Here is a 121896-nt window from a genome sequence, read left to right on the forward strand (position 1 = left end):
GTGAATAAAAAGAAATCTTCGTAATGACACTATATGTGAAGTTTCCTGAGGAAACTTCCAGTAACATCATCAGTCTATAGCAGGAGTTAAAATGTGTATTTACAAAGAATATTTTCAAAGCGTCTGTATAAAAGTCTGCTTAGAGGGAATAGTAAATAACAGTCCTGAGTTTTAAATCAAACTTTCTCCAAAATTTGGCTGATAACTATTATACTGTGAATTTTCTGTAGATTATTTCACACACGTGACCTCGATATCTCTCTGGATTAGCTCCTAACCACTCAGAATTCAATTGTGCTCCAAAGTTTGGTGCAACGCTTGAGGACTACACTTTTTGCAACAGCATGGGAGTATTCAAGGGGGATGCACCATTGGCTGAGGGAAGAGGCATTTGAGTTCAGGTTTTCTTATACTATCAAAAATTACACAGGGAAGAGCTCAATAAGAAGGTCTTGTAGTCTCACAGCAGGACCCCCAGAAATTTTTGGATAACAGTGTGAAATGAAGAACTGAAGCAGTAGGGACCTCATCACAAAGGTAAAGTCTGCATCCTGACTCAGTGAAACATTTAATCTTCTCCTGCTTGTTAAAACAAAACAGTGCAAAATTATATTTTGGAGATTTTCTGTGGCACCCTGATGAAAGAAACATGGCAATAAACCTGCTGTGAGGTGGTGAGTTGCTCAGCCATGTGAAAATGAGCACAGATCCAAACTGTAATATTTGATGATCAATTTGGTGCTTGTTTATTTTCTTTTTCTTTGCATTATTGTACTTCCATGTTATTCCTTGAACAGATCCATAATCTTTACACAGAACCATAATGCCTGAGGCTTGTAATTGTATGACCTCACTCAGTATAGCCATAAATCTTGGGTTTAGTTGTCCTTTCTCAGCTTTGAATTGTCTTCTGTGTCATGTAAACTTCACTTTCTCAAACACCTTCTGCTGCTTTGGAAGGGGTTGAGATTTTTCTTACGGGTTTTTTTTTCCTTCTGGGCACTGTGGTGAATTGTGGGTTTCTTGATCCTCCCACTGCTACAAAGAAACCAGACAGATAATTTCAAAGAGCCAACATCTGTTGCTGGCAGAGGTGAGGTCTTCATGTTCTGATGAATCCCTGTCCCTGCAAAGAGACTTTCTTTCCGTTTGCAGTAAACTCTGGAACTGTGCCAGCACCAGGTGCTAGAGGGCACCTCAAAAACTGCACCAGGACTCAGAGGAGGAGTTTTCCTTGAGGAACCTAAGGTATTAATAACGTTTGATGTTGCTCCCCAAAATGCCATGGAGCACTCACTGCCTGACTGGCCTCCTTGCCTTGACCACAAGGCAGCCTGTGCAGACACTTTAATATTTGTACTGCCAGGTTTGGTGTGGGTTGCTTTGGAATTCTTACTCTGCATGACACACCAGCATCTACCACCCCTTCAATTAAACTGCTTGTTTGTTTGTTTTGGTTTTTAATCTAAATCTGACAGTTGGATAATAAACATCATTTGCAGTAACCACACAAACTGGGTGCACGCATGTTGTAGAAAGTGCAAATTACTGTGAGTGAGGAGCAACGGATTATTATTTGTGTTCTATTATAATTAATTACCTCGCACAGCTGGGAACCTTGTTACAAGTCTTAGGTGTTTGCAGGAATGAATGGCCTTGTAAAATATGGCTGGCTGCTAAATCCACTCTTGTCATCCATGCTTGTTTCTGGTGCTCTCAGTGCTGGATAGATGTGCCTGCCAAAGGCTCTCATCGGCCCATTAGTGTCTGGAGTGGCTGTGCTCTTAAAAAGACATTTTTATTGCTCTCTGCCCTTTGAGTCATAGTAGTTGCAGACACCTGGGAAATGCTTGATACACACAAACAGCTAGGACGAACCAGATAAACAGTCCTTGCAAAAACCACACATTACGTATATTGATAATTACACACCAGAAGCCATCTGTTGAAACACAATTATTTTTCAGATCCCTTTCTCAGCCCACTGGTATTATTCAGGATCCCACATGGCTGTTCATGTAAAGAATCACTAAATCTCCATTTTGCTGTGTGAAGGAATGATGAAAAGAGAGGTGATCATAAAATAAATCTTCTCCCATTATTTTTCCTGCAGTTGAATTCATTCAGTCCCTATAAGACAGTGCTAAAAATAACCTCTGAGGCTTTGGTTAGGTCACGAAGAAGAGCCAGTATCAGGGGGGTGATTGTGGAAAAACTTGAAAAGGCCACAGTGCCTTCTATGGGACTATGTAAGGCTGGCATAGCCAATGGGTCTGGCAGCCAGTGAGGAGACAGGAACAAAGAAATTCTGGGAAGTAGGTGGGGTCTGAGCATCCTGTTATCCACCACAGCTCCCACAGATGACTGGAGATGGGGAAAATGTCCATCACAGCTGATTCTTTTCGGGACATCTCGATGTTTTCTGCCACAGTGCAAGATACCTGAGTCTGATTCTTAGGCCAAGGACAATAAACATAAATATGGTACAGTTTGGTTACCAAGCTCCAGGTAAGGAATTGCAGAAACGTCTGTCAAAGAATTTATGTTTACTTGAAAAAACACTGAATTGTGTAGTCATTCAAATGTAGGACGTATTTTCTTCCATGATGACTGCTTCCTCCTTCTAAGGATCCCGTCTAAGCAAAGTTTAAAGGGAAGTGTCTAAGAGAGAGAGAGGGCAAATACACAAAAGAACTGGAAGTCATTCATCTCTTTCAAAAATATACCTGATTTTAGACAGTGATGATTGATAACTGATGTAAGTTTGTTGTTCAAAATAAAATGCAGTTAATTTATCCAGGAGTGAACTGTAATTTAGTCTACTATTTCCTCCCCAGAGACAGCTTGCTGTCTCATGACCAGCTGAAAAGTCTATCAGGTTACAGAAGCAAGGCTTAACCAACCAAGAAAACAACATTAAACCTATGTTTCCATTTCAGATGTCAGAAAACTTCATGCAGACCTTTAAAATTAAAGGCCATCAAAAGGTATAGTCTATGTTCAAATAGAGACACAAATGATAGCTTTTGACAGGCCATGCATGCAGTGTGGGAAGATATTTTATGCGCAGTCTGGAGTATGAGTCATTGGGAAAATAAACACACAGGACAGTTGAAAAAGAAGCATTATCAAAGAAATTCCACTGTGGAAAATGAAGGTAGTGGGAGAAGTCAGTGTCATGAAGGCTTGAGTGACTTCGTACATGAGAGGAGAAAGATCAGCTAGGGATTACAAGAAGTTTGAATACATTAAAGAAATATTATGAACATGCACGATACAAAGTGAAGGTGGACAAGTGTCTCTGATGGCTAAAGACTGACTCAAACTTGCTGTCAGTCAAGTGGAAGAAAAGAACTAGTTCCTTCTAGATTATGATCCAAATTAAATATAAAAAGTCCCTTGGTATAACCATTCTTAAGAGTGCCTGGCTGAAGAATAAAGATTAATTTATTTAAAATTAATATTAGCATTTAAAATTAATATTTAAAGAAGACAAACCAAAGGTCAGGTGTGATAGGATTTGCTGATCCAATTCACTGAACTTTCAGGTCATAAAAGCAAGCATATCGTGCTATTGAGTGGTACTGTTTTACAGGAAGTTACCACTGAGATATTATTTTCACTGATTTCATGGTATAAGATTTAAATACATGTATGGACACTATGACTTCAGGAGGTCTTGAAAACACTGGTGTCAAGTGCTCCATGAAATAGAAATTATTTTTTTGCCAAAAGTAATTCTATCAAGAAAGAAATTTCTTGGCCTCGCCCTTCAGCATCCTGAACACTTTGCTGCTCTGTAATTTCTCTGCAGGGTTCACCGAAATACTTCTCACTTGCTCATGGCTGTCTACTGATGGGGAAACAAGGTATAGGGGTTCAACCCACATTTCAGCCTGAGTTGTTGTTATGTTGAATCCAAAGATCACAGTGGGGAAAAGACTGTTATACCTGGAGTCAGTACTGGAATAAGAGTTAGGAAAAAGGAAACAAATGTGTTGATCTTGATACCTTCATAAAAATAATTCTTCCTGGGAGAACACTGCTGTTCCATGGGAGAACACATTACATGAAACTAGGGATTAGATTCAGTTCACCCAGGTTTAGGTAGCTGCTCTGCAGATGTTACCTGAATTTTCCAGGTTCCTATAATAGTGATCTTGGGGGGCAACTCATCTGCTAAAAAAAGGATATGGGGGTTCTTTAGGATAAGGTAAATTCCTTTCTGAATTATGAGCATATAAATTTGGAAACACTAGTTTCTACAAATTGATCCCAAGATCTGTTTTTTTCCACTAGAATGAAATGGAGAAATGCAATTATTCCAGCTAATACAGTGATATTACAGTCAATATAGACAATAATTTTTTGAGACTTGAGCAACATTATTTCCTTGCATAAGAACCTAAATGATGGGGCTATACCAGGCTTACTCCAGAGCCTTAGTCAGTGCAGTCAGCTAAGGATTTGAGCAGAAGGTGCTGTGTAAGGATTACATGCCATGAATACACTTGTCATGTGCAAGCAGTAGATTTTTTTCTCTTTTGAGTAATTATCAGGCAAACCTGCCCCAAAAATTACAGAGGTTCAGAGAAACACCCCTAGTGCTCTACAGAATTAGTAGTTGTTATGAGTAAAACTAATCAGATTTGCATAATTTAATTCAGATAAACTCTTATTTAAAGAGTCTGTGGGAAGACAGTGCCTCTCAGTTTCATCTATAAACAAACCTAAAGCATGGTGCTAATAACACCAAGGTGGCAGGTTTGATCCCCATACGGACCAGTCACCAAAGAGCTGGACTTGATGTTCCTGCTGGGTGCCTTCAAACTCAGACTATGCTGTGACTCTCTAGCTCCTGGAGAGGTGTACCACACCCAGACAAACCCAGAGTCTATAGAAGGTGAATATATTGGCTGAAGAGGGATATGAAAACAGGGATGGGCAGTTAGTATCCAATATTTGAACAGAGAGCCACCATAACCTCTGGGAAGGGCCTCTCTGGCACATGGCCCAAGACAGATTAAACCAAAACTTCTGCACAAGACCAGCCCTCTAAGAGATGGGATTTCATAGATGCTTATTGTACTGAGTGCCTACTTGAAGCCTTATGTGAATAAAAATCAACCCAATAATATTTTCTATTACAGGTAAAGAAACATCTGAACAACATAATGAAATCTAGCAATCAGAGGACTGGGGGGGGGTAAAAACAGAAAAAAAAATCCTGGTAAGCTGGTTCTGCTGTTAAATATAGTCTGTAGAACTACAAAACAGCTCACTGTATGCTTGAAAGAGCAAATAGTCCTAAACGGCAGTTTGTAGAACTTTTCACAGAAGAAATCCCACTCATGTGGATCTACAGGTTGTGTAACCAGCACCCAACCTGCTCTACCCCAACAGAGTCAAGTCTCTTAGGGCAATTTCTTCATGTGTTCAAGCACAGTAGTGATGAGCCTGCATATAACACCTGCCCTTTTCTTGGGAGGAGAGGGTATCAAAGAAGATAAGGAATGTTGGCAGCTGCTGTGCTGACAGCTTTAGAAAGTCTGACTGGAGACCATTTGGGATGTGAGGGATGGCCACACCTGAGCACTGCCTGAATGTCCCTGGGTACTACACCGACCAGTTTGATACCCAAGATGTGGTATTTTTGGGGCTCCCAAAACAGGGGAAAACTAAAAGAGAATATGTGAAGACAGAGGACATCCTGAAGAACATTTAGAGCAGCAAAGGGCTGTGCAAAGGGAATTATAGAAGCACAAACACATCTTTTAGCTTCTTCCTACCAGCTGCAAATTGGTGCACTGGGTCAGATCCACGTGGACTGACCAGGCTCTGTGGTCCTGCCCCACTCTGCTTTTGCAAGAAAAACTATGCTTCAGTTCTAACAAAACAGGAAAGAGAAGAGCAGAGAAGGAAAACAAAGCCTGTTCTTGTTTTCAATGCAGGAACAGGGGGGAAAAAAAAAAAGAAAAAAGAAATATCAAATGAAGAACTAAAGGAATCAGCTGGGGGAAAGAATCTTGAAATGACCACGGGAAGTATGAATTCTGCCAGAAAGGACCTCAGCAACAGCTGTTTTATTGCTTATTTTGTTTCTGAAAATCCTGGAAAGGCCTGCCAAGGATGTAGATGAAGATTCACTGTAACAACTTGAAGCTGAGGGAAGTCTGGCATTTTCCTGTGAGTGACAGGTTAAAGTTATGACAGAAGAGAGCTTTTATTTTCCTTGTATGTTCCACATTTCAGTCTTACTTGATTGCCCCAGGCTAGTACTTTGCACAGAGACACTGATAAATCTGAGCTCCAAAGGCAATAGTATGTACTACTCAGACATGCAGCACAGATGCAACTGCTTAGCTGACTGTTACCTGTAAAACCTAATTAAAATCAATAAAGACTTGTAGCTGGAGGTCCATGTTTTATCAGAGCATGAAAATGAGACAAAACTCCCAATAACAGTGCTTTGTTTTTCCATTTATCTTTGCAGATATCTTACAGTAGCCTGTGAACAACCCTCACTTCAGGGTATTTACGCTGTACCTGACCAAAGTTTATCTGTCAACCCTGGAGGAATACTGGCATAGTTAACATTTTCTTCAGCTCTAAATCTGCCATGGGATTAATCCTTTGCTCTTTAGTGACAAGAAAGAAAAGTTTTAGGCTAACATCACTGTTAAACTCTGCAATAACCTTTCTAATGGAATGGTTCTGAGATTCAGCAGCTTGACTTTCACCCAGAAGTTTTTAGCTTAAGAAACCAATTGTCTTTTCTCAGAAAAAGCCCTAAACAATGCCTTTAAAGAGGTGTAAAGGAAGAAAGGCCAGAATCTAAAATAGGATCTGTTGGCCAGCTTCTTCACAACCAGCATTTCTCAAGGGATTTCTCAAGTTGTGAAAGATCCAGAGTCAAAATCTGTGGTTTGAGATCATGCATCTGGCTGGTACTTCTTCATGTCTCTTTCTTTAAAATATCAAACTTTGGAAAAATACAGAATTCTTATGAGATATCTCTGATAGCTATCATACTAGTGTTCACTAGTGAAAAATTCCTCTTTTACCACAAAAATGGTACCAAAAAAAAAAAGAAAAGTCAGTTTGAGCCCTTTTATCCAGTTCTCCATGTATGAGGTTTCTAAACATCATGAAAATCTTTTAAAACAGAGATATCAGGAGTGTTGTCCTGCAATGGCTCTGTGTCTCTGAAGATCTTTGAGATCGAGAAGCATGTAAGAGAACTTAATTTTCTATGTAGTTTTGTACATTATAAGTTCCACAACAGCAACACTTTAGCTCTCTTTTTACTTTCTCAGGTGCAGGCAGCCTTCTCCATCAGCAAGAAGCAGCCAGCTTGTAGAGGCTCCAAGTCCATGTCCCTAAAAAATCAGCTAGAGATTGCCTTGCCAGTGAAGAGGATTTAACATAAACAGGCTCATATAGATCCAGTCCTGTTTCCAGTACCCAGTATTGGGTGTCATAAGCACATACATCTTGTGGATAAATCCGGAAACCTCCCTGTGTCTATTTAGATATGGTAGGAAACACACTTATCTATTTTGCGAGAACATCAGACTGTTAGGTGTATGAATGTTGCAACAAATTAAAGAAAAAGCAACCCAGTATTGCCTGTGTGCTGTTAAGAGAGCAGTACCTTTCTCCTAATTTTTCCTTCACCAACTCACTGCCTACTAATGGTGTGCTTCTCAAGTGACAATATAAAATTGAAATGAAAGTATTATCCCACTAATGATGTCATCAATATTTTGAATTTGATTCTTAATATTAAGCACAAAAGTTGTGACCAAGTATTTGCTGATTCTTCTTGTTGATTGTTGGGGGTTAGGTTCGTTCCTTCTTTCTCTAAAGAATTTTTTCCCCATAAGTTACCAAGGAGACCAAGTGTTGGATACTTGAGAGTACTTAACCGAAACAAAGAGGTGGACAAAGTTGGAAGGGGGAGATAACACAGGTAAAAGACAGAGCTTGAGGCAGCTGGGGGCTCTTCTTTTTCCAGCGTTCGGGGAGAGAGAGAACGGCTGTTGCTGGCTGGAAGATTTTCACTGTGGCCAAAGGGATCCAGTCCTGGGAAATCTACCATCACCGGTTCGGCCTGAATCCTGAGTTTACTCTGCCACCCACGGGAGCTGGGCCGGCTCTGCCTCGCCATCGGCTTCTTCGGCGCTGCTCCTCTCGCTACAGCGTGACCCTGCCCCCCCTGCCTGCCGGGACATCCTGCCCCTGCCTGCCGGGACACCCTGCCATCCCAGCTACCAGCCCGGGACTTTTCCACTGTTCCAGCTTGGTGCTCTGAGGATCCTGCAGGGACACCGAAGCCAAACTGCCCTGGGTTTTGTGAAACAAAGCCCTCAAGGTTCTTGGTACTGTTGTCGTTTGTTATTAATGCTGTAGTTGTTTGGGGGCGGGGGGGTGGGGGGGATGTTTGTTTGCTTTGTAATACATACTGGTAAAGAACTGCTATTCCTATTTCCCAAATCTTTGCCTAAGAGCCTCTGATTGTAATTTATAATTGAAAAAGAAAAAAAAAGGGGGGGGGGGGGGGGGGGGCGGTTTACACTCTCCATTCCAAAGGAAACTGCAGTTGTTTTGGGGGTTTTTTTATTACCTGGCAGATACCTGTCTTCCCAAACCAAGACATTGATTCATTTGTGATGATATCTTTTTTATTTCTGCATTACAAATGCAAAGTTGTTAAGATCTCTATTTTATACAATTTTGAGGTTGGGTTATTGGTTGTACCAGAGGTCCAGGGCTCTGTGTGACATTTAAGACCAGTATGATTTGATATGGAAGCAAAGAGTCAAATGAGTTTCCAATCTCCCAGGCCTGTGTCCAGAATATTCAGTCACTGCTATGCACCCTGCATTGAGATAGTAAGACCACCAGGCCTACAACAATAAATACACCTGACATTTAGCACTTCTTTAAATTTTGAAAGGGGAAGGGCAAAAAACCCCAAACCTGAAGCTTTTACTCTGAACACAATTTTGGATATATTCCTAAAACTGTGGCAATGGAATCACTTTTCTGTTAAGGCTGTGCAATAATACTGACAGATAAAGATTGCTTTTGGTTTTGATTTACTATTCTGACAAGGACTTAGCCTTGTCAAATTATTAAAAATTATGTGATTTGAAAATACTTATTAATTATTTTACCCATTACTGTGGTACCAAATCCTTGAGAGAATAGTGATTTCTGGGCAATGCCAATTGTTTGTGTTTTTTCCGTTTTTGCAGCTGTTTATTTTATCTTCCTCTGGTAGATTTTGAGCTATAATACTATCCATTTATTTGTCAGAATCCTATGCCTGTTTTTGATATGTAGAGATACCCACAGGCTCCCCTAACCTTGTCTCATGTTGCTGTGTTGTATGAATTATTCAGAAAGTTTAGCTTTTGAAGTGGTCAGTAATTACATAACTTAAAATCAAGATAAAAGACAGAAAAAGAACATGAAGAGGCATCACAGAACAGATTTTCTATCCTTCAAGTACAGCCTTAGTGTATAAATTTTAGAAACAATGTGTAATTAAACAAGTATCTTTAATGTACTCTGTAGCATTTTACATTTTCAGAGTTCAAGGTTTCCCCCCTGCTGCCTAAGGAGCACTTAGCTTCTCATTTCCTTTATCCCCATGCCTGCCTTTTGAACTGTTCTTCTTGGGGTTAGTAAATCCTTAAAACACTGGATTACAAGAACTAAGGATGTAAGAAATGTCAATCATATGTGTTTAGGTGAATACCAGATCTGTCTATGACACTACAGAAAGAGGCACAGTTTCAGGAGAAAGAAAAACCTGGCTCCTCTCCAGAGATTCTTTCATCACTTAAAATGGTTCTGTTGGAATGTTAGGGTAGGGTTTTATCTTCATCTTATTCATTTAATATTTGTTTTCTGTGTGTAGTCCATGAATTTGCATTCTTTTAAATATTGTAGTATGGTTTGTCTCCAATACCTCCTGTGGCAGCAAATCACAGAAATACTTTTTTAAACCCTTTTTAAGTAAATCTCCTGGCAGTTTCAGCAAGCGTTCTGTGGTTCTAGTGTTGCAGGATCTGGGGAAAAGCAGTTCTACATTTTCCTCTGCCTGTCTGATTGTTTTTAGAGTTCAGCACTATGCAAGCTTTGTCTATTTTTTTTTTCCTTAGGATACATTGACTTTGTCTACAACAACACTCATCCATCACCTTTTTGAGCACTTTTTGAACGCCTGATATAATCCTTTGTCACTGATGCAGCCTCTGGTTACCCAAAAGATGTTCATGCCATCCTCACATTTCAAGATATCATGTTTCCCTTTCCAGTCATTGACAAAATAATGAATAACAGTGATCTTAACACTTACCCGGAGTAGGAGCCACTGCTGAGTTTTATCGAGCCTGAAAACCCCTAAGCCCCCTATTCTCCTCTTCTTGACCTTTAACCAACTTTAAATTCATAGCAGGACCTTCCTGCCAAACTCATAACCACATAACCTTAAAATTTTGCTGCAGAAGTTTGTCAAAGGTCTTTTAAAACCCCACATTTCTGAGGTACACTGGGTCTCCAGTTTTGCACCTGCTGAAACCATGATAGAGCAGCAGCAGAATGGTGGGACAAGATTCCCCATTCTAAGGGCATTGCTCATCCAATCCCAGCAGTCTGTGCACTCCATAATCTTCTTTCCTTCCAACTTTCAGAGCTTACTTGTTAGAGAAGTCACCCCTGTGGATAACACTCCTGTTGGAAATCTTGACATAGCTTTTTGATCTAATACTTCCTATATATTTACCTCAAATAAGCATAGCTTCTCTGATTGGCCTGCTATGAATACATTAAGTACAGGAACTTCCACAGCATCTTTCATGTTGAAGAATTTATTGAATTTCTCTGCCTTATCTCATCTCAGTGCCCCTCTGACATCACAGTCAGTGAGCAAGCCCACACATTTTCTAGCTTGTTTCCTTTATTTAAACAAAAAATTGATCTCAGACCCAGCATTATTTGCAAGGTACTCTTCAGATTGTTTTAGGTCTCTTGGTTTCCTGCTTACTTTTGACTTGTCCTGACTTTTCATTCAGTTACACTTACCATTTTTAAACGCCAGCCTTTTCCACAGGACAGTATCCTTGTATTTCATTGAATCATATGACCATAGAATGGTTTGGGTTGGAAGGGACGTATAAAGACCATTTAGTCCAACCATCTGCGATGAACAGTAACATCTTGAGCTGGATAAGGCTGCTCAAAACCCCATTCAAGCCAGACCTTGAATCTTTCCAGGGATGAGACATCATCAGAAAACTTGAGGTTTCACTTGGTCTCTCTGTCCATGCCAGTGATGAAGACTCCACTCACCACTCTTCTCCATCTGGTCAGTGAGACATTGCTTTCTTCTCACTGGATGCAGCCATCCAGCCAATTCCTTATCCAAATTCAAGGTCCTGGCTTTGCTCTCTGCCTGACCCTTATCCCAGAGGAATGCAAACTCCACCAGTGTGTGATCACTGCAGTCCAGAGAACTATCAGTGTTGTCACTGATTAGTTAATTTGTGCTGATTTGTTTCCTATGAAGCTGTTCAGCAGTTTTATGAGATTTGTTTTCAAATTTGTAGCAGAGAATTTACCTGTGCTTCAGAATAATTTTTGAGGAGGCATCAGATTGCTTGAAGGTTTATTGAATGGTAGATTTTGTTTCTATTATTGTTTTTATGCTAATTGTCTCATTTTTATATCATCCCATAGGTGATGTATTTGACCTTCCTTTCTTCTGTAGTGTTTCTAAACCTGTTGTGCTCACTCTTGCATACTGATTCTCCCTTCCCATGCCTTAGATTTTGTTCTTCAAAACAAAATTCAGAATGGCAACCTATCTTAAGTGCACAGAGACCAGTTGTTCTAGGAAGAAATGATTTATTGTGTCCAAAAACTTTTATCATATTCATAAGATGTTGATCCAGTCTATATGCAGATCCTGGAGAACTCCTATTACAGTTTCCTATTAAAGTCAGTTCTGCCAGTCCTGCCAGTCCCTGGGTAAGGACTCATCTCTTGCATTGAGAGCAGATCAATAACTCCACATATTTCTCACACTTTTACCATTGTCCTCCAGAGAGTTCTTTCTGATTTCAAGCTTAACAGTCTTCAAGAAATTGCAAAAGCTCACAAAAAAAACCCAAAAACCCAGATGCGTAACCTTGATTTTCAACACTGGGGAAAGAGTTAAAAATAGCAAGTCTGGGACTCTCTGTCTTAAAAATTGTGTGTGGTACACCCACAGTAAATGGTTTTCAGGTTTATCCTAATTTCCAGCAGCATATAGCTGCATGCTAGACATGATAGCTACTCTGCTTCACAGAAGCCCTTATTTGGACTTGCACTTATAGCAAATCTTTAGAAACATCACTTTTTGTACTACTTCTCTTTTTATTGAAAAAACATCTCACTTGCAGCTGTTCCCTCATTAGCTGGATCTGAGCAGTTACTTAAATCAGCATTCTCATTTTCAATTAAATAGTTTTTATGATCCATTGACAACACCACTTAGTCACAGATCACATTGAAATATAAGTTCTGGGACAATATTAAACAGGAGATCTGTTTGCCTCGTCAGCTGTATTTTAAACCACTCCAATAGGAGAAAATAACTCTTCATCTCTGACTGTCCCTGGAACAGTTCAAAGGAGTTCTCATGCCCTTAGGGAAAATGTCAGAATGTAAGAATATTGTAGAGGATCAATGACTTTCAGAAGGTCAGACAAATCTTTTTCTGTTCCTTTTGCAAAAATTAAAAATAAAAAGTGAAAGAATATTTCCATATAATAAATCTTGGTGTGGTATGGAAAAAGATTATGCCTTATCTGCTGACATTATTTAAGGCGTACTCAGAAGCTCATTCCTGAAGCCACCAAAATTCCCTTTTTCCATGTGCAGCTGTAGTACTAGCGAAACTCGCAATATTCATCATAGGGTAGACTCACAAATATGATGAGTTGGAAGGGATCCACCAGGACCATGAAGTTCTCACCCTATGCAGGATACAAGAGTCACACCATGCACCTGAGAGCTTTGTCCAAAAGCTTTTTGAACTCTTTCAGACTTGGTGCTGTGACCACATCTCTGGGAAGTCTGTTCCAGTGCCCAGCTAGCCTCCAGATGAAAAACATTTTCCTGATACCCAACCTAAACCTCCCCTGACTCAGTTTCATGCTCAGGTTTGGTCACTGGTTGTTCAAGTGAAGAAATCAGTACCTGCCCCTCTGCTTCCCCTCACACAGGAGTTATTCCCTGAAATGAGGTCTCCCCTCGGTCTCCTCTTCTCTAGGACCAAACAGACCAAGTGATGCCAGCTGCTCCTCATACAGCTTCCCTTCCAAACCCTTCACCATCCCAATAGCCCTCCTTTGCAAGCTCTCTAAAAGCTTAAAGTCTTTTTCATATTGTGGGGTCCAAAACTGCACAAAGGATGTGAGACGAGGCTGCCCCAGAGCAGAGCAGAGCAGGACAATCCCCTCCCTTGACAGGCTGAAATGTTGTGTCTAATGCATTTCTAAATTCTCCTTTGCTATTTGCATCAGTTTATAGGACACTTCCTTGAAAATACTACGGTTGCATTTCTGTCAGAATAGATCTCTTCATCATGTTGCAGGATGGTTTCTCAGGATCCTATCAATTTTGGACTGTTGTTTTCTGGAAATTATGCTTCAGCGTCAGCAACTTCATCTTCTCTGTGTTTACCAAGACTATGACTGTGTTAAGCTGGTAATCAGAGACTTTGCTTCTTTAAAAGAGAATAATTCTTTTAAAACTACACAGTAATGATGCAGTCATTTGGAAATTGGATTATGCCCACTTTTTCTTCTAGCAAGTGGAATACCTGTCCTCTATAAACCACAGAGAACACATGAAGTAGCTATGTGTGGGAAGATATGGTGGGAGTCAGGCAGTAAATGGTGTTCATATTATTAATCCCAAATTCCCATTCTTGACTAGATTCATTTCACTATGCTTTTACTGCTTAACAGAGATGCTAGGATGAAGTTCCTCACATCTGTGTCTCAGATGCAGATGTCAACAACTGAGCTATCCAACTCCTGTTAGACTCAACAAGTGTATCATCAATGCAATCAGTGGGCAAGATTTCTCTGACCAAAGACAGACAGGGACCATGATCTAGACTGTACTGGCAATCCCTGATGGCTGTTCATTTACTGTGAAGGGGAGTCCAGCCTGGCCTGCTGGGCTGTGCACCTGCATTGCTCACAGCCATAATGTCTCAGATGAATTTTCCCCACACACACACTACATGTGCCATCCACCCAAGTCACAAAACAGGGTTGAAAGCTGCATCCAGAAAATTATTCATATTCACAGTTCCATTCTGACAGAATCAGAGCAATTCTTAAACCCTGTCCCAAACCTCAGATAATCCAAAGGGCACAAACGTACACTGTGTGACCCAAAAGATTTGGGGTTATGATGCACAAACATGTTACTTTAAGCTCAAAGGTAGCTGTAAATTAGTTGCTGACAACATTTGTCCTGCTATGTGTTCATCCTCAGTGGCAGCCTTCAGTATACACAAAATAATCTAAGGAATTTAAGCCCCTACAGTAAAAAGGTCTCAGCTGCCTTGAGCTTATTAAAGAGGATCATGTGAAAAAAGCAGGTGGAGGACAGCAGCTGAGGTGTAATGGATGAGATTCATCTGATCAAATGTAAACATCTGTGGTTAGGTATATGGTGGTCAACCAGGGCTTGCTTGCTCAGCTCTTCTTATCCTAAAGTAGACCTCCAGACAATGGAAGATGAATTCTTCCCTAAATTTACATATTCCTTCTCCTGGCTATGAAAGGACTAGGTCACTTAGAGATGGAAATGCATACATAGGATATGCCCCTTTTTGCTCCACAGCAATTTACACACACATAATGCTATCCCAAAGTGAAATGTGAACATGCCCATTACTTTTCATGAGCTGGGCCAGAGATTAAAATTTTTCTCTTGGTGACAAGTATCTCGCCGAGAGAAAGGTGATGGGGCACAGCTGCAATAATGTTTTTTCCATTAGCCTCTTCATGGCGTACATCTTTCATTCCAAATCTTTTAGAAGAAAGAATTTTTAACATTAATTAGCACTTGTATTTGTGTATTTATGGAAGCACTTCACAAATTTCGCTTTTATTTATGAAAACATTTCATGCTGATATCAACATTATCCCTAGAAACTTGGATTGTTTGCTTTAAAAATAATAATAAACAAGCAGGAGTTCATTTGAAAATAACAAGGTCTCTGAGCAATTTCATTGTTTGGAAAGAGGGTCATTGCTGAAAGCATTTTCATTGAGGCTGATTAGATAGAGGATGGGGTTTTTTTTCTGCAAATATTTTTATTCCAGCAGCAATGATATTAACCATTTAAAGTCTGATGTACAATATGGATGCAAAAGAATAATGACCAGATTGTTCACTGGGTGCCTCTTTAAGCTACCTGGCACCTTTCTATGAACTCTCATGTTTGGACAATGGTCTTAGGCACATGGTGTGATTCTTGGGGTGCCCTGCACAGGTCCAGGAGTTGGATTCCGTGATCCTGATGGGTCCCTTCCAACTCAGCTGTTCTGCGATTCTATGACCCTATGATCCTTTCCACTCCGCCCATGATCACACAAAACACCAGAAACAGTTTTTAGGTGAGAAACCTATACAAGTGCTGTAGGGCAGCTTTCTTAAGTATGAGACTGTCTCCCAGATTCTCCATGCTATATGGATCTAGTTCCAGGGCTGAAAGAAGAACCATGACAAATTAAGAATTCTAACATTCAGGCTGTATGTGTGACTAATCCTTTCCATCCTGCCTATTAACCTCTGTTTGAGGCAAATCAAGTGAAGCCTGGCTCAACAGCAGCACCACCACCCACACACTCAGCAGCAAGTCTCCTGTAGGGTGAAATTTACGGTTGTATTGAAACACACCGGTTTCAGTCATGTACTCAGTCTGCAGAACCATCACAGTGCTTCTCCCTGAAGAATGTAAAGTGAACCAGCTCTTGCAGACAGCCCTGACAGCCCCCATTTCTTTACTCTGGTAGTACAGATGGCTCTGGCTAACTTGAAAATCAGGGAGAAGAGGTCAGGATGTGCAGGCATACCCAGGCTAGCTTTAAGCTGGCTCAGCTCAGCTCGGGCCAACCCTGTCAGTGCATTCCCAAGGTGGTGACTTGTCCAGACTGTGCTGTCACAGACCCCCTCCTGCTGATGACAGTGCAAATGTGTGTACATTTATTCCAAGCATACTTTGGGTTGCTTAATGTACAGGATTGTCTGGAGCTTGGAAGAGGCCACCCTGAGCAAGGCTGGGAATAAGTCAGCACATATTCGGACATGCAGACTGAGGCTGTGGCACCAGGGAGGCACTTTGGAAAGACAGAGAAGAAAGAGTGTCCACTGGTTTTGCATTTGGCAAACAGGGCATAGCTTGTTCTGCAGATCTCCCTGAGTCACTGTGCACTGCTGACCAGTGCCTGAGGTCCCCACCTGTGCTGTGCCGTGGGGTGAAGGTGAGCTGACACATCTCACAGATGCCAAGGCCCCGCAGTGACAAGTACAGGATGGGTTGCAAGCAGATGGCAGAATTGGGTAACTGGAATGTAGCTCTACAAATGATTGCAAGAGCCTTGTCAAAACTTTGACATTCCCTGGTTTCCGTCTTGTGTAGCAGAAACCTCTGGAATATATGCTTTAAGGAAACCACTGTCTGATTGACAGGCCAAATCACCACAGAGCACTGTTGTGAAATCATATGGAACAAGGAAATGTCTGAACTCTCAGTTACAGTTATTCCTTGGCACATGGTCAGAAAGGATTAACATAAGCAGAGAGGTAAGGGTGGGAAGTCCTGTAGAGATATGGCTGTTTTGGTAAAGACCCACTGGTAATAACATAAAAATCCTATCATCTGGAGCCAAACAAATTGGCAGAAAGCACAGAAGCACTTCTTTTCTACCCATCATGCCTGGAATTCCTTGGAACTGGCAAGTTATACCTATGGTCAGGTATCTTGAGGGTGCAATAGGAGTGTATTTCTTAATAGCTGTTTATTGCATTATGCTCACTGTGGCCATACTGAACATCTCAGAAAATCTGGGAGCAAGATAGAGAGACTGCATATCCACTGGCATCTGTGAGTGAGCAAGCTCCTCTGCTGCTTTAAACAGTTATTTAATTTGAACTCATCTAATTTAATTCTTTTGCTCTCAAGCTGTCAGCTCCTGTTTCTGCAATGCCAAAAAGGCCAGCCTTCACTGCCCATTAATCCAATTTATGCTGCAGCATTCACTGCCTTCCTCCCAGGCTGCCCATCATCCAGAGAGGAGCTCCCTGTAAAATCTGAAAAGCTTTAGAATGTTCATCTTGTGAATGGCTCTACAGCCAGGCTGCTCGTAAAGCAGCCCAGCCAGAGATGAGGACACCAGTCTGTTCTCTCTGCTGCCTCCTACATTGAACATGATGGTTTGTCTTTTCCACTGTACCTGTATTGAAACTAATACATCAACTCTTGATCTTTCTTTCTCTGCTATAGTCAAACTATCCACAATATAGAGCATGTTCATCCTAGTGAGCAGGTGTGACAGCAAATTCCTGCACTGAGGGGACTATTTTTCTGCTCTTTGACCAGGATCATAAGGTCTTGATCCCTCATAAGGACCTCTGCGTCTTCATAGACATTACTGTTTATAATCATGTCACAAATTATTTGACCTGTGGCTGTCACTTTCAACATAAGTGAGGGCATTGCTCCGAGTGCCTGTGGTTTGCTGCAGTTATTCACCTGTCTTACAAGATCATGTCCTAGTACATTTAGAAGAATGAAAGACATTAATGCAAACCATGGCTTTTTCTCCACTCATTCTCTAGTATTTAACCATTGAAGTACCAGCTAGATTAGCTGGTTACAGTTACTCTTAAATTACCCTTAAACAATCTTAAGTCAAGAGGAGAATTGGATGTTAAATATCAGTTCACCACACAACTGGAGTTCAGGCTGGCTATAAACATAATGGATTTCAGTAGAATTACCTCAAATATACAAAAGCATAGCCAAGAGCTTAATTTGATCTTAAAGTAACATTTCAAAAAACCCATCAGAGCAGTGGCTGGGTTTTCGATAGCAGCACTTAACCACATTTCAGCCACGCAGTGTCATTAGTATTCAGTGGGAATGCTCAGGTGCAATTTGTCTCACTGCTTTCAAGTAAGCAAAGTGAACCCCGTAATTCTATTAATGAAAGCTGGGGCTGTGTTTTCCACACTGGCAGAAACATAGTCCTGTGTCTATATATTAGAAGGGAAATTAATCAACGGAAAAACATGAAACAGAAAGTGCTATTCTAAAATAAGAACAAGAAAGTGAACCAATAATTATCTTTTTCACAAAGGCTGCTATTTTTTTAACTCCAGTGTATATGCAAGGCATGAATAAGCCTGCAGTTCTCTTGACAGAAAGACAGCAATCAAATCATGCAACATGTTCTTCTGCTGTCATGTTCAATACATTAAAACGTGCTGAGCAGGCATCAGCGGAAAGCCTTCAGGACTTGGGAATAACCATCACACCACCAAGAGAAAGCATTACAAGTTAGTTTCATCCATTTACAAGAGATAATAGCATCTTTATTACCAGAGATGGAGGACAGCCAGAGAACTGAAAAGCTAGTCTAGGACACAAGTATTCTTATAGTTTAAGGAACTTTCTTAGGTGAATTTTCATTTCAAACTTAAGCATGCTTGGGAGAAAGGACTAAAAATTTTACTCGCTTTTATCTTTTCATTACTTAGTGAAATTGTTTACTGGCTGAAGCATAACCAATTTCAACAGCTCACTCACTATTCTGTGCAAAATATTCACCTTATAATGTCTCTTAGTGTTCAATTTAAAACATTATGTCTAAGGGAAGGAAAGGAAAATTGTGTGTGCATTTTTATAGCATTCTATATGAAAATTCTCAGCAAAACTAAAGAAATATTGGAGTTAATCATAATTTAATTATATCATTCAGTATAACCATCTGTTGTAAGAAAATGACCTGACAGCAAAGCAAACAGAGATGACGGGCTAGACTGCATGTAGACAATAAATCATTTGACAAATACAATCTGCTTTCATTCCTTTTTGCTAACTAATCTGTGTAAAGCTCTGCTGAGTTACTGGATCTTACAAAGATATTACTGGTTCCCAACAAGCACACATGGCTGCTAATGCAGTGAGAGAAAGGTTACGTTTTACCTAAGGGCAAACTAAATCCAGCTTTATTGACATGCGCTGGTGGATGCTTTGGAGATCAGTGGGAAATTAAAGATACAGAACTATTAAAGAAACATCAACAAACTTGAAGAAGTATCAGAAATATATTCCTTTTCCTGCTGATTGCTGTTAGGATTTTACAGTCATAAAGAGTAGACAAAAATACTTGTAGCCAAAATAATTAATTTTTTTTTTTTAATAGACTAACACACTGAGGGAGAGTGAAGTTGAACGCTAGGACTGTGGTAGAAGTTTAAAAGTACATGAAAGCAAAGGTCACAAAAATGACAGTGGTCATGGCTGAGGATTTCCCTACAGGTGCCAGACTGGTAAGCTCGCAGAGGGACAATGCAGTGAGACCAGGGCTAGAGGCAGCTGCATCCACAATCTGGAGGTGACCAAATGAGCTTGTGCCTGAATTTCACTCAGTAAGCTAAACCGCTGGTCTGCTTGGTGTCAAAGCTGCAGCTCATTTCACCTCTCCTTTCTACAAGCTTAATTTAAGAGCTAAGAGTGGCTCTGATGCCACCTTTCCCTCTGCCAGAAAGGAGCAGTACCAACTGTGCTGGGGCCAGGGCTGAGAATTGATGGCTGCCCTGATGTGAGCCAGGCATGTGTTCATACCCTGTGCCTCCTCTGATGCTCCAGGCTGTGCTTCTCCACCACTGGGCTTCAATGGATCCCATCAAGCCCATTTTTCATTGCCTTGGAGTCATTGTCAGTGCATCATTTACTTGTAGCAGCCTACTGTTTGGGCTTTGAGTCCACACTGGAGCTATCAGCCACTTCAGCAGCAGCTTTTACCACCAGGATCACTCTGCTGAGGCTACTTTGAGTGCTGCTGTGCTCATCCAAGATGACTGAGACCCATTGCTGAATGCAACCCACTGTGGTATTCTCAGTTCCTCTGGCCATCCTCCATGCATATTACCATACTGAATTGCTGTTTTTCCTGTGTATTTATCTTGCCTTTTTCTATGCCTAAGATTAATATGGTCCAATAATCCTATCCTGCGAAACAAAAGTGAGTCAGGGAGTGATCCTGATGTCAAGAGGTGTGGACCCGTTTATGTCTACATTGTAGACATAAACATATGCCTGCTAGTTAGGACATGGGATTTCTTTGTTCAAAACATTTGAAGTACTGTGAAGTCAGTGATGAGATCACCTGCAGAGAAGTCACAGGGCACAAAGTACAGTATGTATTGCTGTCTTCATGGAATCATTCAGGTTAGAAAAGACATCCTAGATCAAGTCCAGCCATTAACCCAGCAAAGTGCAAATATGGTCTTGTTCATTTCATCCCATACTCTGGCTCAACATAGGTGAAGACAGACAGTTTCTGCTCTCTCAGAACTCTGATTAAAACTTTACAATAAATGAAAAATAAACATATACTTCAGAGAAATTTTTATTTTTCGGAAATACCTGATGACACTGTAAGAATATCCAGCAGCTCACAACATCCTAGTGTCTGATAGAGAGCTAATACCTGTCATTTAATTTTCAAGGGCACATAAGCAGCACAAAATTGCATTGGTAGTGCTAAAGTTTTTCAATATTTTCTCTCTGTTCTCCATGAAGCCTTATGAAAATTGTGGGGGGGAAAGGATCTTCACAATTAACACTTCACTTTTTCTATGTCCCTTGGGCAGCCTTGGGTGAATATTGCTGGGATTTCATGTGATAAGCTGCGGAAGACAGAAATTCTGTAAACAGGAGGCAGGAGGCTCCTCACTACTCTCAACAAGTCTGTGTAGATATATTTTCTCTCAGTGCTATTTAAAAGAGCAATGCAGCCACCTCGGATTCTACTGTAATAGCTTCATTTAGAGCATCCTAAACTCTTAGATAGGTTACATAAATCTGAATTAAGGAAAGCTTTTCCTAATACCCTACTTTATGTTTTCAGGGTAGAACAGTTATTTCTTTGCAGTTCTTTAGAAGAACTTCTCCAACAAAAGTTTAAGAATACCAGAGGCTGTGTTAACCTTGCCCCATACCACCAGGACAATGAATAATTCAAGAAACCCAGTTTTCGAAGAAAGCTCTAATTAGACAGTTCAACTTCCACCTAAAAGGACTCCAGAAGAAAAATGGGACTTTTCTTCTGTTTGAGGTAAAACACTGAGGAGATGATATTGTACGAGGTCAAAATAGAACCAAAGGTGGAGTGCAACCACCAGTGGCCTAATAAAATATGAGCCTCGGTTTGATTTGGGTTTTTTGGGGTTTTTTTTTTTCCTCAGTGTCCTTTGTTGTATTTCATGGGTCAGCTCAAAGTATAGCTTTGACCTAGAACTGAAATTGAGAACTGGCAGATTTCCTTCTAGTATTTGTGTAAGAGTGTAGATTATGAGAAAAGGCACAGGAGAATCAGGTTCCCATGTTCACTTGAACCCTTGCAGCCACTTGTCAGCCCAAGATTCCCACTCTTGTGCTTTCTGCTAATCCACTGCTAGAACGCTATTTTGCTCTCCAGGAAAAAAAAAAAAAAAAAAAAAAAAAAAAAAAAAAAAAAAAAAAAAAAAAAAAAAAAAAAAAAAGAGCATGATTATGAGGATGATGCTCTTGAAGAAACAGTGCACTATGTCTCCAAATTCAAAGGGCTACCCAGAACTGGAGCTGCAACCAATCTTTTCAAACTGGGTCTTTTTTTTCCCTTTTATGTTGTGCCAGGCCAAAATCCCACATCCTAATAAAAACCCTTTAAAACCTTGGATGTGAAATATGAATTTTGTGCCTTGTATTTATCACTAAATTTTATGTCCTAAAAGGCATGCAGTTTTATGCTAGCATTCAGCAACTGTTTTCTCTCCAGAAATATTAGCTATTTCAGGGTTCTGCTCCTGGACTGTACCTCTTATTTATAGATCATGCCAGCATGCAGATTTTTGTTCATTAGAAACTCTGCACTGCACTAAAAACTAGGCCATCTATATGCAAGATCTAGGTTTAGGTAGATAAAACTATTATACAGCATTTCAGTAACAACAGGGTAAATTCAATTAGCCCTAACAGTCCCCCTGCTCTCAAGATGTAGATGACACTGCATCATGCAGTGTAAACAGCTCATTCATCCTTGCAGCAAAGCAGACAGAAATCTGACACTTGCTCCAGTTCTGTACTCCGGGACCTTTTGCTGCCCTGCTTCAACTCTGCCCAGTTCCTGGATCACAATTGCTGGGACATAGTTGAAACTTACTGATGTCCCTCTTTGGGAGACAGGGTAGGTGTGTTTTTCCCAAGAGGCATTTCAAGCCAGACCATGGAAGATGCACATCCATGACTACAGTCCAGCAGTGAGGTCCATAAAGGGCTCAGTACCCCCAACACCAAGACCTCTGACACAGGGCCTCTTCTGGACAGCCCTGAACTAAGGACATGGGGACTTCAAACAGCATGGGAATGCAGGGGCCTGACATGGAGACTGGCAGGGATGCAGGTAAGAAGAGACCTCAACCAGATAATGGAAAAGATAAGAAGAAGAGCACCCCTCTATTCCCCCTTCCCAATATGCTGCTTAGTGGATCTTATCCAGTAGATGCTGAAGACCACGTATTTCCTGTCTCCCAAATTATATATTGAGGAGGGTATATTGGAATCTTGTCTATGAGTCTTAGCATCCAGGCTTGCAATAAAATGTAGCTCTGCAAATTTCAGATATTTTGCAGTTGCAGGTGTTAGCTGTGTATTTTGAGCAGCAAAGGTATTTTCTGTCCTTGATGGAAACAAATCACCGTTTATTTCTTTAACATAGATATATTTTTCATGGTTAAGTTAAAGACTGAATTATTGGCAAATTACCACTACTACTATATCATTAGTTCTTCACTACTGTTTGATCGTTAGAGATTCTCATTGATGCAAGAATTACGCATCTTTGTTTCAGCTATTAAAAAAAAAAAGCAGGTGATATCTTTAAGTAGCTTTATACGCGCAGAACTGAGTAAATATCCATAAAAGTAAAACAATCTGAGGAATGCTTAGCAGAAGAGACAAAGAAGATCTTACTCAAACTCCACAGAAAATGTCACATAAAACATTTTTGTTTCAAAATGTACCATGACTATAATTTTCTGGAAATAAATTAAATTCTATGTTTTAAAATTAACTCCCTTCCAACAGGATGAAATTGTAATGAAACAAAAAGGTTTACATTTGTCCTTTGTCAAAAATAATAAAGAAAAAAATTGAGATTTCTCATGCAAAAAACTCCATTTTTCTTAAATATATTTTTCTTCTATGATTCTGTGATGGTGTGATTATTTACCTCTTCTACAATAAAAGTATCAGGTGACTATAAATTTGCACCAGATTTCATGCAACTTCGGCACCAGAACTGAGGTAGAACTGGAGGGTTGGAAACCCAGTGTTTTGGAGAGATGCACTTTAAATGGTCATGCAGTCTGCATGCTATATATATACCACTAAAAAACATCATGAGCATCATGAAGTATTGTTTTGTGTTGCTTGCATGGATACTGCTTCTAGAAATAAAAAAAAAAAGCCTTAAGAGATCACATCCCTTGCGATCTTTCCTTTTTTATCTGCGTGTGAAATGCCACGAGGGCTGAGCTGCTGCCCAGCAAGGCACCATTTTTGTGTTATGCAGCTAAGAACAGGCCAGTGCGACAGTGTTAGGGCATATGGAGGTGTGTTGTGGATGCAAAGCCTGGTAGGATAAAACTAGAAGACTGTACAGCAGAGGGGGAGCCAAACTTACTGCCACCTTGCCCCAACAGTCTTTTGGGATTCCTACTGGCATGGGCTATTCCCCAAACTGTGCACAGATACTGTCTCGAACCAGCAGGAATTACAAGTCGGTTGTGGTGGAAGGGTGTTGGTTATTCAGCAAATTGGGATTTGTAGACTCTGTGCTCAAAGTGGCACTCCAGCCCTGTTTTCTTAACTAATGCTGAGTGCTGCCAGGATTGGAGCTGGCAGTGCAGCTATGGGGATCAGACTGGTCAAGAAGAGCACTGCTGTGCCTTTCATCAAAATGGAATCCAAACATTATATAGAGTTCAGGGCAGGGAAACTGCCTGTATTTAGGAAGGAAGCTTAAGCACATTGATAACTATAGGCATGTGCTCCAAACTCTGTTGAAATCCCTGGCAGTGAAGCATGCGCTGTAAGCCCTTGATTCAAGGCTTCCAAGGCTGCCAGGTTATTCCCACAGGTGAGCAGTATTTGCACTGCCAGTTCACAGAACCCAAAATGGGGCAGAGAAACTGCAAGCAGATCTGTGTCAAAGTAGTCATACACATCAAACCACCATCTTCAGGGAAGGTGTTGTAAGCTACTTTCCACTATTTCTGGATCTTAATGTGGGACTTTGCTCATTTGTAATGCAGTGGGAAAACAATAGGCTTTTTTGAAATTTTATTCCAGGGCACTATTTCCTCATAAAGATCATTAAGAAATCATCTGCTAGGCATCCAAAAGCTTCCTCTTTCTCTTTTATTGCCTGTTTTTTTAGGTAATATTACACGTCATGCTATCAGTGTGAAAAAATATTTTTAAATTTTTCTTTTATCATGCAGAGACCAGCATGAAAAAATTCTCCCTGGATTCATACAGCAGCACAGGTCTACTAGTCTCCATTTTGCTGTTCAAACAAGATCAAGTCCTCATTATCTGATAACTGTATAAACACATTAAGAAATAATCTCGTACCTAAAGGGCTTTTAGTTTAAATAGAGCAAGCAGTCAGGCAAAAGATGTTTTCCATCTCATATCTATTCTACTGACAAGGAACTGAGGCACAGAGAAGTGATAAGACCAAGAAATGTTACACAGGAATTTTATCAGACACCCAGGAATAAAGCTCAGGTTCCCAGGATATCAACTCCATGTCTTAATGTCAAACCAGGCCTCTGTATGACGGGTGCATTGAAAGTGCTTCAAGTTGAGAGATGTGCCAAAAACAAACACGTTCTGCCAACAGTGTAAACTAATTGCATTTTAATAATTACTTCTGTTTCAGTCATTTGAACTGTCATTAACAGCTCAAGCAGGGAATGTGTGGGCTGTGCTTTCAAATTAGGTTATTTAATCCTGTATTCTTTCTTTACACATTGAACAGAAGTGATTTTATTTTGCCATATTACTCCTGGCGTGTGATTAACACCCAGGTGCTGGCCTGTAAAGCACCACAGCAATTGAAATATAGCTGAATTTCCAAGTCAGAGAGTGCTGACTAGCAGAGGTAGTTGATAAAATCATATTGAGCTAATAAATACAACAAAAGCACTTTAGCCCTGTTAAGTGCATCCACAGAAGAATCGCTCAGAAACACATTGTGCTCTTTGATTGAAAAGAGGCAGCATTTGATGCTTCTCCATCTGTGGGAACCTGGCAGTTTCCTCAGCCCAGAAGAATCCTGGATTCCTTTGGGCAATCTGTATTATTTGACCTGTTTTCAGGATTTTTATCAGGCCAACTTTTTTTTCCCTCTGCCTTATTCTTTTTATCAGATGCAGCATTTTATGTTCAAAACTGGTTCATAAAGTCACTGCTGACTTTCCATGCTTGTGATGTGGTGATTTGTTCACATAAACCAAATGATAGGATGATTCACAATGAATGAATGAATGTATGAATGAATGAATGGGTAAATTCTGAGTAAATTCTTGTGCAACACCAAAGTTGAAATGATGTTAAAAAGACAGTTAAATGCTGTTAATCACAGTCCAGTGCAGAAGGAATGAAATAAGAGCAATACAAATGCTTGCCAGTCTGTAAAGAGAAGACCCGAAAGTTGAAGTCATGGATCACTGAAAGTTTTCAAGGCCAGGATGGATGGGGCTTTGAGCAACCTGGTCTAGGTGAAGGCATCCCAGTTCATGGCAGTGGGCTTGGAAGTAGAGGATCTTTAAGGTCTGGAACGATTGGATGGATGGACAGACTCCAACAAGTTGACATTTAATAAGTCCAAGTGCCAAGTCTGCAGTTTGACCACAATAGCCCCCTGCAATGCTCTAGGCTGGGGATGGTGTGGCTGGACAGAGCCCAGGCAGAAAGGGACCTGGGGGTACTGGTCAATAACCGACTGAACATGAGCCAGCAGTGTGCCCAGGTGGCCAAGAAGGCCAGTGGCATCCTGGCCTGGATCAGGAATAGTGTGGCCAGCAGGAGCAGGGAGGTCATTCTCCCCTGTACTGGGCACTGGTGAGGTCACACCTCAAGTGCTGTGTCCAGCTCTGGCCCCTCAGTTTGGGAAGGACGTTGAGATGCTTGAGGCATGTCCAGAGGAGGCAACGAGGCTGGTGAGGGGCTTGGAACACAAGCCCTGTGAGGAACAACTGAAGGAGCTGGGGTTGTTAAGCCTGGAGAAAAGGAGACTCAGAGGTGACCTTATCACTCTCTACAGCTCCCTGAAAGATGGCTGTCGTCAGGTGGGGGTTGGTCTCTTTCTTCAGGCAGCAACTGACAGAACAAGAGGACACAGTCTCAAGGTGCGCCAAGGAAAATACAGGCTGGATATTAGGAACAAGTTTTTTAGAGAAAGGATGATACAGTATTGGAATAGTCTGCCCAGGGAGGTGGTGGAGTCACAGTCCCTGGACATGTTTAAAGAAAGCTTGGATGTGGCACTTGGTGCCATGGTTTAGTTGAGGTGTCAGGCCATGGGTTGGACTCGATCTTGGAGGTCTCTTCCAACGTAGTGATTCTCTGTGTGTGATTATGCGTCTGTCTCTCTCCCAGCCTTAAACCACTTTATGATTCTATGAAAACATGCCAGGAGCTGGGGAAACAGCAAAATCAGCCCAGCTTGTTGGTCAGTGGATCCTATAATTTGTGCTTGGCAGACAGTCATTAGAGAGCGAGGGAGACCAAGGGGTCGTGCTACAGCTGCATTTGGGCCAGCAGACAGGATTCCTGGAAAGATGTTCACCATGTGCAGCCTAAATCATCTTTCAGATGTTTTCCTTTTCAAGTGACAAAATGATTTTATTTCCTTCTGTAAAATCAATTTGTAAAGAGCAGAAAAACAAATCATATAAAACATTAACAAAAAAGAAACTCAGCCTGGCCAGACAGCTCAGCAGATGGTTACCTAGGACTAGCAAAAACACCACAAGCCAAAGCACAACTTTTCTAACTTTTTCCTAATCTCCAGCTGATTTTGCTTTTATGTGCATGCAGCAGCTTTTTCTTCTGTGTTTTAGCAGTGGTATTCTCAAATCTCTGTCACTTCACTGTTACTTTGCCCCCTCTCCACAGGCATCACGCTGGTTTCTCTCTTCCTGGCACATGCAGGGTTCTAGCACAGGTATAGTTATTGTTTCAAGGTCAAATAGACTTGAGGCTGTCAGATGAGTCCTGCAGGCACCAGAGGTAGTGCCAGAGCCCTCCCATGCTGCCTCTGGATCCAGACCAGGAGAATTTCTGGTAATAACTCCTTGCAATAACTCCTCACAAGTTTTCTGACATCTTATATGTTCAGCCTGGTGATTTCTCACCCTCAGCATCTTCCAGAGACTAGTTGTGAAAGACTGCAATGTGTTTTTTTCCAAGGACAATCCACTACCAAACTCCTTCAGCCTTCAAAGGCTAAAGTGCAGGAACAAAGAAGGTTCATCATTCTCAGCTTGTTTCACATTGCATGTGGGAATAGACATATTCTAAAAGACACTCATGAAATGAGCTCTTTTGGACACTACAATGTTTACAGAAAACACCAATATATCTGTCCTGAATGTTTTGGCTCCAAAGATGAAGGTGTTGCTGTGGACAGCAGATTATGCAGGCAATGGAAGGAATTAGGAGCCACCTTCACACAACCCAGCAGAGGTTCCCTGGTGATGTATGCCAGTTTCTTTCTTTCATGACAGTAGAGACTGGCAGCTCTAAGGGGCAAGAGTGTGAATTTCATTGGTCTTTAGAGCTCAGAGGGGATTGTACACACAATTCAACTGTCTACAACCACAGCTCCACCCTCTACACAGACTCACATCAACACAAAAGATCAAAGATCTATATGACCACAATATAGCGTGACAGACTTAAGGCCAAGCTCAGTCAAAAAGGTTTTCAGAGGGTTGTGATCTGTTGCCAATCTCTGTGTGCTCCTGTTGAAATGTGTCCCTGTGGTGGTAGAAGGCTCTTGCCCCAGGACAATTAAACAGAGTGGAGTATGTAGTTTGTTACGCTACAACTGAACTATGAAATCTGTGATACTTTAAAAGTTTCCCAGTGCTCTTGCAAAATCCATTTGTAATCATAATATAATTCTAGAGGTCCTGCCAATAACCCAGACAGACTTTGGTGCACCACTCAGGACTTTCTATTCCTGGGTCCCTTAAACCATCAATTCCAGGTGTGCTGCATGAACCTTATTAAAAGATTTTTCCCTTTGCACTGGAATTTCTGATGAATTTGCCATATTAATGGTCACAGCTGAGATAATAAGATCTTTGTTTATTTCAAGGGGGCCATACTGAAATTACTCAAGCCAAAATGGCATTGTCTCAGCTCAGATTGCCAGTTGATTCCAAGTGGTTTGGTTATTCTATCAAAACACAGCCTGCATGCCTTTCTATCTGCAGATTTCTGGGAGCACATGGATGGGGCTATGTCCTGCTGGCTTCTGAACCTCCTGAATTTTCCTTTATGGACATCAACTTCATGCAGGTCAAAAACATGAGGTACTTAAACTGACTCTAAGAATTTGGCCTCTCTGCGGCTTTGTGCAGTGCAACACAGTTCATACATCAGATGTGATAGTAGCTCAGTGCTGTGATACAACCAAGCTCATCAGCTGGGCTAATTAACTCAGACCTAGCTTTACACCAAGATGACTTCCAGTTTGTCCACTGCTAGTTCACAGCACAGATCAGCCCTGCTCTGCAGAAACACATCCTCACTTCCAAGAGGATGGAGCGTTAAGAAGACAGCACTAGCCTCATGGCTTATCTGAATCCCCTGGAACCAACAGAATTCATGTCCCAAGGGGGTTCCAATCATCCATTTCCACATGAGTGCTTGTACTTTTTTTGAGGGACCCAGCATAATGACTGAGTTCCTGGTATTGAAGTTGATCTTTTTGCACTCCAGGATTGGCATGAACTTTCCCCTTCTGAAAGCACTTTGAAAATCCAGGGCTGAATTATATTATGGTGCGGGGAACACATCCCAGGCTCATCACTGGTGATAATAGCAGTCCCTCTGGTCTCATGTACTGCAGTTCAATAACCCATTTTTAACAGCTGGTGGTGGTGATCTTACCCATCTGATTCTTCACTTCTGAATGCAGCTAATTAGTTATGATAATTAGCAGAATAACAGCTCTCTATTCCCTATTAGGGTGTACAATAGCCATGATTTTATAACCACCAACTTAACTTTCCATCTTGGCTTCATGAGAAACACAGTCCAACACCTTGATTAGAATTTGAGTCTAATGGGTATAAAAAGCAGAATAAAACAGTAATCCAGCAAGGCAGACTCTTAACACCATTTCAGTCCTTTCTCCTTACCGATACAGTGCTCTGCACCTAGCACAGGGCCCACAAAGACCCCAGTCCTGCAGGCTCTGTGGCAGCACTTGCACAGTCTGGGTCTAAGACAACAAACACTTCCAGTGAAAATCAAGTTCTGGATCCCTGCCAACACTAAGTGAGCCAGAATCAGCTCCTCTCAGAGGCAAGAAAGGACAGCAAATCTTTACACTTGCTTTTGATGTTTTTTGCTTAGAAGACACACACTGCCAAGGTGTGTCCTCTAAGATTAAGGTTTTAATTTCACTTCTTAAATTTATTAAATATGGATTTTGACAGTGCCAGCTCTCTCATAAGTCCTCCATATGGCAGCTTTTATATCACATACAGTGGTCAGCCTCTGTTCTAGGAAACCCCACTTCCAGTTTTCTGATTTGATTCTCCCTCCCTTACCAAAGCAGACACAGTGTTTTACCACAAAAATCTTTTCTGATTATTAAACACAAAGAGAACCTACTCTGAACAACAAACCCCTTGCACCAGCTGGGGACTCTTTCTACCAGCACCAAGGATATTCCTCAGATATCAAAACCCACTCTTCCAAATCTATTGTGTGTGTAGGCAGTGAGTGAACTTTCCAGCTCCTTAACTTTACATCCCATTGATGTCTCTCATAAAACTTGAAAAATGATGTTTGACAACCATGTGTTCTTTGTGTCCAAAATTTTCTGAATTCTTTCCCTCTCCAAGGACATGTGAATGACAAGCAATATTTTTTGACTCTCTCTAGTTTATTTTTCCCTGCCTCTTTGTCTCTTGCTTGATGGCAGACTTTCTGCCTCTACTGGGACAAGTTTATTCCCTACTACAATCAATTCTAATATCATTGAATATTATTATAAATTGAGATGGAAAGTGGGGAATATGAGAAAAAAAGCATGCACAACATAGGAAAAAGCGAAGTTCTGCAACTCCTAAATCCCAGTAAACTCCTGTGAACTTACACATAAGAGGAAGGCCTAAGAAAGAACTAAAACCCTGATTATGCTTTCAAAGCCTTGTTCAGAAAGTGTACATTTGCTTCTTCCAAAAAGACAGTCAGTCTCCTCTGCTCTATGACCGCTTTAGTGGAAGAGTTAAGGACCTCCCCAAACTGCAATGTGTAACATCCAAATGTGGAAGGTCCTGGTTAGCAGAGGAGCACAAACCCACAGAGATTATCAGGAAAGTTAACACAACTTTTGCGGGGAATTTCTGACTGCAATCTTTGCAACGGGATCTTAATGTGTTACTGGACAGACATCATATATAGATTCTCATGTGAGCTTGAGTGAAAGATCAAACTGAGGTGAGAGTACTCACTGCCAGCATCAGGGCAAGTGAAGACCTTCATGACACACATCTGGTGTCAGAGAGCCTGGGGAGTGGGAAATGAGACTGATTAAGGACAGTGGGATTTGGTCATTGTCTTCAAGTGGTTCAGATTTCCTCAGAATGAGAAGGTAGAGCTGTAATTTAAGTTCAACAACACAGTGCACATTCCTAGACATGCCTGTCAAGCCACAGACACTCGGCAGGGCTTGGAGACTTCAAATAAAGATAGCTATTCCCCAGTTACACACAGCATCTATTCCCCAATTCTCTGAAACAGCACCACCAAAAATGGTAACAAATGACACTGAGCATGAAGCTGCAAAACGTGGTATGTTATTTAACATCGACCGCTCCAAATAATCAAGGGAGCACAATTACTTAAACATGCTTGTGATGTAAACAACTATGCAAAACGCATTTCTAACTACAATGACTGTACCCACAGGTAATTAGAAGTAGCAATTTATTACTCAGTGTAATAATTAGAAGTAATTACCTACAAGAAGCAATGAGAAATAGTAATTCATTTCTTAATGCAATGAGCTTCTTTTGCAGCATATGTTTGTGTGCGTGTGTGTGCATGTATGTTCTTGTGGATAATTATCATTGATAAATAGAATATTTTGGGTTGGAAAGAACTTTTAAAGGTCATTTAGTCCAATTTCCTTGCAATGAGCAAGGACATCTTCAGCTAGGTTAGTCTGCTGATCTACGCCAACCTGACCTGGATGTTTCCAGGCATGGGGCACCTACCCTATCTCTGGGCAACCTGTTTCAGTGTTTCACCCTGCTGCCCACTCAGTGTGTTACTTCAGAAAATATATTTATTCAGGGCTTCTGATTCTGTCTTGCATGGAAACTACCTAATGTATGGGTAAGATTGATTATAACTCTATACTAAATATCTCCAGACATTATTTTTCAAGAAGCAAATATCCTCCAGCCAATATGTTGCCTTTTTTCTTTCTATGGTCAAACAGTGGATGGACAGTCTCAGTGAAAAAAATCTATGACAATAACCAGATCCAAGACAATTTTCATCTTTTAATTTGCTCACAACTCCTCATGGAATAGCAAGTACAGGTGAAGCACTGGAATAGAAGAATTCATTGACAGTGACACATAATAATATTAGAAAAATCATAAATTATCTATACTGTGGCATAACTATTGTATATTTATTAGAATTTTACAATGTTCCCTGGCCTAAATTAATGAGTTAGAGGAAAATAAGAAAGCTGCCCAGGCAGTCTAGTGAACGTGTTTTGCACTTTGTAGACCTTCAAAGGCTGAGCAATCTGGGGGTGTTTAGCCTGGAGGAAAGGAGAATCAGAGGGGATCGTATCGCTCTCTATAACTCTCTGAAAAGGAGATTGTAGCTGGGGGAGGGTTGGTCTCTTCTGCCCAGTAACAAGCAATAGGACAAGAGAAAATGGCCTCAAGTTTTTCCAGGTGAAGTTTAGATTGGATACTAGGAAAAATTTCTTCATGTAAAGGGTTGTCAAGCATTGAACCAGGCTGCCCAGGAAGTGGCGGGGTAATATCCCTGGAGGTATTTAAATAATGTGTAGATGTGGCTCTTGAGGTGATGGTTCAGTGGTGGACTTGTCAGTGCTGGGTTAATGGTTGGACTCAATGATCTTTGAGGTCTTTTCCAACCTCAATGATTCTATGATTCTATGACAAGCTCTTCATATCAAGAACCTCACTTCCTACATCCAGGTGGTTACAAACCTTAGGGGAATACAGCAAGGAGAACCAGTCAGATTTCCAGGAGGAAAATGGGGTTTGCATCAGGAAATAGAAGCAACCCATATTTGTTTATAGGGAAACCAGATGAAAGACAAACACCATGTCAAAAACAGAAAACACTGGGCTAGTCCCAATCCAAGGAACAGTGAGACTAGGAATTAACAAATACAAATTGAAATTACCATAGCAGAACTGGAGATCTATTTCCTGATTGTCAAGTTGCTGCCTTCAGTCCAGTATTTAGGCACTTGTGCTAAAACAATCTTCTCAAGTGGAATTCCCTAGAGAAGAAGGAAAAGCAGCCAGAAGATAGTTTTTCACCATAGAGTCCTTTTCTTGTTTAACTGTAACCATAATCATTATTGATGAGGTGTAGTGAAGCACAACAAAAGTGAAAAGAAACTTTGGGTTTGTTCACTGATTTTTTATCATTATTTATCCTTATTTCACTTCAACTATTGTGCTTTCACTGTAATTTTTTGAAAACTGGAGGAAAACTAACTCTCTGCCAAAAATGTCCTGGATCGAGGAATCATCCCAGATAGGGAAAGAACGGGGACATTCACTGAAGGGTCATCCAGATCTGAAGCTGTAATATGGCTGTCACTGAAATCAAAAGCTGCAGTCTGTTGCCAGTGTCCCTGCCCATATCAGAGACATCGAAACTAGATGATCTCTAAGGTCACTTCCAACATGGACCATTCTGTTTCTATCATAACTGGTTTATAACTGTAGAAAAAAGTAATTGCTCATGTCCTGGTGAGCACTGACAGTTTCCAACAAGGATCAAGCAACATTTTCCTAAATGCACTATTAATGGATAATTCCTAATTTCCTAGAACTAGATGACTTTTAGGGTCCCTCCTAATCCAAATTATCCTATGATTTCAATGTCTCTATGAACTTGCCAGAGTTGCCCTCTGGAGATTTTTTCCTTGTCCTAAGATTCATTTATTCCAATCCCAGGGTTGTAAGGGCAACTCTTAAAACAGTCTCAGTTAGATTTTAACTTTTAGACCTCTTATGTGCTCTAATAAAAGCAAGGGAGAAATTTCATCCCTAGCTGGACCATTTCTATTTCTCAGGCTACAGGTGATATAGTAAGAGGAATGGAGGGTAGAACAGCAGTGAATCATTGCCTTCACCTGCACATATAAACAGGAATTCAAAATTTCAACAGGGGCTTTAGTTTGTGACATTGAGTTTGTCAGTTCCACAGACAGCTTTTTCCTTTTGTTTCTGGAAGAGTGAGGTCAAGAGAAGATGGACTTTGGCCAAAGGCTTTAGTCAGCATAAGTTGTGAAATTGCATTTTTATGCAGTAAGCATGATACACTACAATCATGCTGAGAAAGAGATGGTTCACCCTACTTGTTATCTTAATGGCAAAGTATAACAAAGTTCAAAGGACAACTAAAGTCTATACTTTCCTTTAGTCTTACTGGTACTGTTCAAGCAAAGAAAAAGCAGCGTTTCTGTGTGAAAGGGTTTCCAAGAACTAAGGACACTGGACTCCCGCAGCAAGACAGAATGAGCTGGGAAAAATCGCACTTGTGCATTACAATGGCTTGGGTTGAAGGAACCTGAAAGACCATCATGTTCCACCTCCCTGCCATGGGCAGGAACACCTTTTGCTGCACCAGTTGCTCAAAGCCCAATCCAGCCTGGCCTTGAACACTTCCAGGCATGGTGTCTCCACAACTTACGGGAGCATCTGTCCTTGCCACAGTGGAGGTATCCACCCAGACAGAGCTTCAGACTGGGGACAGAGCCCTGGAAGTCTCAGGCTGCAGGATGTACAGGAATGAATGGGAAAAATGCTGTTTCCTGAGAGAGAATGAAGGATACAGTTGACAAGTAAAGGACTGGGGATGATATGAACAGAAGAGAAAAAAAAAAATGGCACCTAAAACATTTGCACGTAAGCAAGAAAGAGCCTGAAAGGCATGATTATGGGGGGGAAAAAAAACAGTCTTTTGCAGGAAGAGGGAGTTCCCCCCTGCACACCAGCAAACACTTTCATACTGTGAGAGTGACCAAACACTGTAAAATGTTGCCCACAAAGGGAGTCGAGTGTCCCTGCGAGGAGATATTCAAAATCCACCTGGATATAGCCTTGGGCAACCAGCTCTGTGAGATCCGGCTTGAGCAGGAAGGGTTAGACCAGATGACCTCCAGAGGTCCCTTCCAACCTCAACTGTTCTGTAATTATGTGAGTCATAATATAATCAGTTTTGAAAGCTGTGAACTACTTTCAGTGTTTGAATACAAAATATTATTTGGACTGAGTTATTTCTCTTTAATGAACAACAAAGAGTACTTAACAAGATGGTTTCACTGTCATTTAAAAGAGAAAGCCTTCGGACCTATTCAACTTTCATTTAGCGAACACCCAAATCTGTTCCTGATGACACTAAAATCAGTGGTAAGATTACCATCCACGTCAGACATGACCCTCTATATAAGCCAAGTAGAGCACCCTTGGTGTCAAAGTCACACCAGGACAAGTAGATTAATGAAGATGAACACCATGATTTAATCATAAATGGATGCCAGGAGGAGAAGCAGGCACACTGTGTTTAGCCAGCTTTCCTATAGCAAGGAGAATCAAGAAACCTGCTGTTCAAATTCCACCATGCTTGGGTAAGTAATAGACTCCTTACTGGTATTTACATTCCTACAAGGTTTACAAAGCAAGGCACCTCAACAGAAATAGGTGGAATCTTCACAGACTCACACCAGTAACTCTTAAGCTCCTCAGCCAGTTTCTGTGATCAAAGGCAATCTCCTGTGCATCCACAACAAAACAGTGCTAGAAACCATGGTTATTGGAGATGAGATTAAAAGGTGAAGATAGATGCAAAAATTACAAACAAATGTTAATGTGAGTCAGTTACTAGCTCACTCATTATCAAATCCATTCCAAAATCAAGCTCTATTTATCTACTGTTCACAAATTATTGTTTACAGATTTTTATTTTTGTCTTATTGTAAAGAAATCATGAGCTTAATTGGATATTTACATTTTTGTTTTACCTGAATGAAATGGGCCTTTGGCTTTTAACTAATCAGAAGCTTTTTATTGGTGTCACTTTTACTAAAGCAATGTAGAGTCATCATTTTTACTGTGTGGGAAACAGTTAAGTGACCGTCAGTAGAAACCCGGCATTAAAAAGGACTGACCCTGCTTTTGTGGACACTCCATCCTGCAAGGGTTTAAGCATGACCTTCCATGGGGCTTACATGAACCTGAGCAGACATATCAAAGTGTGAGTTTTATAAACATTTTAATTTGAATCAGAAGGCAGTTCATGCATTAATTCTCCAGATCAGACTCATTTCTCTGCTTTCTCTCCAGTCTAGAGTTCTTACAGAGTGTATAGACTGGGTTCCTGAGGACCAAAGTAGATGCTGGGCTTTAAGAATGCACCCACGTAATTAATGTACTCCAACCTCCAATGGACATTCAGTCCATGGAAACAGGTGGGAGGTAATCCAAAATAGCCTGTGCATCCTGAGAAATACAGAGGGTGAACAGCAGGTTTTTGGCATTCAGTGTTTCATTTTACAGATCTGCTCCTAATGCACCATACTGCTTGAAAATGTAAGTATAACTCCTGTGACTGCAAGACAGGGACCTAAGGTGAAACATCTCTGTAAATAGGGAATGAAAATGAATATTTATCATGTATATGCCATCAAACTTTATATAAATGGGATATGACTTGTGCACCTAGCGAGTTCTGGCTCTCTCTAGAACTGAGTTTTACACTTACTGCTTACATATAGGAAGACTCAACTCAGAGATTCCTCAAATTTCAAAAGCTTTGATTTTGGAAAGTGCTGTCCCTTTGTCACACACCCACGAACACATGTATGTTCACATAAACACATTCAAATATTTATACAGAGCGATGTTTAAGAAGTCATTACTGTTGTTGCCTAGATCTTCTAGATTTTAAATAGCTCGCTACACCATATATGCCATTTTCATATTTTGATATTTCATTTATGAAAATGTTTTTCTAATAATACAATTGGTTTATTTTCTCTTCCACAGATGAGCAAAGAGAACTCTTTTGTTATGTCTTTTGTTAACACCAGGTTAAGATGAAAACACTAATGGCAGCATTGCTGTTCTGATACAAATACAATTTAGCTACATGAAACAGAAACTCCTTCCTAATGAGAATTTTATTTCTGCCACTTCAAGCAGAGAATCATTTTGTTAAGAATCCACCAAGACCATTATTTTGATATTAACAAGTCTAAAATTCATTATCTGGCTAGAAAATTAAGGGACAGCAAATACTGCATTGATTTTACAATTTTAGAATTTTTTTTTTCATAATTTTATTATCTCATCTGAGAATCTGGAAGGAAAGGTATCTGGAATGTTTTCATGAAGATCTTGATAAAAAGTGCCCTCATTGTCAACTTGTTCAAACTAATTGGCGTGGTGGGCTGTGTGAGTGTTTTACTCCTACTTGCGCCTATTGCTGGGAGCTCATTACGCTCTAGTTTAAGGTGTCTCCTGTGGGGAAAAAAAAAAAAAAAAAAACAGCAAAATTTTAAAGCATCACAGTTTTCAGTTCTATTCCTGTTATATACAGCACACACAACTGTTCTGTCTTGGTTGCCATGTCACTGTAACTCCCTTGAAATCACCAGTGTCGAGTCCTGAATCAAGCACATCTTCACTGGCCAGACCTTGCAAGGGGTTGCAGTCCCAGCCCCACCACTCTTCCCTCTACCCAGAGCAGCCTCATCACCTGAACACACACCAGGAGACAGGCAGTGCAGCATCCCTGCCTCCTCCATGCTCTGGTGAGGGCTATCAGATGCTCCAGGCACAGTAGCATTTGCAATATGACACAGCTCCATCACACATCCTGTACCTGCACAGTTCATTGAGAGAGCCAAAGTTACAAGCCTTCACCTAGACTTCTTCTTCCTTCTCCATGCCCTCCATAAACCCAGAACTGATAGTTGTTAGAGAACAAAGTGGATACAGACTTGATACTGCATTTTTTGTTGAAATTTTACTGGTTTTTACATTAAAAGATACCCTTTTTTTTCAGTTATGCACCCAGGATTTTATCAAAACCGACACTTTTTTGCTGAAAGCCAAAATGCCCCAAGTTCTCCGTTCTCAACTACAACAAAAGCAGGTGAAAGTGTACTTTTTGTCTCAGTGGAACTGGATTTTGCTGGAAGAAACATACGCATGTAGACCCAAACTGGCCCAGTTTATGTCTAATACCAGCAGGATATTTTTTTCTGTTAAAGGAGAATCCAACCTACCTGCAGGCATTTGTAGCAGATGAAGGAAATATTCAATCAAAAAGCAAATAAAACATCAAGGGAGCCAGCAGAGCTAAAGAAATCTCTAATGCTTTTCTTCACTAACACTCCTCAGAAATCACTGATCTAGGGCCTAACGGGGTATAACCACAGGAGCCAGATAAGCTCAATATGATCATGTCAATTTGTACACTAGATAAGGATCAAGTGAGGTTTCAAGCTCTATGGAAGCTTTTCTCATTCAGCCCCTGGAACTGTTGCTTTGTACAGCTGAGCAGCTTTTCCACCAGCTCTGACCACTAAAGCAAACTTCAGGACTACTTGCCAGAGACTAATGTCAAGCTACAGCAGGAGCAAGTACCACACAGAATAGGCACCATTGCCTTTGGGAGTAGTCATTCAGTCTGTTGGAAGCTTGATTTTGTTTGTTATCCTTTAGAAAAATTGATAGAACACCAAGATCTAGTACCTCCAGCCCTGAATCATTATTTTCTTGCAACCCACAGTGCTTTAATTGTGCCTAGTGCTGTCCCTTCACTGGAAGTGCTATGTGAGGATTACTTGTAATTTAAATAATATTAGCACTAATATTACATACCTGCTGCTCTATGAAAAGATGCCTCAGAAGGAAGGCTTACCAAGCAAAATTTCTTCTGCAGATGCACCACTTGCTTGTGAGCTCTGTGAGCTGTTATTCTTGTTATTAAGCAGAAAGGCCATTTACCAAGCTTGACTATCAGAAAGAGCTAGAAGTTATCCATCAGTCAATGTCAAATAGATGTCCATCAGTCAGTGCTTTGGCTGGCACCTCCATGTTGACTGTGAAAGGAGTGAATGCAAATTGAGAGGCATTTATTGGTTGTTAATGACGAGGGGAAGACAGGAGTGCTAACAGTGCACCTTGGACATGGCCCACATTAGGTGAGGGCAACGTACCTGGTGAATTCTCTCCCATGGTTTAAATGGGTCATGGGTCTTTTTATTCTTGCCTATCTGCTCTTTATTCTTGTGCTGTGCATAATTCAGCAGCAGCTGGACTTGGCTCCAGCAACATCAGGGTTTCAGAGAAGAATAAGGAAGGGCATGTGTTGTCAGTGAAACCTAAGATTTCCAATAACTTATTCATAGAATGGATTGAGTTAGAAGAGAGTTTCAAGATCATCTAGTTCTAGGCCTCCTGCCATGGACAGGGCTGCCACCACTATCAGGTTGCATTTCTTAGAAAAAGTGCAGTAAGCTTTCACCCATCTCGATTTCTGTACAGAATTAAAAATTTAATTTGTGGAGATAAAGATCATCACAGAAGACCACCCTTGAAGGAAAGGACCTAGAAAAGTTGAAACAGTGGTAATGAAAAGGAGGAGTACGAGGCTGGAGGAAGGCATCCCACAAAAGCAGAGTTCTTCAGGAATAAATCCATGCCACCAGTTATAAAGAGTGAAAAGAGGAGTCGTCAACAACACAAAAGTGGAGGAGACTGTCAGTAAGGCAGGCAGAAAACCTTGAGAACTAGTTAAAAGATTAAATGATCATAAAATTTAGACAAACAAGGTACAGGAATGTTACAGTTCTGGTTTATTTTTCTCTGCTGAGGTCACGATGAATAATACATGGGAAATGTAGATTTCGAGTTCAGACTTGGATGTTTATTGTTTCTTATCTATTTACAGACTCAAGAGGTGTGAGCTCCAAGTAGCAAGTTAGAGAAATGAGGTAAAATGGAATGTTTCTAACTCTTTCCAAGGTTATGTAAGCACCAAATACCCAATAACAAGATGACACCTATATTATTTATGGGTTTGACCCAATAATGATCACCCAAGGCCTGCAATGCAGGCCTTTTCCACCCAATTACAGAAAAATCACATTTCTAGATCAATTCAAGTAATCCAAAAAACCTACGTTTTCAGAAGCAGTCAAGTCCAGTGATCACACGGCTATAGATGCCACTGCCTTTTGGCAGAAGACAAAAACTACAAAGGTTTAAGAAGTATAAAATAGGGAACCTTCAAATTAAAAGCGTACAGATTTTCTTATCTCTGTAATTAAATCTGATAAACCTCCACATTCACTTAAGTATAGAAGATAAAAGAAGAAATAAGGAATTCAAAACATTCCATGTCACAGCAGGTGCTGACTACTCTACAGAGTCCTGCCTCAGTTCTTTTCATTAGAGTTCAGCAACTTCTGGTTTAAATATTTCAGCTGTTCCTTCGCTCTTGCCTGTTACACCTATAGAAACACTGCAAGCCTTGAAGCACAGTGTGAAACATTAGACATAGTTTATGAGGACAGCAACTGGTAATTTGGAATCCAGAAGTGAGACCAGCTTGAGCTGTTCCCTTCCCCCCCCCCCCCCCCCTTCCGCTTCTTCCAGAGATAGCAGGGTTTGGTGAACATTGCAGCTGTGGCACAGATATTGCCATCTGCACGACCACAGGTGGCTGCTCAATTAGCCAAGCACATTTCCAGTGTTACACAGAACCACCTTCCCACTGACTCCTTTTCCAATGTACATCTGCTCACTGCTACCATTAACTAGAAACAAATCTGTTTCTTAGCTAACTATGTCAGTTTACTTGCATGTGTCCTATCAGGCAAATACTTGTATGATATTACCAATGGTGATGCCTCACAAATCCTTAATGACAAGCCAGTATTACTTCAGAACAGTCCTTCCTTCTGAAGGTTGAAGTTTAGGAAATATTTCCATTAGTAATCCTTGCTATCAATTGTTTGAAATGGAAAGATTAAAAAACTGACATTAAAAAGCCAAAATATTAACCAACATGCAAAATGACCCAGAGCAGAGTTTTTCTATCCTGAAGATCAGTGCAGTCATTTTGACTAGATGGTTCTTAAATTTTCCAAAATATTCAAGTTGGAAGACAAGGAAAAGCCACATAGCCAAATCACTCAGTAGCAGCAAAATTTTCTGCCTTCCCAGCATTCCTGACATCTGATCCCACTCCAGTTCTAAGAACAGATGAAAGCAAAAGAGTGGAAACAAACCTTTTTGTTTATCCTACTTTTTTCTTTTGAGTCTCCTTCAAAGCATAAAAGGTAAGGTTAACTTAGAGGATGTAGAAATCACAACTTGTCTTGGCATGGCATTGTATTGGAAGGAACAGAACTGATAATCAGGATTAAAGCACCAGTTCTCTCAACTAAATCATGTTCTGCATGCAGAGATTTAGTATGAACTATGCTTTCAGACAGAATAAAAGAAAAAATTTAATGCAATACAGTTGTGTAACAGAGGATGTTACAGAGAGGCTGAAGGCTCCAAACCTACAGAGGCATAGTCTATTCTGGGAAAGACACATTTTCAGATGAATTTAGTTGTAGGAAATATCAAGATTACTGAAATTTTTCTTCAGTGGGGTTCTGGGAAAAAAAGAAAAACCAACAAAAACCAAAGAACCAGCAGATCAAACAAAACACCAACCCACCTAGACCAGTAATGAGTATGTCAGTGTGGACATTCAAAAAAACAGAAATGATTCCATCCAAGCCTCATGACCAACCTCAGCCTCCATTCTCCTCCCTATAGCTGCAGTGACTGCACCTCTTAAATCAGCCACATCAGGTGGACACAGAGGGGAGAATGGAGCCCCAAGCCCAGCCACAGTCTCTTCTTCTGCCTCTTCCATGAGGCACATCACCTTCTTCTCTTTTCAGGGACCTACCTCTGAGGCTTGTGCAATTGGACTTACCTTATACATAGAGAAAGCTCATAAGAATACACTCATGAAGGACTGGAAGGACTCCATTCCTGTGAAAATCAGCATGCAAGCCATGGAGAGAGAACGGTAGAACAAAAGCACACAGCAAACTCCACTTCCCTGGTCTGCCATGTCAAGAGGCAAATATACTCACAGAGGAGGCAAATCTCCTCATAGAGGAGGCAAAACTCCTCACAGAAAGTTATGGAGCTCTCAGCCCCAGTCTTTCACAATATGTTCATATATGCCTCAAACTATGCAGAGCCATCCAAGGAGTTCTGAAAAGAAGGCTGAGATCTCTGCTGCTGCAGAAAATGAGATTTCATTTGAGTCCTCTCTGCATGCAGGTCTCATAAGCATGATAAAACACATAAAACACCTCCTTTGATATGGGAGGACCAGCTGCGTCAGATGACATTAAAACTTACTTGCAGCACTACTGTTCTTGCTGTGTTCTATCCATACTTGGCCTGAAGACATGCTGGGTTTTTTAATATAAACTGTTGCTCAAAAAACTTGTTTACTGTGCCATTCAGTTGTCAACAAATGAAGCAAGACAGAGGTAACTTTAAAGAACGTGTGTCCAAATATTTACAATTACATTAGAGGTCCAACTAACAATGCAATACACTTCTGCTTCATTTACTCAGTAGTCTACTGTGTAACAGTAGTATCTGACTGTTGAGAATCTTTTGTGAGACCTCAGAGGTGGAAACTCAGAAAATGAAACAAATATCCCACATTGCAAGCTTAGCTGCTAAAACCAAGTCTAAAACCAAATATATTACAGTGAAAAACATTTTTCCAGACTCTAGGACAAATTGCAGGACTGCAGTGTCTTTCATGGTGTGCCATTTAACTATGAAGGTTCTGCAGATCCCTCCTTCCTCTGCCCTATAAAAGTCACACTGGCTCCATCAGTGCACCTGCAGATGAGAAATTACAAAGGCAAATAAGGAGTCAAAGCTGCACTTAGGATCTGCCATCCCTCACAAACTGGGAATATGGAAACCAGAGGGGGTGAATATTCCCAGGAGTAAGGGGTGTCTGTCTCATCTTTTTTTTTTTTTTTTTCCTCCTAGAAGCAGCACAGTTTTTGTGTATTTTTGAACTACAATTTTGTGAACTAAATCAGAGAAAAGGCTTCCTACCATTACACCTTATTCTAGGGGAATTAGTAGCCCTGGGAGTGTCATTCTGCAAGAAACATGAAGGCCAGAAATATGAGGACAACATTGTCCTGGCCTCAAAAGCATGCTGCTTTTATTGTAATAATGGGCTCCCCCAGAAAACACTGTCTACCCACACTTACTGGCTAGTCCTTGTCAGACCAAGAGGAATTAAACAAAAGGTTAGAAGGAATGAGCACTTCCAAGTCAATACCTGAACTGACTGGATTAGTGAACCAACCAAAAGCTTAAATCAATTCTCAGTTTTCCTACTGTCCTGGGGTGACGTTGTGATGTTTGTATCCCCAATCACCTGTTGGGTTTGTGTTGGATATTGCCCTCTGTGCCTTTGGTGTTGGGTCTGGGAGCAGGGGGAAGGGAGAGGCGCACAGTTTGTTTTCAGAAACTCCTCCGTCGGCTGACCTTGAGAGTCAGAGTCAGCAACACACAGCACGGGATGGAGAGATCTTCTTTTTTTTTTCATCCTTTTTTTTTTAGTAGTTAGTGTGTAGCTAGAAGAGGCGAAGAAGCTTCACTTTTTCTTCTCCTCCTGTTTTTTTTTTCTTTCTTGGTTTTTTGGTTTTTTTGGGTTTTGGGGGGTTTTTTGGAGTTTTTTTCCCTTTTTTTTCACCTTCCCTTGGAACTGTTAAACATCCCTCTGGACTGAGGACCCGTGGGAGCGCTGTGGGGGCTCGCACCTGGAACCCACAAAGATCCATCATGCACAGCAACATTTCCCAGCGCCAGAGGGACTGAGACAGAGCAACCACCTCCAGGAGGGACTTCTTTTCTAAATCTGTCATCTCTCCAGAGCGGCACGAAGTCCTTGTCATCGGGTATTGTTAAATTTATTGTGCTGGGGAGTGCTTTGCCTGTTTAATAAACATGGCTCTTTCCACTTCTCTCTGAGGAGGTTTTCTTTCTGAACTGGTTGGGGGAGGGGAGGGAGGGCCCCTTAGGAGGTTTCCTCCCAGATTTGCCCTAAACTTCTACACCCACGATGATGGGAGATAAATAGGAAATAATAAAAAATATTTTGCGGATAAGGACCAGGAAGAGCAGTAATTAGACAAAAATCTAAATAATGGTTTTATTGACTGAGAGAAATTATTGCTATTCCTTATAGGGAAGGGAGGGAAGGAAAGAAGGCCAGGTGTGTGCACTGCCATGTAGAATTACCTAAGTAATACAGGACAGATCCACAACTTTTGCCGTGTCTGATGAAGGTTACATGGAAGTTAGCTGAGTTTGGAGAATGGGCATCTTTGTTTGCAACTTGCTTGATGCTGAAATTTTCTGCATTTCAAGGGAGAAGTTTGGGGTGTTTTTTTTTTTTGCAAATATTCGTGGTGTCCTTGTTGTGAGGGGAGGAAATTATTAAACCAAAGAATTGAAGAATAACTACATTTTTTCACAGGGACGGATGTGAATGAGGGATGCAGAGACTAGCAAGTTATTAGAAAACTCCTGGGGGGAAAAAACCCAATCAGCCTGGCCCAGGTGCAGAGACAGAGACACCCTGCAAGCCCTGACATCGGCCTACAAAAAGGGATGAACACCCAGAGCAAGGAGTGTTAAACCTTGTAAGAAGTGAGAGACACCTGCCTCTATCACTGTTCAGCTGCCTAAAAACAAAAAGCACATGGCAGATACAGCTGCACCAGCTGACCCCACCTCTGCACTCAAAGCTGCCTTTGAGTGAGGGCAGGGAAAGAAAAGTCTTGGGAGTTTTCATGACAGCTCTAGATCAGATTTCTTTGGAGCAAGCTCCACCACATAAAAGATGCTCATTGGCATAGTTTCTCCAGCATGCACTGTCGCTTGAGTAACAAAGACAGCATACTGTGTGTTACCTCATACCATTCTGCTGGTGACAAACCTACTCTAGAATTTCATCCTGAATGCTAAATGGTGGTTTTTCTCTAGAGTCTGAGTGATTCCATTTCACACCTTGTGCCTCCTCCTTCTGCTGGTGTTTGCCTGCTGCAAAAACACATATAGCAGTACCATGAGTACAAAGCAATTCCTCTGGCAACTTACTATGGAGCCAACCTATGACTATTCAGCCAAGCACTGCCTTTGCTTAATTCCCACTGCTTTTAGAGTCTTGGAGCCTGGTTGGATCCAGCTTCCTGGGCAAAATTACTCTCTGATGATAAAAATAGCTCACAAGCTGCTGGGCCTCCAAAGGTGGGAAGATGACCCCACCAGGCACCTTTGCTCAGGGGCAGCTGGCTGTGATCATACAGAGAGTGCCAGCCCGCATCTGTGAGCAAGAGATGCAAAAAGCAGAGAGTAAAAAAAATCTGCCCTCACTCCAATTGTAGCCATTTGAAACCCTTCCCAATGGCTTTCTGAAGCTTCCTCTAAAACTTGGTATGAGGTGTTGTAAAATCAGAATCTCCAATGTTAGATAAGATAAATCACTGAGCCAAACAGAAAATGGCTATTCCTTATTCTTACATATGCAGTTCCTCTTCCTAACCCCTATCCCCCGCCAAAAAAAAAAAAAAAAAAAAGAAAAAAAAAAAAAAGCTCCACAGTTGTTTAAACTGCTGTTTGCTTTAAACTGAGGATCAAAAGTTGACTGGGTCTGCTTAGTGCATCCTGTTTTCTGGGCTGTTTTGCCAAGGGTGGGCCATGCTAGTCCCCCACTATGGCAGTAGCCTATGTGAGTAAACACAACCAGAACCAGCCCTGGCTCACACTTGCTCTGCATCATTGCAAAATACCCACTCCCCTGTGAACAGACACAGCAGCAGATTGAGCAGATGCTCAGTCAGAGCCTTCAGATTTCTAAATAAATGCTTTTCTTGTCTGTGATGTTCTTTCAGAAGCAGTACAAAATACACGTTCAAGGATGATAGCTAAATATCCTTTTGTCAGGTTACACTTAACACTTGTTCTAAATTGAATTTTATGTGTTTGCATTATATACAATATTGGGGCAGAGAAAAAAAAAAGGAAGCCATCAGCAGAAAAATCTTTCTTAACTAAATTCTACTCTTTTTTTCTGTCTGTAAGTGAAGCCATTCACTTCTGTGAAACACTGGCAACAGTTGCTTTGCACCACTTCACATGTAGATTGAAATCCTCGTGAACTGGAGAAAAATATGAAAAAAAAAGTTACTTATCAGTATAATCAAATTCTTGATTACATCAGAGACAAGTGTGAAGTGAAAGTGACAGCAATGGAGCTGTGCCACAGTCATGAGGTTCAGGTAACTCATCCTGTGTTCCTCAGCAGAACACTGAGCAAGTGGAGGCTTAGTGACTGCCACAGAAGGTGGGCTTGAAACAGATGTGAGTGGTTGACAGTTCATGGCCTCTGAAATGCAAGAGGTCATGCTAGATGATCAGAAAGGACTCTCTAGCATAGGAATGTATTAATTTATGATAATATTGCCCTTAGATTAGCCACAAGGCCTATCAGGTCTTTGAATATGCTGATAAACTTGACAATTAATCAGAATATATGATTATTGGAAAATGTTCACAGTTGTTAGAAATGAACCAAAGGTGTTCACACATGGTTATTGAAGACTTGGCTTTATGACACCAGATAATTAAAGCATTACCCATTTAGCCTTTACAGCCAGTATATTACCGTTTATTTTTCAAATGCTTGAAGCTACTAAATATGATGAGGAATTAATAATAAAAGAAATAAAGCAGTAAGATAATTCTACTGAGCCAAGTTTCACATATATAATTGATGTTCATTCCATTACCAGAGGCCAAATGTTCCTCGTTTCACTGACATGAAGAGCCCCATTGATACAGTGCAAGTACAAAGTAGGATCCAGCCTCCAAAGAGATGCTTATGTGGTATTCTAAGCTTGAACAATATTGTACTATTTTTAATGGATGATAAATTTTCAGGGATTGAAAAATATTGATTTGGCCCTGTTACTTTATAGAATTAAAAAATGACACATGGTCAAATATTTTGAGTGCAGGCATTTTAAAGCAACAGCCATTACTAAAAATCCTTACCAACATTTCTTAAAGAGTTTGTTAAAACACTTGGAATGTAAAGTACCCACAGACAACTCTTATTTTTCTTTGGCTGAAAGGAAGTGTTATAAAGACCACTCCTGGAAGCTTTTAAATAACACAAAGTATGGTAACCAGTGCCCTTTTTTCAGAGCAGAATAAAGGTCTGCAGCTGTTGTTGGTACTGTTAAAATCTGACACTATTTCCTTGAAGATAAGACAAACTACATAAAAGCAAGGAAAAATGATTGATGCAGTGTCTGTGTCAGATAACAGCTCTTTCTTGTAGCTCTCTTTTTTTTTCCTTAGTTTGAGCACAGCACTCAGTTTTACAGGCATATCTGAGACGTTGCAGAATTGTTGTTGTATCAGGCTTGACAAAGTGTTGCTCGTCCAGACTCAGAGTGATGGTCCTGGCTGGCAGATTTAGGCTTTAAAAAAAAAAAAAAAATATGGAAGCAATTAACAGAAGCGATGAAACAGCACAAGAAAAAAGGTGAGAAAGGGAAATTCAAATCCTGTGTTTTGGATGACGTATGTTAACAGAATTTTAAAGTCTGCAAACACAACATATGAGGCTCAAACTGAGCATCCTGGTGAATGCCAAGGCTGTGTGATCCTCACTGCTGTACAAAAATTTCCCAAGGGAACATATTAACTCCATACTGAAAAGGAGAACTGAAATCAAATCAACCATCCAGGGTCACACCACAGAGACATTCTTCTTCTCTAAATTTAGTGAAGATCATGAGATTTGAGTTACTTCATCCCTCTGTATCTTGCAATACCCTGTATTTCAAACCACGTATCCCAGATCAGTGGAAAGTTAGCCTAAAGGACGATCCATGTATCTTATGGCACCAGTATGAAAAATTTAATAATTGTCTTTTCCTAGGGGTGTTCTCTGAAGCTGCAAATAGCAGTGACTGAAAGAAACTGAAAAGTGTTCAGACTTGTAGGTACCTTCCAGAAATATCACAAGCCATGTTTTTATGTCTGATTAAGAAAAAAACTTTCCATGCTTCTTTCCCAATTCTAGTAATAGGATCCAAATGCACTATTCAAAGAGGCAGCCCTTATACTTGAAAAGGGATGCAGAGAAGCAGGAGTTTTAGACATGTTATGCACGTAGGTGAACTGAAGAAAACTTACATTTTCAGCGTTGGTTCTTTTTGACACCTAAACTGTCTGACTAAAACCAGTGAGGTTTCAGAAATTCTGAGTTCTCTCCACTATCTCTGCTTTTGGAGTGGTAGCTTCCAAGATGAAGACCTGATTTTAAAAAGAAAAATCAAAGCCTAGTTCTGTAGTATCTGCACATGGTGTGGCTGCTTTCAATGCCAGGATCAGGCAGGGTTCAGTCAGCTATTTAATAGCCAGAGCTTTCTACTTGTAGCCACAGATTCATATTTATCCTAAATACCATTCCATATACCCAGAATTCTTGGTGGTAAATTCTGAGTTTAAATGGGAATAGATGCTTTTCCTGCTGAGCACAGAAGTAAATCAAAATGAAGCAATAAAATGAAAGCTTCATTGCTGTCTAGCAAAACTATTTTGTATTAAGAATTTAGTATACAAAACTGTAGTAATGTTGTGCAAAATGTTTGGTATACTTTGATAAGAAGCCAACTGTAATAGCTTTCTTAGACAGTTTAATTTATTTTATACCAATTGCAGGACCCAAAAAAATCACGAATTCTTGGCTTTGTATGCATAAAAGGAAACATAATGAAAACTGCAACATTCCCTGTGCACAAAAAGTTCAGCAGTAGAATGAAGGAAAATATAAGTACTCATAAGTAAGCAAAGTGTGTGGATAGCAAAAACATCGAAACCTGTCTAAACTTTACATTTGCACAGGAGGAACTGCCGCTTGCAGCACTTTTTAAAGAAATATAAGAAAGTTTTGCCTTGCTGATGCAATATGCTCTTTCTATCATGATAAACAACAGGGTAATGAACTTATAGCAGTGAGTCTATCTGACCTCCCTACCTTACCCAAAATACAATGACCTACAAGTGTCAGGCAAAGAACCCAAAGGATGCATCTCAGTAGTTACTTTTATTACACTGGCACCAAATAATAACAATTAGAACCCAAAGCAGGAAAGAATTCTTGCCCCAGAAGGTATCCCAAGGCCTCAGTTCTTCAAAAATTCATGTAGAGATAACTCTTTGGGTTTTTTAAAAAGCAACATTGGTTTGCATGAGCAGAACCTGATGTGAAGTGTTTGAGGAGGGTTTTCCACCTCAGATCTTTCTCTCTATCTCACTCCAACAGATAACAGCTTTGTCACTGCAACACACATGCTGGTTGTTCTATCTAGCAGCAGATCCAAGGGTGCAGATGACCTGTCACCTAAACTGAAGTTCTAGGATTTCTACATTTTTATACACATTTTTTTAAAAATTCCACTCCTGAGATTTTCTGCAGGGAAAGTCAGGAGACCTACAGCAGGTCTAGGCTACTTTTTATTTATTTAGTCATAAATCAGGAGTAATGGCATCAAAACAGTTGAGAACTCAGGAGGGAGTGGGATCAGTCTATGGCCATCAGGATTCTTTCATGACTTTCCGTTTTATTTGTTATATTTATCTCTGTCATTTTGACATCAGAGAACACAAGAGGAATAAGCTGAAGTAGCAAGGGACTTTTGTCTCCATGATTTGAGGGATATAGCAGTTAGACAAGGACCCTGATTCCTTTGGCTTATAAACACAGCACCCAGAGGATTTGGGGAAGCTGAATCACCCTGTTGTAGATGTGTCCTTCACTCTGAACTCTGACAGAGCACAGACACAGGGATCTTCAGTCCGGATCATCAGGATAGGCCTCATGCCCCTCATGAACCTATGGACTAAATCACCTAAATTTTGATGTCATTATATTTTCAGAGATTTAACTCAAACCTATACTCCAGACAACAGCCTTCCCTCACTTTCCTACAGGCCCAGGCTCCCAGTCACCTTTAAAGTAGACCCACCTTTGCCAACATGTAGCACAGAAAGCCTACTCCATTTTCCCTGGTACCTTAGAGCCCTGAATTATAGCAAGGAGACACGCATAAACAAGTCTTTGCTGTGCTCCAGTTGGAGCAAAACATTGGACCCAAAGGGGTCTCTTATCACCAGTCTATTAAGCATTCCCAGTTAAGGATTTCTAAAGCTCTGCTGAAGCTGTTAAACTTCACCAGAAAATTGCTTTCTGAGCCAGAGAGGAAGGAAAACTAAATGGTTGAGAAAGGATGATGCACGACCATGCTCCAAGGGGTAATGAATTCTTTACAAAAAGTAAAACAGCTTCACAAGCTAAATTTGTCATTTCTCCTCCAAGAGCAGCAAGATCCAGTGTTGAGTTTCTGAGCATAGTCTCAAGCCTGAGTCTCTTAAAACCCTTCAGGCTTGTATAGCCAAATACTTGACAGTCCATTCTCCAAAGGTCTTGAGTTTGTTGCTCATCATTTTAGCTGTAAAGATTAATCCAACAACAACTTAATCAGGCTACAGAAGACCACAGAGGAGAGAAACAAAGGGGACAGATGATCAGAAAGCCCAAAGGGGCCATAGCTGGGTGACTTTTGATATCCCCAATGGGACTGTTCATGTCTTGGGTTGTTAAAGCCCAGTTTAGCCCTCTTCAATAGCTGAAGAGGCTTTGAGACTTTCAGTAGTGCTAAAGCATTCAATTTAGGTTCTCAATGTGGTTTTTAAGATTCTAATGTCATTTATTATTCAAACCCAAAGAATTTTTGCTGAAATCTTGCAGCTCCCACACCTTCCAGACCTCTTTCCTTAATTTCCCAACCAGAAGCAACCTGGTTCTGATGAAAATCTGACACTACAAATTCAGTCAAAATGAAAACCACTCTACAAATTCAGAATATGCGTACTCAGATGACTGTCTATACCTAAACTTACTTTTGATTGTTACATGTTAATGGAAACCATTGTAGCACTCTTTTAAAAGACAGAATTTTTATAGCAGTTAAAGAACATTTTTACTAACTGGACTACATGGGATAAACTGTTCTCTGAGAGTTCAGATACTAGTAAGGAGCAGCCTAAAGTGAGTCACCCGTTAGGGGACAGACAGGGACATAGCTCTGCATGTCAGAACATCCAAACTCTGCTTCTCTCTCCTTCAGCAGAGGCTTACCCAGAAATCATTACATCTGTGTACAAAGTTGCCATAGAGATTCCATTCTCCTTTCCTCTCTTTCTCTCCCCCAAAGATGTGGAATAAGTAGCCTTCTGATTTTACCCTCCACAAAGAAAATATTTTAAAATGCTGTATCTCTGCTCCTCCCCTTCTGGGCAAAAAGTCATATCAGCTGCATACACTGATGTCTCCAGCCTCTAACGGAAAGAGCAGCAGGTGCAGGTCTAATTATTTGTCTGATAATGTTGCTATTTGTCTAAAAAAACGTGGACAGTTAAACTGCTGTAAATAGAACTTCAGCACAGAAATCCTTCAGGTTCACTGAAGAGACATGTAAACCACAATTCAGAAAGTCTTAGGAGGGAGACCAAAACCTAGACACATGGACTCTTTGGGGACAACAGGCTTCTAAGAACTCCAGGCAGTATCCTCCAGTGCCCTGGGATCCATAATGGCTAAGTACAGTTCCCACCTACAAGAGCTGTCCATTTCCCCTTAAGGAGGGCCTGAGCCTTAAGCAGCAAATTAGGATGAAGAAAGCAACAAAGAGACCAAGGTTCACTCCAAAGAGACCTGAGGAAATGTCAGAATTTTTACTTTAAAATAAGCAACTTACATCTTGCTGCCATGTACTCCAGGGTCTGCCCCAAGCACCACTTTGAGGTGCTCAAGCTTCTAGAATAAGGTTATGGGGGGAGTTAGCACTTCCACCAGGAGGCACAGTCCCAAAAGGCTGAGCAGAGGCCCAAGTCAGGGCACCTTGGAGACAACACGGTGTACAAGGTGCATCAGGCCTCATTCACAAGCATTCCCATGCTTCAGCCCCCAGGAGAGCTGGCAGTGTGTGCCTACTGCTCGCTCATGGAAGGAGACATTTTTTCTAAGACTGCACCATCAGTGGTGCTGTAGGTAGTCACTCTTTGGCTACGAGCTATCAGGTAGGATCACTTGCCCAGCTAGCAGAAGACCAGAGTTTATTTTCTGGTTCCTCTGCCTCCTGATGCTGGGCTTCTCAATCTGTTCCCTGTAACTGCTTTTAGGTTGTGCTCTCATCCATGGGAAACGTGGATTTGAATTCTCTAAGGGAGTTACCCTATGTTTTGGAGTGCCTGATTTCTCTGCTAGCAAACAAACTCAGGAATTATGTTTACACCACAGTATGACCCTCTGTGTTCCATGATGCAATTTGTGAGAATGTACTCCCTGGGTGAAGTCCCTCGGCTAACACTGAGAAAAAAGAAGAGTTTATGTCTTCACAGGGCACTAGGATGGGAGACAAGCACTGAACTCTTCAGTTCTGACAAGTCAAGATACTCCTGGAAAAGATCTATCAATGGATGGATGGATGGATCAACGGATCAATAAATCATAAGGATGGAGCCTGTCAATTTAGGCAATAGCTGAAGATTTGAGGATGGCCTTTTCAGATTAAGGCCTTCCAGCCCCACCCAGCCACCCCACCCATTGTGGTGGCTTGGTTGTCTATTATGGCACCAGGGGTTTGGGAGAGAAAACAAAGCCAGGTAACATCATTTTTCAGGGAAGTGTCTGGATCTCTTGGACCAGCTTTCCTCCCCTGGGTCATATGCAAACCCATAATCTCCTGTGTCACACTGCTCTCAAGGCATCAACAGCCTGGGTGATATTTTTCTGAATTTCAAGCCCGAATAGGAGATATTGGGGGGAGGAACTAACCTTCATTAGGGTGGAGTATTTTGGCTTTACGATAATCCTGGCAATAAATAACTCCCTGGCCACTGTTGACAAACTGCAGTTCCCCAGGCATTTTTGGAACTGTTACAGTGACAGACAGGTTAAAATTTTCAATCCACTCCAAAATTAAAAAAAAAAACCCCAAACATTTATTTTCCACCAGTTTATTCTGTTGTCAGGAGACAAATGCTGTAGTCCACACTCCTTCAGACTAAACAGCAAAAACAACCAAAAAAACAGCTGGCCTGATTTAGAGACAATGATTTGCTGTTCTATTTCTGTTTTATGTCCTCCTCTCCTTTTTATTAATCTATAGCAAGGTAGGGAGCATCTCCTCTGCCTTCAGTATCAACACAGAAAAGGAGAGAATTAAGAAGGCAATGTGTCTCACCTTGTTCCTCTAAACCAAACCAACTTTCCTTTCTTTCTAAAACAATGTAGGGACTACAACTTCCCTTTAGGGCACTTTGACTGCTATGGGCAGTGGCATTTTTCTGCTAAGTCATCTTATTGATCTGTTTAGAGAAAATTTCCTCTGCTCTCCCTGTTTCTAACCTCAAGCTACAGGAAAATTGTTCCGTTTAAGAACTATGACTGGTTAACTGTTACCCTGTAGTCCTTAACAGTTCATGTGAAGCTGAATTCCCACTATGAAAAGAGATTTAATTGCCAGCCCAGATTGGCTGTCTCACGGTCCCACCACAGCAGGAACTGGGCTAATCACCACAGGCCTTCACACAGGAGTTGAGTCAGTTTATTTTTTAGAAAGTATCTTTGTGTTGCTGAAAACCTTCAAATTACAGATAAGAAAACCACAACCCACCTTTCCCATGGAATCTGAAATTTCTGACTTATCTGTGGGCTATTTTACCAAAAGCCAGATTCCATGCTGGGGGAGCCTATTCCCCTTTCCTCTTTGCTTGCATAAATCCCAGACTACACAAATTCAGTTCAAGTTCTCTTTATATTCAACATTAGTGTCAGACCTATTTTCTCCAAGTTTGTGCAAAATTGAGGGTTTGGCCTAAGGGACCTCCCATGCAGCCCTCTATGAGTATATGCTTCAAGGGATGATATGAAAATATTATTTCAGTGACAACCCTGACAGAACTTTGGAAGATAATTCTAGAAAGGTTCAGTTCTCTTTTGAACCCAACCCCAATGCATCTTGAAAGAGCCTTTTATGAAAACATCACCCAGATTATTGTTAGAGATTTATTTTAAAAATGTCAAGGCATGCAAGAGCATTTTAGGTAGTCTGTTGAGGAATTTTTTGCATTTTTCAAGTTTTCCATGATCACTTTCCACATATCTTATCTGCAAAAAGTGCAAGATTCTGAGTTCGGTGTTTGCAGTCATTAAGGAACCGAAAGTCACCACTGAAAGTGTTATCTGGGCTACCAGAAAAGTGAAAGATGCTTATCCTGGTAGCAGACATTCTCTGATATGAACAGCACTTCTTTCTTGCTCACATAAATGCTGGAAAACCCAATGGAGGCAAGTGTAACTTTGTGAGAATGTCATATTTTAGAAATCCAGTTTGAATAAAAATATTGTTGCATAAGTGGGATTCAAAACATAAATAAAAAGACATCTTTGCCTTTTATTAAGTGTTGATTGCTAACAATTGAGACCAAGGCCCTACCACTTCTGTCTCTTCTTGCCTGTGGATCCTGCATCACTCCAGCCCTATTTTTGTTTCAACATGGCCATTTAGGCTAGAGGGTCTACTTCTGCTTACAAAGATTTTTACAGAAGGGCAAAGCTCCCCTTGTATTTTGAGCTCCCTCATCAAAGAATTCAATATTTCAGTTGTATTTTTCTTTCCTGAAAACCATGTCCCTAGTTCAGAGGGATATCCACTAAAAAAAAAAGCACCAAAACATCCATATTTCAAATGTGCTTATCTTTCAAGGAACCTTGATTTGGGAATGGCTTAAAGGATACTCAAAATTTTCCACTACAATTGAAAGAAAATTGGGCGAAGGAGTTGGAGCAGAAAACCTCCTCAAAGCAGCTGTTCCAAGACAGAAACACAAAGGAAGACTCTTGTGGTTTTTGAGAGAGTGTGGGGCCAGCTGGTTTTCCAGAGGTCATGATCCTCCACTTTACAACCATTGCACTTAATGGGTTAAGTCTGAATCCCTGGAAGAATCTGAACTATGTGGCTTAGGCTGCCAGGGTGGAAGATCAGGAATCAGGAACAGGTGTTTATAAAAAAGTAAAAAACATATTAAAATAGAAACCTTGTGCCCAGATGCAAAAGATGCCTTTTAGTTCATTGCTAAAAAGTAATTGATGCAAAATCCCTAGATAAATGCTGAAATGCCAAACTCATCTTATCTGCTGCTGACATTGGGCTAATTATATGGGTTTCTGAACCTCTGCAGTAAAGCAAATGACAGGTTTTCTATTATAAACCTAATTTTTAAAATTCATCAGTGAAAAAAGAACCCTGCTTTGAACAAAAATTTACAAGTTAAAATAAGTGCATGATTTTGCAGACATAGAAAGCTTGTTTTATAGCAGAAGTATAAATGTAGCTAATAATTTTGATTAGCAATTAATTTCAAAATATCTCCTGTGCTGGATTTATGTCTAGTATTTTTATGATATATTTTGTTGCATAACATAAATGTTTATATTTCAATAAGCAGAACTGAATAAATTTTAAATGATTTGAATATAATAGCTTGAGGAAAAAGAAAAAAAAAACTACAGCAAACAACACACAATTCATTCTAGTAGAAATTAAGAGATCATATTTCAAATAAATGTTTAAGCTTACACAATGGCATTCACTATTATTTTTCAGATTTTCCATTTAGACCATTTGAAAATATCTCCCTAAGTGTTATTCCCTGCATATTCACAAGTATTTTTCACAAGGCAATGCAATAAAAATATGATAAATATTCCTATCTGGCCATGCCTTTCAATATTGGTGTAATCCTCTGGAGTCAACAAGTGCCAGTCTAAAACATCTTTATCTAAATATATGCTGATGGCAGGCTTTCAACAGCAAGGTCCAGGCTCACAGAAATGCAGTGAGGCACAAACCCACTGCTTCCAAAAGGAGATTTTCTACTCAATGATCCCTAAACTTAGCCCTTTTCCTGTGCCACGAGCAACCAACAAGTAACATATTTAAGATCATCACTTACAGATCCCTTGTTCCATCTTGAGCCAAAATTCAGTTTTCATAGTAATGGGCCCTAAAGCAATGAACAGAATAACTTCTGCAAAGGCATCAAGTACTATCATATTTTTGACCAGCAGTTCAAGAAAACAGCACAGGATTACTTTTCAGTTAGAGCATATCTTTTAGTGAGATACTTTAGGGACCTAGACTGCACAGTAAACATTCACTGTGCAACTTTTCAACGTTCACTTCTCCAACTTTTGACTGTTCTAATACTAAAAAGAGTAAAAATAGATTTTTATTTAATTGCTGTCCTTTTGTTGTACTTTACACTGAGTTTGTCATTCTTTGTGAAAAAAATCTCAAAGTGACTTCCTCCAAAGAATACTCCTTTGTGCCATCAAACAGCCTATTCCTGAAATTCAAACATCTGTAATTCCAGTAATGACATGACCTCAAAATATTCATCTAGGAGCCTCCACTCAATGAGCTAGTGGTCCTTGCAAAGAGATCAGAATTCTTAAAAGAGGTTACTAAAGTATCAGTAAGCTAAAATAACCTTTTAAGTATCAGGAATTCAGCTGAATACAAACATATTTTTGATTTTTAAAGATTTATCTGTATATTTATCAAAATTATTTTGCAAAGGAAGATACATTGAGCCTGGAGAGACTTCAATGATTTTACTTTATGTACCTCTATAAATCTATGGTTATCAATTCCAACAATACAATATTATTTTTTCAAAGTAACTGCATGAAGAGAAAACAGGACAAAAATAAGGCACTGGAATCACAGGTCATTCATCACAAAATTAAATATTCTGAATTCCAGGGTCTAATTTTAATTGCAACACCAGCCCAGTATAAGTGTTATTTGTACACTAAATTATTTAATAATTATGCAAAAAGCTCTGAAATTATGCAAGTTCAAAGCTATTTCTCTTTAACCTTTGTCCAATATGTAAAGTAAGACAAATACTTATCTTTGTGCATTTTTTCATATTCTCTGAAGACTGTAGGTTCACTTTTTCAGGCTAACACTAAAGTACCAAACATGAAGAGATGTTATAAATAAGCAGCCTGTACTTGTGCAATAAATTGGGTACTTGCCTTTTCTTGGTGCCCAGTTGCTACTGGTTATTCCTTTCTCTTGCTGTTCTGTAGTTTTCTTGGGTTTTTTGGGTTTTTTTTCATTTAATTGAGTACTCCAAGGATCTGTTCTCCATCATAAGCTGAGGAACCAAATCCTGAGTGGCAGGTGGTCTGTCCTACACTGAAACAGATTGTGATAGGATAGAAAGGTTTCTGCTTTTTTTAACTTGTACTGAAAAAATCCATTTTGTTTGAACTATTTTTGACAAGCTCTCTGTGCACATCCTCAGATTCTTTGTGATTTGCTGTTGTAGGGATGTTTTGGCCAAGAGCAGATCCATTTACCTGCAGAGCAGCCAGGGACCTCAGAGGTCCTCTGGCTGGTCAAAGGCCCTCGGCACACAGCTCACTGGTCAAAGTTCACTGCATAACCACAGCTCAGGAAAGTTTCTGATCAGATATAAATTTTGGGGGTTTGGTGCAACTCATTCTCAAGCCAAGCTGAAATTAAAACTACATGGATGAATGTGGCAAATGTATTTGTGGCTGGGAGGCAATAGCAGGGGGGTAGAACAAACTATACCCTTCTGAGACAGTTCATTGCTGTCATGCTTGCTTTTGGTGGTGTTAATAAGCTGGTTTACCCCACAAACAGGGCAGCAAGGCTGCATGGGGAATGCTGGAGAGAAAAGTCAGAGTTACAAGCTAACACAGCAGGTTAAAGTTTTCCCCAGAGGAGAGTCTTGTAATGTAATACACCATTTTTAAGAGTCCCAAGCCTTCAGTGTGGAAATCCTGATTTCTATAAAAACTTTGTTACGAGAAAGTAAAATAAATCAGTGGAACCTCAAAATACAATACTTCTATTAAACTCAATATCTATATTTAACTCTATTTTTTCTTGAGATCTTTCTAAAATACATCTACTACCAGCATTCAAGTAAGAATTAAAAGGTATTTATTTTGTTGAAACAGAGTTTCTCAAGAAATCCAGCATTAAATATGTATGAAATTTACATTCCACTTGAAATTTCAGATTTTCTAGTTTTACAGTACTTTGTAACAAGTTTTGAAACCCTTTCCCACAATACAGAAATTCCTATTTTTGCTCTTATTTACAGTCTCTGACTTGACATAAATCATACACACCCCTTTCATACAATTAGTGAACATGGCTGGAATGTCAAAATCAATACATTATTGTATAGGTGCCACCGTTGTGTGCAATACTGGCACCCAAGACATCCAGGGAGCTTACAAACAATTGAATGGCATGGCCGGCTCAGTGGAGCACGGATCAGTACCCAACTGGTCATGGTCCAGTTATATTTGCTAGGATGGTGACAGGCAATGAGAAGATATTTACTCCCAAGTTGGAGCATAAAAGATTAGCATCAGCCAAATAACTGGAATAGGAATCCCTCAGTATGACACAGTCTTACCCTAAAAGAGCCACAGGCCCAAAGGGTCCTGTCTCTAGGACTCTTTCTGTACCTTGTCATTTCAAAATCTTTAACAACAATACAGTCAAATATGGAGATATAGCCAAATATACTGGCACTAAACATGAGGATCTGCTTCAGGGGGCCCTTTCATAGGCATAAAATGAATCCTTTCCTCCTCAGTGGTGGTTACATTCTTGTTTACCAAATACATTAATTAGAGATCTTGACTCATTTTAATTTATGTGACTAACAGATTGAACACAAGATGGGTAATGCCAATTCCGGCACATGAATATTTGCCACCTGGATCCACTCCATTTCTGATTTAAGTAGATTTTTCAGTGATAAGAAATGAAGCTGCAACTTCTGTATCTTTGACTCTGTAACCACGGAAACCAGCATTAATTATATGTATCACTAAGTTTTAAAATTATTCAAATTTAACACATAACTCTGAAAATATTGAGGTTGTTTTTCTTTTTCTCTCTCACCTTAATATGTTCCAGTTTGCCTTCTGGCTTATTTGGCTTAAAAGAGGTTTCACTTCTAAGATGATAAAAGTATGTAGGTGAAAATTACACTCATTTTCTTTTATGTAACCAAGAGGTAGAGCCATGTAAATGTTTGATCACTCACTTCCTACCACTGCTGTAATGACATGTGTGGGGTTACATTTCATGTTATTTCGTTCCCAACAGTGAGAAAGCAGCAAAGTTCTGCCACTGACTTTACGAAATAGCAACACCTCTATGGAAGACCACAGTGAAGGCTCATGGAAACAGGAATATGAAGGAAAGGAAACAAGGAGGAAAGAACCCCACAATTTCCTTATTCTTCCCACTGCTGAACCATAACCCCATAATAAATGTCAGAGGAAAAGATGAAATAAACTTCTGAGGAAATCTTCATCCCCAGACTTGCAACCAGCATTTTGGTTTAGTGAACTGCCCAATTTCTAACCATGTTTGTTCTATTTTACCAAATTCCATGATTGATGCCTGAAGGATCCTGAACCTGCACATTCATCATTTAGGCCATGAAATTATCAGCAACACATCCAACTACTCCATACTTTTTTCCGCAGCTAATGGGGATCTGCTGTAGTCAAAATATGACGTGGAAGCACCAGAGAACTGACACAATAAGGCTTTTAGATCAAAAGCCTTATCAGTTATTATCCCTTTTTAAATTCATATCAATAGCTGAGTGCAGAAATGTAACTCCAGTGCCAGAATCCAGTTGGATGACAGTGACCCAGGCTTGGACCAGAGCTTCTGGCTACAACCACACAAATGAGCTGAGCAGTATCTGGGGCTAATCCCTGGAAGCAGAATTCAACCATAGCACTGTTAAATTTTGAGACACATTCTCTGGATGGTTCTGGCCAGAAGCAGTTATGTTTTCAAACAATTCTCAGACACAGGTCAAGAGCTGACACAGATCCAGGACCTTTTGTAAGGTATAGTTTGTGTGTGGCTACTCTGTTTTGGACACCAAAGGCATCTATTAGCATGGACATAGCCCATAAGTGCCAAAAACCAGACACAGTATGATATATTAGCATGGAAGGGACCACTGACGTAGAGGTTTAACTTGATGCGCACATGTGCTCAGTCATGCAGAGCAACAAGTTCAGTTCTCCATGACATCTGTGTGCTGATCTCCATCTATATTTCACAAAAATTTCTCACATTTATATCAATCAAATTGAACTGAAGAAACTGGACAGGCTAAGAAGGCTGCATCATCCTCCAGGGCTGTGTTTTCTCTGACCAATTTAGTGTTCATAACCTACCTGGTCAGGAAAAAAAAACTACCCATCCCTGGAGTCAACAAAGGGCAAGGGTTGTTTGGGTATTTAGGGAGACGTCACAAGCTTTCCTAGGTTCCTTATCTAGTCACTGCAGAGACAGATACCTCCAGTTGGTGATTCAAATGAACTATTGAAATTCAGCTGCAGTAGAGTGCAATTCAGGACTATGAGCCTTCTAAGACAGGTTCACTTCAGGTGCCTTCAATCACACTTGTATTCCTCAGACCATTTTAAGATAGAGTTAATCTTTGATCATTGATTAACCTAAATCAAACACTTTGCATCTCATAATCAAACTTCAACAAGCAACTGCTACTTTAGAATGTCACCTCTAGTAGATGAGACAGACGAAAAAAGAGGAATGCCAAGTGAAAGTCTTCTGTTAAATGGCCACAGGCAAATCGGCTTAAACAAAATCTGATATCCACAGAGAGTTTAATTCTCTGTGTTTAATAATATCCAAGAAATCCAGGTGGGAAGAAATACCTGAGGCTATCAACTGAAAAGAAAAAAAAAAAGAAAAAAGAAAAAAAAGAAGAAGGGAAAAAAAAAAAAAAAGACAAAGCAATACTGAAAGGGTTGCCTCTCTTTATCATGTCCTGGTTCACAGAAGTGACTTTAGATCCAGGTACTGCTTTCTACCCGGTCTTATTGTTCCAACGTTGTAGATCAAAGATCATGTTTATCCAACAGCAAAGTACCAAAATGATCACTTCTTGTGTCAGGAAAATAACAAATTTGAGAAGCAGAAGTAGATACCCCTGAATCAAAGACACTAGCTAAAATACATACCTTTTCCTTCTTATGCTATTGATTTGCTCGCTGGTGTTGAGATGCAATATTTATCTTTGGTTTACTTAGTTTTAATGGTAGCTTTCAAGACACTAAAATGTGGGCACTGTAATGAGTCCCCTGAAGCCTATGAGAGCAATTTAGTAACCTCTGGGAATGACATATTAGGACTGCATAGACCTTCTTATTTATATTGTAATAGTTCCTATTACTAGTGGACGTTTTGGAGACTATCTGGTTCAGTCCCTGTGCCAGGCTGGGCCAGCAATTATTTGTCCTTGCTGATAGTCAAGGCACTGCACTGGTATGCCAATGGACTAACTAATTTCTGAAAATACAAGCTGCCCTAATTAAAAAATCTGTAAAAACACGTTTCAAAACATATTTTGAAACCACCTGAGTTCCACATGGGGTAACAGTAGTTGACACCACGGAATTTTCTCCCCTTTTTGGGGGGCCAAATGGAGTTAGTTAATGGCCTGATGTTTTCCACTCAGTAGCCACCAAATCTGTTTTACTCTCAGTGTGTATCTGTAGGAGAATAGGAATGGGGCTGCAGGCAGCCTCGACCTTGATTAATTACAGCTGTGTCCTTGAACAAGCCAAGTAAACAACTTTGAGAGAGAAGCATGGAATGTGGATGTGCCTTGGCATTTACAAGAAAGAAATCTATGACCAATTACAAAAAGGTAGAAGTTCATGCACATAGTTTGTTAGCCAATTATAATGCAAAAAGAAGTGTGTTATGCCTGTGATACAGAGAAAAAGTATAAAAAGTTGTACTGTAGGATGATATCAACGTCAGTCTTGTGTCCACAGTCATGTATCTCCATGAAAAAATCAATTCAACTCAGATTCCTCAGCTTAAGAAAAAGGTCAGCCGGAAAGAAAGTAGTATACACATCTGTACTGTCACAGTAGGTGTGAAGGGGAGAAACCAGGAATGACTACCAACTGCTTCTTACTATACAAAATTTAGAATCAACTAACGAAGTTACCAGGTAATAAGATGAGAATAAGTGAAAAGAAATTGCCTACCCCCGAGAAACACACGCAAAGCAATAATTAAATTACACAACTCATCACCACAAAATACAGTGGTTTATAATCAAGTTCAAATAACGATAAATTCAGAGAATCCACCAAACACAAATGATCCAAATGTAGGCTCTCCTTGAACACTGTTGTTTTACTTAAATACTTGTGTGAGCATTTGTTACCAACCAATGACCAAGACAGGAAGCAGGATTTGTACCTGAGTAATTGTGCCTACGGTTCTTCAGTTTGTCTGGGTCACATCCTCAGGGCTTAAGAATGAGAACTAATTTTACTTAGTACAGACACCAAGGGGATTGCAAGGCAGCAAAGCAGTTTTGGAGGCACATTTCCATCACCCAGTGGATCAAGGGCCTGATTATGCAAACCTATTCCTAAAATACACCCAGACGACCACACATCCTCTGGCAAACCCATTGCAAATGCTGTTATGTTGTATCACCATGCAAAGCTTGCCTATTGCACTTAAGAATTAAAAAGAATCTCCATTGGGGTTTTTTTTGCTATGTTTATTAAGAGTTTTCTTCCATATTACTAAATCATTGACGTCCTAAACTCACCCCCTTATTATTTTTCAAAAGATAAAGAGCTGAGGGGATAGGGGGCAGGGAAGGGGGAGGCAGTGCAAAATAATGGAGTTTGCCTCCTCTTTACTTAATCAAGAGGGCTATCTCTTTAAAACCCAACCTCTTTGTTACTGCAAGCTGCTCTGTACACAGTGTCTGCTCTATTGTTCCTGGAAAATAACACTGACCTTTCACGGACTCTTTTCAGGCCCAGGATTTTCCAAATCTTTTCAGATTTTTATATTTTTAAGAAAGTAAATACTTTACATTCAGCCATACTTTTACAGAAAAATTACTCCAATGGCAGATTTAGTGAGACTAAATGATAACAGTCTCTGCAATTGAGATTGCTGAGAAGGCTAACTCAGGTGGGTTTACCTTCTGAGTTCCAGTTCCATTATTCCCTATTCACTGCAGGTTGGACTGACTGCCAAGACTCACTGATATTAACCCTACTTCTGAACTCACTACTAATTATCTCCAGAATATCTGACAGCGAACTGAGTGCAAAACTCATTGGCATTTCATCCTATTACAGGAGAAAGAAATGGGCCCATTGAACTGGCTTCTTTGTCTAAGCACAGCACTGAGCATCTGCATGAATTCCTATTTCCTTCCCCACAAAGCAAACACTGCTTTTGCTGTGAGAGGGTAGCAGCCCTATTCTGCAGTGCAGCTCAGAACTTCATGCCATTGTCTGCAATACGTCCTCCTGTAAAAGCAAACTGAAGCCCACCCGTGCCTGAAACGCATTTTAGATAGTGGAATCTTAACAATGCATCCAAAAACCTGCCAAAATCCATTGTAATACAAGACTGTTTCAAGGAGGATTTACAGGTAGCAGGTCTTCGGTAGATGGTAGTGTTACACATCTGTGAATTCCCATTGCTGTGCATAATTAGAAAGTATTTACGTATGCTACTGCTTTTCACAGTTCTGAGGCACTCAGAGGATGCCAAGCTACTGTATCATAAATCTCGTTGTTGAAGCAGATGGAGCTCCTTGCTCAGTTAAAACTTAGACTTAATTAGAAAAGCCTGTGCAGAATATTCTTTATTTCTTTACCAACTTATCAAGTTCTTCATATTGCAAAGGAATTCAGATGAGAGGTCTTTTGAAATGTGCTGCTAATAAGCATTTTTACAGTCTCTTGCAGACTGCTCAATCACTCACTACACACTGGATGATTATTTCCTACCCTTGTCCAGGCACAGTTACACTGCAATTTTCCTCTCTCTTTCCCTCTTCCAGAAAAATTACACAAATGGCTGTTTCTCTGCTGTCGCCCATGTAAGGATCTCAGAACACTGCCCCTGTAAATTATCACAACACTTCTTCAGGATACTAATCTTATAAGCTTTTGAAGGAACTGAGTGCAAAGAGATTAACATGAAGATTCTTTAAAAGTTGCTGAAGGTTTGGTTGCTTTTCTTTTTTAGCTCACACTGGCCTCAGTTTCAGAAGTGCAAATCAGCCACAAACCCAAGCAGTGAAAACTGAATGCTTCAAATCTTAATTAATTTTGCAGAACTCAAGTTGGATCTCTGTTGGTACCGTGACTAAGCTGCTGTTGCAATTCAAACCTGTAGAATGTCATTTTGTAATTTTTGGTCAAGAGGCAGGCTAGAGAATCCTGCAGAGTAGGAACTTTGTTTGGTATTTTAAAATAATTTAGGGAATTTAGTAAATTCTCCACATTGGTTCAGATTGCAAGGCTTCATCACTTGGTTCTGGGGCTGTGTTTGAGAGGTTAGAGCCTCTCCACAGCACAACCCCTTCCTCCGCTGGGTGGGCACGGTGCAGGCCAGCCCAAAAAATCACTCTTTGCCTGTAGCAGCTGCACCCAGCAACCAAGAGACTCTCCAAGTCACGTGCTGGGGAGCAGCTGCAGAGACATAGCTTCTGGAAAAATTCACCTTAGATCATGCACATCTAGCGATTATAAAATCCAGCTAAAGTCAATGTTAAATGCAGTGGGGCCCTGGCTGCACTTGTGTTCTAGAAATATGATGCCGAGACCTGAGCTGGATCCAAAGGGATTTGTTTATTAGTCTTGGTGATGTGTTGGAAGCTGAATTAGATAAACAGCATTTCTGGATGCTGAAGCAATGCACCTCAGCTGAGTAGCCCTGCCAGATCCAAGCAAGCTTTCCATTGAGGCACTGACAATACATTGCTTGGGTCCAGAGCACGGGCAACTGCCAGCCAGTGCAGAATGTTGGTGCTGCATATAAAGCCTTCTCCATCCTCCCATCTGTTCACCACATCTGGATGAGGAACCTGCCCTCCAAACTGGGATCTGTAGTCCAACTGTCTCTCCCCCTCAGGCTTTTCTGTGATTTAACACACTTCCACCTTCTAAGCAGTCTGGAGATGAAATCTCTTCAGAAGCACAAAGCTAATAGGAGTGACAGTAACAATGTCCTCCTTTCCCCACCCAATAACACCAAACATGACATTTTAAAACAAAATTGGCTCAGTGTTAGGAGCAAGATTACAGGATACAGGTTGCTTCTCATCCCATGAAAACAAACAGGAGACTTTGTACAGGGATTCTGAGCATGTAGTTGCACTTTCCTTGGCAGAACAAGTATTTTGAGGCTTCTGCTCTATTCAGCCTTTGAGGATATATTTGCATTCAACACAAAACTTCTTTCCTCCATTTCATGTTTCTGTATATCTCTGTGTGGCTACAGCAAGGCCAGCGTCCCCTTAGGGGTATTAGACCAAGGCAAAAGCAAAAGAACAGGAAGAGCACTAAGAAGGTAAAGCCTAGTCAAGCAATCCAAATGGACTTTGCACTCTGGTAATTCTCTATTTGTACTCTACCCCCAAAAAAATAGCAAGCTATGTAAAATACTTTAAGAACTGCTGGGAAAAGCAAGCAGGTGAAATGTGCAAGTGCACAAAAGCTATCACCACAACCCATCATAATCATGCTCTTCTCATGCTCCTGCTGTGACCACCTGCCACTCGTTAGCTCTCTTGGCATGGGGGAAATGCCAGTTTCTAGCCTCCCACCTTGGCTTCTTCTGATGTAACTTAGTCAGGAAATTTTGTCACATACTACAATAGCCTTAAAATGCACATACTGTATTTGACTCATCACTCCTGACCCTTCCCAAACAGGGTTATGACTTTCAGTTTTGGGATCTGCTTAGCAGCAAAATCAGCAGCTGACAGAACATGATGCATTGAACAGTCCTGAAGCCTAAGGGAACAAAACAAAGGTAAGTGGCTAGGCAAAGCCCACAGAGGTAACAAAGGAACAAAATTATTTACACTGGAAGAAACTATAGAAACTTCTCAAAAACAGATCTGTGAACACATTAACTTCTCATTAATCACAGAAAGGAGACTGAGAGATCATGTACCAGTCACTACTTCAAATGTCACCCTTTTATAATTCCCTCAAGCCACAGACAACCTGTGTTCCAGAATCTCCAGACTCACATCATGTACATAGCACCACCAGCTGTGAAAGTCAAATTATCTGCCTTTCTAGTTCACATCCTCCTGATGTTCTTCTACATTCAGAGATCATGTACACTTCTTTCTTCCATCAACCTCTTATCTTCCAAAGATACCCATTGCTCCTCTTCAGGCCAAAATGTCTGTGAAGAGATCTATGCTGTGAGCTCTCAGCACCCTGGTCTTTCTAATATTGTTAGTGACTATTGTCTTCTCATCTTTATAACTTTTTCTTGCTATGGCACATTCAGAGGCCCTGTCCCCGCTTGATTTCTCTCCCTGGTCATAGTCTTCCTCTTCCCATTTTTAAAAGCTAACTACAAAGATTTCCCACATGTCACCTTTCTTTTCTGGTAAAATTGCTTTCCTTGCCATTGTGCAGGAGATGTGTGCTTTGGTCTCTCCACCTGCTCAGAACTTCTTTCCTCCCTTCACACTGAGCAATTATATTTCTCAAGCTGCTTTAAGCTTTGCAGCAACCCCAAGTACTGAAAATCCCAGCAAACATCACTGAACAACTGCTTCTTCCAGTGTGAAAAGCACATAAATGGCCAATATGCCACTACATGCGGTGTTATCTGTACATCTCCCCCCAGTCTCCACCTTCAAAATAATCCCCCCACCTCTGGAACAGGAGAAGATGCTTAACTTCTAGACCCAGAAGCTGCTTTGCCACAAGTGTCAAATTAACAGTAGAGACTGAACCCCGCTGGGTTTTTACAGCTTTCAAAAGCTGTGTCCAACTGTATCTTCTGGCTTTTGAAATGAAATGTCACCATTCACCCCATTGTCCTACCTCATCTACTCTTTTTAATGAGTTAAAGCTGTTCTTGCATCTCACTTATTCCCTCACAGCAAAGCTCCTTGCCTGAAAAACTGTGGGCACATTTGCTCCTTTTATGTTATGATTCCAAGGTCTTTACAAGGGCAATTTTAAATTTTCCTTGTTCTACACAGCACCAAATACAGCAGGTCCTAACTTTGTGCATCACTAAGCACTACGCAGTGAAAGCCAAATAATGAATAGAACTGTCAATATTTAACTTACTGAGCATTTCCCTAGGGCCCTCAACACACCTCTCAGAAACTCCTGCTTAGAGGTTCTTTCACAATGAAGAAAACCCATCCATTTGTTCAACTCATTTTTTTGACTTTTCTATGGTGTGACCTGCAGAACACCAAAACGATACTTCCGTATCAGGTTCATCATCTCCCATCACAAGATCCTCTGCCTTTTCACTCCCTCTCAGATCAAGGCAGCTCATTGAAGTGTGAGACTCCCTAACACACATTTCAAGTTCAATTAGTGAGAGCGGTGAGGGGACAATGCTGACATGCAGGACAGGCTTGAACAGGCTTTTTCCCTTTTCCCCCTGTTGTGGTTTAACCCCAGGAGGCAATCAAGCCCCAAGCAGCCACTCGCTTACTCCCGCACCAGGGATATCAGGGAGAGAACTGGAACTGTAAAAGTCTGAAAACTCGTGGGTTGAGATAAAGACAGTTTACTAGGGAAAGCAAAATCTGTGCACACAAGCAAAGCAAAACAAGGGATTAATTCACTATTTCCCATGGGCAGCCAGATGTTGAGCCATCTCCAGGAGAGCAGGGTCCCGTCACACATGATGGTGACTTGGGAAAACAAACACCATCACTCTAAATGTCCTCCCCTTCTTCCTTCTATTTTATATACTGAGCATGATGTCATATGGTTTGGAATATCCCTTTGATCATTTTGGGTCACCTGCACCACTGTGAAGCAAATTAACCCCACTCCAACTGAAACCACCACACCCCACAGACTCTGTGCTCAATAAAACGTAGGCAAGAGGGAAACTTTAACGAAAAGGTCCCTTTTTCACACTTATGATCAAATCTATGTAATCTTTAAGGAGCTCTGAATAATCCAAAGACACACAGACTAGTCCAATGGGCAAGAGAAATTACTTGCCAACAGGTTGACTCAGAAAGATGTATTCTTTCCCTGGAAAAATGGGAATTTCTTTAAGCTAGAACCGTAGTCAGGTTTTAAAAAGCAGACCTCATGAGCAGAACAAGGCACAGAAAAATAAAAAACAAGGGGAGAGAGAAACTGTCTTAAGAGTGTGTGCAGCAACTATAATTCAAGGTCTTACTGAGCAGTGTATAAAATGTAATACAATGGGACTTTTCAGCTTGAGGCAACAGGGAAGGGAAGGAGGGCTGACTCTGCAGGTCCTAATGCTCATTCATGCTGTGCCAACATTCAAACAGGAAAAGCATGAAAATAATCTCTCTTCAGATTGGAGCTTAAAAGTCCATATATGAGGCAACTCCAAACTATATTAAAGCTTTCCACATAATTTTCAGCATAAAGAAAAATAAGAAAGTCAGGCTTTGTCTTAAAGAATCACTTTCTTCAAACTGAGAAAGTACCTAACATTGAAAGAGTTGTGGGCTAGATTCACAGTGGATACAGAGATAACCAGAACTTTTGAAGGGAATTACACTGAGTTTGCTTTGATGAACATCTACCTCTGTTGTCCTGGTTTCAAAATCCCTCATCTCAAAGACAGATCAACTTTTTGGAACCCAAAAATGCATTCATGTTTATATGGTCTTTGTTGCAGCTTCAAATTAGGATTGCATAGTCACTGATATATACAGGAACTTATTTTGCCATGGCTGGATGTCTGGTCTTGCATAAATAGATTTTTTGTTTAAAAACCCCTTTGTATCCTGTTGCTTTGCTGCCCTTAATTTTGGCATGCTGCTTTGCTGCTGTTAATTTTGGCATGTCACACACTAAGGGATATATTGCTCTGAGTCAGAAAACAGCAGGGATGCTGTTTGTCTGGAATGCAAAGAGAATGGAGCCGATCACTACAGAAAATAAACATTGAGCCCAATGCTTTGCCACTGCTCTGGTTCTGAAGGTGGCACTTGGTCTGCCAGATCACAAAAACCAGATATTTTTAATATTGTGACTCAGCCCATGTGTGTTCACTGCAGAGTGATACACTGCTGTAAAACACTGAAGCATGACATCCAGAGGGAGGTTCTGTCCCACTGGATGGAACAATTAGTGAAATTTTGCAAGCACAGCTCTATCCTGAAAGTCTGAGTCACCAGGATACCATGGGAAACTTGCACTGAATTAAAAAATACTTCAATCAATAAGACTCGATGGATGTTCCCAAATACCCATGCAAAGGGTGAGAGCATCAAGAAACAAGAGAAGCAAAAAGGCAAGTATTTGTGGCAAAGGATATTCTAAGACTAGCCTCATGACTCAAGAGCTGCTGTAGGATTTGGTCTGGCAGCCTTCCAGGTCACTGCACACCAGCCTCGTTCAGGTTGTCAGAGCCAAGTAGATCTGAGCTGGTTGTGTCCACCTGTCTCATCTCCATGTACCATGAGATGGCTCTTAAGAGATCCCAACACCTGTGGCACTTTAACAGGAGAGAGATACAGAGCAGGGGTCTAGACATACGAAAGGGAAAGCTCATCCTGTGCCCTCACATTTATCCAGACAAAGAGATTGTAGAGACAGGTCTTTGGAGAAAAAACAGGAGTCCATCATTTCTGTAGTAAGTGGCAACATATTCTGCCTAGTACAAGGACAAAGTGGCATCAGAATACTTGGAAATGCCACATTTTAAAAAGAGGAATAAGGTCTCCAGGGTGTGGCCCTTCAGGCTTTGTTTTCTGATTAACAGGTTGGAGATTTTGTGGCACTGGATTTGTAAAAAGGTGTAAGAAGGGATCAGGTGACCTCACCATTTAGGGAAGAATGGTTTTGTCCTTCAACTAAGAGCTTCTTTTGCCAACAGTCAGTTTGGTTGCAGTGGGGAAGGAGAAGTGGCCCACTGAAAAATGCCCCACATGAGAAATCCAGGCAGAGAACACCAGTCTAAGGCTACACCGCTCCTCACTTCATGCCAGGCTAGAAGCCCTGCAGGTATCAAACAATCCTGCTGCCATCAGTCATGCCCACACAAGAGCAGCCTTCCTTTGGGACAAAGGGGCAGCATCACTCACATTCCAGCACCTGATGGAGAATAGGGGAGGATTTACCCACCACCTTCCTTCTCTGCCTCAAGTACTACATGAAGGTGAAATCTGTCTCACGTAACTGACCAGGCCCCTGGATCCCTGCCCATATGAGAAGCAGGAAGCGTGGTGGAGGCAGTCTGTGAAAGCTCCATGCCTCACTTTGCCCCAAGGAGAGGGCAAGAAATGGGTTCAAATACTTCCAGGGTCATTCCCTCTCTTCCCACCTCCACCCCTGTAGTTTACACCTACAGAGAGGAGCCTGAGAGGCCAACCTGCTTTCTTGCTTCATGCAGATTTTCATCCTTCCTTTGTCAGAACCCCTTAGCCTCTTTCTGTTTGAAAACAGCTTTCAAGCTCTTTGGACTTCCTGCAAAATGCAATCCAACTAAAAAAATCCTATTTCCCCCTCTTAGATTTCTTCCCAGGCTGGCTTTGGGTCCACACCAGCAATGCTAGCATAGAGACTGCAGGAATCCTCTCAGCTCATGCAAAAGCAGCTGGCCTAGAAATCCCTTAGGATTTTTTCTCCAGAGCCCACAGAGTCTTAGCCCTGAACATTTAAGCCAAAGGTCTGCTTCTCAAGCACCTAAAGAGGCAAGGATCAAAGAGGTGGTGTTGGTTTCTTTCTTTTGATTTTTGGGGCAGGGAACAAATATATGGAGAATGAAAGGACAAGGATGGGAAAAAGAAGGCTGTATCTCAGGATCTCTTTTCTTCAGTGACTCTAAAAGGGTCTAAAATATGGCTGTAGCAGTCCCCTGCAAGTCTTGAGAAGGTAGGTAGATTTTGGGCCATGCAGGCACTCACCGCAGGAGTCAGGGAGGTGTTTGAAACAGAGCCCAGAGCTTAGCTGTGTTGTACATGGTGTATTCATTAACAGCTTAGGTTCACAGTAGCCTCCAGGCTCATCCCTCTTTCCAGTCTGTGTGCTTTTTATCAGTATTTGTAGAGCCTAGAGCGAGTCTTGCTCTTGCTCCTTGGGCCAAATTACAGCATGTAGCCTGCCAATTCCTCATGTCCCCTACTGAATAATGCTGTCTGGACTGTGAGATCAAGAAAAAAGAGGGAGGTATCCACCCACAATTGCCCAGCTCCAGCTCTAGTTCCATTCCTACTTCCCAGCATAAGTGCAGTGACAGAAGTCTCATGCTTTGGGTCATCGCCAAGCATGGGCTCTTCAGGCTGCCCTGACTCACAATATCACCCCGTGGGAAATGCACACATGAAGGACGAATAAGTACAAGACCATGGAACCATGCCCCATACTTGCCTGCCCTCTCTGTCATCTTGACACAAGGCATTCCCAAGAAATGTGCAAATTCATACTGCCCCCACTCACCTTTCATTAGCCAGCAGTTTTCTTAGGAGAAGTATCCACTAAATCAGTGCCACACATCCAAGAGCACTTCTGCATCCTCCTTCTCCTCCCCCGTCTATCCCTATGATTCCCAAGCACCCTCACAACCCCATCTGAAGCAACCACAGCCTTGAGACATGCCAGGAAAGCTGACACTAAGAAACCAACTACTTGACTTTCAAAGCCATCCTGCCTGTGGGGAGCTATCAAACACAGCTGTTCTGGGAATGCCAGCAAAAGCAGAGTGAAGCAACAGCATTACTGGGAGTTTAAATCAACCTGATATTGTTTTCAAACAGCCATTTTCCTGGTTATCTTTTAAACATTTCTGAAGATTTCTATGCTGCCTGAATAGAAACAGCAGCAGCTCCCAGTCCTGGGCAGCAATTCACTCACAGCACTGCTCTGAAATCTAAGCCTGTGCACTGGTGTATTCAATCTCAAAGGACTGGACCAGTATCTATGACCCAAACTCTCCTCACAGTTTTATTTTATATCAAAGACCATAGTTTTTAATATTTCTTGAAGCTGCTGGGTTCTCTCTCCTGCCTGCTGCACACACACAGTACAGAATAGCACTATGGGCTATGTTTACCCTGTAGGGTAAACCCAAAAGAACAATTCAATCACTAGGAAGGAAAAGGGTTTTACCATGGGGCAAACCTGAGTGTTAGTGACTGATGCCCAAATAGTACAAAGGGTTTAGTCGAACTCTCATTAATTTCTGGGACAGCTTCTTGGCTAAGTTACACACACTCCTTTGAACCATATCTTAAGGCCTTCACCCCCAAGGGAAAATAGCCCTACAGGCAAAAATTAATGCAATGAATAAAACATTTAAGCAAGATCCTTGAGACTTTATTTTCCCTGTGTGTTTGCCCAGTGGGGGCCTGGCATAAACATGCAGGTCAGAGACAAAGCTGCAGAACAAATAAAGGGTTATTACTTCTGCCAACCTTCAAACTAATCACTACATGGATGTCTGTACCACTCTTTGTGTCTTCTGCTTTTGACCTCTGCTTTAGTATGCTCTTTAAACAGAGAATTTTGAAACAGAGCTTATGTATTTTACCACTCCACAGCTTAAGGGAAAGCTCAGCAACAAAATTCTTTAGATACCTTCAAAACTGCCAGCCCTGAATATTAACCCATTTCCCATTTTGCCCTCATACTTCCGAGTTCCTCAGCACTAGAAAAGAACATCAGCAGTCTTTTAATTCTCTTTTTATAATGGAAAAAACATACTCCTCCTTCCTGCTGCTGTGAAAAGTAAAGGATGCAAGAAACAAAAGTTAAATGTACCAGCAGAGTTTTAGGTGTCCAAATAGTTATCAGTATGTCTTTCTTCATGCTGTTTTAATATCTCATGTCCTTATCTCCTCTTCATTTCCCAAGCCAATACAGGGCCCACTCCTACAGCACTGTTTCCTAGCTTGGTGAAGTAAGCCTTTTGCTGACTAGTGAAAAAGAAATTCTAATTCTGTTTTCTTTACAGAAAGGCTGGAATAGTCTCCTGAGGAAAGTGCTAAAAGGCCAATGGATTGAAACAGTTAAAACAAGGTATCGTGTTTTTCAGGAACAAGTGGGGAATACACCACAGAGAACTGTCCTTAAATGGCAAGAAGTAACTGTTACACCTAAATGTACAGAAAGTGCTTGATGATAGTGGGAAGATACGGCTTCCACAGGGATTTTCTACCAGGGAGGGGGAGAATAGCTGAGATGCAAAGGGAGATGTTTGCATTAGCACTGCCAGTGCACAGGATTGAGGAGATATGATGCAAAGAAAATGCACTCCAGCATATTCCTTCCCTCCCCTTAGCAGCATTCATGTCCTCTGGATCCCTTTTCCCTCCTCTTCTTCATTTGTCTCTAGAATACCTGTGCTATATCGACACGTCAGCAATCCTGATTTTTTTGCTCCTGACATGATCAAATTTTGAAATTATAGGGGAAAGAAAAGAGAAAAAAAAATGAGCTTGTCTACCACAATTTGTATTCCACTTCCTGCATTTTTGGTGCACTTGTAATGCTTTTTGAAAAGATTTATTCTAGATTGGGCCAAATAACAAATGCTGTCATGGGAAGCCCCTACAAAGAGAAAGACATCTGAAAAGAGATACAGTCTTGTAGGTAGTGCTGTGGAGACAATCCGACAGAAAGTGTTCATTAGTATCTAGACGGGGCTTATCAAAATCAACATTAGCAGGGGAGTGGGTAGTTTTGCAAATGAATTACAGGACAAGGGGGAAGAATCAAAGCACAGTTCTGCTAAAATCTCTCCCACCAGGCATCAAGATCCCCAGAGCTCACTCCTGGCATATCCTTACCTCCTGCATGAGCAGTACAGTGCTATGTCTTCTGTCCAACATCATGGCCTCATCACCTGAGACTCTGCCAGTGGCTCAGATCCACCAAGCCTCTCCTCTGCGGACACAGTCCCAGTGCAGGAGGGAGAAGCACCTGAAATACATCTAGTTGAGTCTTACTACACACATGAAACCTGAACAACATGCTACTCCCGCCTCCAGCCCATTTTTTGACCAGATACAGGAGGTCTCACCCACTGGGGAATCAAAAACACATTAAAAAAAGTGAGCATGGAGCTGTCCCAGGGATAACAGCAGATCCCAGACTCAGGATTTCTAAACAGTAAGTGATCTAACACTAGTACAGCACAGGAGAGCATCCACAAAACATATGAAGAGCAGTCAGGCCCAGCATCAAAACCAAAACTCTACTTAAAGTGAATGCCTGAATGAACATAAGTTTTGTACCACAGCACTGACCTTACAGAAGGTCTCCCTATAACTAAATCAAACTCTACAGCAAATGTTTATGCCATACTGTAATTGGACCAGCTGCAAGATCTGCAATGATGGAAACCCCTTGAAAATGCTAGAATTATAATTCAATAATATGAGCCTATTAATGGACATTTTATCACTTAAGTAGTGGGTCAGGAAAAATACTTTCTTTTCTTTCTCTTTCTTCCTTTCTTTCTTTCTTTCTTTTGCTGTGGATGTAGACATTGTGAGCAACTGTCACTCAAACTTTCTTTTATTTGCAAATGTTTCTCTTCCTTTGGGAATAGCAATCATGAGATCATTTGAAAAGAGGGCTTAAAGGCTTAAAAAAGTTGCAGTATCTTGCACTAAAAAGAAAGCTTTGGGAAAAATCTTTAAAGCATTAGGGTTTTATACTGAATAAAAGCTAGAAATAATAATACTTTCTTTTCTTTCTTTTCTAAATGCCACTTTGCAACTTCAGAATTTAGAATTCAAAAATCTACTTTATTCCCAGCTAAATATAGCCCTGAATTCAGCCCTAGCTGAGGTTAAGGTGTTTCTACAGGGAACTCCTATTAGCCTGCCATATTCTTTAACCACAGCAACAGACAATTTTTTGTCATTATTAATGTGTGGTGCTGCATTTCCCAATGTTCTTGCAGGAATATGAATCACACTGACATTCAGCAGGATTTGTGCTCCTAGATAATATTTGAAAATTCTACCCATAAATATTTATATTCAAAATATTGCCTGGAATATATCTCAATAAAGCCACTGTCCCAGTTGCAGAGAGTCATGACAGAGTAACATAAATAGTACCAGTAAAACCCAGGCATTGCACAGGTGAGCCACAAAGGTGGGTCTCACTGAGGGGGAAGGCTGAGCATGGTCCAGTGTGGGATGACACAGTGAATCACCTCACTACAACCCTGACAGACAACAGCAGAGCAGAAACTCCCAGCAGTAGCTGGTATTTCAGTGGCATTTCAGCCTGGCACATAGTATACTAATTATAGCAAATGGCAATAACCTATTTCAACGGGACAAGGGCTAATGGTTTTAAGGTTTAGTTAGATCAGATTTAAGAGAGAACTTTTTCATAATGAAGGTGGCAAAACAGTGGAAGAAGTTGCCCAGAGAGGTGGCAGACGACCCATTCCTGGACACATTCAAGGCCAGTTTAGATGGAGTTCAAACAACCTAGTCTAGTGGAAGATGTCCCTGTCCATGTTGGGGGGTGTGGACTAGATGACATTTAATGGTGCCTTCCAACCCAAACCATTCTATGGTTATATGGTTCTACCATTCCATGAAATAACACAGCCCTGCCCTGTAAAGCTCAGTCAAGGCTCTCGCACTCCACAGAGCCTGCGTGCATGGGCATCAGCAGGGCTTTTACCCCACAGACAAGGCCACAGGCAGGATGCAGGCATGGCTGGCTCCAAGGGGCTGCTGTGACACCTCCTGGCTGCAGGGTTAGGCTTGGTGGGCTCACATCCGTACTGTTACTTATGACTTAGAGAAATGGCAAGCCAGAAAACCCGGCCTTCCATTTCCAAAGGTGGAGCTGGGGGAGGAAAAAAGATAATTTTGCAAGGTTTCAGGGTTGCACCTGAAGTGCTTCATGATGGGATGGAGGTGTAAAAACAGGAGAGCTGGGAGATGGCAGCAGCAGAGGATGGAGTAAAGAGCAGTTCAATGTCCTTCCAGATGGCCCTTAGAAGTCCAGTAGAGTTTCAGCAGCGAAACCACTGTAGGAAAGCCTTCCTATCAGAAAGGGAGTGTGGAGGAGAGGTAAGTATGTCAAAAGAGTACAAACACTGTGGAACTGGAAACAACAAATCTCTGAGTGAATTAGCATCAGGGGATCAGATCTGGCAATACCTGTCTAAGATTTATAGAGCCCTCAAAGTAAAGCGAGAAAGACAAGTAGATGCTGCACAAGTATTTCTCACAGGTGGTCAGGGTGAAAAGCCCTTAGGAATAAAACACTGGAATGACCCAAAGAGACCCAGAAGCTAAAAGCAGTCATGCAGAGCTGCGAGAAGACTTTGATAAGCAGTTTTCCTATGTCAGAAAACACCCTGCACGCACAGCACACATGTTCCCATAGAAAGTAGTTCCAGAGTCCTGTCATCTCTCCTGCCAGGACATGGCTGTCTTCTGAGGGAAATGCACCCACATGGACCACTGCAGCATGGAGGAGAGAGCAGAAGAGCTAATTCCATGGAAAGACATTTTAAAAAGGAAGTTTCCACCATAAGACACGTATTCACAAATTCAGCTTTGCCCTCAAAACAAAGACACAAAGCTCTTTACACAAAGCAGCAAACACCCCAGTACTCAATGTAAGTGCAGAGCAGTGGGGCTGGTCAGGTATAAGATCCTCAGCTTTAGCTCAAAGGTCACATTCCCCTCAGCACTGACTTACGTTCTGGGTACCCAAGAGTGGTCTGGATCATCTTAGCATAGTAGTAGAGCTACAGCAGCTTATGCAGCCCACAGTAAGAGGCATGGAAAACTCACTTAAACTGTGATCTGCTGTGACTGCTCTGCAGCTGATCCTAAAGCCAGCAAGTGAAAAGCCGCTGAATATCTGCACAGTACTGCTGAGGTGTCCTGGCAAAATTTACACAGAGCAGTAGTGAATGTCCACCAACATAGCAACCATTTGTTAAAAAGCAGTAATTTCTCAGTTTCCAAGTGTTGCATTTTTTTTCCATTCACCATCAAGCAAGAGAAACAGGTTTCAAATTTACCCATAACTGATCAGATTACCTGAGTGATCCACTGATTTCCCTTGGCAAATGAAATGAACAGAAATGTTAAAGCTGCACAAGAACTGTACCTCGTATAGCATACCCTTCTCATCTGGCCATTGCCTGTATCACACAGAGCAGTAAATGGGCTTATTTTCATTTAAGTCCCAGCTTCAATAAATCTGTTGCTCTAGCAAGAGCTACTCTGTGCAAACTGGTTTGAAAAACATTTTTTCTTTTCCTTCTATTCTAGTTGGCAGATCTTCCTAACCCAAGTGACACCTACATTTTATAGAACCCTTTCTCTGCACACCACAGTGCTAGAGCATTTCCCAGCATTAAAACACCTTTGTCTCACATCTACCACAATTATTAGGTTTTTGTATGAGTTCACCAAGCCAAGATGTCAAGCAGATCAGCCATAATCCCTACCCATGCGTGATGCACTGCCCTTGATTCAGTGCTTCTGAAACAGCTACTGAGTGCAAGACTGGACTGATGGCCACATCTCAGCACAATTTCCAGGGTGACGTGACCCAGCATGTTTTGGATACATACTACAGCCACATTGCCTTGTTGCACAAGAAATAAACTTTCACAACTCCTATTTGATAGGGAAAGGAGTGTGGTGAAAGGGCTGGGTGGGACAGAGTTAAGATTACAGTAAATGGGCTGCAATGTCAGAGGTGGTAATAGCAGCCATGAGATCAGTTACATACTATTAAGAGTGGTAATTCCTCATTTCCTTGTTTTTTCTGGGTCTGAGTAGCATGTGGCTGCCTGAAAAAATCAGCTTAATGTGTTTCTCCATCTGTTGGGATATGGTGTGATAAGCTTGTATAATTTGTAAGTTAATTATTTACATATGTTCCTGAAACTGGAGGAAAAGAGAAAACTGCATGCAGGGAATGAGCAAGGAGGAGAAGCTGGGGGACACAATGACTGTGTTCACCTCTGATCTTACTGCAGCTCCAGGACAGCTTGGTGGTTCCTAAGGATTTTCAGAAAAATATTTTGAGTTAAAAAATGGAATTCAAAATGCAGTAATCGGGTTTCCAGCTAAGAACAACAGTTTCTGAAGGAACTTAACTGTTACGAAGTCCAAAGTTACCCTGCTGAACCACCAGTCTGGCAGGAGGGAGCTGGGAGCCACTGACACCCCATGCTCCTACTCCCCTACTGCAGCTCATCACCCTGGGACACCTGCTCAGATATGTCCATGGGCCAAAGAGTCCCTCAGACTGTTTGAGTCCAGGCTCAAGGTGCTCAAAGCTGCTCCAGGCTTCCCACTGGAAGTGTATATGTTGAAATAGCCATTCATTCTATTTTCTGTATTTCCAAATGCAGCATGTTCCCAAGCCCTATGCAGCAGACAGATTTGGGCCACAGCTGCTCTCTGCAAACACCAGAGCCTCATGCGTCCAATCTGCTTTTAGTCATGGATTTTGGTTCTGTTTAGCAACAGCCGAGGTCTGAAGTCAGAGAGAGGCAGAAACCTATTTTCCAGTTTTCTCCTTGACATCATTTGCCAGTAGACTCCAGAGGGATGAAAAAGTTGGTTTGGTAGTTCTTCACTCCATAGATTGCATCCAATGTGAAGTGGAATCTTAACAATTTACCAGAGCTTTTATAATTTCAAAACCAGTTTTTGTGAAAGAAATATATTCCCATCAAAAGAAAATATTTCCCCCAAATCTTCTACAACTTGTTATTAGCTAATTTCACATCATCCCATCCTACACTATAAGTAGCAGCCTTCAAGACCACATTGAGGTCAAGAGAAGATGCATCTAGACCAGGCTACCCTGAGATTTTGCCATCCCTTGCCACAGCATAAATGCATTCTCATAAGAATTCTGACTTGTGAGAAACAAGGACAAAATTATATTGAATTAAAATTTCCACTACAATGTCATGTTCCTGTTAGAATTTTATTCCTAGTGCAGACTTCCCACCAAAATCAGTGAAACTCATCTTTAACCAATCGGAACAGACGACAATTCTTGCTGTAATTCACTTCTCATTTCTGGGAATGAGGGTTCTGGCTGGTTTTGACAAACAGAAGGTGCTGAGGAGACAATGCCACAATACTGGAGAGATTTTCTGCAGTTCTTACTCAGAGAAGAAATTCTTACCAAGACAAGTAGCACCATCCTCTGGACATCAGTGGGAATCCAGCACAAAGCAAACAGGCTTGGTCCCTCAGGTAGTGCCAGATTCAGATCTCACCATCTGTGGAGTTCCTGGTCTCTGCAGAGCTTGCTGGAATTCAGCATGAGGTCTCCATCCACCCTGTGCTCAACAGTCTCATAAATTTAATTCAGTATAAAAGAAAAGCCACCAGAGCAGGAGATTAAAGCAATAAGGAAGAAGAAATCAGCTAAAGAAATAAAGCCAAGAAAAAGTAATACATGTCAGTCTGTAAGCAGAGGTCTTCTGAGAGCTATTTACTGTACATTTTTCAAAATGTAGATCACTATCACATCTCCAGATTAACACAGACTCATTGAGTCAAAGCATAGCACAGAATTCATTCTGAGATTTCCATTAAGAAAGTCTTTGGCTATACATTAAAATAAAAGAAAATATTTGGGTGTTTTTCATATTTTATTCAAGAATTCAAGGGCATTGCAGAGAAAGAAATCCAAATGCTAGGAAGACTTATAGTTCAAAACAATTCCTCTGTCAATAGATTCTAGGAAATCCCAATTTCTTTATGATATTTTCATATTTCTGTTTATTTCTAATCTGTTTTCAAGTTTGCATGAAACTGTGTAATGAAAAATTAAAAACCTAACAGTTTCTTTTTAAAAACAGCACTAAATTGGAAAATAATTCTTGAACAAAGATATCTGGATTTCTAACTGTCATGGGACAAAAGAATAGATTCAAACCATCACCCCAGCTGGAAAAATCAATGGAGAGGTCCTGGCAGTAGTTAATCAGAGAGCATTGATAATTCCTTCTTGTTCCAATGATGTCTCTAACAGCATTTTAAATGAAGTAACCTGCTTAAATGATAGACCTTGAAGCTTGATATCACTTGTGCAAGATACAGAAGCGGAATTCATGGAAGAGCCAAAATTCACAGCTCTTCAATGTACCAGAATGCAAGATAACACAGGCATGGCATTAGGGGACTTCCACAAACATCAGTTTGAGAAATCTCAGTGCTTATTATATAGCTGCTGCAAAACAAACAACCTTTTGAATAAGCAGGGATAATGACAAACCTAAGTCAGATGGGACTGTAAGACCATTCCGTTAGGTTTTCAGACAGTGTCCTGAAAGGAAAATCATCTGGACTTTTAGGAAAAAAACCAAAGAACTTATTATTTCCAGTATTGAGTAGAAAGGAGATTTAGCCTTTAATTTCCCTAAATACACTGCCAGTGCTAGAATCTGAATGGGAATCAGATGATCAGGCTGACAGTTTGGTGTCTTCCTCTGTTTCACAAGATCAGTTCCAAGTAATAGCATCATCCTTATTGAGAAATATAAAAGTATTTCACACCAACAACTGGACTCTATTCTGGGACACATCCTTGTAGATGCTTAGAGTCTCCAATTGTGGTGACAGCAATGGAAACAAGTGGCCCATTCAAGGAAATAGCCCTTGACTTCTGCTCCCCCATAAGTACCTCCTATGTACATGTCCAGCACAGATAGGCTGGAGTTTGGGGATGGTTCCTTATAAACCTGCCGGGTCTCTGTGCAATGGTAATAATTGATTATAGCAACAGATAGGACTGTGGAGCAAACTTGCAGTATCTTCTATGCAAAACCACACCATGGATATAGATGGCTATAGACAAAACAGAAAGTTCATATTCACAGACGCAAAGGCATTTTGCCCAACTTTGAACTCACTCCAGACATTGCAATTGGAAGCAGAGCTCGAAGCACAGCAGCCCTGGTCTCTTGCCAGCTCCCTGCCCAGGGCTGATAGCGCAGGCTGCTGCTGCTGCTGACAGAAACTCTGAACTAGTTCAAGGCTGTGTTTCTCAGCCCAAGACAGAAACTTGCAGCACAGATTAGGAGAGCTGAAGTCAAGGACTGTTGTCAAGGACAACTGCAAACCTTGCAAGTTGAGCTTTGCATGGAAACTGAGCCTTGCATGGAAAAATGCAGTTGCACTGTTCTGCTATTCTGGTTGGGTGGTTGTGCTCTACTAGGAGAGCCCACATATGCATATGTACATATCCAGATGGGCTGCACCTTCCTCTCACCAATGGGGCAGACAGATGGCCCTCCCAACTTCCAGACACTCTCCTACCCAAGTGGTGCTTCTTCTCTCTTGATACTGGACCATTCTTCTCTTTGTTGTGCTTCAATCCCATTCTCCAGTGAACTGATTTAGTGATATGTTTCTTATATCAATAATTGCATGGAAATAGAAATGCGTATCTTCCTCCACCTGCCATGCAATCTTCCAACAACAACCATCCATTCCTTGCAGATAAGTTTCTTAAATGGAAACCAGCTCAGAGCCTGATCATTTCTTCATGCAGTCAGCCTAAAAACAATATCTAAAGGTGAGGGATTTAAAATTATATGTGGTGCAATGACTGCAGTCATCAGATCTAAGACAAGAACACAAGGACTTCAGCTGCACACAGTAGCTTCTAGAGAGATGAATGTACTAATCACAGAGCTGAAAAACAAACATACTTCTGTCTTACCTTTTATACTAAAGATGCAGAAAATGTGCCCCATTTTTCACATAACACCTGTGTATTCTTCTGCTATTGATGCTGAGCTCCTATGTACTTTAGCCTGCTTAAAGCTGAATTTGTTTTATTTAAGTCAAAAAAGCAGCCGGGCCACTTCCTGTTTCTCAAATGTTACTATTGTTCAGTAACACGATGGTTTCACAGTGGTTTCCTAAAACCTCTCTAATGACATGGTAGTTGTTTAAAAAAACACAAAAACTATTTTAATTGCCTTTTTTTCCCCCTAGAATGTTTTGGCAACTGAAAGTGGAATCAGAACACCAGGGCCATTGGTTTGGGGAGATAACTACCCTCAACCAGTGCTGGGAACTTTTGGCCTCAAGCTTCACGCTTCATTACCTACTGAAATGTGAGAAAATATGATACAGCCTGGAGGGATGAGGGTCTTACTCCTTTTGCTCTATGAATGATACCTTTTCTTCTTGGGAAGAAATGCATTGAGTTCTTCTGTGCACAATTCATATACAGCTCAAGGACCCAGCAGCTTTTATTTGGGATGCAGAAGGATAAAAACACACAAAAATGTCTTTCCTCCCAGTTCAGCAAATCAGAATTCTCCTTGCTCCAGTCTCCTGTTGTAATGCATGAATTGCACTGAAACAGAAAATTGGCTGGAAATCCAGTGATCACAGATACTCTAAAAATGTTCCCAGTAATTTCTGGTTTTGTGCCTGGCAGAAATTATCTGATATTCCTGGTCACTTTTCCAAATGTCTAGAATTTCAGTGTGTCATAGTAAACCTTACAAACTAGAGGGACAGTGCTTGAAATACTTGTACTAGTAAGAGAGCAGGGAACATAACCGGTGCTCATCGTCATCCTGGAGACCACTGAACTAGACCTGCCTTTGCAGAGTCCCAAGGTTCAGAATATGCCATATCCAAAAGTCCTGGTTCTTCTTCAAAAAAGCAGACTGTAGCACCTTTGCCTTCACAGATCCACTCCTGGTCCACTGCTGACCTGGATGGAGCTGGGGAAGGGAACAGGCGAAAGGAGCACAGAGGATGTGGTGGTGATGAAGGATCATCAGGCCTTTGATCCAAAAGGCATTACCACTTCCCCAAGGAGGATATTTTAGGGTGTCTTTTCTTCTACCACAAACCTCACCTCAACATCTCCCTGAGAAATTGCAGCAACTGATAGCTGCAGCCAAGTTGCAGCCAGCCTTTGTACTTATTCACAGGGTTTTTTTGTTACTGTTGCAGGCGCAAAACTCTAGAAGATGCTAGTAGAGTTGCTATGGTGTAAGTAAAGGCTGAGATTTTCTCATCCTAGAAAACTCCTGTAGCTTCATATTGTGACCTTTTGTAAATCCTCTCCTCTCTGCTGGTCTAGATATATCTCCAAATGCATGGCATTTGAAAAGTAAGAATTCGCATATGCTATAATTACGCTTATTTTTGTCAAGGTCTGTGCAACTCTTTGAAACACTTGCAGTAGGCCACAATCCAGCATACCCTGTAAGTCAGAATCAACTTCTAAGGAAACAGATTAATGTATTAAATATATTTGCATAGTAGTCTGCACAAGCACATTAGTGAAATTTTCAGCAATGAACCATCTCAGTATTTTCCATTCGCTATTTTGAGCAGAGCACTACTACAGCTCCTTCTGGGGCAGTTTCAGTGCATGCAGTACATCAGACTGATGTACTCAGTGAGGAGAAAGGGAGTCCCATAGTGGACACTGGCCAAGAATCTGAATCCTTGTAATTTTGCCAGGGTACTCCAACAAGCCTTCTTTTCTTTCTCATAAAGAGTAAGATGAAAAGGTTTTATCTGTTTACCAACTTCAGGCTAGAATTCCTTTGAAATGTCTGTGTCTACTCTAGGGAAGAATAAAAAGTTAATACTTTCCCTAACTTCTTTGCATAAGCCTCTGTGTTAATATTGTCCTGCTATTTTTTATTTGTCAGGTCCCTTAAGGCCATTTTTTTATCTAAGCACACCACAGCTTAAACACAAAGATTTCCCACTTAATAGTAGTACTGGTAATTCTCCTCTTGTCAGTACTAGAAGCATTGTGTCCTTTGACATTTCAGGGATGTATAAACCTGTTGTCTGGAATACAAATGTGAGCTGAGAACTGATTTCTTAACAGAGTAAATTTTAATTTGCTTGGAAAAGTGGTTTAACCTTTTTAAGTTCTGTTTCCAGCTTTTCCACTGGACAGGCAGAATTTGCTATGATTACGCAGCCGTGAATGAGTACTTCAACCTGAATGTTACCTGACAGAAATGATTACTGCAATGCCCAGGAAAGTCCAGTTTAAGTGAAATGTCTTCTATTAGTTGCCTGGCCTTAAGGTAACTGTTGCTTCTACAGCAGGTGCTGAGCTTAATCTGCAACAGGCTCATTAAGCAGATCCATTAACACCAAATACTGCCAGCACATTGGTTCACTTTGAGTGAAGGCTATACACTAAAAATCAGGATGCCAAATTGTAGGTTCCAAAATTTTCTTTAAGCCTGTTTACTGAAATGGCAGACAGAGGCCTGTCAGACTAACTCCAGATCCCCACTGCAAAAGGCTGCTCACTCCCTGCTCATCCCCTGGGTGTGCCCTTGTGCTTCCAGAGAAGAGACCTAATACACATACACATAAACTCCTCTCTGGAGAAATGTAGTGCTCTCCCAGTGATTGCCTACGCCTCTTGTCCTAGAGACCCTTGACTTAGTTATGGAAAGTTAGGCACTGTCTTCACTACCTCCACAAAATCAAGCTCCACTTTTCTCTTAAAAAAATATAAAAGAAATGAAGAGAAACCACAGATGTAGTTATAGAGCTGATGTGTTAACGACAACCTGAGTTAAAGATTTTAGTGAGAAAAGTTACCTTAACCAAACAATAAACAATAAACCAGGTCTTGTAACATAGTTTGAGAAACTATGTTCTGGATAGTTTCAATTCTCTTCTGCTTGAATACCTTGATTCCAAAATTTATTGGGTTTTATTTAAAAAGTTGTCAGCCAGGTTCAGACTGTGGCAGTAGCTTTTTCCTAAATTAGTGGTGAACCATCCTCGGCAGTCACACATTTTCAAAGTAGTATTTCAATGATAGTTATATGACTTAAGGGGGAGGAGGGGATGTTGATAGACTTGACTTGTTTGATGAAGTTCATGAAAAGGAGTACATTATGTCTTTTACAGCAGCAGGCTCCATAGCATCAGTTGCTCCATAATCCCATATTGCCTGGCACACGTGTGGCATGTAACTGCAAAGCAGCATTCAGGAAGGATCCGTTTTGTCCAAATCTTAATTCACCACTATGTATTTGCATGTTTCAAAAGCTTTCTGAATCTGAGACTCAGTTGTAAATCAAATAACGTTATGGGAGAATGAAGGGGAGTTTGAAGTTTTCATTTAAATAGCCTATGCAGGTAAGATAATTCAGGCTCGCTTTTCCCTGCTGCAGCTGTGTGCAATTTCCAGTCAATAAGCTGAGCAAACTGCATCTGCTCACAATAAAGCGACCAGCAACAGCCGCAGCAACTGATAAAGAAGCAGAAACGTGTTCTAGCAGGGATTGCCCTTTTCCACAAAAGCCTTCGGGGCCAGGCTTATGTAGGGGAGACCACACACAGAGAAGAGAGGCAACAGGTTCCCTGTGGCCCCAGGGCTCCTCCTCCTCCCAGCAACACCGGTTTGGCGGCCGCCGCCCCAGAGAAACCAGCACGAGGTACAGGCGGTGTCAGCAACCTCCCAACTCAGACACAGGTAACAGCCCTGTGCCACCCTCTGAAGGGCTGGTGGGGCATGTCACCTCCCTGAGGCCAAGAACGCTTTGCTCTTTCACCATGCACAAGATGCCTTTCTTCTGCCCAGCATCCTTTCCTGGCCCCTTGTCAATGACCACTTTTCTTCACCTCATTCTTTTATTCAGTTTCTCTTTCATAAACTTATAAATTACTTTATTAGTATACTTCAGATTCAGCAGACCTAAAGCTCCCTTACCATTAAATGAAAAGCAAAAAGACAGCCTAGTGTGGGTCTTTTCTCAGCTGGTTCCCACTCCCCCACATCCTCCTCAGCTGTCTCCAAGTGCCTTTTTCTAAGACAGTGAGACTTTGCTGTCTCACTGCTTTGGCACAGATAAAACCTAGGTATTAGTCAGCAGAGTTATGCAAGTAAGCCAGATGTGACCCAAATATAGGGTTTGCTAGTTGGGGTGGCCCATGAGCAAGATGCAATCCAAGAATGAATTTGCCTTGGTTCTGGGGCCATCTACCACTCTGCAATGAAGCACACAAACCTATGAAAAGACTGCAGTCTTCTTGTCCCAACAAAACATCAGGTGCTGACTCTTCCATCATGCTGTCTCAGACACTTGTGCTTGTGGTTATGAGTTTTAATCAGCAGTGAGGATCCAGTCCAGGGCTTGGTTCCCAGGCAAAAGTCAGAGCAAAACTTAGAGAGGCAGTATCACCCCCCCCCCCCCCAGGAGTTTTAAAAACAGCACCTTTTATTAATTTCTCAGTAGCTGTGGTTTTTAAAGGAGAAAAATTTTTTTTTTTTTTTTTAAACATCATAATGAAAAAGAAAGTGAAATACGGACTTTGAAGTGGTGGGGAAGCACCATTACCTATTCACAGACAGCAGTCTGGTGTTCACTACATTTGATAGGGAGGCTGCATGCAGCAAATGCATGTAAGGACACATTTCCTTCAAAGAGCAGTAAAAGTTCACTCTTCACACTCACATGCCATGTAAGCTGCTTTTCACACAAGCAGGCCAGCTGGCTCCAACTGTCCCCTGCTCTGGGGAGAAAAGTGCTCATCCTGCCTTTCTTCTTTCTGAGGCATTCCAAAGTTGTTGATTGTTGATCCTGCAGGCAGGTGGATTGTCATCCAGCTTTGGCCTTCTCCGTTCAGCTTCTTCTACCAAACTTTGCTTCTTTCAGCTTTCATCTCCAACCCACTTGAAAGGCTGAAGTCCTTGATCTAGCTATATTTTATGTATCCCCAGTCTCAACAGAATAATCAGTAGCTCTGAGTTTTATGAGCAATACTGGATTCATCATCGACATACCTTTTCTATGCTCCTACTACTGTTCCTTTGTCCACCCATAGGTATGCTACAAATTCTGTAATGCAGGCAGAATTCCCAAAATACTAAGCTTGCTTTCAAAAGTTAAGAGCTGGTGCAGGTCTAAAGAAAAAAAAAATCTATATTTAAATTTTTGTAAGAAATTACAGTTCCTACTAAATAATAATATAATATTTGTTCTATTATTATGAAGATTAATAGAAAAAGAAAAGGAGTTAGCTTTATTATTGCATTTCCTGGTTTGTCAGGAGTTTATTTTCTCCCCTTGGAGACTGCAATGACATTGTTTGCATTGGATACTGTAGTCAGTCTGCACAGTGTGTTACCAAAGACACTCATGATGATATAGTCACTCAAAAAAAAATCACAAACATATCTCACAAGGAAATATTGCAAATAATGAGAAGACTCTGATCAGGGCTTGACATCTAGGACTATTCTCTCCTTTTCTTGGCTCTATGGATTTTATGATTCCCTCCTACAAGCCAGGCAAAAAACTCACCTTGCCCACACAGCCCTGAACAGCCATAATCCTACAGACTTGGGGACTGCTCAGTTCACTTGAAAATTTCCAAATCAGAAGGCATGCTCTAGGGATACATGAGAGTTTCCCCAGTGTTACATCAGTGTCAGGATGTAAGGACAGCAAAATCATCATTTTCCCACAGGGTTCCCCACTGGAGCAGATCCAGGGAGTCGGATTAATATGCTTCCCATCTTCCCCAAAAGTGCTCCCATCCAAAACCTCTTCAATGCCCCTGCCCCTCTTCAAAACTTCTGCCAGCCCCCAGCAAGCCTCCCCACCTGCCTGTGCAGAGATCTGACAGGCTGCGGAATCTCAGGGGCGTTGTTGGGAAGCAGTTACCAATGATTTTTGGATTCTGGATGAAAGAAGTTGACAACAACTGCTCCAGCCTTTCTGAGGGAAACATGGAGAAGCGAGATCCTAATCTCCCAATCCTGTCCTGACAGTGTGATCTTGCATCAGTCACTGCCATCTGTGTGTTCAGATTTCTCAGGCACCAAACAAAGCCTGGCTGTGCTCATTTACCTAGAGAAGTGTGGGGATGCAGAGTGGATTAATGAGTACTCTTGCAGAACTCAGAGAACAAAGTAGTCTTATGCTGCTAAATACCTTCAAACCAAAGTTACCTTTGAACAGCCAGGTTTAAGGATGGATTTGGTCTATCATTCCCAGGTATTACTTTTCCTCTAAATAAGAATGATTTCAGTCTTTCCTAAGTTCAGAACCTGATGGGCACAGATCCCATTAAACAAGTATTAAAATTGCATTTGACCTTCTTCCATAAAAGCAGAAAGATCACACGCACACATTTAGAAGGTCACAAGAACCATTCCAGTAATGCTTCTGTTCTACACACTCTAATTGTCTCCCTGTGGAGTACTGGGGAAAACATGCCATTTTGTTAGAAGAACCTCACAAGTGGTTCGGGTTTTACCCCTGGTTAAAATAAAAAGAATTTCAACAAACTGTACTTTCTCGGCTTCATTGGGATTCAGGCAGGATCTGAGCTCCCCCTGCTGTTTGCAAAAACAAAAGCGATGTATGGCTGAGCTAGCTGAATTCCTAATACCGCGTTTCTCTGGCCAAGGGCAGGCTCTGGGGATTCCGCTATTTGGTCTTTGGCTCGGGCTGCCTCATGGAAAGAAATGAGTAGCTAAGTATCAGTAAAGGCCCGTTCTTACAGTCACACCACTGAACACGGAAAATATTACGTTCAGAAGTAGAGAAGATAGCTTTGCGTAAAAACAACAATTTGATGTATGAGTCAGAAGAGGAGAACATTTATACGAGCCCAAAAAGGTGTTAACCTTAAACCATCCTCTAATCTGCAGCCAGAAGAGGATCCAGCCCTTTTATAGTAGGCAATATTCCCAGCCACGTCCCAGGGCCAGAGCTGAGGCTGTGTGACGCTGATATTACAACGTCCTTTGAGCAAAGAGGTAGTCTGCCCATGGAAAGACGTGATTTATGTGTGTGAAAATATTCTGATCTGAGGCCCTTGGAAAAAAGCCCACTGCCCCTGCCAGAGCAGCCCTAAGTCAACAGGAAACAGGTCTACACTAGGGAATCAAGGGTTTGGGGATGCTCACCCTGACAGAATGAAGAGTCCGGTTATCATGAGCCAAGGGTTTCAAGTCCCATTATTAAAATGCCTCTGGCACCTCGGTGTGTGGTATGAATTCCCCTTAGATTAACCACTCATTGCCCTCAGACTTCTAATTCTCTCATCAAAGAGGCAGACACCTCTGAACTGCTCTCCAGGGAAGGCTAAATTAGATGCTCTGAATCACCCTCTGGAAGAGCCCCTTGTGCGGCCCAGATGGGGAGAGCATGCAGATCCTGAGCCAGTTGAGATGCACAAGTGCCTTCAGCAGCAGCCCTTCATCTCCCCGTCTCATTTAGTGCTTTTGAAAAATAATGTCTTCTACTGATGTTAACCGCAAGGGAGAAAGAAAAAAAAATTAAAAATTAAAAGTTTGGGAAAAAAATAAAAAAATAAAAAGAAAGGCAAGTTCTTCTAATAAGGATTCCCAACTGCTAAAATATTATCCTGTTTTTCTGGTTGTGTGTCAAGTCTCATTAAGCTGTGTTAATAAACTTGTTCCAGGCAAGTTTTGGCATAGTTGCTGTTTGTGGTTTTGCCTCACACATGTGAAAGGGCAAACTAAGTCTGGCTCTTTTTCAAGTAAGTTTAACAATCAGAAAAGTTGGGTGGGAATACAAAAGGAGAAACAGCTTACAGTTTGCAATTCAATGTTTACTCTACAACAGTAAAAAAGAAAAAAAATTAAAGCAGCGTTCTGCACTTAGATTTGTCCCTCTACCATGGTACAGGGATGAAGGGCACTTCTAGGGGGATTCCGTATGGTTTTGTCTACATTTGGGTTCCATTTCGAAAAGCAGCAATCAGAAGGTACCTCACAAAAATCCTGCTGTGCTCTTAACGCAGAAAGTATTTACACCAGCACAGCCATTGTCATTCCTAGAAAGTTTCAGTAGATTAGATACATCTTTGTGCTGTAAACAGAAAGGTCACTTTTTGCGAGTAGAATTCCCCAGCTTCCAAGTATACATGGCACAAAAGAAGCCAGGTATGAACAGCAGAGATATCCAAAGCAATGAGGGTTACCAAAGCAAGAGCTTGGAATCGTCAGTATTTTCAATATCTCACCCCAGACACTGCATTCCTGGAATATCAGCACTGGTTTCTGAAGAAAAGAAAGTTAATGACACTAAGGGAAAAACTCCATCTCCAAAACTTTGTCTACTGCAACACAAATATTCTGTAAGAGAAATTGAAATGTCTAACAGCATCTGGATGATAACAGAGGGGATGAGTCAGCCACATATTGCTACTGCTTGCTTTGTTTATGTTTCCCATACTACTTTGAGTCTCTCCATTATTCAATTTTATTTATTTTACAGCACTGGGATTGCAAAAACTTAGAGCTGTTACAAAAACAAGGTCAATGCCCTGCTGAAAGCAAAGTTTAGCAAAACTATCTGTACAGATGATTCTGCAATCATCAAATTGAAATGAATTCTGAGAGCCCAAAGCAACTGCCAGATCACAAACTTCAAGTGGAAGGCTTGCTCGATATTCATCCAACTACTATGTGCATCAACAGAAATCTAAATAATTTAGAGATATAAAGATTTCTACATCTCTATAATCACCCAGGTACACAATATGCATCATGTGGGACAAGCCTGTTAATACAGAAAAGCAAAATGAAAGCTGTACCACTCAAGAGCCATGTTTGACAAGTCTGTGCTACTGTCACTGACAGTAGCACATGGTAGTCACTTTGGTCCTAGAGAAATGCCTCTTCAGGACAAGTTTCTGAGGTGCATTTCTTTGTCCCACTGTCATCCAGGTGACAAACTGCTGTAGAATAGGAAGAAGATGTTTATTCCTACCACCGTTTCTATCTGTGTTCTAACTCCTGCCTTATATGCCACTACCATCTGTTCAGCTCTAACAAGTATTTCTCAAATCAATTTAGCACTGTATTAGCAGCTATCAAAATCCCTTGGTTAACCATCAGCCAAAGAGCATCTTTCTAGCCCTATTCCTTCCTCCCGCACAATGGCCAACAGCACCCAGTAGTTTTCTCTTACCGCATCCCAGCTCCTACCTAATAGGCCCCCTTTACCATTTTTTCTACCTACCAACCAAGCAGTACAGGTGTTTAACCAAGACCTGAGAACTTTGGCCACATCTCAACACTATCACACACCTTTAACAGACCAATGAAGGTGGCTACACCACACAGCACACTGGCAGTACATGGAAGCACCAGGAAAAGCCCATAGCATCCTCTAACGCAAAGTTGTTTAACCTGCCCCAGAGCAACACTGCTATCCTCTATTAACACCCTTTGGGCAGTTGCATCCAGGTTTCCTAAAAACTGGCAGTGTAAACACAGCTGCGGACTTGGTTTCTGCAGAAGCCTCGTTACTGTAGTTCAATTATTGCTGGCTTTTCTCCTCCAAGTTCCCAAATTACCTCCAGCCTCTATGTTGTTATAAACTAATTAGGCTTTAATAAGTCAGAAAAGTAGGCAGATTAGGATAATTAGGCACTATGATTGATTACTGGGGCTGTTGTGGAATATACCAGGTGAAAGGCAATGAAGGAGGGAGTGAGTATTTGCAGAGGCTGGACAGGACTAGGAAAACAGACACCCAGATCAACCCTGAGAAATATTAGTCTTGAGCTAAGTTTAGTCAATCCATTGTAAAAAAAAAAAACTTAGCATAGATGCACCATTCCTTGGTTACAAAGGAAAAACCAAAAGCTTAGACATAAGACGCTGAGGTGTGAGCCCTCAACATCTCACCTAATGTTCTCATCTCTCCCACTTGCTGAGGTAGCAGCCTGAGGGGTGCACCTCTGTCCTTTGCATCAGCCTGTCACACAGACAGAACAGGAACAAGGAAAACACTGAGCTCTCCTCAGATTTCCTTTCTTTGAGAGCTTCTAGAGCGGCTTTAAGTCAGCCAGAAGTACCTGCCCCTGTGGCCCATCACACTGAGTGCTTGCAGCCACCCAGCCAGAAGGTCTTTAGCAAACACCCCAGAACAGAGCCAGCTCTGTGCTCGTGCACAGGCAAGCCGTGAGTCATGCCCTCTGAATCCAGGCATGCGATTTTATTTACCACATGATAATAAAAGGATAGTAACACTCAGCTAGTCAGCTCATCACATCAGCATAGCAAAGGTTTTATTTAATAACCTAACCCAGCTCTGAAATAAGTCCAGTTTTAAACCAGTTTAAATAAAAACTTCTCCAAACAGTTATGGATGAGTCAGTTTATCATGTTGCTTTAAGTGAACTTTGATAAAATGTTCAAAGAAAAATGCTGTCCCTGTGTGAGGCAACTCTGAGTAACAAGGAAAGTTTTCAAGAGACAGCCACAATTTGAAAAACACCCTAAGTAATTAGATTAAACTAAATAATTTCACCCATCCTTTCATCTTATTATGTATCCTCAACATATCTGAAGATATTTAGAAACCTGCAAATGTTAGTCATATCTGGACAGAATACAATTATGGTTCATTGAAGCTCTGGCTTATCAAACCCTTGGGTAAAACTATGGCAAAATTAGAAAAGAGGGAAATTACAACCCTGTCTCCCGTGAAAATTTAAAGGGAAAAAAAAAAAAAAAAAAAAAAAGCTTTGTTCTAGAATTAGAAAGTTCCATTTGGCAACATTAGGATTATGATTACTTAAATATGCCAAGTTATCGGTCCCTTGACAAGTAAATTAGAGATAGAGACAAATCCTTTTAAGTTGCCAGCCCTATAAATACACAGATTTAACAGGAAGCAGGTAGGCACTGATGAAAAAGAACCTCTTATCCAAGAGCTTTCTCTGAAAGTATAACAATGAGGTGTGGCTGCTCGATAAGATGAACTCAGGACCCAGGACAAGTCACTGAACTTAAACGTTGCAGTAATCTACAGGACAAAGGTTTGCAGTGAAATACAATTGCAATAGCCTAGTCTTAGAAAACAGCTCTTAAATAAAGGTCTATGGGGTCAGAACACTCAGCTAAGGCACAGGAAAACTGTTGTGTCTTCAGCCTGTATGGTTTTGGGCACATCATCAAATACTACTTTTATTCTGGATCCAGCACCCACATTAGAAATAATTGCAAGCTCAGTTCAAAGTTGTGAGCATGAACACCCCTGTTCAGCTGCCACATAAGCATCTCAGGTCATGACTCCAGATCTTTTGACAAAATGCCAAGTTTTACGAGGTTGAGCTACTTCAAACCTTGTTCAGACCTAAACCCAGAATCCAGGTGTTCAGTCACAGCTCTTTCACAGACAGGTTCCTCAGGGAAAACTGTAGCACCTGATGTTCTTCTTGCAGAGCAACAGTCTAATGATTTACACTCTCAGCCAGTAAGTGGGAAGCTGAAAGCTGAATTATTTCTTCTACTATCAGAAACAAAAACCCTGTTTCTCCTCTACAAGGTTATACATTGGAATACAAACACTCTGAAACAGAGGTACAGGTGCATTTCTACCCTAACAGTTTGGGAGTTCGCCAGCAAAGAACAGGTTGGGGACAGTTCCAAACAAAATCATTGCTGCCTCCTGCTCTTTCTGAGCCAGCAAGAATAAGATTATTTTCTGCTCAGTGACAAGATTCTAAAAGAAAATAAGGGTGCTCTGCCCATACAGCAACCTGGATTGTGATATTCAAGGCATTTTTCAAGGAATTATTGTTTGCACATTTGAAAGACTAGAGGTTCAGGAGAGAACAGCCTCTCCATAGCTGTTGGACTGGGTAGGTGATATCCTCCAAGTCCTTTTCTGATCAGAAAAATGAGAATCACAGTCAAAAATTAGAAGGGGTCTGCATTTCCCAACTTCACTCTTTTGTCCTTACTACCCCCCCTCATTTTGGAGCAAGTGTTTCTAAGTAGGCACAGGGTTACAGGGAGGTGCTTGATTTAAGGCTTCTGGGGCTTGGGATTTACCACCCACCCCTGGTTCTCAGCCGCCCTGACTAATGAGCTGTAGGCAGCTGCATGCTGCATACATTGTCTCTGGGCAATTCCCTGCTTAATATACCAGCTCTTTGGGGTCATCAACTTTTCTGTGCCTTCGTCCTCATCTAGAAAGAGTGCACAGCCATAGGGGTGCCTGTGTACATGGAAAGTGTCCTGAGGAAGGAGATTCTATGGTGATGCCAAGTCCCTTTTTCCAACCCTTTGATACATTAAAGACAGTGACAGCTTTGGATTCTGCTCTAATCTCTCATCACTTGGCATCTTAGATGTTTAAGCTCTTTTCTGGGTCTCTTCTTGTAATCCCCCACTCAAGAGCAATTACAGAGAGGTGGGACTGGCTCGTGGCACTCTCAGCTGTTTCTGCAGCACTGTTACTAAAGGGCCACACTTTCTCTGCAGGTTGCTGAGATGCAAGCAGTGAGCTGCAGTAATTAACGTCAGGCAGATACGAAGAGGAAAGGGTTGTCTCTAGTTGTGAAGAAGCAGGTTTGGCGGAGGTTCTGCTAAGACAGTTCCCACACTTGAACTGTAAAGCAAATGCAAATGTTTCATAGTGCCCTGAGCAAATTTCACAAAGTTCAAGCCAGGCCAGCAGGATGGTTCCTCTGAAGAGCCTTCCTCCCCAGCTCCTCCTCAGTTTCTGCTCTGCTGCTCCTGTTCAAGAGAGGGAAGCATCAAGATCTCCCTTTTCCTGGTGGCCTGCTGAAAATGTCTGCCTCTACATAAGCCATGAAGAGACAAGCAAAAGTGTGGACAAAAGCACAAGCTTCTTTTACTTGCAAGTAGGGATGACTGTAATTATTAATCTCACAGCAGCAGAGGTAAATAAGATAACTTCATGACTCAGGATGTGCCTTAAAGGTCATTCTCTATCCCTACCCCAGGCCAAAGGGGAAGAAGGAAAAAAGCCTGTTGTATTCATGTCCTCATTTCTCTCTGAGGTGAGTCACCCTACCAGTTAAACGCTATAAAATGACAAACATTGGTAAATAAGATAGGATTAATGATACTGATGACTCAACTGAAATAAACACACATCAGTCACAGCTCAGCAGCCTGAAAGAACCTTATGAGAAGAAAAAACCTGCTCAAATCAAAGACGAGATGATGATTGCAAATCTGCTATTAATAAATATTTTCTATGACAAAGCATTCCGTGCAGTATTATATTTATATTTCATTATGCACAACACAAACCAAGCGACTGAAAACATTACTCATAACAATTGTGGAAAAAAACTGTGAGAACTCTTTTTCATTTCTGCTAGGGCAATGCAATTGCCTCTTTCAAAAGCAGCAAACCTGCCTTCATATAAAACCCTTTTGTCCCCTGGCCTGGAAGTTCAGGCTTCATTCACAGATTTGCACCTGTTTTCTACTGCTAAATCTGAGAATTAGCACGAGTGACCAGCCAGCAGAGTGCTCAGCTCCCTAAATCATCAAGAAACTGCACAGTGTAGCAGGTGTAGAGGTATGGAGTGCATGGAGGAAAGCCGGCAGCAGCCAGAGGGTGACAGATTGGCTCTTCAGCTGCTGGTTAAAGGACTGTAGGCTTTCAGCCCTGGGACATTTCAGGGCAGAGCAGCCATCATGGTCTTTGACTGCATTGCTCTTATGGGCTACAGATATTCCCTAATGGAAAAGCATGAACAGTGGCACAGCTCAACAGCAATGTTTTCATCACCAGCATATTCTCAGGACATGTGACCTCCACTCTCCAGCAATGGACTGAATAGACCCCGTGCTACCTGCACATGTTCTCCCTTCTGTATTTTCATAGATTAATAACCCTCATTCATCTGATAGTACTTTTGTCCCTAAACAGTGACTTCATTTATCTGGGAGAGTACAAATCAAAAGGACGGAGACAAAATGAAGCCTAGATATTACAGGAACTGATGTGTGGGCTCTCTTGCAGGAGGCAATTCTTTTTCTGCTTCTGCAACAAACTCTTTTCCTGATAAAGTCTGGAGATATAAATCTTGCCTCCCAATATGTGGTTCTCACTGAAGTCACCAGCAGGTGTTTGCAGACAGAGGGTGGAATTTGCACATGGGGAAGAATCATTTGCAGTTTGCTTTTCAGAGCAGTTAAGCCTGATCTGTTGGAGATATGTATGTGAGTCATCTCACACTCACTCACTTTTCTCCTCTTTTGAACAGTAAGTAAACTTCAGTCTAGTAACCACGTATCTTCTCTGCAGCATCTTTATGTTTTCTTCTCCAAACACTTCACAGACAACTTACAGAGAGAGAAAATTTGCACCAAAATATTGAACATTTTTAGGCCTGATCTTGTGGAACAGATATTATGGACTTTCCTGCTTGATCACATATCCCAAAGTGTTTTAATTTACCAGGATGTAAATACAGAGAAAATTTAATGTCTTTGGGTGAAAATCAGAAATAACTCAAGGAAGGCACTAGAGGATTTTTTTTTTTTTGTCATTACTGGCGGTATATGCCATATATCACATAAACCACAGACTTCAAGGCAAAACTCTGTTCTCATCTCACATGGTATAAATCCAGAGGAGCTCAGCTCAGCACACAAGTCTCCCCAGTACTAAATTCATTCAGCTGTATTTTTGATTTAGCAGCTGCAATGCAAATGTCAGTGCTGAAAAGGCACTGAGGACACCAAGCAGGTCTCCAGTTAACCTTGAGGCTGGGGAACTCCTTCAGACCCCTGGCTGTGTCACAGGCTCTGTTCTCTAATTTCGTCAATCCCAAATCAGTTTTGCCTCTTGCAAGTGTAGTTTCTGGCTTTTCCCGCCGCTTCTCTCATTTATCAATTCTTCATTACAAGGACAGGCCCTTAGTAGAAGTTAAAAATCTCTAACTAGGTGGAGAAACATCCAGTGTTAAGCGTTCTGTTATACAATAAGTGCAAATTAATCCCTGCATGGCACAACTCTGGCATTGAACGCTGTCGATTTCCTTACTCTGCTTGGCATTAATCAGCCTTCTCTACAGGCTTTTTTAAGCAAGAGGACTTTTAGGAGGTATTATTGGCTATGTGGCCTTGTAACAAAACTCTCCTTTGGAACTTCTGAATCCTTCCCTGGGCAATAATTTCAATAGCTCTGTGTCGTCTCTCCACCCCCACCCCCCACCCCCCCCCCACCCCATGAGTTCATATGAAAGCAATTAGGTTCTGAGAAAGCATCTACACAGCTGAGCTTACAGTCCAAAGGAATGAGGAAATCTCTCCTCCAGCTGCTGTAAATTTTATGTAAAATGATCAGTGGACACAGTCCCAAATACAGTTTCTCCCCCTGAAAATAGTTTCTTCAAATTAATCTCTGGACTGAGCATTTTGCCATAATTTCTTAAAAGAAATTTAAACATTTCTTTAATGTGCTTTGATTAAATGGTTCTTAATTTAAAAAAATTGAGTTTCTGAATGCTCCGGATTATTATCAAATCATTAACAGACGCTAACTGGAGTTACAAAAAATAGCCATGGCACAGGAAGATGATTGAGATGCCTGTCCCAAGTAAAGCATAATTTTCACATTTGAAGGGACATAAATAAAAATTTGCAACATGAAGAACCAAATACTGATAAAATAAGATAAAACAAGTGGTTTATCACACTGGCATAAATGTTACAAGAGGCAAAGGCAGTCACTGGAATCCCATACTGTGAAACAAGTATGTTCAAACAGAACTGCTCCTGCTGCTGCCCCTGGCCTCACCCCCTCTCTTCCATCTCACCTGTGCCACTGTGCCTCTAAGAAGCCCTCTCCACCTTAGTAGTCCTTTCCAAAGAGGAATGGATCCCATTGCTTGCAACATCCAAAATAGAATAACTCCTTGTAATCTCAATTACTGGTTATTACCAGGAGAGTACAGCTGCCCTGTGGAGCACTTGAATTTTGCCTGGATACCTCTTGTCCTTGGAAGGAGTCGTGAGGACATCTCAGGGCTGCTTATGTAATGTGTTAGGCAAACCTCTCCACATACCAGAGCTGATCCGTACATTTTCGATGAAGTAAAATTTGAAACTTGAAGTATTCTTGTCAAGACACCAGGTTTTGAGAGGTTTTTTTGCAACAGAGTCATGTCATTTACATCCTGGTAGTTAGGAGATGGGGCAGATGAAAGACCCAGGTGAAACTCTTTTCCCTGCACATTGGAGGAAGAGCTGCAATGAAATCTTTCTACCAGGAAGAGGGATGGTGCTTAAACAAGAGACTCTCACACTCCAGGCACCAAGTGCCGTATAGATAAGGAACAAAAAAGCAGTCTGACACCTTGAAAATCACTGCAAAACAGAGTAGTCATCTTCTAAGTCAGTTCTGTATATGCAGCAGGCCTGAGTAAAGTGGTTTCATGCAGAGAACAGTAATTGAAAACAGTCATTGAAGTGGTAAACAAAACCAGAATGCTAAATATGAATGTGCAGTAAGTGATGGTGTAGGTTTTCCTTCAATATTAAGGATTTAAACCCCACAGTGTATTTGCAATAACCCATTCTTGTTTTTAAAACATTTTGTTCCAGATAACTCAAAACCCTGCTCCCTCCTGGCAAGGAGAACAATAGTTTTCTTTTGGAAGCTGAGGATAACTTGTGCTAGGGTGAGAAATTCTGCAAAGTTCAACCAAGGCGCTCACAGGCAAATGGGGTCTGTAGCAAGAATAGTGGGTCAGACATCTTCTTTTTTTTTTTTTTTTTTACTTCTTGTCTGAAAAAGACACCTCCAACAATACAGAGCCACATAGCAACATGCTCGGGCATTGACTCCACACTGAGTCAGAGGGAAGAATGCCATTTCATGACTCACCAGCACCACTTATGCTGCATTGTATAGTGCTAAATAATCTAATCTGTCTATCTACTTGAGAGCCTTTAAAGAGCACTAGTATGCAATGTAAAGAGTTTTCATTGGCATACATGAAAGGCATTAAAGTCTGGATCGCACTCAATGGAAGGCTGCCATCATTTCCACTGGGAGTTGGACCAGAGTTTATATATGCAATGTATCATGTTTGGGAAAGCTCTTTGGGGGGAAACATGGAGGCTTTCAAAATCAAAAAGTAATAGCTATCAAAGACAGTGGTTTCTGGACAAAGGTTTCTTCTCAGGTATTCTGCATTATCTGCAGATGCAGATCGCACTTTGATGTCGATGAGAAACCAGCTCGTCAGGGAAGCCTCACACTGGCAGCCTCATCTTCTCTTGCACAGGAGGCAGAGGTCAGTTGGGCCTGAGCTCCCCGGACAGGCATTGGGTTTCCCGGCAATTTCCTGCAGGTGGCACTGCTAAATTTTTTAACAAAAGTGAATTTTCCGAACTTGAAGTTCACAATCATTTAGTAATCTTATCTGAGTGGAAAACCCAAACCATGGGAGCCATTTCCCTGTCCCAGCACCATGCCTCACAGAGGCACAAAGGAGCCTGTGTCTGATCTTTTATCCAGTGAAAGTCCAGGGGAAAAAGAAGTGAAAGGTCAAGACTTGTACTCATGTCATCGACTGGATACTTTCATGCTAGGAATTCAGAGCAGATGGACAATTCTGGATCTAATTTTCTCTCATTATGACAATTTTTGCATCTCCCTGCCTTCTAGGTTACACAGTAATATGCAGGTGTGTTGGAGACGTTTCTTGCCTCCAGTATGAAACTTGTGCTTCTCTTTCAGTTCACAGCCTCGGTTAAATTAGCCGTGCTGCCTACTGCTGGCTTCTGCCAGCAATTCCAGTGCCTCACAAACAATGCTGGGAGCCAACCACAAGGGCCATGTTGCTCCTTATCTGGCAGAAGAATCATTTCTTCTTCTCCAGCTCTACTGACAAATCCAGATATTTGCAGCAAACTGAAACAGTCAGTAAAGGATGGAAAAATCAAAGTGGCAGTGGGAAAAAAGAGTCATCTTGGAGGGCAGAGGATAACCCACTCCAAGGACTGTTCACCCCTCATCAGCCCTGGGCATCCCATCTCAAATCCCTGTGCCACAGAACGTCAGTGCATCTGTGCACAGCATACAATTAATGATGGTACAAGAACCACTCATCAAAACATCTCCCCATGCAAGAGCCAAACCCAAGTTGTCAGCTGGGTACTTAGAAATGGCCTGACACTAGAAGGGCAGTCCCAGACAAATCCAAGCATGTATGAAAATGTCAGCAATATGTGTTGTTTCTCCTGCTAACACTACCTACTTAACATCTGATATGTAACTTCTGAATATGTTCTCTGAAGGTCAATACTTTTCTCTCTGAATAGTGTAGGCAAATTCACAAGCTTTCAGAGTCCTGCAAAAGTTTGTTTGAGGAGCATCATGTGGTAGGAAGTTCCAAGTGTTCGAGAAATTATGTTAGAAAAACATCTCTCTCTTGCAGTTTCCTTGACCCCTTTTGTCATCAGACGCAAGGAATTAGCAGGGACACATGCCTTTGGAACACCCTACACAGAAAGCCTTGTTCCTGTCTGGGGTATCAGTCCAGAGAAGCTTCCAGTTTCCCACAGACTGGCTGCTTTCCTTACTGTGGGAAAGGAAGTCAGGCAGTAATCTGAGTTTACCAAAATTATAGCTTCTCTGGTGGCCATATTCAAGGAAACATGAGTATAATCATAAGCAGAGGCAAGCTTGTGTCATGACTGCCTTCTTTGTACCTTTTCTTTTGTTAATGGAGGATCTCTCAAGCCAGCTTCTTATGACAGCAGTGAAAGATGAGAGCAAAAAATGTTCCTCTCTTCCACTGTTGCGTCTGTACTCATTTGACAGGCACTCAACCCAAGGATGTTTCTTGCCTTCCAAGGTGAAAGCTCTCAAAAAATTGATGCTGATGTATCTTGTAAACCCCTAGTTTTTACTATCATCATGGGATTCAAGTACCTGGAGAAGAGATTTGACTTATGAGGGATGGCAGCATTGGCAGCTCAGAAGTTCATTCATCCTCAAGAGCATATATATCAGCTGAAATGAGTTTCAAAGGACTGTTCACTTGAACTGATTTACAGGTACACCAGCAGACAAAGAGACACTTCTTTCAATGATATAATTTTAATAGGCCAGGAGCATTTTTGCTACTGCAGCCAAGATCAGGATATTTTTATTTTGTCAGAGGGGAGGCTTTACTTTGCATGCATTTAGCCTCAGGAATAGAGTTTCCTGACAGTATTGCCAAGAGCACATCATTTTTGCAACAAAGGCAACACTGGGAAAATTATGTGCTTTGCTGGTCTTGACTGGAGTCCATAAACGTTTTTGCAGCCGTCACAAAGGACCTGAGCCAAAGTGTCCAGCGCAGGTGTTCTGAGTGGCCACATGATTCCAGAGCTGCCCTTCTCTGTCCTGAGGCAGAGGCAGCTGCGTTGGGCTGCTCGTGCCTGTCAGCACTGGGGAAAACTGCCCAGCTCCACCTCCGAGGAGACAAAGGTTCCTGCAAGACTGAATGCACTGCCATCATGTGCAACACCTTGGAAGAGGCTCTAGAGAAGGTGCAAAAATGCTTTATTTGGATATACAGGGGGTTTTCTCAGTCCCAGGGTTCCTGAACTACAAGCAAACAAATAAAGCGCTTCTCAGGCAATCAATGGTGTGGTGCATAGCTCACCAGACAATCACACTCCTAAAGCAGAAGTATGAGCAATGCCCATGCAGGGCAAGGCTGACGGGGACATGATAGGAGAGAGTTTGTAGAGGGAGAGAGTAAATTGCATAACGTTTCCCACCTCCTCAGCAAAGCCAGGACTTCATGAAGAAAAATGAGGTGGCACCTCACTCATGGAAAAATGAGTTTTATATTTCTTAGGTGACATTTTTTCCCCCCATGAGACAAGGGAACTCTTCAGCCTTGGCATTTTCACCTCCATACTGAGCCTGTGGAACAAATTTTCAGCTGCTGATTCAGACAAATGCTCAGTGCTTTCCATGGGAGTTTCACCCAAGCTATGACTGCAGGATTTGGTCACTATTCTATATTAAGTCATTTTAGCTCACATCTCTGCCACTGTTCATGTAAGAGGTTGCCAAAGTCCATGTTATTTCAATGTCTCCTCAAAGCTCTTCTTTAAGTCAGTGCAATTTTTTCTGTCCCAAGGGTGGTGGATAGAGAACTGTGAATGTGAAGGCTAATTCCTCATTTAAACTTCTCAGAGGAGAATGGGGTTCGAATCTAGGAAACACCAAGTATTGCTAGGTAGGGACCTTTTTTGGGGGCTTCTTCTGTAACAATAAGCATTTTGCTGAAATTTAACTAATAGTACCTGTAAAGGATCCTATACCTTGTCATCACGTTAGGCTCGTGTCAAACACAGTGCGTTCACATTATAAATATTCTAACAGGAGAGACATAGTCAAACTTGCTTCCAGATACACAGGGCTCAGCCTGATCACAGAAATGCTTCACCCTGGAGCAGGGCGGGGGGTGGTGAGATGAAAGAATTTTTTTTTTTACTCTGGTTTGTCTCAGATGTTTCAGCACTAGGGTTGTTGTACAGCAAGACATAACCGGGTACTTGGATGGCAGACAGCCATGGCCCTCATCAGCAGCACTGAGGTGAAAATTATCGTGCTATAATTCAAGCCCTGTCAGGCCTCATTGCTTAATTATACAGTTGTGATTACAACGGAATCATCTTTCTATAGTATGTCCCAAGCTGACATCACTTTGATTAACAACTCATTTATCTGATTACATAGTAACTCAATAACATTTTGAATTGGAAGGAAACCAGGAAGCCCTTTCATGCCCATTCAGCTTCCTAGCTAGTGCGCATAAAGTACCCTGTAATTTTATCTTCTTTATTTGTAGCTTGAAGAATGCTTTAAGGACCTGGAGAATGGAACAAGCAGTAAGGTACAGAGATTTGAAGATAATAAAAACCTAAGAGCCGTGAGAGAAAGGGATAGATCCTACAGGGACCTGTAGCATTCCTAGAGCTGGTGCCATCTTCAAGCTTATGTATGTAACCATTTGTTACAGAGGGACTCAGAGGCCCCAAGTATGTCATAGCCCTATTATGTTCTGAGCAGGCCTCTAATTGAGGAGAGTCTGTTTCAAAGAACTCACAGTCTTAGGCTTTGATTCAGCAAAGAACTGAGGCATTAAGTCTCTGACTTTAGGCTTCATTATCATAACTCCTCTTGCAACACCAACTCTCTTTTATGATTCCTAACAATTCCCATAATATGGTGCAGTTCAAATCTTCAAAGTGCTAGAAAATATAAGTAAATTAGGCTTTAAAACTGCCATAGTGAGATCAACAGACAGTTGTTTCAGAAGCAGAAACTGTGTCATAGAAGTGACTTACCCAAGGCCCCCTGTTAAATCATTGATGGTAAGTCAGAGAAATGTTAGTTCCTAAATCTCTGTAAGCCCACTACACCTTGCTATTTTTTCTTTATTCATCCATTTGCTTTAGATAACTTCCCACATATGCTGTTGGAATAAGAGAAGATGGCCACTGCAAATCATCATAGAGCCTTAGCCATGGTAAGATCCAAGGGAGAGAACTATGGGACATGGCAAGCACATTTCAGCAGAAAGGATGTTCATAAGAATGGTCTGGTTAAGTGTGATCAGTACTGCACAGAAGTGCACTCATTTCATTGAAATTCCCAGTTGGAGTCAAGGTGGCTGACAGAGCCATTTCTTGGTTCATTCCTCCTACTCTACTTGAGCAGCACTTCAGGGAACAGCAACGTCCACTGCAGTGGCTGGCAACTGCCTGCAACCCAGAAGGTTTTCCACTGCCCCATGTCTCCCTTCAAAGCTAAGGCGTTGACCAGAACTGTTGAAACAATTAAAAATCATGTAATCCAAAACCATTTTTAAAATCAGATCTATGACCATTTTTTTAAAGCTGATTTTTTTACTGCAGCTTGTTCAGAACAGTTTTGACGAAAAAAAATCTTGCTTTTCTACATTCCACACAAGAGTTTTAGCTGATTAAATAGCACTCCAGCTTATAACATCCTGAGGAAAGGGATGTCTGCTGCACGTGTAAGGTGGTGGTAACACCTGCCTTGTATGTTCATTGTCACTTCATAATTACTATTACTTCTCTTACCCCTTAAATAAAGCTATATTCAATTTCTAAGGCGTTTCCAAAGCCAGTGCGTGTTGAACACATTGTTATCAACTCTGCATATAAATGTCATGGAGGCATTTCATTAGTTGATATCTGCAGTCTGCTCTGAGTTTCCAAGACATCCACTAAACCCCAGATCAAGCCCCTCATGATGTGATGTGCTTCACAAATGCATATGAAATAAGCCATTTGCTGTCAAAGTGCACAACCTGTGTGACAGATCCAATGCAGCAGGTGTGACTATCATGTTTTCCAGTTATTTCCTGGTCCAATGTCTGTTTATTGACCTCCCTGCAGTAAATCTGTGAATAACTCCCATTTCTCTTCTTAACTAAACAGACCTGGCATGCCGCCTGCTGCAAGAGAAAGATAAAGTTCATCATATGAATACTCCACTTGCCTGGAAATGTTTTCCTAAGTGCCACTGGAATTGAAATGCTATGTATGCATTCATGGCAGATTGCAGTTGAACTGAACGCAAAATGGCAGCTGCATGAAGACTACAATATCCTTTAATACATTTAGAGGGACAGCAGAAAGCAAATCATCAGCATTTTACCATCAGCACAATGTGAGTTCATGCTGAAATGTAAAACCAGGGCATGATCAACTTTATTAACAAGCAGCAGGAAGAATCCACAAGAAAATTTCTAACCTGCTTCAAAACCACCAGGATCAAATCCCCACTGTACAGCCCATTGCAGTAACAGTTAGCTGTCTTACCACACAAAGCCATCTGGCTTTGGTTTTTGTCCACAACCCAACATTCATTATTTGAAAGGCTGGAAAATGTCTCAGGCCAAAAGTTATCCAGTTTTGAGCAACTCTGGACAGATTGGGATTGTGGAATGAGAACCATCATTACAGATGTTTGGATCTATGGATCTTGATAAAAATCCAAACTAATAACTCATAAACACCCATCCCTCCCCAAATCTGAGCAAATTTGCAGTATCCTGAAGGGCTGAAGCCACTGCATTTGCTCTAGACATGCTCTGCTTTCTAATGGGGAATAAAAGACAAATCACAGAGAAAACATGATTGTGAAAACTGATTGCAGGACCCGTCCTGCTTCGCTTCTAGCCCAAGGCGTTGATGCTAGGGGAAGACAGCTATAAACAAACTGCACATAATTATTCCATTATTACAGTACATGCCTACTGCGTGGGTGGGAATTCTTCTCTTCCATCTCTAGCATGTTTCCCTGCCTAGCTTCCTCCACCCCCCATCATCAGTTCAATTAAGTAAGCCAACCAAAGGACATTACCTCAGTATATTCATAGGGCCTACCAAAGTGACAGCAGACAATGTTTAAGGAACTTTTGTACAGGTGTGCATTTGTCTGATTAATAATAACAGTAATAATAATAACAATAATAACAGCACTCCCACAGCCTCCATGTTCTTTACTTCTTTTCTTTGACTTTCCAACTATACCAGGTGTAAGTTATTTGCATTTTATTATTATTTTTTAAAGAGCAGTCATTAGGGAGGGTGTAAACATAGAAGCACACTGCATCTGGCAACAACCTTTGCCAAACTTTGACTCTTCCTTGCATTCCAGGGTTAGGGTCAGGGAATTAAGAACTCCTGTAATGTGGTGCTATAGAAACATGTACCTTTCAGCCAGGGCCTGTTTCTTTATTCATTTATATGGATTAAAATAAGGGTACCAGATTCAAATGAGCTGAATATTACAGAGCTGGAATTATAAGAAGAAGTTTTCTTGTTTCCCTTTTTTTTGAAAAAAAAAAAAAAAAAAAAAAAGGGCAAATAGAATGACAGTTTTCTTGTGGACAAGTTGCTTATGCAAATTTATTCCCAGAAGTATAGAGTTTTGTTTGTGTGATTAATGACAAGGTGTATTAATTGGGCAAGAAACTATGTATGAAATGGTGACCAACAACCTCCCTAGAATATCCTAGTGCTTCCATCAGCTGAAAGGCTTGCATAATGGAACAGAAGTTGGATAGGTCTTACTCTTTCTGTTAAAAAACGAGTTGGACTAACTCTTTGTAGAGAAAATATTTCCTGCACTTTTATGACCCAAGCCTCAGTGGGCCTGGACCCCCTCCACCAGGACACTGGAGTAGATGTTGCAGCACTCAGGAGTACCACTACCAGATACTAGAGATCCTAATTAGTGAATAGTCCTAAATGATAACCTAAATCAGCAGTGTTCCTGAATATTTTGTCACAGAAATTGTGCTTTTCTTCCTCCATTTTGACTAACATCACGCTAACTAGGATGGGCACCTCACCCCACAAGGACAGGCTACAGTAGAGTTGCCAGCCTCATATGTATCTCGGCAATTTGACATCTCTTCTTTTTACTGACACATTAGAGACCTTGTCTAGTTTCCAAGCTCTTGAATTCACACTCAATTTTCAGCTTCTAGAGAATCATTGACTGATGTTATTGTACAGTAGCAGGGATATGAGGCAACACCTTGGCTGCCACATCACTACACTTCTCAGATCTGTTCCCCTGTAGGGTAGGTGGGTCATTAACTTCTTCAAAGACTGCATTCCTCTACCAGCTCCCTTCCAACTGAGCCCTAGTTTTTATTAACATCTCTTTAAGGAGTAAAGTTTCGTTTCTTCAGCTCCACCTCACTCCCCATGGACTGTCCAGCCTGCCATTGTCCTGGACAAGGTGCTGCCATTTACAGCTGTGCACCATGGAGGTAGGATATGGTGCCATCCCAAGTAAGTGTTGGTGCCTTCTTTGTGTACTGCTGTAAAGGACTGTGCAAAGCACAGGGTAATGGAAAGACAGTTGCCTGTTCCCTTGATGGACAACAGAGCACACTGAACTGTGAACACACATATCAGCTTTCTTTCCCAAAAATGAAGAAAACAGGAAGATACAGATCATGTGTCTTCCTGATCCCTCAAAATTTTGCAGTGATGCAGTCAGAAGGTTTTGCTCATAAATCTACATTAAACTTCTGAAATAACAGAAAGTAAAGGATTATTCTCACTCGTCCAGCATATTCCCATTTTGTGAAAAGAAATAGATCTCAGTGTAGAGGAGATGGTTGTTCTGCCTTCTGCAGAACTACTTTTCTCCATCAAAAGAGCAGCACGCTATAATTAGCCAGTGAGGATTTGAATTACAGTTTTAGCTTTTAGATAATTTGGTAGAAAAAAATTCTACAGCCTTTTAAACTGTAATGAAAGGAATTATTTCTGTTCAGAAAAAGACTAGCATTTTGTACTTTGGAGTTTGCTAATAGCAAGCAAGACTTGTATTTATTATTTGCGAGGTAGACTAAATTTGTGGCAAGACTGGACAAGGATGGTGTGACTTTAAAAAGGCCTGCTTTCCAAAGGGCTTCAGAAGACATCTTACTATCACTAAGATCTTCAAAAATGCTGCTCAGCTGACATCTAGAGCTACAGGCAACCAAGTTCATGCCAGAAGCAACCTCTTCCTTCTGACGCTATCAAACTTCTTTGATAGCATCTTAACTAACGCTTGAATCCTGTCTGGGCAGGATTGAACCTACATATTCACCCACTTTTCTCCAAGGTTCCAAACCAATAAATATATTCTAGGTATATTGTGTACATGGACTCAAATTCATGGTCAGGCCTTGTACAGAATACCATTGGTGAGAAGGTGATTTTATATTTATCTCAACCCCATTTTAAGCCAGTCCTAGGTGATTACTTTTAGAATGGGGGATATCTACATTTTTTTTCCTTTTCCAACAACTCAAGAGGTGGATGAACAAAAAAACAAACTGTCTTGTCTCCTAAATGGTAGCTCTGAATACATTGGTACCAGTGGGAAGACATGTCCCTCTCCTCAGTGGGCAAGAATTCTAACAGCAAAATCCCACACAGTCTATACCGGGACTGTCCTGGAGAAAGGTGCCCCATTTAAGGGGCCTAACTGTTGAGCTCCCCTCCCTCATCTCTGCATGGTAAGGAAGTCTGAGTGGTGAACAGCCCAGGGCCAGGGCATTGGGAGGCAGCAGGATGCCTGGAACTGGGGGATGCAATGTCTGTGAGCCCATAAGGAGTTGGCCCAAAGGGCCTCAGTAGTATTTCATAGAGAAATGAAACAACTCTGACCATTGCAACACCTGACACCAGAACCTGCAAAGTCAGCTGATTTTGCGAGAAACTTGCTTGTGAACACAAGTGTTGGCGACATGTGCTTTGTACTTGCATGTGCTTTGAAACTGTAACATCTTAAACACCAGGCTGAATATGTAGTAAATTATTCATTTTTCTCTTTCCACTATTTTTAATAAAACCACATTGCTTGTTAGAGAATACCCTCTCCCAAGAATCACTATTGGTAAAATCAGTGAAGCATATAAGTGGCCTTTTCTCCATTTAACAGCCTCTTACAAACTCCTCTTTCCAGCCCTCCAGCTGACAGAAGAAGCTAAGTGCAGCCTGATCCAGTACACTAGGAACTTCATTCTGGTTCTGGGTCTGACACCGTGTTACTGCCTGACCTCCATCTCCATGAGAATCCATTTCCCTCTGTTGGCTCTGTCATCTCTTGCTCTTGTTAGATTAAATTCTCCTAGAGAAAGAACTGCTTCTCATTAACATGAACTCTTTTACTTAGCTTAGTAGAAGCCTGACATACACCCAAGAGTTTTAATGCTTAAATGATGTAACTGCCCACCTAGGGGAATTTAAAGAAGCCAGCTACTAATGATACACTCAAAGATGATCCTGAGGCTGCAACTTCTTTAAGCTTTGGAGCAATATCAGAAGCCTGGAAAAAAATCCCAATACTTCATTTGTGTGTCCTAATTTTCCAGTTCTGATACAAATGCAGCCAGCAGCAGCTGGATTTCAAGGAGGAGTCCTGTATACTGCCAAGAGTGATGATTTTGTGCAACCCTTATCATTCAATTTATAAGAGATGCCCAGAAAAGAAGTTAATAAGCCTATTTTAACACTCAGCGGGCTGCAGGAGAGGCTTCCTGGGTGCATGTGAAGTCTGCACTGTCTCAACTTTGAATGCACTGTCTGTTGGAAGTAAATTGCACAAGCCCAGATTTCCTCAGAAAACAACAGTTTGTTACTGTGGGCCTGCAATAAGTTGCTACAGCACTGAGAAATATTCCAGATAAGCAAAATCTTCAGAATGTAATACAGTGTGATTGCTTTCAGGAAATGTTACAATGCTGACCCTGCTACATCTGTGAGTCAGGTTTGCATGGCAGGCAAATGGTCCCCGTGGGTGGGATTTCTTCACTCTCCAAAAGTCAAACTCCAAGATCTGCTCTAATCACCATGGGCTCACTATTTCACAAACAGTGAAAAAATTTACAAGCAATTTCACTTCCATTTCTTCTTCCCTTTGACTTAATGCAAAAGATAAAAGTTGTCTTGGTTAAACACACATTTATGCAGCCTGTATCCTAGACCCAGAGATGGCTCACTCGCACATCCCCAGCAATAAACCTTGAAGCTCGAATCAAAGTCATCATGATTCTTTCCCTGTTCTGGTGCTTGTGTTCACACTGCTCAGTTCAAATGCTTTCACACATGGTTTTATCAGTCTAAGATGCAGATATATAAACTGATATGCAGATCATCACACCAGCCTTCATAGAGTGTGACTGATGCTTTCAAGAGTTAATTTTGAACGCGAGATTCATAATACTAATGGATAAAGATTTAAATTACAGCAATAATCCTAAAGCGTCCACACACGAAAATAAATAAATAAATAAATAAATAAATAAATAAATAAATAAACAAACAAAGCCCTAGCCAACCAAACAAAAATAAAATCCAGTTACCTTCATTTGATTCCTTCTTGAGCAGCTGTACTGCAATTCAGTGACCACAGCTGGAAAAAACCAATGAATTTTTAGGCAGATCCTTGATTTTCAAGTACCTTTAAGCAGGGCAGTGCCAAGGCAGAGGGTGAAAAAGGTAACAAGGTGACAAAGTGGTTAGTTAACAAGACAAGATGAATCAAAGTTTCAACATTGAACAAGCTTTTCAGTACTGATGGAAGTCTTTTTATTACAAGACCTGCAACACATTTTTCTAATAAAATATCATCTTCTTTTTCACTAGTAAGTTTTGATATTTAAGCATTAGGCAGAATACTGAAACATGCTGTGAATTTCAAACACTCAAAAAATATATCCCAGAAAATCCTAGGATATACATCTGCTTTCTGTCACTGTTTGTACTAACAAAATTTGGGCTGGCATCTAAATCCAGGTACAACTTAAAGTCTTTCTTAGGTCAGATTTCTGAGCCACGTGCCCAGTACACGAGATAACAAAAATCATCAAAGAGACACTAATTTTGCAACCAGGAGCAATAAATCTCATAATCCTGTAGGATTTTATTCTCCTTTGGTCAACACAGTAAACTCTCCTTCCAGTTTGATGACAAGGGTTCTGATCCAAGTTGAAGGTCCATTAGAAAAAATTTGGGACATGAAATTTTAGAAACATTAAAGTAATTTTGGATCAATAAGACACACGGGAGCAACACTTAGAAGTAACAGTAGTCAACAATCAGGTTTGCTGGTCAGTTGAACATGGGCATTCTAACAAACAGAAAAGGTCTCATGTTTTGAAGGATTAGGTAAGCAGCGTGATTTACCTACAAACATGAGAAAATAAATATATAATTCACCACGCCTCTGTCCTTCCCCCATAAAGTAGCCTTCTCATCAAATATTGACTGAAAAAATGCTCCTTGTACTCTTCTACTCCAAATGAACTTTCTAGTCCCATTTCAGTTGTTCTTATAACCGTTACTCAGTTTGCTCCCCACCAATGAGGGGGCTTGGGGTACATACGGAGCTGGGAGAGGACACAGCCAGGGCAGTTGACCCCAACTGACCAGAGGTATATCCCAAGGGATACAATATGGCATCAGGCTCAGCATGTAAAGCTGAGAGAAAAACAAGGACGGGAGAAGGACTTTTGAAATGAAGGTATTTGCCCTTCTAAGTCACCATTACGTGTGATGGAGCTCTGCTGTCCTGGGGGTGGCTGAATATCTGCCTGCCCATGGGAAGCAGTGAATTTATTTCTTGTTTTGCTTTGTTTCACTTTGCTTGCATGTGCAGCTTCTGCTTTGCCTATATCTCCAATCCACAAGCTTTCTCTCTTTCACCCTTTAGATTCTGTCCCCTATCCCTCTGCAGGGGCAGCGAGTGGCTGTGTGGTGCTCAGCTGCCAGCTGAGGGTAAACCACATCAGGGGAGGAAGCACCAGAAACTGCTCAAGACCCAACTCTCAGCTGTGTGTGCTCGCAATGACCCTGCAAAGCACTTAAGCACCTGCTCAACTCAGTGCACAGGTATGTCTTCATTGACTTTGCTAGGACAGGTATGCCAGGTATGCAACACCAGACAGGGCAAAGCTCTTCACACAGCAGTTCTCAAATGCTTCCCTGTTATAATTCAGTTTCTGACATTCTCATGACTCTAAATATTCATCCAAACAGTTTAGTATCTGTTGAGTCAGGACGCCACTTGTAACCCACTTGGGGCATGACCTCTAGTCTCAGAAGAACTGTCCTAAAGCCCTATAAGCACACACCAAGTTTCTGTGGTGATTATATGTCAGTGTGTGACCACTACACAAGCAAGGGAAACCTCCCCTCTCTCATTACTGAGGCTGGTTTGGGCACTAGTCCAGTTCTGCCAAGTCCTTTATCTTCCCATGTAGTTAGTAATCAGTTTGTTTCCACCTCACCCATATTTACTCTGGTAGCTGAACCTCATCCCAATAAGGTGAGCAGCTCATTTTGTATTCCATTTCCTAATTGGAGCCTTTAGGCATCAGATCATGTTTGTGCAAGACAGTAGAATAACTCAAAGAATTCCAGTTCTAGTTGATTGAGGCAGTAGAGAGCATTGATATCCATCATCTGCTGCATTTAAAATGAACTAGTTGCTGTGACCGAACACTTCAGATGAGTTTTAGGTACCATTTTATACCACTAGGACAGAGCATTCCCATATATCTGAAGTATCTAGCATAGCTCCAGTTTCAACCTATGATTCTAAGCACAATACAACACATCAGCTAACCAAAGGAGACAATAATCAGAAGTCTCATGCTAAGAGGTTTATAGCAGAAAATTAGCACAAAGGAAAATGTCATCTTAAATGACCATGTAACTGTCAGATAGTCCAGAAGAGGACTGCTGGAACCAAGTATATGCACTTTGCTGCAGTAGAGAAAGATGATCAGAAATCATACATTTGTCCAGAATGAAAATTTTTACCTTGAATTCATTAAACCAGCACTTAGAAAAAGAAATTTTAACACTTTCAAACACATACCGTCTCATATTTTGACTCTCATTTTCCATGAAGACAAGTATTTTCTTAAAAAAAACAACACTGTCAGATTCATTAGCTTAAGTGACTAGACTATGAGCTGGTCAGTCCTTGAGGCTCCATCTATGCTCTGCAGTGAGACGACTTCTCAAAGGCAAGTCAATCCCATCCTAAGCAAAGTAGGTTTTGTCACCTGGTATTTTTTTCTTTCCTTCTAATTAAATGTTGCCTTGTTGTTTTATAGCTTGAGAGGATAAATACAAACACCACCCCCCCCTTCGACTTTCTCTCTCCCATTCATTTATTTGTATAACTCTTAGTCATCTACTCTCTAACAAAGTAGTACTATTCTTTTCAGTTTCTTCCTGAGGGAAGTCTGTCCATGCTTAATTATTTTTGTTGCCTGTTCTCAACCCCCCTGTGTTTCTGTTGTCTCCTTTGTCAGGGCAAACTGCAGTTGGTAGTCCTGATTGGTGGGCTGACAATTCACACTAACAATTCACACTATGCTGACTAGTTGTGCAAGACATTCAAGTTAGGGGAAGAGAAACTCCACATATCTTGCGTAACTAATCAAAACCATGTAAATTACTACTGAATATGCAACTAGGACTGCTCTGCTTCCTACAGCAAAAACAAAAAGGATGGGAACTTCTTGGTAGGCTTTTGTGTGTGTCCTGCTTCAAAGTCAAGAAGAGCTGAGGCTGTAGGAAGAAGAAGGAGTGCTCCACAGAGATTTTAAATACAGTCTGAGACAGGGTGCCTTACACTCTAAGCCCCCTGCCTGTCCTGTTTCAGTGTCATGCTGTTACCTCACAGTCCCTTCTCCATCCCCACAATGCCTGCCTGCCATCCTGGACACCGGAGCAACTCTGACCACTCTCAGCAACCAGCCCCAGAAAAGCCCTGCTCTCTTATTCTGCCAGACATGCCTTTCTACTTGCACATCCCTTCACAGCCCATCACAGTGGATAGCATAGACATCCCACTCCTGACCCACTCCCCTCTCATCCCTCCTCAGATCTGCCCTTGCTCAAAGACAATGGAGGGCTCAAACAGGCAGCATGTCCATAGGAAGAGGAGGATACCCTCTTACAGACTTTGCCCTGGGGAGATCACTAATTGGGCTGTCAGGACCAGTTGCCATAACTGACCATGTCCCTAATCTGCTCTTCCCACATAAACAATTTTCAGTCTTTGTTTTGGTGGACACAACTAGAACACAAGCCACACTTCTCAAAAATTCTCCCTCTATGGCACCTGAAAAGGGAGGTAAAGAACATGTCCAATGAAAACCAAGAGCTGTTGAAGCCCTCAAAACTGACTTCATCACCCCTTTTTGTAAAAGCAGCTGAGTTATTGTCTGACTGGATGGCAAATGTGATTCTCTGTCATGCTGTTGAGACCAAATGCAGGCGGAAAGTTGCTCATAAAAGATCGTCAACACATGAGTGACTTGCAGGGAAAAAATGTGACTGATTTTCAGCAGTCGTGGGTGTTGACTATTGGCACCCACAGCGAGATGGCCACAGGAGGGAAGGCTTTCCCATGAACCAGTAGCAGGCTGGTATGTCCCTTAAGCTGATTAAATAACACAGTATTGACTCTGCCCCTTGGCTGGGTGTCTTAGGTAAGAGTGAATTGTGAAATCCCAGCCCAATATTACCCTCTGACACTTGCTTTTGAAGAAGTTACCACAGAAACCTCAAAAGCAGGTTTCAGTGAAACACACACAAGGCTTTGGTTCTGCACCAGCCCTGTGTGAGAAAGTGTATTTCATCCTTCCCAAAGCCCCAGAACTCCACAGGGGTCCTTGTCCCAAAGTCAGAACTGTCTTGATCCCATGGAAATCCCCATGGATGCAGTGAGACCATAAACCCCCAGAGGAGTCTCCAGCTGAATCTGTGAAAAGATCTGATTGAAAACACCAAGTAACTGCCATGCATGTTTACAAACCCCAGTCTAGGTCTGGGTATCTGGCTGATGAATAGGGATGGCAGCAGATGGCTGCAGGGGTTCCCATCTTCACCTTTGAGCCCTGCCCCTGCTTCAAGACAGCTGAGCTGCTGGTGTGGCAGTAATTGAACCACTGTAAATTACAGCCTGGTGTATTATGGAGAACCAAAGCCAGTGCCAGTTTTTCTGTTAATATTACTGGTCTGAAAACTGTGCTGGTTCAACAGCTGCTTCCCAAAGAGCTGAGCCACCTTCACAGCACGAACGAACACTTCCGAGAGAGAGGTGGGGCAGACAGCCGGCGGCAGGAATCACTGCAGCCATCCCCGGATAAGTCATCATTGCCCATGAATCAAAGGACTTACAAACTGGATCCAAGACAGGATGTAAAATATTACGCATAGCTCTAATAACTCTGGGGGTTTTTGAGCCTCATGATGTATGGCGTTCCCCCGTGGCACAGACTAAATCCATGACTGCATGCTTTCTAAGAAGCTTAGGAAGTGATTGTATAAAATTAGTATTAACTAGTTTCACTATTATTAAATGGAAAATTAAAGCTTTCAACACTAAGCTATTCAAGGTGTTTGCTACACGAATGCTCTGTAATGCCCTCATCAACAATAACCATCATTACGGTTGCTCCTTAAAAGCTGGGAAAAAATGCATAATCTCTTGTAGTATAATCCACTTTCCTAGAGCAGGCATGAATTTAAAAATCTATTAAGAATGGTGTGTACAGAAAGCAATTTCCTGTAAGATCACAGAATTGCTTAGCCATAAATAGAGCAAACTCCATCAGTTAAGCTGCAAAGGATAATCAGACATATCCTGTCCCAGATTTATAACATCAGTTTATCTGTTTGGCTGACTTTGCTTCACATACCATATTATAGTTTGTGATTCCAATGTACTAGGACACTTAAGGAAACCAAAAACATGAAGGATGTTTTCTTTGCACCACATTTTGGTAATCTTAAAAATCATTAGTTTTATTCTCCCCTTTTCTCTTTTTTGAGGTCCTCGGCACTTACAGGCTTCAGATCCATTGTGTTACCTTTAGCCAGGCAAACAATCACAAATTCCCCCTCCTGGGCCTGGTAAGAAAAACCAAAGGAGAAAGCTAATATCACTGCCAGCAAGATGAGGCACTGCTACCAGAATAAGGGATACCGACTGTTGCTGTGTCAGAGACTCAGAGTTGTCCACTTGCAAGAAGAGGAAAAGAAGGTAAAAATACCCCAGGGCTACAATGACACAGCAAGCTGCCAGGCAGACCAGAGAGCTTTATCTGAGTAGGGCACAATGGAGAGGGTCCCTATAGTTTCCCTATTTTACAGATGAGAACATGGGGAGCAATAATTTAAGGCCATCCAGTGGGTCAGTGGTAGGGCCAGGACTAGTTTTCTCACAGCCTTTGATCTCTACACATAGTTTTCTAGAATTCCAAATTCTACATGCAGCATTCAAAGTTAAATGATAAGGCCCAGGACATCAAGAACAAAGAACAGTTCAGATTTGCTGCTCTGATGGGTTTTTCATTGCCTTCTTTGCTAGTATTCATAAAAAAGTAAAAAAGAGGGAAAAGGGGCAATCTAAAATCCCCCAAAAAGTTTCAGATTCTTGCAAATATTTGGATGGGAAAAAATTTTGTTGTTCACTGAACACAGAGGCAGTAAGTTCTCAAAGGCAGGGCAGTCTGCCAGTGACCCAGGCAAGGTATTAAAGAATTAAGCTCTATGTTCAGCAGAAATTAACTGAATGTGAGATGTTTGAAGCGAGACACTTCTGTCTCAGTCCACATCAGAAGAACACACCTCTGTGCTCCCAGGATTGTCAGTCTTGAGTTGCTCCTGAAGTGAAGCTCCCAAACCATCCTTTTCTTATTAAAACAGTAATTTAAAGAAAAAAACTTAATCATACAGTTATAGTTCTTGGGTTCGGATTTCTAAAATTTCAGAATTTTGTCAGGGGAATGGAATGGCCTTGAATTTAGAGTTCCTTTGTGACAAAGAAAAAATGCTTCACCAGTGCATGTGCAATATTCACTAGCCACCTTCTAGACAACACCGATAAGCTTTCTCCAAACACATATTATAGGAGTCACGGTCCTTGCTCTCTTCTTAAGATGCTGTCTAGCCAAATATACCCCATAAATGCAAATCTAAGAGTCCTGTGTAATGTCAACATAAGCAGAGGCTGTGGCATACCCCATACGTCAGCCCTTGGAGACTTCTGCCTATATTCACCTGCAGAAACAGAGGCATCAGGAATTCTCATTGTCACCTCAGCACAGCCCTTCTCTCTCCCCCACAGTCAGTGCAAAGCACTTTCCCTGAATATCCTGGCCTAGATTTTGCCATCACATATCTTAGTGCCAACATAATTTTGATGAAACAGGGTCTGTTCTTTCATAAAAAAGAGCTTTAAATAAATCTCCTATGTGAATACTCAGGGTACAACAAGCAGGAAAAATCGGATTTTCAGGAGCCCTTCCTGTTGTTTTTCATTAAAATTAGAAGCAAATGCTCCCATTAAACTTGAGGAGAACAAGCCAGTGCTAAGCCATTTTAAAATATCCTGTCTGTATTGACAAAACCTACAGTCCTACTCCAAATGAAAATCAGTTCCATGCAAGAGGCTTAAAGGAACTAGACTATGAAAAATCCATAAATTAGCTCATAGGCTAATCATCTTTTCAAAGTTCTTCTTATTTGTTTCCTTGGAAATGTAAATGCAGCCAGAAGAAAAAGTCTTCAAGCTCATGAAAATGCTCTCTCTATAACTACATGAAAAAGATCTGAGGATTTAAGTAAATGATGAGTGCTCAGTAATAACCTCTTCAAAGTATGCCCTGTATACTAATGTCCTTGATTGTGATAGTCAGAGGAATAATAAAATTATACTGACTAAGATTTGCTCATTCAAGTGGTGCCTGCTTGAAGCTAATTCTCTGCATTGAAGTCAAATTCAAGCCGCTATAAAACTAATAACCAGACAGTGCAGCGGTTGGTTGGAAACCCAGCCAATGTTTCTAAAATATATGGTTGATGCCCTTCTCTTGGTTTCCATAGATTTCTCTTTTTCCTGTTCAGATTGTAAATGAAGAGGATGTGAAGGAATGGAGCTTTAGTCTGCCAAATTGAATCCAGCATAAACCCCTGCTTCTGCAAGGAGATACCTAGTAGGTGGGCGGAGACTGCTGTGAAACAAGTTAGTGGGAACATTTGGGGGGGAAATTTCTTAGAATATCATTGTCTCACAGGATTTTAAAAAGTCAGAGTATGATGAATAGACACCACTGAGACACGCATTCTGGTTTAAATCTATATGTCCCTTCATATTTCCACATTTTACAGAATTTATACTATAACATCTAATCTCAGTAACACTGGCACAGAAGCTTTATATTTTTGTTTGGATTTTCCTACATGACAGGCAGAAATTTACCCCATTTTAAAAACAGCAATGCACCTTCTGTTATTTTGCTATTCAGTTATATTCTCGGGTTCTCTTGTAGCTAAAGAACCTGTTGATTTTACTGAAGTATGAGTTTTTTCCACTCAATCAGCAAAGAACAATGTTTTAAATATATGTAATTTTTAATGTTTTCAGTCCCCTCTGGTGTAAATGCAAAACTGCAGTTCCTATTCCTCCATCCCACAAAGACTGAGCTATTCCTAAAGAAGCCTTCTTCTATACAAGCGTTCGTAAGTGGCTACCTCCTAACATCCCTAACCAAAACCTGACCTGAGATTTAGGCCACCCTACCAGTCTACCCAACATTATACCAAGACACTCTAAAATTGCTTCTTCGGCAAATCTATCATATTACTTACCTCTTTTGTCGGAAAAAGAAAGGGAGCATGACTGTCCACTTGGATAGTCCTAACTGCATCTTCCCACAAAGTCTAGCAGCAGTGAAATGTTCAAGCTTGCCTCTGGCAACTGAGGCTCCCAAGTCTCCTGAGCACAAAAAGGGAAAAAACCCCGTACTAGAAAGCACAATGTCACTTCATCTCCAAAGGTTTATTTATTGTCCACGTCATGGAAGCATTTTCACAGTGCATTCCCCAAAGAAATTCCCTCTTTAGGACTTCTGATGCCTTTGCTCAGCCAACTCAGAGGTCCTTGTGGATAATAAAGCAAAACTACAGTGTAACTCCTACCCATGAGTGGCTCTAGGAGAGTAAAGCTAACGTCCCTAGGCACCTTTGCCATCTCTGAAGGGGCTTTTACGAATGTGAAATCGCATGTACTTTTCTATTTGATGCGAAAAGAATAACAAGACATCTAATAGTCCTCTGCATGCTTACAAAGAAAGTATGTTTAAACTGTGCATCAGGAATTTTGTCCACCCTCTTATTCCTGTCCTTTCCACTAAAAGGTTGGCTTGAAGAAGCTTGGCTGTCGCCAGGGCACTTGAACTCTTACACTGGCTTCGCTGAGAGTCCGTCCTGCCCAGATGAGCCCTGCGGTAGTATCGAGGACCATCCCCCGGGCCCACCGCCTCCAGCGCCAGGCTCCCGCTGCGGCGGCGCCTGCCCTGCGCTGCTGCCGTTTGTCAGACCCCGCTCCACGCTCGCACCCATCCCGGCAGCGCCCACCCCAAACCGGGACGGTTCTGGAAACCTCAGCCTCCTTCCAGTCAGGGCCCTGACCGCTGCTTGCGGTGGAGTTTCCCTGGCATGACGAGCACCCTCCCCATCCTTCAGAGACCACACGCAGCAGGGTGAAGAATGCCCCACGCTGAGACAGCTCCTAACCCACTGACTGTGACAGTCATATGGGAGATGTGGCTCAGACCTCCTCTGGTAAAGAGACAGAGGTTGTATGTCCCACATTCTGGTTGTATGTCTCACACAGGAATATCTCGGTGAAACTTTTAGAGGGAAGTTCTGATATTTTTTTTTAATGTCTGCTCTGTAATGTCTTCTGCCTCAGGTCCTAAGTGACAAATCGGAGCAGAAGAAATTGTGGATCACGGAGGGATCTAGGTACTCCTCTACTCAAAGCAAAGCAGAAGCAGAAAGAGAAACAAAGCAGACATGCCTAGAAGCAGAGTTGTCAGGGACTGCCAGAACTTTGTTGGTGAAAGCCTGGTGCCTGCTAGCTTTATATACCTCCTAATTGGTAGTAGATTAGTTTGTTTAATGTCTGGCTTGCTCTTCTCAAGGGCTGAGATTTCAATGCTGAAGTTGTTCTGTGGATTCATCTTGACTATAATTGAACGGCTAGTGTACCAAGAGCACCATTCCAACATCTGGGAGAGTCACATTCCAGTCCCTGCTCCAAATAGTTGTGTGTGGTTTGTTTTTTTTTTTTTTTTAATGGGAAACAGGAGCCCACCATCCAGAAGTATTCATAATGATTCCCAAAGTCCCAGCTGACATGGAGTTCCCATGTCAGTATCCCATGGAGTATCCCAGTGCTCCACTACCAGCCAAAAGCAGATCTGAGCCCTTCCCACATGCCATAAATACTTCCCAGCATTCTCATCCTTTCAGACATCAGTGGATTTTTTTCATATGCTGTTTTCTGGATTAGGCAGGACCATCACAGACAAACAGGTAGAAGTATACCTTCCTTGTAAATCTCATTAATGATGAAGAACACCATGGCCTGCTTTCTCCACAGAGTAATCCAGAAATGCAAACATAGAAGTAATGAAGCAACAGAGACATTCCTGGAAGACATTGTAGTCCTCTGATACAAAAAATGAGAGAGAGACTTTGAGAGCTTAACTTGACAATTAGCCATTTAAATGTGCCTTTCAAGCTTATCTCCATGCTTCTAGATCATGAGGATCTTTGGTATACTTCTACCTACAGTGGCTCAGCACCTTTCTACACTACCCGTGTTTGTTTAGTAGAAGAAATACTCATGCTGTTGTCTCCATACATCACCCTTGCAAGGAATGGAGCTGAGTAGAAATGAGGTCATTAAAAACTGGTAAATAAGCTATTATATCCATTAAATGTGTGGATATAAATGCATGTAGTCAGGCAGGACAATTACTTCAAGGCATCATTATATCCTATACTTCAGACACAAATATAACGCTGGATCCTGCCTGGAAAAGGTGACAAGATGAAATGGAAAGTGGTTATTGGGTTGAGGGGTACTATTCCCTAGCGTATTACACAGTTACCCTGTTTCCTGGTGCATTATAATTAACATCACAATCTTGCACACGGGTAAATACAGGGAGAATACTTTGTGCTATACTCCTTGGGGGATTTAAAGGCATTTTTTCATAAGCATTAGATCTTGACCCATGCTCTCTGTCAACATGCAGTGAATTTGGAGCAACACTGGGATAAGCGGAGTGTTCAGAAATGCTCAACAGTATATTCAGAGCTCTTAATGCACTTCTGTTCTTCATAATGGGTAGAGGGGAGGAGGGAAAAGTAGTAAAACTAAATTGCCAGGATCCCTTTTTGATTTTTCCTCATCTCTTAGAGATACAATCTTAACAGAAGGGCAGACCAACAAGAGACCATGTGACATCTGGGTGAAAAGTTTCTTGCACTGTGGGCTGGTAAGGAGCAGGCTGTTTTGAAAGCAGACTCTTTGACACAGGGTCTTGCGTTTCGTCTTGCTGTCACGCTGTTACCACACCACATCACACTGTGTGACATAACCAACAAACCCTGTTGTAACCTGCCATAGCATGTGTCATGGGAAGGCAACCTGCTGCTCAGTGTTTGTAAGGGTGCTTCAGGAAAAAGGCAATCCTGCTACTTCCCCGCATTCTGAAGTATACCAGAAAGGAAGACAAACACAAAGAGCTACTGTCCTCCTGCCCATCCACAATCAGCTCCAAGCAGTCATCACTTCTCCCCCAGAACATTTCAGAAATTCCACAGTACATAGCAATATAATGCCGTTGAAATGGAGTAACGTCCCATGAAGAAAGAGGCTGCCTGTTGAAACCTACTATTTCATATTCAAGTAGGAGTTAGTATGATAGAGCTCACCACAGCAGTCCTGGCAGTGCTCATCAGGGAGGACCAGTGAACTTTTTAGTGCTGACTCAAGGCATTTAAATATTGTCTTCCACAGAAGTTTGCTGCACTAATCCTCTTCACACCTTGCCTTCTTCACAGCAGTGCTATCAGTTGGAAAGCAAAACCAAGTAACTACTCAGAGCCTGAGAACTTTACCCTTTCCTTTTTGCTACATTCCCCAGAAATTTCCAGCTACCTCACTTTGTGGGTATCCCCACAGATGACATTTAAACAAGGCACTCTCCTGGTTTGTCTTGTCCCTGGGGGATTTCCAACCTTTGCGGACTGTGTCTGTGGATAACGAAATACATTGTCATACCTCAAATTAAACACATTAAACTAAATTACTGTCTCTCATGTTCTTTCTCACTTTGTAAACTAGCAAATATGTATCATTGTTCTGACATCTTCAATACCACAGACTCACCTTTAAATTCAGAGAAATAAATTCTGTCCCACAGCTCAATAAGGTTCTTTTTATATTCACCCAG

General features: G+C 41.3%; 1 long non-coding RNA gene across 2 annotated transcripts; it reads right to left on the bottom strand.

The window, feature by feature from the left end:
- Positions 1-46667: 46667 nt before the first annotated feature.
- Positions 46668-118515, bottom strand: LOC136301337 (uncharacterized). Of its 2 annotated transcripts, none has more exons than XR_010723853.1 (3): positions 118235-118515; positions 57200-57362; positions 46668-47501 (listed from the first exon to the last, which is right to left on the bottom strand). It is a non-coding gene; the product is annotated as an uncharacterized lncRNA (long non-coding RNA). The 2 variants fall into 2 exon arrangements; XR_010723854.1 differs by lacking the exon at positions 118235-118515 and adding an exon at positions 74044-74150.
- Between the last annotated feature and the right edge of the window lie 3381 nt (positions 118516-121896).

Source organism: Chamaea fasciata, unplaced genomic scaffold (assembly GCF_029207755.1).
Source record: "Chamaea fasciata isolate MVZ Bird 193981 ecotype frontalis unplaced genomic scaffold, bChaFas1.0.hap1 SCAF_1, whole genome shotgun sequence".
Lineage (NCBI taxonomy): Eukaryota > Metazoa > Chordata > Aves > Passeriformes > Sylviidae > Chamaea > Chamaea fasciata.